This window comes from Myotis nattereri (genome assembly GCF_964212035.1).
Source record: "Myotis nattereri genome assembly, chromosome: 18".
NCBI lineage: Eukaryota > Metazoa > Chordata > Mammalia > Chiroptera > Vespertilionidae > Myotis > Myotis nattereri.
Window position 1 is genome coordinate 12871849 of NC_138093.1, and position 140823 is coordinate 13012671.

At 48.1% G+C, this 140823-nt stretch overlaps 6 protein-coding genes across 12 annotated transcripts; 4 read left to right on the plus strand and 2 right to left on the minus strand.

Annotated features, from left to right (window-relative positions):
* Positions 1–6262: 6262 nt before the first annotated feature.
* On the plus strand, positions 6263–34552 carry POGZ (pogo transposable element derived with ZNF domain; the record flags this gene model as incomplete). 2 transcript variants are annotated; one of them, XM_081113078.1, is made up of 18 exons in its annotated part: positions 6263–6386; positions 7360–7518; positions 16486–16661; positions 17574–17682; positions 19068–19358; positions 19440–19658; positions 22735–22841; positions 23889–24226; positions 24921–25075; positions 27951–28051; positions 28527–28673; positions 30245–30379; positions 30474–30643; positions 30794–30934; positions 31525–31581; positions 31779–31891; positions 32154–32178; positions 32308–34552. In XM_081113078.1, 18 exons carry the CDS (start codon positions 6263–6265, stop codon positions 33977–33979), a joined length of 4239 nt encoding a protein of 1412 aa, XP_080969204.1. In that variant the 3' UTR covers positions 33980–34552. The 2 variants fall into 2 exon arrangements, with proteins under 2 accessions (XP_080969204.1, XP_080969205.1); XM_081113079.1 differs by lacking the exon at positions 7360–7518.
* A 2529-nt stretch (positions 34553–37081) lies between these two features.
* Positions 37082–39467, minus strand: PSMB4 (proteasome 20S subunit beta 4). The gene is made up of 7 exons (XM_081113081.1): positions 39269–39467; positions 38855–39061; positions 38486–38632; positions 38229–38310; positions 37713–37829; positions 37412–37500; positions 37082–37202 (listed from the first exon to the last, which is right to left on the minus strand). Exons 1-7 carry the CDS (start codon positions 39406–39408, stop codon positions 37190–37192), a joined length of 795 nt encoding a protein of 264 aa, XP_080969207.1. The 5' UTR covers positions 39409–39467; the 3' UTR covers positions 37082–37189.
* Positions 39468–51148: 11681 nt separating this feature from the next.
* On the plus strand, positions 51149–61766 carry SELENBP1 (selenium binding protein 1; the record flags this gene model as incomplete). Of its 3 annotated transcripts, none has more annotated exons than XM_081113094.1 (13): positions 51149–51409; positions 54014–54201; positions 56372–56428; positions 56613–56725; positions 56998–57183; positions 57707–57827; positions 59081–59263; positions 59527–59705; positions 60164–60242; positions 60334–60455; positions 60714–60806; positions 60967–61085; positions 61319–61766. In XM_081113094.1, the coding sequence occupies 11 exons, from the start codon at positions 56422–56424 to the stop codon at positions 61479–61481; spliced, it is 1365 nt and encodes a 454-aa protein (XP_080969220.1). In that variant the 3' UTR covers positions 61482–61766. The 3 variants fall into 3 exon arrangements, with proteins under 3 accessions (XP_080969220.1, XP_080969219.1, XP_080969218.1); XM_081113093.1 differs by having other exon boundaries at positions 51228–51409; positions 54014–54050; XM_081113092.1 differs by lacking the exons at positions 51149–51409; positions 54014–54201 and having other exon boundaries at positions 56353–56428.
* Positions 61767–95224: 33458 nt separating this feature from the next.
* RFX5 (regulatory factor X5) lies at positions 95225–101378 on the plus strand. Its single transcript, XM_081112500.1, has 10 exons — positions 95225–95239; positions 96089–96223; positions 96469–96502; positions 96911–96993; positions 97247–97366; positions 97538–97657; positions 97799–97880; positions 98184–98385; positions 98614–98714; positions 98861–101378. The coding sequence occupies exons 2-10, from the start codon at positions 96108–96110 to the stop codon at positions 99866–99868; spliced, it is 1866 nt and encodes a 621-aa protein (XP_080968626.1). The 5' UTR covers positions 95225–95239; positions 96089–96107; the 3' UTR covers positions 99869–101378.
* Positions 101379–106965: 5587 nt separating this feature from the next.
* Positions 106966–133490, plus strand: PI4KB (phosphatidylinositol 4-kinase beta). 4 transcript variants are annotated; one of them, XM_081112057.1, is made up of 13 exons: positions 106990–107360; positions 114416–115352; positions 120241–120285; positions 122658–122885; positions 123690–123917; positions 126119–126228; positions 126786–126890; positions 127109–127232; positions 128282–128547; positions 131213–131345; positions 131591–131711; positions 132260–132322; positions 132650–133490. In XM_081112057.1, exons 2-13 carry the CDS (start codon positions 114444–114446, stop codon positions 132829–132831), a joined length of 2514 nt encoding a protein of 837 aa, XP_080968183.1. In that variant the 5' UTR covers positions 106990–107360; positions 114416–114443; the 3' UTR covers positions 132832–133490. The 4 variants fall into 4 exon arrangements, with proteins under 4 accessions (XP_080968185.1, XP_080968183.1, XP_080968184.1 ...); XM_081112058.1 differs by lacking the exon at positions 132260–132322; XM_081112059.1 differs by lacking the exons at positions 120241–120285; positions 132260–132322 and having other exon boundaries at positions 106966–107360.
* ZNF687 (zinc finger protein 687) lies at positions 133466–139202 on the minus strand. Its single transcript, XM_081112055.1, has 8 exons — positions 137080–139202; positions 136760–136938; positions 136235–136411; positions 135982–136144; positions 135498–135827; positions 135282–135394; positions 134934–135075; positions 133466–134807 (listed from the first exon to the last, which is right to left on the minus strand). The coding sequence occupies exons 1-8, from the start codon at positions 139189–139191 to the stop codon at positions 134316–134318; spliced, it is 3708 nt and encodes a 1235-aa protein (XP_080968181.1). The 5' UTR covers positions 139192–139202; the 3' UTR covers positions 133466–134315.
* Between the last annotated feature and the right edge of the window lie 1621 nt (positions 139203–140823).

The following is a 140823-nucleotide window of genomic DNA, read 5'->3' on the forward strand; positions in this document are numbered from 1 at the left end:
GGGCAGTTGGGAGTGAGCAGGCCCTGCCAGGCAGAGTGGTTAGGGGTGATCAGGCAGACAGGCAAGCAGGTGAGCAGTTAGGAGCCAGTGGTCCCGGATTGCGAGAGGGATATCTGACTGGCAGTCAGACATCTCCCAAGGGGTCCCAGATTGGAGAGGGTGCAGGCTGGGCTGAGGGACACCCCCCCACCCCGTGCATGAATTTCATACACCAGGCCACTAGTCTATATATAAGCCTAAGCAACCATTGCAATGGAAGGACTGGTCCCTATGATGCGCACTTACCACCGGGGGCAGATGCTTGACACAGGAGCTGCCCCCGGCCTGCAGGCCCCAATTGCTGATGGGGCCTGTCAGCCAACCTCCTGGTTCCTCCCCTGGCCAGCAGGCCCTGATCACCCAATCGGGGCCAGGCCCCTGGGCTGGGACGGGGAATTGGGAATGGGTGGCAGCAGATGTGACCCAGGGAGGCCAAGGGCTGGCTGTCTCCTCAAGGCCGGCAGACAACCTCCTGGGTCTCTCCTTCTGGCCAGCAGGCCCTGATCGGCCCACCACCCACCTGCTGCAGTGGTGGTTGGCCCCTTTCCCTGGCTAGCAGGTCCCAATTACCCAATCGGGGCTGGGACGGGGAACCGGGGGTGGGTGGCGATGGACACGGGCAGGGAGGGAAGGAGGAGGCAGGGAACCTGATTGGCCCTGATCACCGGCCAGGGCTAGGGATCCCACCTGTGCACAAATTTCGTGCACAGGGGCGTGTGTGTGTGTGTGTGTGTGTGTGTGTATGTTTGTGTGGGGGGCGCGTGCCTAATATGCTAATTGTCTGACAGTTCGACCAGTCACTATGATGCACACTGATCCCCAGGGAGCAGACACTCCAACTGGTAGGTTATCTTGCTGCTGGTGTCTGGCCGGGCGAGATGAGCCAGACATGCCCTGGACCCAACCATCTATGGTCCCTCCCTGGCCTCTAAAATATTTCTTCTAATTAATTTCCTTTCAATGTGCTTGAATCTGTGCACTGGGCCTCTAGTTTGTTACTATAAAATACAGAAACCATATATGTTACCAAGATGTCGAATAATGAATAGCCCTAGCCAGTTTGGCTCAGTGGATAGAGTGTCGGGCTAAAGGGTTGCGGGTATAACTCCAGTCAAGGGCATGTACCTCAGTTGCAGGCTTGATCCCCAGCCCTGGTCAGGGCAAGTGCTGGAGGCAACCAATCGATGTGTCTTTCTCACATAGATGTTTCTCTCCCTCTGTCTCTCCCTCTCCTTTCCACTCTAAGAATCAATGGGAAAATATCCTCAGGTGATGATTAACAACAATAAAAAAGATGGGGAATAATGGATTGGGTTAATGGAGCATGGCAATGTTCATCTTATTTTACACTACCTCTGACCCACCTTAGATTAATTTATTTTTTCTAATGTTAATTATTGTGCTATATCTTAAGAAATGTGCATACAATCTGTATGAAAATTGCTCCCAGAAATAAGAAGAGGTTAGCAGAAAATTCAACCAACAAAGCTACCAGTTTGACTTAGTAAATGGCAAAAAGATGACAGAATATTATAGTATAAAATATCACAACCAAACTATGAGTCAGGTAGTTTTTCTCCCTGGCTTTTTTTTTTTCCCCCATTTCAGAAGTACAGTTGACCAAAAATTTAAGATATTTGAAGTATACATCATGGTGATTTTATAAATGTATACATTGTGAAAGGATTCCCCCTATCTAGTCAATTAACATGTCCATCACCTCACATTTATTTATTTATTTATTTAGAACATTTTAAGTTCTACTCAGCAAATTTCAGATATACGATACAGTGTTATCGACTATAGTCACCGTATTATACATTAGATTCACAGACCTTTTCATCTGATCCCTCGCTTTTTACTAATAAAATTTCATGTATGTACAAAAGGTAAAAATACCATAAGGAGTACCTATACCACCTAACATTAAAAAAAACGTTTTTTATTTATTGATGTGTAGGGTTTTTTTGAGAGAGAAAAGCATTGATTTGTTGTTTCACTTAAACATTCATTATGTGTTCTGCTGGGTATTGATCAAACCCACATTTTTTTTTTAAGAGAGGGGAAGGGAAGGGAGTGCGGGGGTGGGGGTGGGCAGTGAGGGGGGGGTGTGAGGAGAGAAATATCGATTGGCTACCTCCCATACATGCTCCTATGGGGCGGGGATTGAGCCTGCAATCGAGGTACTTGCCCTTGACTGGGAACTGAACCCAAGATCCTTCAGTCCATAGGCTGGTCCACAAGCTAAGGCTCTACCACAGCCAAACTGGCTGGGACCAAATCCACAATTTTGCCATATCAGACGATGTTCTAACCAACTGAGCTACCCAGCCAGGGCATCAATGATGGCGAACCTTTTGAGCTCGGCGTGTCAGCATTTTGAAAAACCCTAACTTAACTCTGGTGCTGTGTCACGTATAGAAATTTTTTGATATTTGCAACTATAGTAAAACAAAGACTTATATTTTTGATATTTGTTTTATATGTTTAAATGTCATTTAACAAAGAAAAATCAACCAAAAAATGAGTTCGCCTGTCACCTCTGACACACGTGTCATAGGTTCGCCATCACTGGCCTAGATGAAACAATTTTTAATATATTGGCATATTTGATGTCTCTTTAAAAAATACCAAAATATCTGTATATTTGCTGAACCAGTTGAAAGTCATAGTCATAACATTTCCATTAAATATTTCATGTATCCGCTACATAACACTAATACCATTATCCTTTCTAAAAAATTCCCAACTTCAGGCATACCTTGCAGATAATGTGGGTTTGGTTCCAGACTGTCGCAATAAAGCAAGTCACACAATTTTTTTGGTTTCCCAGTGCATATAAAAGTTATGTTTACAATATGCTGTAATCGATTATAAACAGTACAATAGCATTATGTCTAAAAACACAATGTGCAGACCTTAATTAAAATACTTTATTGCTGAAAAATGCTAACCATCATCTGAGACTGTTAGAAAAATGGTGCCAGTAGACTTGCTCAACACAGCGTTGCCATATACCTTCTACTTGTAGAAAATGCAGTTATCTGTGAAGCACCATAAAACAAGGTATGCCTGTAGTCTAGATTCAAATGCTCCAGTTGTCTCATAATGTTATTTATAGTTTTTTTATGAACCAGAATCCAATAAAGGTTCACGTGTTGCATTTTGTTATGTCTAGTTTCTTTTCACCAAGTTTGGTCTTCTCACTGTGTGTGTGTGTGTGTGTGTGTGTGTGTGTGTGTGTGTCTGTGGCATTGACATTTTATTTTTTTATTTTAAATATATTTTATTGAATTTTTACAGAGAGGAAGGGAGAGAGATAGAGAGTTAGAAACATCAATGAGAGAGAAACATCGATCAGCTGCCTCCTGCACATCTACCACTGGGGATATGCCCGCAACCCAGGTACATGCCCTTGACCAGAATCGAACCTGGGACCTTTCAGTCCGCAGGCCAACACTCTATCCACTGAGCCAAACCGGTTTTGACGGCATTGACATTTTAAAGGAGACCATGTCATATATAATATTTCATATCCTGCATTTGTCTGATTATTTCCTTATAGAAGGTCTCACTTTCCGGATTTATCTCATTATTTCTTTGTGGTGCTACTTATTCCTCTATTGCTGTATTTCCTATAAACCGGAAGTTACATTTAAATGCTTGTTCTTGACATATGTAATACTTTCTACAATAAATATTTTAAAACATGCTTGCTTTTGACGGCCAGCCTGGCTCAGTTGTTGAACGTCGACCTATGAACCAGGAGGTCATGGTTCAAATTCCAGGGCACATAGCTGGGTTGCGTGCTCAATCCCCAGTGGAGGGCATGCAGGAGGCAGCTAATCAGTGATTCTCTCTCATCATTGATGTTTCTATCTCTCTCCCTCTCTCTTCCTCTCTGAAATAATATATATATATATAAAATTTCCAGGAGAGTGTGTGTGTGTGTGTGTAAAATTAAGTTAAAGGTTTAGTGTGGAAAGAGCTTAAACATGAGTAGAATGATAGTTCGGGAAGATATTTACATTTTAGTACCACATATATAATAATTCCTGTCTTTGGTCAAAAATAGTCGAAAGGTGACTGTATGCCATGGATCGATCACTTGAAAGACCAAAGAGAATAATGATGTTTCTTCAGCATCTTGGTGGAGATATTAAATACAGTATTTCATCATATTAATGAAGATTTCTTTTTGATAATGACAACTACAGGAAAGATGCTAAGTTTGCATTTTTCACTTTTAAAGTTTGACTGAAGTATTTAGGTTGATATCTATTGTAACATGGCCTATCTTTCCAACAGTGTTAAATTTTTGTAATCTGAGCTAGAGATGGTGAAATGAAAGTAATGATCATGTTCTGAGATAAGAGTCTAGGTCAGATAGCTCTATTTATTTTGAAGGAAAATTTTCTATAGATTGCTCAACATGTGTATGGAGAGTTTGCTTGCAGCTGGTCAGAGCTAAAAGAAGATTTTTAAAAACCATCTATTGAGGTTATCCACATATGTATTCTTTTGGGTTTGATATTTATACATTAATCATCTGTTGCCTGTGACTCAGAAAGTCATACAGCAAGGAACAATGTATAAAATTAAGTAGTTAGGGCCATAGCTAGTGTGCTCAGTGGTTAGAAGGGTGCTAGGTTTAATTCCTGGTCAAGGGCACAAACCTGGGTTGCAGGGGATGCATTCGGAAGGCAACCAGTTGATCCAGTTGATGTGTCTCTGTCACATATTCTGTCTCTCTGTCTCTGTCTCTGTCTCTCTCTCTCTGTCTCTCTCTCTCTCTCTCTCTCTCTCTCTCTCTCTCTCCCTCCCACCTCTCTACACTCTAAAAATCAATGGGAAAAATATCCTGAGGTGAGGATTAACAAAACAAAAGTAGTTGGGGGAGGGGGGGAGTTCAGAGTGTTACCTTTTTCAGTGGAATTGGACTGGAAAATACAGTTGTGTGTAGTCTTGGCTCAAAGAATGACTATGATATGGACTTGGTGTCTTTTTAATTCAATTTATGGCTAGCATTGTCTTTAATATATATAAATTAAATATGAAACTAAGAAAATTTACATTGGTATCTTAGATCTTTTTTTTTTTTTGCTCATTCCCCCCTTTGTGGTTTTGGGAAAACAAATAATTAAAAAGAATATTAGAGACTACTAAGAAGCAAGTTAATAAGCACTTTACCCATTATAACTGGGCACTTGTCTGTAGCTAGTTAACTCACTGGGACATTGTCTGGATTTTTTAAACTTTCAAGAGAACAATGCCATCTAGTTGGGTATCTCACAAACTAATGCTATCATATTGTATGGCCCTAACTACTTAACTCAGGTTGGTGGTTTTGCTTTGTTTTATTTTTGGCTTGGTGGTGTGGTGAAAATTTTACTGAGATACTAAGGGCTTGAGAACCTTTGCATTAAAGGCTTTGTTTGAACATCGAGCAGTAATGCTACTCCCGTTCCAAGTCAAAGAAATTGACCTTTAGTCAACTAATATTGGAGGGCAGAATAGCAGTAGCTTTGTTTACATTGCAAAGATGTAGACTTTGTTTTTAAAAGAAACACATAGCTGATGTCTGGCCCAAGTGGCTCAGTGGTTGAGTGTCGACCTATGAACCGGGAGGTCACAGTTCGAATCCTAGTCAGGGCACGTGCCTGGGTTGTGGGCTCAATCCCCAATAGGGGATGTGCAGGAGGCAGCCGATGAATGATTCTCTCTCATCATTGATGTTTCTTTCTTTCTCTCTCTCTCTCTCTCTCTCTCTCTCTCTCTCTCTCTCCCTCCCTCCCTCCCTCCCTCCCTCCCTCTCCCTCTCCCTCTCCCTCTCCCTCTCCCTCTCTCTCTCTCTCCCCCTTCCGTGAAATCATTAAAAATATATTTACAAAAATTTAAAATAAAAGAAGCACATAGCTGACTTCAAAACTATGGGGGAGTACTAGACAGTAGTAGGGCTGGGACTAGTGTGAGAGAAATGAGATTCTCATCTTGGGTGTAAAATTTAAGAGGTTGCAAAAAGACTCAGTAATAAAGAAAATAGTATTTAATGTATAATAATTTTGGACCCTTGGAAATAGGGGAGGTTAGAGGACATGGTAGAGGGTAGTACAAGGGGATAGGTTACCAATGGATTCAATAGTCAGATTCAGTGTTTTGTATAAAACACTTTTTTTCCATTCTGAGGTCAATATCTTATTTTATTTCTTATTTTTTTTGTAGCATGGCGGACACAGACCTGTTTATGGAATGTGAGGAGGAGGAGCTGGAGCCATGGCAGAAAATCAGTGATGTCATTGAGGATTCTGTAGTTGAAGATTATAATTCAGTGGATAAAACTACTACAGGTAACAAAAACTCTTTGATCTTACATTGCTTAAGTTGACTTAATTGAAGGACATTTTGTTAAAAAAGTGTGAAGTGGGGAAGGCGTCCAGGGACACCTCATTGTGGCTGCCTTTATTTTCCAGTGTCTAAGTTGTATGTGCCTCCATTTCCTCATACATGAAGTTAGACACACTGCATTGAATTCATTAAAAACATTGAGAGTTGTATTAACCAATATTTACCAAACATCTAGCAATCCTTTTACCAAATGATGTATAAATAAGAATGCAACATTGATGATGTATGTCAGTGCCCATTTATGCATGCAGTCCAAAAACAAGTTCGCATAGTCTTGGCTTTTTTTTTCTTTTACTTGAATTTAGTTTCATTTGTGAGATGAGCAGAATTTGCTTTGTATCTGCCTTCAAGGACAGTTTATAAACTTAGGCTTATTAGCTTCTCTTTCAAAAAGGTGATATTGAAGGGTCAAGTTTTAGCCCTGAATTCAGAAAGTGGATGGTAGTCCTCCCCCAACCTCCCCTGCCAAATTGTGCCTGTTGCTCTCTTTATTTTTATCTTCCTTGCCTTGGGAACTGATAGCATTGATTTGGGCTGAAACAGGACACAGTTTAGCATCTTGTGGATGACTTACTGTGCATGGTTATGAATACTGGTTGTGGTGCTAATAAAGCTTTAACGTCCCTAGAGGTTTGCTTGACCTGTATAAGCAACACATTAAAATCCCGGTTCAGTGAGCTTGTGATTTAACTTCATTAATTAGGAAATGAGACGCAGAAAAGGTGGCATTGTGTTTAATTGGTGGAGTGAGGGACAAATAGGAGGAGAAATAGATCAACAGTTGGATTTACAAATAATGCAGGAAAACTTTTGGGCATAGAGACCTGCAGTAAGATGAAAGGGGAAGATTAGAACAGTATCCTTTAGTGTCAACTGTCCCTGCCTTCAAGTGACTGTGCCTCCCCTTCCCCACAGTTTCTGTGAGCCAGCAGCCAGTCTCAGCTCCAGTGCCCATCGCTGCCCATGCTTCTGTTGCTGGGCACCTCCCTACATCCACCACCGTTAGTAGCAGCGGGGCACAGAACAGCGACAGTACAAAGAAGACTCTTGTCACACTAATTGCCAACAACAATGGTAAGTGGGATTATTGGGGAATTCCTCCTGGGTTAGAGGGAAGAGAGAATGTAAAAAGTCTTAGGAACAGCTAGCTGTACCTGTTTAGCTTTGTTTGGGTACTGATGTGGTGCTAGTAGTTGGAGAGTGAATTTAGTAATGATTTTCTGTTGGGGAAGTGATTCAGAAGGTGGTGCTGTTCCTTCTGAGTTAGTGCTGAATTGATGATGGTGTTTCAAGTCCGAGTGCGGTGGATTCTTGTTGCTGATAATTTCTAGGAGAAAAAATGTAAACCCAAAATTTGTAACTATTGAAGAAATCTGGTTTGAATTTTTGTTGTTATGGTTTGATTGTTTGTTGTTGTTTTTTAATGAGAAGAGTCCCACTAGTTTGTTAATAATCCTCCCAGAGCAGATTTGTTTCATCTTTTTCTCTGGTAGATTCATTTGGTTATTGGGTCCTGGGCATGGAAAATAGGATAGGGCTGTTGTCTACCTGGAGGAAATGGTGAAAGAGAAGTGTTTTTAGTATATTTATTAACTAGAGAGACCATACAGTGTTGGTTTTTTTCCTGTCTGATAACTATTTCTGCACTCTGAAGATGAGTTATTGGCAAGTTATAGCTCAAGATTAAAAACTAGAATAAGCATCTTCATAGAATCACTGCATTGCTGCAAAGGACTTTATTCTTTTTATTTTTTATTGTTTAAAGTATTACATATATCTCCTTTTTCCCTCATCTACCCCTCCTCAGCCACTCCCACCCCCCAGGATAAGCCCCCACCACTCCAGTGTCCATATCCATTGGTTATGTTAATATGCAAGGACTTTATTCTTAATTATTTTATTTAAAAATTAAATAGCTTTATTCATACAAGAATAATATGTGCATTATAGAAAAGGTAGGCAGGAAAAAATAAAGGAAGAAAAATTTTAAAACTATAATCCCACTTTCTGGATATAGCAATTTGTAACTGTTTTTATATATATATATATATATATATATATATATATATATATATATATATATGTACTTTTGTATACTTCCATATGCTATATGTAGTGATTTACTTTTTTACAAAAATGGAACATACAGACTCTATATTACTCTTTGCCTGCTTTTTTTTTTCTTTAATATGTAATAAATGTCTTCTCACTTTACTAAATATTTATCTGACATATTTTTGATGACTATTTCCCTTTGCTTGGTTAACTTTTATTAACAGTAGGTTGTAAGAGTATATATTGTTCTTTTAAAGAGCTATTGAACATCTCTGTCTTTTTATTCTCACATCATTAGTTCTGAGAATATAGAACTAAATGTCAAAGATCGTCACAATTTTAAGGATTTTGGTCAATTGTTTTTCCTGGATTGGAAATGTTGTGTCAGTTTATATTTCCATTAGAAGTGCATATAGCGTTCTTACTTTTGAATATAACCATTTATTTCCCTAATATTTATTACAGTTTCAATTTTTTGTGATTACAAATGACTGTGGTGAACATTCTAAGGCATTATATCACTATATAAGCATATCTGCAGTATAAAGTGATATTGCTATATCAGGCATTTCAAATTTGATGGACAGTGTCAAATTGCCCTAATTGGTGGCTTTAAAAAAGTGCCCACCAGTAGCTCTTTCCCCATATGATTGCCAACTTTAAGTATTATTGAACTGAAATCTTTATAATTTCCATAGGTATTTTTCAATCTTTGGGTACTGAAAATTTATTTTTATCATGTGGAAAATCCATTGCATTTTTTTCCAACTTATGTATAGGGATTCTCAAATAAAGATGAGGAACCAGCCGAAACTGGTTTGGCTCAGTGGATAGAGCGTCGGCCTGCGGACTGAAAGGTCCCAGGTTCGATTCCGGTCAAGGGCATGTACCTGGGTTGCGGGCACATCTCCAGTAGGAGGTGTGCAGGAGGCAGCTGAATCGATGTTTCTCTCTCATCGATGTTTCTAACTCTCTATCTCTCTCCCTTCTTCTCTGTAAAAAATCAATAAAATATATTTAAAAAAAAAAAAAAGATGAGGAACCATTACCTAGAAAATTCTCTCATTTTTACAGATGTGGAAACCAAGGCCTATAGTCTAAATCAGCGGTCGCCAACCTTTCGGACCTCACGGACCACCGGTTGGCAACCGCTGGTCTAAATAATTTGTTTAAGGTCAAATAGTGGTAAGTGACTAAACTAGATTTGAATTATCTAGATTTCAAAGCCTGTGGCCTTTCCACTATATTTTACTGCTTTTCTTGGTTTCTCTCAAAATAATTGTCAAAGTTCTGTTAGCAATCAGTTTAGCTAAACTTTACTTTCATCCGAGGGTTCCAAGGCATTGCATAACCTAGTCAGTCTCCTTGACTCCTTGAATGGACTCCATTCTGAGCCCACCTAGGGCCTGTGTACAAAATTATAAATATACAATGTATATAAGTTGATTTTATTTATTTCAGAAACCTCTAGTATTATAAATAAAATAATCCAAGTTCATGGTTTTAAAAAAATGGGTATAGACTAGAAACCACAGTTACATATATCTGTTTATTCTTCCAAAACCTGTTCATGCGTGGATAAACGCTCATTAATAGGTCCAATTTGTCTTTCCTTTTTTCTGTAACTTCTTTATCAGATACTCTTGGAATGGTAGCATAAGTGTAGGGATTAGACATCACAATAGGGTAGATAAAAAATATTCCCTCCTAACAACCCAGTTCCCATTAGCCTTCAGTCTAATTATACTGGTATATTGTCTACTTATTACATTGTTAACATAGCAAGGGAGAATAACTTTTAAGCAATTTAACATTGTTTCACTTAGTGTACTAGGTTCTTTGGAAAGCTAAAAAATTGTTTTGTTTTCCTACTCTGCACCCTCCTTTTAAACCAGTTTTAAAACCATTCTGGCTCCTAGTTATCAATAGCCACCTTCTCCAGTAATTATATTTTAAAGGACTGTCCCTTTGGGGGAGCATTGATTGACCTTTATAATTTATCTGTTTCTCTTATTTTCCTTGCCCTCTCTTCATGAAGAAGCATTTACTTGACTGTTGATTTTAAGAAACATTTAATATATATGTGGGAGGGAAGCCAGGGTTTGGAAAAGAGTAGGGGCACATTAATAATGTTTATAATGCTCTAGTCCTAAACTGGGTTGTGTTTGTTTTAACATTATACTTTATAACCTAAATTTATGTAATATTAGAGGCCTGATGCACGAAATTTGTGCAAGGGGCTTGGCCCTCGCAGCCCCGGTTTTGTCTGAAAGGACGTCTGGAAGGTCGTTTGGCTCTCTGGTCTAATTAGCATATTTTATTATTATAGCTTTTATGTGGATCAAATGTTAAAATAAAGATTTTTTGTTAATCTTCACCCTGGGATATTTTTTCTTTTTTAAATATGTTTTTATTGATTTCAGAAGAGAGGAAGGGAGAGGGAGAGAGAGATAGAAACATCAATGATGTGAGGGAATCATTGACCTTCTGTTTCATAGATCGATGCTCAACACTGAGCCATGCTGGCCGGGCTCACTGATTGCTTCTTTTATGTGCCCTAACCAGGAATCAAACTGCCAACCTTGTTGTATCAAGAGGACATTCTAACCAACTGAGCTATTCAGCCAGGACAGCATACTTTATAGCAGTAGAGTTTGTGCAGATTTTATGAGGACCATGCCTGTCCTTTGAGACTTGCAAATATTGGTTGATTTCACATAAATGCAAAACATTTGCTTCCTGTATTTAGTTGGAATGTTGAGTTCAGTCATTATCTTAAGAATTTTTAGGCTTAAATAAATAACAGTTTATTTTCTTTAACCCTAGCAGTGAAAATAATAAATAGAAAATACATGATTTTGTTTAGCCAATATTTTTTCAACTATAAATTGGAAAGGCATAAAAGAGATAGATGTGGAATGTATGGATTAAAATAGACTTATGTCCATCAGTTACACTTTATGTGAACCCTTTTGTAACCTGATTCAAACAAACTCTTTTTAAAAATTACAATCGTCAATTTGTAGTCTGACTTGGTATTTGATATTAAAGTATTATATATTTAACTTTAGTATAATTGACAAATATAATTGCAACATATTTAAAATGTACATCATGGTGATTAGACATACATTTGTGAAAGGATTTCCACTATCTAGTTAATTAACACATCCATCACTTCATATATTTATCTTTTGGAGGGGAAGGAGTGAGAACATTTAAGTTCTACTCTAAGTAAATTTCAATTATATTTATCAACTATAGTCACAGACTTACATTTTTTGGAGTGATAATGGTGTTGATATTCACTCTTTTTTAAGTTCTCTTTTAAAGTAATTATCTATATATATGAAAGGCTAAAGGTCCATCCTTCCCTCCAACTGGTAGCTATGACGCACACTGACCACCAGGAGAAGACACTCAACGCAGGAGCTGCCGAGCTACAGTGACTTGGCAGCTGTGGTTTTTGGGTGACACACCTGGAACCAGAAAGGAGGGAGCCCAGTTCTGGGGTGCCTCACCTGAGAATCGCCCTCTCAAAATCTGGGACCCCTCAGGGGGTGTCGGAGAGCTGGTTTCAGCCCAGTCCCCACAGGCCCGGCCGAGGGACCCCACTGGTGCACGAATCCATGCACAGGGCCTTAATTTAAGTATAGATATAAAAGGCTAAGTTGACTCGCACATGTGCGACGCATATAAAGCTGAAGCGGGAATTTTGGACTGGAACACGCAGTGTTCTCCTGGGCAGAATGGCTCCCGGGTTCTTTGTCCGTCGGAGTCGAAGAATGAATCCACGGACAGAAGATGGTATAGCAAAGGTGGAAATTTATTGAAGACCAAGTACAGATTGCCACATGGGGAAGGGGAAAGAATTTCACAGCACAGACTCCCATGTGGGAATGGGGAAAGGGTCCCACTGAGTTCCCTTTTCCTGTGCCTTGATATCCTTTCTGATTGGTCACTCTTTCCTTAGACTGGTTACTATAGTAACTTTTGAGCTAAAAGGTCGAATTTCACATGAGACGTGAGATTTTCCTCCCCTTCTCCCTTAGTGTTTTCCTATCCCCTTTAGGCCTTCTCCTTCTGGATGAAGGGCTTTCTTCCCTTTATTCTGTAAATATAGACCTTCTGCTGTTTGCAGCTCCCTCAGTCTATGGAAATGTACTTGTTGCAGCCTTTTAGCCCCCTACTCTGTGGAAATGTACCTTCTGCTGCTCTGCAGCCCTGTGCTTCTTCCATGGTCCCCTTGATTTCTAAAATTTCCTAAACCTGTCTTTTCACCCCTAAAAACTTCTGTTTCAAAGCTCTCGCTGGCGCCAATTGCATGCGTGCGCTTCAATCTGTCATTGTCGATCGTAAATTTGGTTGTTTTTGTTGACATTCTGAAGCTGAAAGAAAGCCGCGTCCTCCTCGACAGAATATGTCTGAAGACCAACCATTGCCACAGCGTATCTCTGAAGCCGAAAGAAGCCGGCGTCGTAGACAGAATATGTCTGAAGAACAACGGTTGGCACAGCGTATCCTTGATGCTGAAAGAATGCGACGTCGGCGACAGAATATGACTGAAGAGGAACGATTGGCACACCGTATCACTGCAGCTGAAAGAAAGCGACTTCGTCGACAGAATATGTCTGCAGAAGAGCGATTGGCACAGCGTATCTCTGAAGCCGAAAGAAGCCGGCGGCGTCGACAGAATATGTCTGAAGAACAACTGTTGGCACAACGTACCTATGAAGCCGAAAGAAAGCGGCGTCGACGACAGAAAATGTATGAAAAACGGTCATCAACAAGTACTACCAATACTGGTAGGAACTGCCTTCATAGCAAAAATGAAGTAAATGAGGATGCAGTTATCGAACACAGTTGTGATGGAATGTAACACATGGTGTCACATGTCAGTTTTACCTATCCCTAAATTTCTCCAATGAAATGCAGTTATATGTTGCTTTCTCTCCAGTTCGAAGAGCGTGTGATGTTAAAGTTAAAGTTGTAAATACAGCATCACAAGGGAAGTTGGTCAGGCACTCTGAAAGTGTTTTTACTCTTAATGTGGTGTACAGGGAGATATTAGAATAAGTTTAATCAATTTATCAGTCACTGTTTTTATCGATGTTGTTTTATATCATGTTTTTGTTTTTATATCATGTTTTTGTTGTTTTCATATGTCTTTGTTATTGTTTATTTATTAATTGGTTTATAATTTTCATGTACATTTTACTAATTTTATTTTTTTCTATATAATTTTATTGATCACTGTTAAATAAAATATTACTTTTCCTTTGCTTCAATTCATGTCTTCTTGATCAGTTCTTTGTTTTCCCTTCCAAAAATGTCATATGCCACACCTGAGGCAATGAAGAATTTTTAAACAACACAGCTAAGAACTTGTTCATTCACTTGCAGTTAACCTATATGCTTGTTACATGCAGTAGGGCTCCTGGGGGTTTAGTCATCCTGTTATAAGTTTTCGGAAAACATACATCATAACCTTTATTCATCTTCAACCCATAGGCTCTGTTGTATCTGGAAAAGCCTGGTGACCAGCCCGTGGGCACTGCACCCGGCCACCAATAACCGCATGGCCGATGGTAGCTCACACGGACTCCTCCGTCATTTGCTGACGGAAAAGCACTAATTTTCTTTCAATTCTGACATTTCTATTGTAGAAAAAGGGTGAATAGCGATATTAAAATATTTCTTCTACAGTAGGTCCTTGGGTTACATCAGAGATCTGTTCCTACGGCGCAACGTAACGCGATTTTCGCCGTCGGAACCCACTTACGTAAGCACCTACGTCACTCACATGGAGCACAGACACAGCAGTAATGAAGTGAAACAGTAAAACCAATTTAAAAGAAATATAACAATTCCTGACCTTTACTTGTGGTAAATAAATAATAAAATACATAAAGCACATATGTACATACATCGAAATGATGGAACTTTTTTTTATAAATAAATGGGAGATGGCGACGTAACCATGAAAAGACGTACGTCGAGTCCGACATAACCTGAGGACTGTCTGTAATTAATTTCCTTTCAATGTGCACGAATCCGTGCATCAGGCCACTAGTATTGAAATATTTATAGGTGACATGATATGATCTAGAACTTGTTTCAGAATAATATGGGCGCTAGTAAGTGGGTGGAAGGTATAGATGAAACATGATTGGCTAATCATTGAAACTCAGTGATGGTACATGGGGTTCATTATAGTGTGCTATTTTTATATGTATTTTAACTTTCCCATAATCAAAACATTTAAATTTAAAATATATACAGTCAGTAAGTTGCCAATATAGTTATAGATATAACTTGTTGGAATTTTATATCTGTCAACCTCTATAATCACTACTCTGCTGGCCTAGTAATTGTCAGGGTCTAGTCCACTACTGGGCTCTCAGTTTCTTGGAGACTGGGACAAACCACTGTTGGCCCATTAATAGCCACCTATGTACCCACTCGGCTGGTTTTGCTTTGTAGCTAACTGCAGTGACTCCATTTGCCAAGTTGAATATACAGTTCAGAGGAGTCCATCTTATTCTGGTGATTTGAGGTAAAAAAGTTGAGACAATATTTTGCTTTTATCTTTGATTTAGGTATATTGGCTCTCCCAAATTTTCTATCTGGCTTTAGAATATTATAAATTAGAAAATATAGTATTGAGAATTTTTAGCCAAATGTAGTATATAGAGGACTTAAAAACATTTACAAAATTGCTTTTCTCACAAATGAAAAGGAACATAAAATATTTCAATAACAATTAGCCCAGTTTATTAGTATGTGTTTATTAATATTCATGAATGAATCATTGTCTTATTAAGTCAACATCTTTACTTAATGTTGTTTAGTTTTTGACCAGGTCTTTTGTTTATCAGTCTTGATGACATAGAGCGAAAGAAGGCAGCCTATCAACCTCTGCTTCCATACCTAAGACCATGGTTGTTCAGAAAGTCTTTTGCATTTCTGAGATTTGACTCACTAGGAAGAGATGCCATTCTTTTCTTTATTTTTTTAAATATATTTTCATTGATTTCCGAGAAGAAGGGAGGGAGGGAGAGAGAGAGAGATAGAGAAAAAAAACATCAGTGATGAGAGAGAATCATTGTTTGGCTGCCTCCTGTGCACCCCACATTGAGGATTAAGCCCGAGACCCAGACATGCCCTGATTGGGGAATTAAACCATGACCTCTTGGTTCATAAGTCGATGCTCAACCCCTGAGCAGCACCGGCCGGGTGAGATGCCATTCTTTAAAGTCTCTGTACTTGCTGAGTTAATGCTTATTTGATGAATATTCCTCTTATTAAAAAAAAATTAGGTAGTAGGGGCGGGCTAGAAGGGATCAATGGGGGAAGAAGGAATATATGTAATACTTCCAACAATTTTTAAAAAAAATAAGGTGGGTTAGCAGCAAATTACATTCTGACAAAATAGGTGTTACTGGTTAAAATATGGTGTTCTTGGTTTTTGTTTTAAGAAAAGCATGTTATTTTATTTGTATGAAAAACATGTTATTTTGTTTCACTGATTTGGTATGGGAAGATTGTGTTGTCACTTAATGAGTCAAAGCGATAGACATACAGAAGTCATAATGTGTTGAGACATCTCTAGTTAAGATATATAAGGTAGATGTTAGTGAACTTCCCCTATCTACTTGTTTTTTCTGTTAGTTTTAGATTTGGGTGAAGCTTAAATTTTTGGTGAGTTTGGTGACATTAAACCTGAACTGAATGACAGTCTTGGATATTTTGATATCTAGGATGCCATTTCTTATCTAAAATCATAATGTTATAAGATGTGGGTTTGTTTTAGATTTGGGTGAAGCTTAAATTTTTGGTGAGTTTGGTGACATTAAACCTGAACTGAATGACAGTCTTGGATATTTTGATATCTAGGACGCCATTTCTTATCTAAAATCATAATGTTATAAGATGTGGGTTTGTTTTCTATTACATTCATATTTTTCCCTCCTTTTTACACTCTAGCTGGCAATTCTTTGGTCCAACAAGGTGGACAGCCGCTCATCCTAACCCAGAATCCAGCCCCAGGTCTGGGCACAATGGTTAGTCAACCAGTATTGAGGCCTGTCCAGGTCATGCAGAATGCCAATCATGTGACTAGTTCTCCTGTGGCCTCACAACCAATATTCATCACTACTCAGGTGAGTAGGGACTCTGAATTCTGGGACTGGTAGAGAGGAGAGAAAGACCATGTGAACTTTTGGGAGGCTCTACCTTAGGTCTTTAGCATCATTAGAAATGGTCCTAAGTCCTGTTTTTGACCTGGCTTTCTCATTTGCTGTTTTGTAATATGGTGCTGACTTTTATAAAAAGCCTAACATAGCTTACAGCTGGTTAATTTCCACTTCATACTCCTTAGAGGGCTATTAAGTCTGGGCAGAAATTAGTGGGAAATATTGGATTCAGAAACCTTAACACATGGCCCTCAAGGCTTCTTGCCCTTTACTTGGGCTGCTCTTAAAATGGGGTAAGTTGACTTTTGGAAGTCTATATGTGAAATTGGGGAAGTGCAGGCAGATCTTTGGAAGAGAAAAGGATGACTTACTTGATATGTAATGTGAATTGAAGTTTAAAGCCTAATGCCGAATATGGGATGTAAAGACAAATGCTCCTCTTTGCCTTTGACTTCCTGAGTTACAAACTCTTTTCTTAGAAATTTGCCAGGGATTAATGGCCTTTGGGAACAATTTCTTACACTTGTTTGTTGAATCACTCTAGTGAATACTGTTAGTGTCTTTTTTTTTTCTTCTATGCCTTTAGCAGTTTAGGAGCCAATCTTTGAATTTTTTTAAGCTGAGATTTTCTTAAGACAGGAAGTAGGTTTTCATTTTTGCTCATGTCTACCAAAGCTTATTCTTCGGTTTTGATATTTTGTCACTCAAAAGTTTGCCAGCATTCCTAAATTTCTCCATCTTAGTCATTTAAAAACTCGAACTCCAGAGAGAGAACTTTTAGGTAAGAGTGTGGGAATTTTTTTGGATGTAGGCCTTACTGCAATCTCTGCCAGTGTTAGCTGATCTCCATGTTAAAGATCATTTTGCTTTTTAATGCAGGGATTTCCTGTAAGAAATGTTCGGCCTGTACAAAATGCAATGAATCAGGTTGGGATTGTGCTGAACGTACAGCAAGGCCAAACGGTTAGACCAATTACACTAGTCCCAGGTAAGGAAAAATGATTGTCCATGTGGAATGAGCTTGCATCCTGAAGATTTGTTTTTATTGTCTCAAAATACAATAGGTCATTTAAAAGTGTATTTAAGGAAAATATAAAAATATAAAAACCATATTGATTTAAGTCCATTTTTTAAAATGTTTCTAACCTTTGGCCAGGGTGGTGGTTTTATTTATTTTTCTTCTTAACTTTTTACCACCCATTATGAAGTAGTGAAACAGGGTTTATACAGTCATTTTTATGTTTCTTATGTTTTAGTCAGCTATGAAATTTGTTCTCCTGAAAAATTATTATTAACACAAACTCCTAATTCCATATTTTTTATAATTCTATTCACATACATGGTGGAATTATAAATTTTATTTTGCTTTAATTTTGTAGTATAAATTTTTGGATATAAATAAAACAAATGACATACCCTTTGAGAGTAAATATTGCCAATGATTAGTTCTTTATTTACTATCTAACTTTGCTGTAATATAGGCCAACAAAGAATATCTTAGTTGAGTTGTTGTAAGGGTATCTCTGTAGCCTAAGTTTTTGTTGTTGTTCTCAGAGCCCACAGAGTGTCTTTGGCCTTCAGTCTGTTGAGTTTATCCACTCTCTAGTTCTGATATTTCTTAAATATATGTCAGTGGAATTGTCTGTGGCTGAGCCAGGAGACTCTCATCTTTGGGACATCCTAATAGAGTGGCATAGTTGGTCTTCTATTTGAATTTATATAAGAGAAAGGAAGACTCCTTTAGTACTCTGAGAAAGGAAGATTGTTTTTTTCAGGAACAAGTCTGCCCCTGGGACCTATATGTATACCCATTCAGCCTCTCACTCTATACCCATTCTTTCTCTTCCAATACCAAGCCAAGTGGTAAAGTGTTTGGGGAGGAATTAATAGGAATCCTCTTTCTTCAGTTTAATCTTTTTAGGGCTAATTACCTAGACTAATTTCTTTTATCAGTTTACATGCATATTACTTTCTTAGATATTGGAATCTATGCTATTCTTTTCTTTTTTTAATATATATTTTATTGATTTTTTACAGAGAGGAAGGGACAGGGATAGAGAGTTAGAAACATCAATGAGAGAGAAACATCGATCAGCTGCCTCCTGCACACCCCCCACTGGGGATGTGCACACAATCAAGGTACATGCCCCTGACCGGAATCGAACCTGGGACCTCCCAGTCCGCAGGCCGACGCTCTATCCACTGAGCCAAACCGGACAGGGCTATGCTATTCTTGGTAACCTCTGATGGTCACCAGTCAGTTTGGGGAAATGATCATTTTCTATTCCAGTATTTCCAGTAAAGATAGGAGCAATGTGTTAAAAGTAAGTTTATTGACCAAGATTTGGTACTTTCTTTGTCTCTCTTTTGAAGCCCCAGGTACCCAGTTTGTTAAGCCGACAGTTGGAGTCCCACAAGTGTTCTCTCAGATGACCCCAGTGAGGCCAGGATCCACAATGCCTGTGCGGCCCACCACCAACACCTTCACCACCGTCATCCCAGCCACTCTCACCATTCGAAGCACCGTCCCACAGTCCCAGTCCCAGCAGACCAAGTCCACTCCCAGCACTTCTACCACTCCCACCGCCACACAGCCAACCTCACTGGGACAACTAGCTGTTCAGCCGCCAGGCCAAGCCAACCAGACCTCGAATTCCAAGCTAGGTGAGGTTTTGGAAGAGGAAATGGCAGAGCTGGGACGGGGTGGTGGGTGGAGAACAGATGATTATCACTTGGCCAACATAGCTCCCTCCTTCCCCTCTCCACCTGCAGTGAGCATTACCAGCTTTGTCACTGTGAAGCGACCTGGGGTTACAGGTGAAAATAGCAATGAAGTGGCCAAACTGGTGAATACCCTTAACACCATCCCTTCCCTGGGCCAGAGTCCCGGGCCAGTGGTGGTATCCAACAACAACTCTTCCCATGGCTCTCAGAGAACCAGCGGACCTGAGTCTTCAATGAAAGGTACAATAGCCTGAAAGACTCTGAGCAGCCAGTGGTTCAGAAACACTGATATGCTGCGTCGGAACTCTACACTGTGGGATAGAGAAATAAATGGAATTCAGTCACTGCGGTCTGTTCTCACAGGAGCTGAGCGTAGTAAGGGGACAGCCACTGTGAGGCGTGTGCCTGCATCAGCTTCAAGCCGTTCTGTAATTGTGCTTTGTGGATTAGTGACATGGATTGATTGATTGATCAGATATGGGTGGGACAATCAAAAGATGGCTTCCTAGATGAGATGGATTTGTGAACAAGGTTTTAAAGTCAGGATTTGGTAGAGAGGTTTGCAGGATATGAGCGTGAGAGTTTTTAATAGTCTAAATTAACTTTTTCTGTAAATGACATTGTGCATTAGGCCTATGTCACAACTACTCACCTCTACCACTGTGGTACAAAAACAGCCACAGACAGAATGTCAATGAGTGAGCATGACTCTGCTCAATCAGAACTATCTATGGACTCTGAATTTTTGAATTTCATATAATTTTCATGTGTCCAACGATCTTATTCTTTTTTGCTTTTATTTCAACCATTTAAAAATGTAAAAACCTGTAACAAATGGTGTTGGGAAATAAACGAATATCCACATGCAAAAAAACGAAATTGGACCCTTATCATATATAAAAATTAACTCAGTGAATCAAAGACCTAAACATAGAGCTAAAACTATAAAACTCTTAGAAGAAAACAGGGGAAAGCTTCATGATATTTAATTTAGCAATAATTTCTTGCATATGATACCAAAAATACAGGCAACAAAAGAAAAAATAAATAAGTAAAACTACATCAAAACTAAAACCTTCAGGGCAACAAAGGACTCTTACAAGTACCAGAAAGTCAAGCCACTTAATAGGAGAAAATATTTACAGTCAAATAAGGGATTAATATCCAGAATATATAAAGAACTTCAACAACTCCACACAAAAGAACAAACAGCCCAATTCAAAAATGGGTAGAGGTGTTGAATAGACCTTTCTCCAAAGAAGATATACTACACAGATGGCCACTGAGCCCATGAAGCCCAATACTAAACATCACTAATAATTAGGGAAATATAAATCAAAACCACAATGAAATACTACTTTACAGCCATTAGGATGGTTGTTATCCAAAAATCAAAATAAGTTCTCGTGAAGATGTGGAAAAATTAGAACCATTGTGCAGTGCTGGTGGGAATGTAAAATAGCATGATTTTTACTATTGATATTGATAGTTACAAAAAAGAAAGAAAGGAATATAAAATTACCATATGAGCCCTGGCCAGGTAGCTCAGTTAGTTAGAGTGTCATCCTGATATGCCAAGATTTCAGGTTCCATCCCTGGCCAAGGCACATACAAGAATCAACCAATGAATGCATAAGTAAGTAGAACAATAAATCAATGTTTCTCTCTCTTCCTGCCTCTCTCCCTCTAAAATCAATAAATAAAACTTTTAAAAATTACCTTATGGGGAAATATACCTAAAGAATTTGAAAGCATGGATCCAAACTGACATTTCTGCATCCATCTTTATAGCAGCACTAGTGACCTGGAGCACGGATTTGTGCACATTGAAAGGAAATTAGAAGAAGGATTCGTGCAGTAATGATGTTACTGCAAAAAATTACATGTAAAAATAGTATCCTGTATAATAAAAGCCTAATATGCTAAGTGTCCAGTAGTCCATTCAACCAATCGAAGTGTAATAAGCTAATGATATGCTAAGGCCACTCAACTGCTCGCTATGACGTGCACTGACCACCAGGGGGCAGATGCTCCAACCGGTAGGTTAGCTTGCTGCTGGGGTCCGGCTGATCGGGACTGAGCGAGATGGGCCGGACATGCCCTGGAGCCCTCCCGCGGTCCCTTCTTAGCTGGCCAACCTCCCACATCCCTTCCCGGACACAGTCATGCACCAGTGGGGTCCTTTGGCCTGGCCTGCACCCTCTTGTAATCTGGGAACCCTCAGAGGATGTCAGAGAACCAGTTTCAGCCCTGATCCCGCAAGCCAGGCCGAGGGACCCCACCGGTGCACGAATTCATAGTAGTAGTATAAAATTAAAACACGTGCGATTGGCACCAGCAAGAGCTTTATATGTATCACATATGCGTGAGTCAGTGTTTATTTTTAAATTGCCAGCGTGCGTCATATGTACCAGCCAGTTGGTCTGACCGTTGATGAATAAATCGCAATGTGGATCACGTTGAATATCAACAAAAACAACCAAATCCACGATTGACAATGACATACTGAAATGCGCGTGCGATTGGCGCCAGCGTGAGCATTATCTGTATTGTACATGCGCAAGTCAATGCCAGTGCGCATCATGTGTTCCAGACGGACAGTCGGTCACTTAGCCTTTTATATAGATAGATTATTCATAATAGCCAAGGGGTAGGAACATCTCAGAGGTCCTTCAACCTATGCATGAATAAACAAAATGTGGTATATATGTAAAATGGTATATTGTTCAGCCTTAAAAAGGGAGAAATTCTGACACATGCTACAACATTCATGAACCTTGAGAACATGATGTTAAATGAGCCAGTCACAAAAGGACAAGTACTGTATGATTCCACTTATGTGGCGTACCTAGAGTAGTCAGATTCATGATGGTTGCCAGGGACTAGACAGAGTGGGGGATGGGCAGTTAATGGGTATACAGATTTATTTTTGCAAGATGAAAAGACTTCTGGAGATTGCTTGCACAACATTGGGAATGTACTTAACACAACTGTACACTTAAGATTGCTTAAGAAATAAATTGTATGTTATGTGTCTTTTACCATAATCAAGGGGGGAAAAATGTAAGTCATGCTTAGCTCATGGACCAAATAAAAACTGACAGCTGGCTGGATTTGGTCTACAAGCCCAGGTGTAATTTGCTGCCCTATGGCCTAGAGTCAGAAGAATAGTTTAAGGAATGACACTCATGGTGATCTCTCATGCTTGCCTACCAACCTTGATATGCATCTCGGGGAGTGTAACCTTTTCCCAAAAGGCCAGTATATTTTCCAGTATCATCTTATTAAGCTTTTCAATGCTTCTCTCTTCTTCCAGTGACCTCTTCCATCCCCGCGTTTGATCTCCAAGATGGTGGCCGGAAAATGTGTCCACGGTGTAACGCTCAATTCCGTGTGACTGAAGCTTTGAGAGGTCACATGTGTGTAAGTGATTCACTTGTGTTGGGATTCGATTTAAAGAGCTACCACTGTATGCTGCCTGTCGTAATGGGAGCTTGTGAAGTGGGGATTTTAAAATCACTTGGAAGTTTTTTAAAGTGCTGCTTTTTCTTTTGGACTGTTTAGAAGAGTTATATACTATGGGATGTCATAGGATACATTTAATGTCCCTCAAATGAATCAGAACATATGCAACCTTCATTCCTTAGTTGTGCTAGATTTTGAAATTGCACAGGTCCAGTTTGTTAGATAACCAGAACTCAAACCAACTTGGCCTCAGTTCATTTTCTGCTTATGTGCCATTGATGAATCAGGAGCTGTTAAACCAGTTCCCATTTCTAATCTTTTTGGGTTTTTTGTATTAGTCCTGATGGAAAGGTCAGAACCTCTTCCTCCCAGAGAGCTCAGAACCAAGTTATGTTAGTGAGTGGTTAAAGGAGCTAAAGCAGGAAGAAGTACAAGATAAGGTGTTTGGAGTGGCATGTGGCTGCAAATACATATCTCTATATATAAAAGCCTAAGTGACCGAACGACTGGCCAACTGGTCACTATTACGTGCACTGACCACCAGGGAGCAGACTCTCAACGCAGGAGCTACCCCCTGGTGGTCAGTGCACTCCCACAGAGGGAGCACCGCTCAGCTGACCGACAGGTGCCAGAGGCAGGGCTCATAGCTGTCGAGCGCCACTATGGCAGCGCAAGCCTCTCCCAATCAGGACTGATTGGGCACGAGCCCGCGGCAGGCGCAGCAGGGCCAAGATGAGCGGAGCAGCAGGCAGTGTTGGACTGCCGGTTTCGGCCCAACCCCCACAGGCCAGGCCGAAGGACCCCACCAGTATACAAATCCGTGCACCAGGACTCAAGTATACTAGAAAAAGAGTGATACTTGGAAATGCTATAGAAATCTTGAGGGTGAAAGCTGATTGAGACCACCTAGAACCAAGCTTACCAATGACTGTTAGTGAGGTTGGGGAGTTATCACACCCTATCCCCAGGATAACCAGAATGATAAGATGTCTTCTTTCTTTGTAGTACTGCTGCCCAGAAATGGTTGACTTCCAGAAGAAAGGGAAGTCTCCGGATTCAGAACCCAATGTCCCATCAGCAGCAAAGCCCTCATCCCCTGAGAAAACAGTTCCTGTTGCTTCCACACCCTCTTCAACACCAGTTCCTGCTCTGTCACCACCTACCAAAGTACCAGAGCCAAATGAGAGCGTGGGTGATGCTGTCCAGACCAAGCTCATTATGCTAGTAGATGACTTCTACTATGGACGGGACGGTGGCAAAGTAGCCCAACTCACAAACTTCCCTAAGGTCGCTACATCCTTCCGATGTCCACATTGTACCAAAAGGCTAAAAAACAACATTCGGTAAGTGATAAAGAGCATTGGATGTTACCTTGGACAAGACAAGACTGAAATTTTCTTATATGTTTAAGTCTTTCTCTTTGGAGAATTGTCCTATTATCCAGTCTTGACTAAGGATTAGCATTAAATCAAGATCTAATCAATAGAACAGTGGTTCTTAATCTGTGGGTCGCGACCCCTTTGGGAGTCGAACGACCCTTTCACAGGGGTAGCCTAAGACCATCGGAAAACACATATATAATTACATATTGTTTTTGTGATTAATCACTGCTTTGATTATGTTCAATTTGTAACAATAAAAATACATCCTGCATATCAGATATTTACATTACGATTCATAATAGTAGCAAAATTACAGTTATGAAATAGCAACGAAAATAATTTTATGGTTGGGGGTCACCACAACATGAGGAACTGTATTAAAGGGTCGCGGCATTAAGAAGGTTGAGAACCACTGCTATAGAAGGACATATTGTGGTAATAAATAAAAGATAACTGGGAGACCAATTAAAAGATAAGGGAGACAAGTGTGTCTCCTTCCACAGAAGTCTTAATTTCAAGAACCCTTTTCTGGGTTAACAGAGGAAGTGGAAGGAGGAGGAGCAGGTAATATCTGTTCTGTGATTCTGCTGTTACATGTCTCCAGGGTTACTGGTTTTAAATGTTTTCTGTACTTTCCCTTTGCGCTGTACTACAGATTCATGAACCATATGAAACACCATGTAGAACTTGATCAGCAGAACGGTGAAGTGGATGGTCATACTATCTGCCAACACTGTTATCGCCAGTTTTCCACTCCCTTCCAGCTCCAGTGCCACTTGGAAAATGTTCATAGTCCTTATGAATCAACTAGTAAGTTTGGAAACTCTTAAATCCTAAGGATATACTCAGCTCTTTATCATTGAACTAGAGGCCCGATGCACAAAATTCATGCAAGGGACTCTGCCCTTGCTGCCCCAGCTTCATCCAGAACAGCGGTTCTCAACCTGTGGGTCGCGACCCCTTTGACAGTCGAATGACCCTTTCACAGGGGTCGCCTAAGACCATCCTGCATATCAGATATTTACATTACGATTCATAACAGTAGCAAAATTACAGTTATGAAGTAGCAACGACAATAATTTTATGGTTGGGTCACAACATGAGGAACTGTATTTAAAGGGCCAGAATGTTGAGAACCACTGATCCAGAAGGTTGTCCAGATGTTCTCCTGTTCGGCCGTCTGGCCTAATTAGCATATTATGCTTTTAGTATTATAGATGGCACTAGGGGGAGCTGGTTGTATTTATTTCTATGTGGGTGACAGTGTAGAGGAAGTTCTTTGCTTATTCGTAGTCATTTCCTTACTTCACTTGCTCTGTTTTCTTTCAAGCCTGAGTTAGGTTCTTTTCAGCATGAATTGAGGTCACTGCTAGATCACGAATTAGGGCCTTAGGACCACTGGAGGGACATGCATGTAGTGGGTTTATGTTATAGAAGGAGCATCTGTATTTGAACCTTCGTTTTAGTTTGTTCCCTGGTAGATTTTATGGAGGATAAAAGATAATGTTTATTATAAAGCACTTTACAATTGAGACAGTGCTTTAAAACAGTTTAGTTATTTACTGAACACCGTACACCTCAGTAAGGTGCCATTGTGAGAATTTGATCCCAGTCTTCTAGGATATTTCCTGTGTCCTTTAAGGGATTTCTAGTTTTGTTGAAGATATAAAAATTATGTAAATATAGGGAAATGTGAGAACAACATAGTATGTTTCTTATAAATATGTGTTATATGTTTCACCAAAAGTAAATGAAATAGATCAGAGAAGGGAACAGATAGATCCTTATGGCCAGATCACAGAAAGTCATGCTTAAGTTTTTGGGGCCTTTAAATACAAGAAGGATTTAAATTGATGGTAATTAGTAAGGAAAGCTTTTATGTGATGGGAAAAGCAAGCAAAGGCATAAAGACCAGAAATATGCATAAGATCTGGATGCTTTTGCTACAAATTAAAAACCTTCACTTAAATAATTGAACAACAAGGACATCCTTTCTATCATTTTAACTGAGAGAACTTCAAGCCCAGAACTTCAGTGTTCTGCTTCTTAACATTTCTCTTGTCTCTGGCTGTGTTAGTCTCAGGTGTTTCATTCAGACACAAAATTATGCAGATGAAGAAGAAACCATATCTTCCTGTGTCTTCCCTGAATCTATGTCTTACAAGGCAGAATTGCTTTCCCTTATATCTCCTTGTCCTTGGTCATATTTGCAAGGGGGATAGGATTGCCATGAGTGGCTTAGACTAGTACTGGTCAAAGAAATATAATGTGAGCAACACATATAATTTAATTTTTTAAATAGCTGTGTTAAATAGTTTTAAAAACCTAAAATTAATTTTAGTAGTGTATTTTATTTAACTCATATCCAAAATAGTTATTTTAGCATGTAATCACAATTTTAAAATTAATGAGATATTTAACTTTTTTCCCATTAAAGAACAGATTTTTAATATTTCGATAAGTTTGCATGATGACAGATGATTGCTAGACTTAGTGTGATGATCATATTGTAAGGTATATAAATGTTGAATCACTATATGATACACCTGAAACTAATATTGTATACCTAGTATACTTAAATTTAAGAAAGAAAGAAAGAAAGAAAGAAAGAAAGAAAGAAAGAAAGAAAGAAAGAAAGAAAGAAAGAAGAAAGAAAGAAAAAGAAAAGAAAAGAAAAATAGCCCTGGCTGGTGTGGAATTGCAGCCTTATAAGCTTGACAAAAATGGGCAATTGCAAAGTTATCTTAAATTTGTTATTACTGTAATAACTCATAACAAGACAAGAACTTCTGTTCATGAGTCTTGGTTTTTTTAGGACAAATTCTTATTTGTACTGATTTAAGATGTTTAATAAATGTTTGTTGAATTATTCATAGGAGATAATCATTGTCTAACCTTGAGCAAAATAATTAAGTAATGTAGTATTCTGAAAGAACTGATTTCGTAATGATATGCAGAAATAGATCTTGTATTTGTTGGTGAAATAGAAGGAACTAGAATTTAGCTGATCAGCGTAGGAAATCATTGGGCTTCTACCAAGTTTTTGCCTGTGAGATTGGAGACGTGACAATCCCTAGATGCATTTTGAAATAATGATGAAAACACAAGTATAGAGTTAGAGATGGTGCCTAAATTTTTTTAAAATATATTTTTATTGATTTCCGGGAGGAAGGGAGAAGGAGAAAGACAGAAACATAAATGATGAGAGAGAATCATTGATCAGATGCCTCCTGCACACCTCCTACTGGGGATCGAGCCTGCAACCTAGGCATGTGTCCCTGACTGGAATCAAACCTGGGATTCTCAGTCCACAGGCCAATGCTCTGTTCCCTGAGCCAAACCAGCCAGGGCCTAAATTTTGAGCTGAGGAAGAGGTGGGTAGTGAGAAGGGCAACAGAGGGAAGCAGCAGAATGCTGCTCTAAGTTAGAGTTGATGGTAGAATGTCCAATTAAAAAGGTCTTGCAGATAATTCAAAATCTAGAATGGAGCTTTGGTAAGAAGTCTGAGCTAGAGATATGGTTAGTTTTATCAGCAACCCATATATTAAGATGGAACCATTTTAAAGAAAGAGACAATGATTTTCTAACTATGGAAAAAGGAAGATGCAGAACTCAAAATAGAATAAGCCAGGAGGACCTTGGTCTTATTTTCAGGTGAATTTATTGACTATTTTTCTTCTTACAGCCAAGTGCAAGATCTGTGAGTGGGCATTTGAGAGTGAACCACTGTTTCTGCAGCATATGAAGGATACTCATAAGCCTGGAGAGATGCCTTATGTTTGCCAGGTATTATCTTTCTCCCTAGAGAGTTTTAGCCATTTTGCTCTCAGGCTAAATATAAAGAATCCACTCATGACCAGTGCTGACTGCCCCACCCACGCACAGTTTTAGGAACATTGCGAGATGCAGAGGAAATAGTAAACACAGGTTCTGTTTTCAGGATTCTTCATGCAGGAGAAAAACATAAAGGAACATACACATGTACTAAGTGAGTGTCTGGTACTGAACTTGCCCTTTGGAGACTATCAGAGGGGACTTTGCTCCTCTTAGTCAAAGAACACGAATTGTTCTCAGACTTTCCTGGCCTTCCTCATTTTTATCCTAATTCACCGCTGAATTTATCACAAAGTCGGAAATATGATTTGATCTATACATTTAAGGAATTTTATTTTCATATTTTAACGTTTTTGTTGCTACCTCTTTTTTGAGGCCCCAGTCGTTTGCTTCATTCTTAGCTTACTTTCCCTCTTGTGTGACGCAGGTGTGTCAGTATCGCTCCTCACTCTACTCTGAGGTAGATGTCCATTTTCGGATGATTCATGAGGATACTCGGCATCTGCTGTGCCCGTACTGCCTGAAGGTCTTCAAAAATGGCAACGCATTCCAGCAGCATTACATGAGGCACCAGGTACCTGGCACCAAGCAATTGCCAAATTCTTATTTTTAAAATGTATGGATGCTAGGGCCCGAGCTGAGCTAGACAAATAATTTTGATAGAAAAGAATGTATATGTGTTTGTAAGTTTTTTGAATTTCATTTGTCTACATTGCACCGGGCTTAGGTGTTAAGCAGTTTACTGGCAAACAAGATAACTAAACAGTACAATAAAGCATGAAAAATGTCGTGTTAGAGGAGATGCAGAACACAGAAAAGCATGTACCTGTTCTGAAAGTCTAGTAGCTTCTAGGAGAAGGGTGTGCAAGACCTGAAGGCTGAGGAAGAATGAGCGGGGAAGCGGAATTGAACAGTGGGCTCAGAGGCACAGAGCCAAAGTGTGGAGGTTCCGGGAACTGGAAGAAGTTCAGGGTGAAGTGTCGGGACAGAGGTTGGCCGTAGGGAACAGAGGTTATAGAGAATCTGGTAAGCCATGAAAAGGAATTTCAACATGAAAATAAGTCATTGAGAAGCTATCAAAGAGGCTTTAAGTCCTGGGCTGCTGTGCGTAATGTTCACACGTGTGTACGAACATGCCAGCACTCTCACTTGTAAATACCTCGTTGGACCCATACATTCATTTGCACAGCAGTGACTGCTGACAATCCACCACAAGTGTATTTTCAAGTGGCAGCATGGAGATTATCACTGGTAACTCAGCTGACGTCACACAGCCTCCTGTCCTAGGGAAGAAAATCATAGACTTGGATCATGTCGCCAAAGGACTTTCCTACACAGCAGTCGAATCCTCACACTGGTCTGTCTCACAGGGAGGCATATCTGTACAGATTGATGTGTTAAGAGGAAAAAGAGCAAGGTGTAGAAAAGTACTATCGTTGTTGTCAAAGAAAGGAAAAACGGGGAGGTGGTAATGGAGAGGTATGTGTGTGTAACATGGTTGTCCATGAAAGAAACCCAAGAAGCTGGTAAGTTTTTATGGACAGGGACTAAGGATCAGAGTTGAAAACAATCTTACAGAATAAAAAGTATGATTTTTTTTTTAACATGTACATTTTCTTTTCTTTTTTAAAGAGCTCAGCCAGTGTGGTTCAGTGGTTGAGCATTTACTCATGAACCCCAATAGGTCCCCGGTTGGATTCCCGGCCAGGGCACATGCCTGGGTTGCGGGCTCGAACCCCAGTAGGGGGCATGCGGGAGGCAGCTGATCGATGATTCTCTGTCATCACTGATGTTTCTCTCTCCTTATTCCTTCCTCTCTGAAATACATAATAAAGAAAGAAAGAACAATGTCCAGAAGTAGGTAGCACTGTCCACATTGCAAATATAAAGTAGGGACAAGTCGCGCTTGAGCCACTCACCCAGATTATTAAAGCAAGTCAGGAAGAGATGGTTTGAGGACCTAGTCCTGCTTTGAGTCCACCTTTCTTTGGGAGAATGGGAGGTGATGATTCTCAGTGGCAGGCTGTGCCTGTTGTGCATCAGCAGAAAGATGTGAAGAATGGTATGGTTGGCACTGATCTACCTTCTCAGGGAAGAAGATTCACTGGGAAGTGTTAAAAGAGTTTCCTTTTTTTTCCCCTTCAGAAGAGGAATGTTTATCACTGCAACAAATGCCGGCTGCAGTTTCTCTTTGCCAAGGACAAAATTGAACACAAGCTTCAGCACCATAAAACCTTCCGTAAACCCAAGCAGCTGGAAGGTTTGAAACCAGGCACCAAGGTAAAGGGACTGTCAATGTTTCCTTTGCAGATTCAGGAGAGGAATAGAGAGTTTCGGTATCTGACGTCTGATTGTTCCTCCCCTTGACCCACAGGTGACAATCCGGGCTTCCCGAGGGCAGCCACGAACTCTTCCTGTCTCCAGTGAAGCACCTCCCAGCACCTTGCAGGAGGCAGGACCACTGACCTCATCCACGGACCCTCTGCCCGTCTTCCTTTATCCCCCCGTCCAGCGCAACATCCAGAAGAGAGCTGTTAGGAAAATGTCAGTGCCTCCCTCTAGAGGCCCGGGCGGGGGGCACGCTATTCCTCACCCGGTGTGACCTGGTAGCCTTTAGTAGGGTCTGTTGTCTACAGTCCTTACAATGTGGGTGCCCCAGGGCAGTTAATGATCATCTTCCTTGTTTCTTGACAGGAGTGTCATGGGCCGGCAGACATGTCTGGAGTGCAGCTTTGAGATCCCAGATTTCCCAAACCATTTTCCTACATATGTTCACTGCTCTCTGTGTCGCTATAGCACCTGCTGTTCTCGAGCTTATGCCAATCACATGATCAAGTAAGTCACGATTAAACCACTGTTTCTGTCTGGGAGTTCAGATTCACAGAACTCTCTTTATTCCCTCCCCTGTTTATAGTATGTTTTTTCCTTCAGTTCTTAGAGCTGTTTGTCTGTCTCTTGGAGCAGAGTGAGAGGCCAGCCCATGTTCATTTGACTTTAATGGGCTGTGCTCTGATATTGTGGAACCTTCTGCTCAAATTGTGGTTCAAGGACCAGCAGCACCACATGGAAGCTTGTTAGAACTGCAGCTCTGGGTCCAGCCCCAGGCCCTCTGGATCACTGTGTGCATTTTCATAGACCCTAATCCTAATCCCCCCCCCCCCTCCCAGTAGGAAAACTGGCACTGTTTGAGGTTAGGATGGTTGGAGGGGTTTTTTGGTTGTTTTTTTTGTTTGTTTGTTTTAAAAAGGGAGAAACATCGATGTGAGAGAAATATCAGTTGCACCCCTACCGGGATGATGCTCCAGTTGACGGAGTGACCTGGCCAGGGCAAGAGCCATCTCTTTTGTTGGGTCATTGTCAGTGGCTGGTGATCTCTGTTTAACCAGCAGAACCCTGTAACTCAGACCACTTTTTGTCTTTCTCAGCAATCATGTTCCACGGAAGAGCTCCAAGTATTTGGCTTTATTTAAAAATTCTGTGAGGTAAGGAAAAACTTACTGATGGTGTCTGAATTTTGACGTTTTTACCGGTACATTAGATCCTCTTAGCTGTTTTGGGATGGGTGGGTATGTGAATTACTTTGAGAGAGAGAAGAAGGGACACTCCTTTATTAAGCCTCGAGGCCTAACTCTGTAGTTCACTGCTGTACTTGACTTCTGTACTCTTGGTTCTTTCTCAGCGGAATCAGGCTGTACTGCACTTCTTGTACCTTTGTTACCTTTGTGGGAGATGCCATGGCCAAGCATTTGGTATTCAATCCCTCTCACAGATCCAGCAGCATTCTGCCACGAGGTAAGTAGGAGAGATGGGGTTAGCAGGACAAAAAAAAAAAAAAAAAAGATAGGGATACAGGTGATGTTACATGAATCAGGAGCATCCTTACCCCATTCACTGTTTTGGCCTACTCCACGAATCGGAAGCATCCTAACCGGAAGTTTATATAAGACTTGAGTAGGCAGTCGATTTGCCTTTTTGATTGAAATCCCAAGGCACTGTCTCAGAAGGCTTGTTTCTTCACTGAGTTAACGTTTTCTCATTGTCTCCTTTTCCGTAGCACTCTCTTGGATGTCTCACTCAAGGTAAAGGAAACTCACTTCATGGTTCAGTTTCTGTTTTTCAGTGTGTTTGGTTTTTATTATTATTACTACTGTTATTTTGTATTCCTGGTTTTACTGAGGTTTTTCTTACTCTCTTTTCGAACTCTTTAGGCACAGCCAGACTCGTGACCGGGTGAATGACCGGAACTTGAAGAATATGTACCCTCCTCCTTCCTTCCCCTCTAATAAAGCTTCCACTGTGAAATCTGCCGAGCCCACCCCAGCTGAGCCTGAAGAGCTATCAACACCCATGGCCCAGGCACTCCCATCACCAGCTTCGACTGCAACCCCACCACCAACCCCCACGCACCCCCAGCCATTAGCCCTCCCACCCTTGGCTACAGAGGAGGCTGAATGTCTGAATGTTGATGACCAGGATGAAGGGAGCCCAGTCACCCAGGAACCTGAGCCAGCCTCAGGGGGTGGGAGTAGCAGTGGGATTGGCAAGAAGGAACAGCTGTCTGTGAAGAAGCTTCGAGTAGTACTGTTTGCTCTATGCTGTAATACTGAACAGGCAGCCGAACACTTCCGGAACCCGCAGCGACGCATCCGCCGTTGGCTTCGGCGCTTCCAGGCATCCCAGTGGGAGAATCTGGAAGGCAAATATCTGAGCTTTGAGGCAGAAGAGAAACTGGCTGAGTGGGTGCTGACCCAGCGAGAGCAACAGCTTCCGGTCAATGAGGAGACCTTGTTCCAGAAGGCCACCAAAATAGGGCGTTCTTTGGAGGGGGGGTTTAAGATCTCTTACGAGTGGGCTGTGCGTTTCATGCTGCGGCACCACTTGACTCCCCATGCCCGGCGTGCCGTGGCCCACACCCTGCCTAAGGAAGTAGCAGAGAATGCAGGACTCTTCATTGAATTTGTACAACGGCAGATTCACAACCAGGACTTACCCTTGTCTATGATTGTGGCCATTGATGAGATCTCCTTGTTTCTGGATACAGAGGTATTGAGCAGTGACGACCGAAAGGAGAATGCCCTGCAGACAGTGGGCACAGGGGAACCTTGGTGTGATGTGGTGCTGGCCATTCTGGCCGATGGCACTGTCCTCCCCACCCTGGTTTTCTACCGAGGACAAATGGACCAGCCCGCTAATGTGCCAGACTCTATATTGCTAGAGGCAAAGGAAAGTGGCTACAGTGATGACGAGATCATGGAGCTGTGGTCAACCCGAGTGTGGCAGAAGCACACCGCTTGCCAGCGCAGCAAAGGCATGCTCGTGATGGACTGTCATCGCACTCACCTGTCCGAGGAGGTGCTGGCCATGCTCAGTGCCTCTAGCACTTTGCCTGCAGTGGTCCCGGCAGGCTGTAGCTCCAAAATCCAGCCATTAGACGTATGCATCAAACGAACAGTCAAGAACTTCCTGCACAAAAAGTGGAAGGAGCAGGCTCGGGAAATGGCAGATACTGCGTGTGATTCTGATGTCCTGCTGCAACTGGTGGTGGTCTGGCTGGCCGAGGTACTGGCTGTCATTGGGGACTGTCCGGAGCTGGTTCAGCGATCCTTCCTTGTGGCTAGTGTTCTGCCTGGCCCTGACGGCAACATTAACTCACCTACAAGAAATGCTGACATGCAGGAGGAGCTCATTGCCTCCCTAGAGGAGCAGCTGAAGCTGAGCGGGGAGCAGTCTGAGGAGCACTCGGCTTCCACCCCCCGACCCAGGTCATCTCCCGAAGAGACAGCTGAGCCTGAAAGCCTCCACCAGCTCTTTGAGGGGGAAAGTGAGACCGAGTCCTTCTATGGCTTTGAAGAAGCTGACCTAGATCTGATGGAGATTTGAGTGTTGGGGTCTTGAGGGCATATGAAGTGGGGGTGGGCAAGTGTGAGGGAGGGTAGAGGGGCTTAGGGGAAAGGGGGCATACCAGGTGGGGTATTTGGTTTATATTTTTTAATTTTATGCCACCACTGCCCCCTGATGTTGACTTATACTTCCCTGTGGATTTGTGGATTATTAGGAAAACAAGTAGTAATCACATCTGAGCCGAAGAGCTGGCCCATTGGTCATTCATTTATGAGGATAACAGGTTTTTGTGAATTTTTGAAAAAATTTAAATCACTGTGTTTGGTATTTTTCTGACAAAACAAGAAAAGAAAAAAAAATCCTTTGTGGACGAATGTTAATTTTGTTTGTTTCCCCTTTTACCTCAATTGTATTATAGTACATCTGGTTTGTTTTACTGTGTGGCCAATGTCTGGGCATGATGCTATCCAACCATTGTCAATGTGAGAACATTTCTGAAGGTGGGAAAGAAAAATTGTAGCTCACAAACTGGTTTATTATATATATGGATAAACTTTTTTCATTGTGGTCTTAACACTTTTATATAAAAATGAAAATGGAAAAAAAATCCCACTGAACTCTCTCTTCCTTCTCCTTTCTTACCTTCCCTCTCCAGAGAAGTTGGTTTCTACAGCAACTCGATATAAAATTGTGGCTTTAAAAATGCATGAAACCACCTTTAATCATCCAGAATGATGAATAGATCTTTTTCCTCACCACCCTCCCAACAAAAATATGACAAAACCAATATCCTTTGCACTTGCGATCCTTGGCCCCTTTTCCCATTCTCACACCATCACTCTGGACAAAGGATCATACATGTCATTAGCAAGCAAGAGGTACTGAGGTGATCACAGAGTTAGGGTGGAAGCCATTCCCAGTGTGGGGTCTTCATCCTGCAGGCCCTCTGGGGGCAGTCCCTGCTTTGTTGAACTTCATCTTAAGTGGACAGTGACTGATCAAGTGACCACATTCCTACAGCCAGGAGCTAATGGTGCAAGAAATTAAGTGTTGAACTTTAAAAAGAAAAGACAGACCACTTGCTGAAATCCTGCTTTCTCCTATTTCTCTTAATGCTTAGTGAAGAATCTGACCTGAAGAAGAAATACATGGGGGTGTGCACAGAGAAAAAGACTTGAATCTTTATTTTTCACTGCCAGCATCAAGGAAAGAAAAAATTTTTCTACGGTTTGCATGAGGGATTTTTTTTTAAGTTGTATGTACTCATGGTTATAAACTGAAATGTACTGTAACAGAAAAGCAAGAATCCAGGCCCACCTTTCCCACAGCTACACCATTCTGTCCACCCCGAGTCTTTCAGCAGCGTTTCCTTCCTAAAGCCAAGACAGCAGCCTGCACGGGCTTGTAAACGGTTCGTCTTTAAAATGTACGTAAGTGGAACATTAATAAAATGAAGGGAAATGAGTTTATAAAACAATGTTTTTTTTCCTAGGTGCCCCTATCCTAACAGGTTTCACAAACTGGCAGATGCTCAAGATGTGATGGGCCTGATGGTACAGGTGTGACATTTGTTACCCCTGTTTGTCCTCACCCCCATTTTTTGTTTTTTAACCCCCAGAAGGCTATAATATAGTGACCTGGAGGGATCCCTCCCGTAAACAGCGTGGCCAGCATCTAAAAACTGAACTGAGGATCCATCTGGGCTTCTCTTCCCCAGCTTTTTGCCTGGTACCATTTTGACAGAGTTATGGATTTTCGAGTCAATCCTTTGCCTTTCAGAAAGATCAAGAACTATGGCCAACTCGGTCTACAACGACCTAATCCTTTTTGGTAGTCTCCACAGCAGCCCAAACGTAGTGGAGCTGGGCTCCCGGGCTCTGCACACTGAATGACTTTGAGGGGCAATTTTTTAAAGACCGTATTACCAACAGTGGGTCAGCTGAGTTTTGGCCAGGAAGTTATTGTGGATTCTGCCCGCATGGCTTAGTGTAGTAGAAGATTGGGGTTTTTTTATAATTCAGTTTAATCAATAAAATATTTATTGCCTACTTTCTGTGTTGAGACTATAGAATATTCAAATTGAAAGCTCATGGTTTTCTTTTGCTTTAATGTACTGGTTTGTTGTAATCATGGATGATACGACAGATAGGTGTTTTGATTTCTCCTTTCTCACCTCACTGAATTTCTGTACGTTTTTGGGTTTGCGGTCTGTACTTTCTCAAAAAGAGGTTTAGAGAGGATATGCCACAGAATTACCTAGGGTGTTCATTTTTATTTTTACATTTTTTGTTTTTTTCTTTATTTGGGAGGTGTTCATTTTTAAATAGAGTTTAACACCATTCCGGGGATGGAATTTGGTTGCTACCCCAACTGATTTGACTCACAGCTACACTTAGGACCTTTTAATAAACACACAAAACTTGTAAGTTTTATGGCGATGCTAGAAATTAGTAGGTTTGAACAATAGACATTTAGGTTCAGTGTTGAAATCACTTAGTATTTCCTAAATGGAAGTTGAATGGGAGGATTGAGGCTGTCAGTTCCAGCTCGGGGGTAGCCTTATACAGAACAGCTCCGCTAGGTGCTCCATTTTATCTTTAAAATGGTGTTTTCACTAAAACTACATTTGCAGCCAACATTAACCAGAAACTGTATTTTAGAATCTAGTGCATGGGTGGAAATGTCAAAGAAAAAAATTAAACACAAAAGCCAATTAGGGTATCCCACAGGGATTAAGCCTGGCCTCTACACAAAGCTGCTTTCACAAATGAAGACAGCAGTGGGTCTTCTGTATTGTCATGCAGAGAACTCTATCTGCTAGAACAGTGGTTCTCAACCTTCCTCATGCTGAGACTCTTTAATACAGTTCCTCATGTTGTGGTGACCCCCAATTTCATTGTTACAAATTGAGTATAATTAAAGCATAGTGATTAATCACAAAGAACAATATGTAATTATATATGTGTTTTCCGGTGGTCTTAGGCAACCCCTGTGAAAGGGTCATTCGACCCCCAAAGGGGTCGCGGCCCACAGGTTGAGAACCACTGTGCTAGAAGAACTAATAGCCAAAAGGTTCTCAGATCAGGGAGGGAATGGCCCATTCTTGGGGTGACGTAGTCAGACAAAATACAACTACTCAGCAAGTGTTTCAAAAGATTTATTTTACAAAAGAAAAGTCTACCTCTGAACCAGCCAAGTTCAAAGTTGGAAGGAGAATACAACTTCAGCTCTAGATAATACGTCTGTATTTCATTCAAAGCCACTAAAAAGGAAGAGAGCATTAATAAATTTGTGAAGTGATAGGGAAAGGAATCAATTCCTAAAAGCAGTTCTATTGAACCAAAATGCCTGCCACCCAGAGAATTTGGGGTTAAGACTTCAAAAAAACAACAACACAGCTTAGTGCAAGCCACGGGGCCTCCCAACTCTTCTACCACCTATTTTTTCCATTATAATTTTAGTTTCAATCACCTGATCATGTGGGCAATATCCCAGTTGGTTTCTGCCGAAAGTGGTCCCTCTATTTCAACACCTTTTTCGGTTACCGTGGCAATTTGAAACTGAAAGAAAGCAGAGCTCTCAATGAAAATGCCCACCCCCACATGAAAGAAGTCTCTGGGGCTGGTCAGAGGTCAAGTAGAGAGTCTTTCCCAAATAAGAAAAATAGAGAAATGGGACTGCTCTTCAAAGCACAGAAACCCTTGGCATTTGCAAGTATGGAGAACCTGCCAATGAGATCCCCTTCACCTTCATTATTCACTCCCCTCCTCACCCGGTTGTAAGAACGGGCATCCCGGTAGTACAGCACTCGCATGCAGCGTTCCACTAGGTCTCGGGCCTCGGTCTGGCTCAGCACTGGCTGCTTCTCCAGAACTTCTCGAAGCAGAGGCTAAGGAGATTAGGGAAAAACATGGGAGATATCAGGGGCTGACCACCTGGCTATCCGTCTCAAATCCATGGTGTAATAGGCACAAATGAGTGAAAAAGTAACATTCCACCTAGTGCCTCACCAGAATACTCTGTTTACTTGTGCTAAGACCCACCTGAAGGGGAAGTTCTAGAGTTCCTCTCTCTGCACATGTCTACTGACTCCTGACCATGCCTTGTCAGTGGAATGCAAATGCCACACTTACAGCCTCTGGACTACAAATAGAAACCATCTGCCCAGCCATGGGGATCCTAGCCTGTTCCCGATGTCAGAATTAGAAGGTAAAAGCAAGCACACAACCACTAACCCCCAGGGCCTGCTCTTTTCCCCTCTGCCCCCACCTCTCAACTCACCACTTACCTGAGCCAAGTATGCGCCATAACCAGTGGCCAGGGAAGGGGCTTCATAGGCTACGCCAAGCATGTCCACGTAACCGAGGAAGCTAAAAGGACACAATCGGTCAAAGAACTAATTCCATCTTAAGTTTCTGCATCCTCGCCGAAGTATGGGACCATGGGGTCTACGAACTAGGAGTTACTCAGGGGGTAAAGATAAACACATTACACAGGCACTGCAGGTTAGGCTGCCAAGCAAATGTTATTTGTACTCAAATCAACCTCTCTCCATCCGAATAGCCGCCAATGACCATGGTGTTCCACAGGGGGTTCATCTTGGAGCGGCGGCTGTACATGGCCCTGGTCAGCCACGAATGAATAGCTCTAGGACTATAGCTGTGCCCGTCTCCCAGCAACTCCTCATCAATCCTTAAAAAAAAAAAAGTGGGCATGAGAATATTAAAGTCGGGATCTCCATCCCCCATCTTCACCCCCTACAATGCTCCCCGTCCTCTGCCTCGAGTGCCTCCACCTTAGAGCTTCTTAAGGAGATAAAACACACACACACACACACACACACACACACGCACACACACAGCAGCGACCCCCCTGCCCACGTGGGAACTACGCCCTGTTCTCTAGATGACTTACACCATCTGGCCGAGGACCTGCTTCACATACTGGAAATCAGCGTAGTCTCCGGAAGCACCCAGCATGGTGCTGTCATTGACTCGCATGATGCGAGAGATGTTGCGGAAACGGGCCAAGGAGCCGTAGGAGCCCAGCATGTCTGCGGCAATCACCACTCCGCCGTCAAATTTCACGCCCAGGACCGAGGTCCCGGTCACCATGGGGCTCCTGGGGACAGAGGGGGTGGGGAGTCTGCAGGGCGGCGCGGGGGGAGCGCCCGAGTCCTCTCCCTGCGCGGTGGGTTCCCCTTCGACTTCCCAGAGCCCCATTCATTCCCCAGGACTCCGTGCCCCTCGCTGCCCCTCGCCTTCCCCGGCTCCCTCGGCTCACAGGCCCACACCCACCCCTGCGCAAGCTGGGGCGCCCCGAGCTTACTGGGTGCGCGTGATCGGACCCCCGTGGAGCGCGGACGCCGGGTCCACCAAGGAGCCGGGAGTTGGCGGGATGCGATAAAACTGCCCGGGGGCCGGACCCCCAGCCCAAAGTCCGGCCTGCGACTCCCAAACCGCTTCCATCTTAGTCACGGCAGCAGAAGAAATGAAAGCGCTTGCGCCAGCGGAAGCGGAAGTGATCCTTCAGTGCCACACTTTTCCTCTTCCTGCCAGCGGCTCCCGGCGGCCATGCGGATGAGGTCACTCGGGGCTACCGTCCTTCCGGGGGCGGCACCCAGGCCCGCAGAGTCCGCCTGAGAGTGTGGACCAAATCGGGGCTCTCCGAAGCCCAGATTTAAGGGAGGACAGGGTGGTATGGGAGGCAGGTATGGGGGCGTTAGGGAAGCCTCCAAGACACTTCTCCTGAGCGCGGAGGCAGAATTTCTCCTGCCCGGTTTGGATCCTTATCAAAAGCCCCACATGAGACTAGTAGTGAACCAGGATCGCTCACCGAGTTCCTCAGAGCACCCCCATACGGCAGGCATTATCGGCTTACACTATAGGTAAGAGGCCGAGGCTGGGTGGTAGTGATTCCCCGATCCCACAGCTAGCGGTGGCAGCTCTGGGTCTTCAAACCCAGGAGGTAAAAAGGAACCGTACAGCTATGCCTGTCTCTCGTGGATTACTCACTCCATAGGAACAAGTTTTCTCCTGAGAACATGCTCTTGCCCACCGCTTAAGCAGCAGAAAAATTCCACCGACTGTGGGAGAGAGACTAAATTCCAGGGCTTCGCTTCTGATTCTGTGGTCTAGGCTAGAAGCAGTAGAATCAAACTGGAAGGGAACCTAAAGCCACTACTTGGGCAGTCCTCCCTACACAACTTGAATGTCAATTTTTTTTTTTTTTAACTCAGATGGAAACCAAATTGATTTTGTTTCTTAAATTTCCTGAGTTGATTTGAACCAAAGCAATGCATGACATTTTAACCTTATTGAAAAACAAAATATTTTATTAGATCATGAAACCCTGGAAAGGGAAGAGTCAAGAATTTTGCATGGCCCTAGCTGGTTTGGCTTGTGGATTGAGCATCGACCTGCGGACTAAAAGGGTGCCAGGTTCAATTCCTGTCAAGGGTACATGCCCAACTTTCGGCTCGATCCCCAGTGGGGAGCGTGCAGGAGGCAGCTAATCAATGATTCTCTCACATCATTGATGCTTCTATCTATCTCTCTCTTCCTTCCTCTCTGAAATTAGTTTTAGAAATATATCTTTAAAAAAGAAGAATTTTGTATGTTAGAGGCACCGAACTCTTTATATCAACTTTTGATCATGAAAAATCGGTATTCTTTTTTTTTTTTTTTGGCTTTAATTAATAGCCACCCACAGCCCAAGCCCCATATTCCAGGTGATTTTGGGGCCATTCATCGGATTACTTGAACAAAAAACAGATGCTCAGGTGTGATGACAATGGGCTTCCTGGAATTCCTCAAAAACCGATAAGTACCTCCCTTTTCCCCACTAGAGCCCTCATCATATGAACTTAAATCAATCAGCCAGCAATGAACTGGCTATATCCTTGTTTAGAAGTGGCCAGAGGTGGCTGCGGGTTTCTGGTCTCCTTTTTAAGTCTCTAGATTAAGGCTCTGATAGGGCCAGTTTTGGTTCCAGAGGTCTGGCAGGTAGCCAATTCCATAGGGCAGTGGTTCTCAACCTTCCTAATGCCGCGACTCTTTAATACAGTTCCTCATGTTGTGGTGACCCCCAACCATAAAATTATTTTCGTTGCTACTTCATAACTAATTTTGCTACTGTTATGAATCGTCATGTAAATATCTGATATGCAGGATGTATTTTCATTGTTACAAATTGAACATAATTAAAGCACAGTGATTAATCACAAAATCAATATGTAATTATATATGTGTTTTCCGATGGTCTTAGGCGACCCCTGTGAAAGGGTCGTTCGACCCCCAAAGGGTTCGTGACCCACAGGTTGAGAACCACTGCCATAGGGTCTTAAAGCAGAAAAGTGAAAGGATCTGGAATTATCCAGCCGAAGAGGATGGCACAGAAAGCAAACCAACATTTGATGGTGCAGGACTCAGAAGGTGACCAGCAGTGTTCTGTTCTAAGGTGAGCTCAAAAAGACATGAGTTAAACTTGCAACAAGGGAAATTTTGGAATATTTCTTTTTCTTTTTAAAGCAGGTCTGATATTATGGAGGAACACTTTTAAGTGTACCCGTTTTCCGTGGTTGTCTATTACTTTGATTTTTATTAGCATTTAGCTCCCAACAAGTTTAAGTTTTTAAGTCAGTAATGACTGGACTGGGTTTTATAATATGCAGAATGTCCTTGGTTATAGGAAATGTCCTGAAATTCTCAGAAAATAAATAAAACTAAACCACTATGACCACCATCTCATAAACATTTCCACTACTCCATTTTTTTTTAGGAGAAGTGAAAAATGAATCTTCAACTACAAAACAGTTACATAAGCATCTTTTCCCGAATTGCGTAAGCCTGGCCCCAGGGACTATCACACAAAGCTGAGAGAGAAAACTTGTCCAGCTTGCCCATGGCTGCACTGCTCTGCGGGTCTCCCCTGAGGAGTTTGCAGTTCTACACCCTCTGTAGTTCAGGTCTACAATATCCCTCTCAGAGCATGCGCCACACTTGTCTGGAGCCGGTCTGCCTCACTAAACTAAAAGACCCACCAGGGCAGGAACTGAGGTTGGCTTCTGACAGTGCCCTTTGATACGCAGAAGATTTGAATTTTGACATAGTCCTAGTTACCTATTTTTCTTTTGTTCCCATATTCTTGATGTCATCTCCATATCTTTGATGTCAATATTCAAGAAATCGTCGCCAAATGCAATATCATGAAGATTTTCCACTGTGTTTTTTTCCCCCAAAAGTGTTCTTGTTTTAGCTCTGATGTTTAGATCTTATCTGTTTTATGTTAATTTTATATATGGTATTAAAAAAAAAAAAAGGATCAACTTCTTTTGCATGTGGATATCCAGTTTTCCCAGCACCATTTATGGAAAAGACTGCCTCTTCTTCATTGAATGGTCTTGACACCCATTAATCTATGTCTGTCTTTACTACATTGTTTTGATTATTGTAGATTTATAGGCATTTGCCACTCATTTATTTTCCACATGAACTTTAAAATAATTTCTTCCATTCCTTCAAATCTGTGGTAATTCCTAATGGGTAATAATTACTAAATAATTTGAGAATGACTTTTTATATTAAATTTTCCCAGCTAGAAATATTGTTCACCTTTCCATAGAATCATTTCTTGATCTTTAAGAATTCATCTTTTTCCTCATATAATTTAGGGATATTAAATTTATTATTTTTAATAATTCTGTGAACATAATTCACTACATCAATAAAGTAAGGGAGAGAACCCATAGGATCATACAAACAGATGCCTCCAAAAAAACACTTTATGAAAATCAGTAGCCATTCCTAATAAAATTCTGCAAAATAGGAATGTAAGTAGAAGACATGAACATAATAATGCCTTTTTGGCAAAAACTAATGATACAGATATTAATTGCTGAAGTATTCAAATTAGAAAGTAGACAAAAAGTCCAGTATTACAAGGGTACCCTTTTCTCCACATCTTCACCAACACTTGCTATTTCTTTTTTTTTTTTTAATAATAGCTATTCTAACAGGTATGAGGTGGTACCGCATTGTATTTTGATTTGCATTTCCCTGATGATTATCGATGTAAACACGTTTACATGGACCTGTTGGCCATCTGTATGTCTTCTCTGGGAAAATGTCTATTCAGATCGTCTGCCGATTTTTTAATCTGATTTTTTTTTTTTTTTTTTTTTTTGCTATTGAGTTGTATGATTTTCTTATTTATTTTTGGGTATGAACCCCTTAACAGATATATGATTCGCAAATATTTTCTCCCATTCAGTAGATTGCCTTTTCATTTTGCTGACGGTTTCCTTTGCTGCACAATCGTTTGTTTGTTTGTTTGTTTGTTTGTTTGTTTGTTTGTTTTATTGCTGGGTAATCACCATGGTGTGGAGGTAACCAGTTTGTTTAATCATCCACACGTCGAGAGACGTCGCAATTGTTTCTTTCTAGTTTTGGGCTGTTATGAATGAAAGCGGTATAAGCATTCCCGTACGAGGTTTTTTGTGTGCTGTTCTCATTCTGGCAACTGATCCTGATACTGTGGTTGGCTGGTATTTATGACTTTCCTCTTGTTCCCTTGTCTTAATAATAGCTAACATTTATAGAGTGTTTGCTACATGCTGGGCCCTGTCCTAAGAGCTTTACAAGTATTACTCACATAATTCTCAAATAGCCACTCGAGGTCTGAGCTATTATTATCCACCTTTTACAGGTGTGGAAACTAAAGGAGAGAGAGGCACACAGAGTGCATGTGTTGGCGCCCAGCTTTGAGCCCAGGTAGCCTGGCACCAGAGCTCAGCCTCTAAACCACTCAGTTAGGCAGCCAGGGCTCTTTCCTTATGGAGCAGCGGTTCTCAACCTGTGGGTCGTGACCCCTTTGGCGGTCGAACGACCCTTTCACAGGGGTCGCCTAAGACCATCCTGCAGATCAGATATTTACATTACGATTCATCACAGTAGCAACATTACAGTTATGAAATAGCAATGAAAATAATTTTATGGTTGGGTCACACCATGAGGAACTGTATTTTTAAAGGGCCGGAAGGTTGAGAACCACTGTTATGGAGCGACCTACCCCTTCACTCCTGGAGGATCTGAGTGCTCAGTTATCTGGCTTCTGCTGCTTTAGTCTTTTGTTAATGTAACTCTAGCCATGGAGGTACGAGGCATCCCTGGGGTATCTCCCTCCCTGGCCCTGCCATAGGACAGGAACATTATTATTTCTAAATCATTAGGATCAATCACCCAGCTAATATCTTGTCCCCCATTTCTGCCCCAAATGACTGGGTAGTTGTCTCCGGTTCCAGTTCAAGGAACTATTGATGTCTCCTCTTTGTACTGGATGCCAAACCTCAAAACCAACAGAGCCCAGAGTTGAGGCCTGCAAGCAAAAATGCTGTGAATGGGTTATTAGGGGAAAGAGTGAGAGGTTCCATCCCACCTCTCTCTGTTCCTGGGCCCAGCATGGACTCTGGTTGCTGGTTCAGAGGATAAACTATACTCTAGACTTGGAAGGTTTGGCCATAACTATCTTCCTGTAATATAAGCTGGAATGATTTTTCTTCTCAGTGTCTTTCCTGCGTAACTTCTCCTGGAGCCATTAGAACAGACTGAGGAAGGAGATGCTATTTGGCAAGAGAGGGAAAGCTAGAGAGCACGCCAGGGCACCCTGTGGCTTCTTTCTTTCTCCGGGATCTTCTCAGGATCCACCCTACTTGAGGGTGAGGAACCCTGGGGCTTGTGAGACCTGGGCCAGCGAGGTGCTTTGGGTCTCAAAATCACAAGGTGTCCCACGGTCCCATATTTGGTTTCTATTGGGACCAGAAGTTCTCAAAAGACCATCAAGGGAAGAACTGTTACTTGCTCAAGTGGCCTGGGCCTCAGCATCCCTTTTGGGCCACCTCCTGGGTTTGCTTGCCACAGCCTCCTGGATCCCCCCAATTTGTCAAGCAGCGCTGGTTCCCTGAGTGAAAAGGCCCAGGGGTGGGTGTACTTGAACTGCTGCTGGGAGCAGCCAGAGACCCCACCCTCAGAACACTGTCTCTCCTCAGACTCCAAGTGCAGCCCTGGCTGTACCAGCGGAGCTTGAGCCAGGAGCTTCTGCAGCTTGGGACCAACCCCATCCTCACCTGCCCCCTCATCAAGCAAAGCCCACTCCCCACTGTCCCTCCTTCTCTGTGTCAGAGTCCTCCTTGGGCCCACCTGGCGGTCCAAGCAAGTCATATGCTTGCTCCTGGCTGCAAGGGGACCCGGGAAAGTGAGCATCTGGCCTCTGGTTCCTATAGGGGCGGTGGGTTCTGTCTCCCAATAAACATAAAAAGGGCTACATTGTCCTGGCTGGTGTGGCTCAGTGGATAGAGCGTCCGCCTGAGGACTGAAGGATCCCCAGTTCGATTCTAGTCAGGGGCACATGCCCAGGTTGTGGGCTCGATCCCCAGTGGGGGGCATGCAGGAGGCAGCTGATCAATGATTCTCTCTCATCATTGATGTTTCTCTCTCTCTCTTTCCCTCTCCCTTCCTCTCTGAAATCAACAAAAATACATATATAAAAATATATATTTTTAAAAATATATTTTAAAAAGGGGGCTACATGCCCTAGCTGGTTTGGCTCAGTGGATAGAGTGTCGGCCTGCAGACTGAAGGGTCCCAGGTTTGATTCCGGTCAAGGGCACATGCTTGGGTTGCAGGCTCGATCCCCAGTAGGGGATGTGCAGGAGGCAGCCAATCAATGATTCTCTCTCATCATTGATGTTTCTTTCTCTCTCTCCCTCTCCCTTCTTCTCTAAAATCAATAAAAAAATATTTTTAATAAAGTGGTGGTGGTGGGGGAGCTACATGTGCTAGCCAGTCCCAAACAATACAACACAAAGACCTATCTCAAGGAGCTGTTGTGAGGTTTGTACGACTTACTGCTTTCCCGTGTAGGGGTCACAGACACAGTCTGAAGCCAACCTCCTGGATTCAGATCCCGGGCCCTTCTCCTCACCAGCAGCATGACTTAGAGCGCGTTCCATCCCGTTGGGATGTTGTAACTTGCTTCTCTGTAAGACAGGCACACCAAGAGTGCCACTTGGTAGGGTGGTTGTAAGGATCGCGTAAAGCAGAGCATGTAAAGAGCGTAGAGAAGCACCTGGCACAGAGGAAGCTTTTAGCTTAGGGTGTGCGGTTCACGTCTTCGTGTTTACGTGCGTAGCCGTAGACAGTACCAAGGGCAAATGAAGCATTTTCTAGGTGATAGCTGTTGTGGTTCTCATTATTACCTGGTTCTTGCCTACCTGTCCAGGTGTGTCTGTGGACTGCCTCCTAGAAGTGGATTCCTAGATAAAGTGCATGCACAGTTTAACTGGGGATAGGTACTGACGAATCACGTTTGTTGGCACGGTACCAGTTGACACTCACCAATCCTGAATGAGTGCGCCCTTCTCCTCGTGTTCTCACCAATACTGGATTTTATTTTTTTATTTTTTTAAATATATTTTATTGATTTTTTACAGAGAGGAAGGAAGAGGGATAGAGAGTCAGAAACATCGATGAGAGAGAAACATCGATCAGCTGCCTCCTGCACACTCCCCACCAGGGACGTGCCCGCAACTGAGGTACATGCCCTTGACCGGAATCGAACCTGGGACCCTTGAGTCCGCAGGCCGACGCTCTATCCACTGAGCCAAACCGGTTAAGCACCAATACTGGATTTTAACCTGTTATACGGTCACTCATCGAAAAGGCAGCGGTGTTACTGTATTTATTCACTATTCAGTTTTTAAATGATGCATGTATTTCAAGTTTATGATAAAATTTTAAAAAATGCACCGTTGATACATGATGTGGAAAATAAAAATTGCTCTCTATAATCCCAGTCCTCAGAGGTCAACACTGTAGTTGCATTTGGTATAATAAAAAAATCTTCATCTCCACAAATTCTCTCCTATTATCATATAACCCCATGCATAATGTAATCAAATTAATTAACGTACATACCAATTAAATATTACATCTAAAGTAATATATAAAATAATCAAGTTAATTAATTAAGACTCTATGGGGGTTTTTTGGGGTTTTTTTTGTTTTTTTTTTTTAAATATATTTTATTGATTTTTTACAGAGAGGAAGGGAGAGAGATAGAGAGTCAGAAACATCGATGGGAGAGAAACATCGATCAGCCACCTCCTGCACATCTCCCACTGGGGATGTGCCCGCAGCCCAGGTACATGCCCTTGACCGGAATCGAACCTGGGACCCCTCAGTCTGCAGGCCGACGCTCTATCCACTGAGCCAAACCGGTTTCGGCGAGACTCTATGGTTTAACTGATTAATTTTATATATAGCTTTCATTAAATGGGACCATAGTGTTTTCTGCTTTCCCCCCTCAGCATATTTCTTGGCTACCTTTCCATGCCAGTATATAGAAAGCTATACGATATGGATGTTTCGTGACATATGTAACTATTCCTCTATTGGTTTTTTCCAACTTTTCACTATTGTTAACGAGTTGCAATGAACATTCTATCCATATATCTGAGTACTCGTCTATTTCCACAGAGTAGGTCACTAGAAGTGGATTCCTATTAAAAATGATGCTTGGCCGAAACCGGTTTGACTCAGTGGATAGAGCGTCAGCCTGCGGACTGAAGGGTCCTAGGTTTGATTCTGGTCAGGGGCATGTACCTGGGTTGCGGGCACATCCCCAGTAAGGGGTGTGCAGGAGGCAGCTGATCAATGTTTCTAACTCTCTATCTCTCTCTCCCTTCCTCTCTGTAAAAAATCAATAAAATATTTTTTTTAAATGATGCTTGGTGTTGCTAAATTGTCTTATAAAAATGTTCCACAATTTAATACTCTTGCCATTAAAGTACAAGAATGCCCTTTCTCACACTCTCTCCAACCTATATATATCACAAATTTTTTTTATTTTTTAAGATCATACATTTTCACAAGCATTTCTCTCGTTACTAATGAGATTGGGATCCTTTTTATGTTTGTTAGCCGTTGATCCTTCATTTTTATGTCCTTGGAATCTTTTTCTCTGTGTGTTGTTTGTCTTTTTCTAATTGATTGGTTGGAGATCTTTGTGTTTTAGGAGCAATCAACGTTTTCCCGTTTAAGCCTCTTTAAACTCCGGTTTCTGAGCAGACTTTTGACAAGCAGAAAGAGGAACTACCACCGTATTCCTTTCCCAGGGTGGCCCTTTCCACATTTCTACTCATGGCTGTGACCCTGGGCAGGTCCTGGCGGAAGCAGCAGGATAGAGATGGTGCACGGGAGCCAGAATCCAGGACAGGCCCCACGGTTTTTCCCAGGCCTCCCTCCGATTCCAGGTAGAACTGAAGACGGGTCTGTCAAGCCTGGGGGGATGCCGGTCTTTCTGGGACTCTTGGAGACGTATCCCCCACCTCCTTCCCGGGCGGTATCTTTGTGCTGAGCTGACAAAACCAGGGTCCTGGGCTCCCCAGGACATTGGGGGGATATGTTCCTGCTTGTCTGGAGCTGCAGTAGAGAAGCTGGCTCAGAGATCTGACTCCAGGGACCAAAGGACCTGCCAGCCTCAAATAGAAATGGCTTTTAACTTCCTTTGGATATTTTCTTTACAGTATTGTAACATGTCCAGATTGAGGCTACCCTCAGGGTTTTCATGGCTTAATTGGGGCCATTAACTAAGACTGATGCAATTCTTTCTTTCCAGGGCTCTTAACTGAGATTGCGAGAGCCAAGTGGACCTCTGTAAAGGCGGAGATGATTGCATGAAAGCCGCTTTATGGCTCTGGTCTCAGCTCTTCTGGAGCCAGGCGTGGCCCCTGAGGAGGCTGGGGTGGGGGGTAGGGGGGGCAAGCTTTCGCCTGAGTCCCTGTAACCTAGGTTGGCTGGTACCTCTTCTCGGCCACAAGATTAGTTTGCAAAACCACATCACCTTCTTCCCTGTAGATTAGATGTGTAGCAAGACATGTAACCTCATTTCTGTCTGGTGAGACCCTTCTTCACTTAAACAGAAGACCAGTCTTTAAGGTACCACCCTTTCTCACCTACGTGAGATGAACAAGATTTTAGAGATTTATCAGAAGAGACAATAGAAAGGTCTGGACCCTCTTTAGATCTTGATTCAAATAAGTAAACTGTAATACAAAGATGCATGTGACAGTAGGGGAAATTTGAATGCTGAACAAATATCAAGGGGAAATTTGAACACTGAACAAATATTGACTTGGAATCGAACCTGCCACCCTTTGGTGTATGGGACGATGCTCCAACCAACTGAGCTACCCGGCCAGAGGCAAAGAGAGAATATTTCCGAGTGGAATGGAGGTGGAGAGGAAGGCCCCCAAGTGCCTCTCACATCATGCCTTTCCTGGGAAGCCCTGGCAGAGGGCATTGGCTTTTATTGTATTTACCTTGTTGCCTTGAGCTTGAACTTGTAGGGCGCGGCTATAGGATTAAGCCTGGGACTGACCTGTTGGCAAAGCCACAAACAAGTCCCAGCTTAGAGGACACAGTCCTCTTAGAATAATTAGGCTTGACCCTATGAGGCTCCCTAGATCTTATCTGGGCAGCTAATGGGCTGAGGGAGATGTAAGCAAGCCCTGCCAAAACAAGGGAAACTCACAAGAACATTGTAACTATGGTGACCACTACCTTGTTTACCTCTGGCTATAAAATAAAGGCTCAGCTTGCTGGCTGGGTCTCTCTCTGTGGCCTCAGCCAGGCACAGGAGATCCACCTAGAGTCCCAGCTTATTCTCTTTGTCTGTCTTTTCTATATCCTTCACCGCCCTCATTCAGGCTTGCGGAACCCTTGGCTGAGCTGGCTCAGCACAGAACTCAGGGAGGTGCTGTGAGATGAGTGTGAACAGCTGGGTGAATGAGTAAAACTCTGCTTCCTTGATGTGAGATGAAAAGGCTATGTAAATACCTCTCCAGGCTGGCTGTGGGTGGTACCTGCCCTAACTGCTGGGGTCCAGGGCTCAGGCCCACCCTGGTCACACCCCGTAACAGGTCAGTAAACGCTACTCCCTTCCTCTGAGGTCCTATAGTTGGTCTGTTAAATGTTAAATGACAGCTGTTAAAACGAGCAGGTTCGGCCTCAGAAACTCTGCTTAGCTCCCCAAAACCTCAACCTGTCCAGCCAGTCCTGCTCCAGGCCTCGCAGGCCGCCACCTGGCCCGCTACAGGCATTTTGTCGGCCTTTGTGTGGTGGGTGTTTTTAGTTCCTTGCATACAGTTCTGTACCTGTGTGTCCCAGAGAATCCTGTCGAATGTCCCGCTCTCAGTCACCCTGCATTTTCCTGCTTCCTTCATAGCACTTACCTGAAACGATGTTACTTGTTTATATGTTGACTTGGTCATTGGCCGCCTCCCTTAGAAGGTTACCTCTATGACCACAGAAACTTTGTCTTGTTCACCACTTTCTTTGCCAAAAGAGAAATGTTTGTGGAGCGCAAGAGCGAATGAATGATGGAGCATGCGCGTGTGTCTCCAGAGGACTCGGCGGGCCGGTTGGTGGGACAGCTGCAGGGAGGACGGGACCAGGGTCGGTCCTCCCCGTGGGCTCCCCCGTGGCCATCACCTGCACCACATATGATCTTCCATCCTTCATCTCTCTCTCTCTCTCCCTCTCTCTCTCTCTCTCTCTCTGCACCACATATGATCTTCCATCCTTCATATCTATCTCTCTCTCTCTCTCTCTCTGCACCACATATGATCTTCCATCCTTCATCTCTCTCTCTCTCCCTCTCTCTCTCTCTCTCTGCACCACATATGATCTTCCATCCTTCATCTCTCTCTCTCTCTCTCTCTCTCTCTCTCTCTCTCTCTGCACCACATATGATCTTCCATCCTTCATCTCTCTCTCTCTCTCTCTCTCTCTCTCTCTCTCTCTCTGCACCACATATGATCTTCCATCCTTCATCTCTCTATCTCTCTCTCGATCTCTCGATCTCTATCTCTTTAATTGGGGTTTTGGTTACTGTTATAATAATGTTATGGTCATAAGGAAACCCCTCTAATGTGTGGAAATAATTATTGTGTGAAATGTTTGCTGTGTGAAGACCCCAATACTCTGTAACTTCCAAAATGTGGTGAACACCCCCCTATCCTGATGTGAACACCCTAAGCCCTTAAAGCGTAAACACCCTGCTCCTAGCATAAGGCACACCATCTGGCCCACACTGATAAGACACGAGTTGTTTACTACCGGCTATATAAGCACTCAATTTTCTCCAGTGGCCGTCTCCTGCCTGATGCGAGGAGGACTCCACGGCACTCCGTGAGACCAGCCCCTGACTGACTGCTCCGCTGTGCGAGCCTGAACCAACTGCGGCCGCCTGTCTGTCTCCGTCTTCGTCGTCCGCCTGTCTGTCTCCGTCTTCGTCGTCCGCCTGTCTGTCTCCGTCTTCGTCGTCCGCCTGTCTGTCTCCGTCTTCGTCGTCCGTCTTGCGGTGTGCATCACCGGATGGCCTTTGCCGGAGCCTAGGACCCACTAGGAATAGGTAAATAAACCCTGTGTGACTGCATACTAATTCTGTCTTGTGTGTTCATGTGTTCCGGTTCGGCTCAGCTGGCTAGACATTGAAGTACCGGGGGATGGGCCGTTGTTGCTGACTCCTGGTCACCTGCTTTTGTCCCACTAAGTCTAGACAGATAAATAATTGGGACAGTTGCTAAGGTAATATGTGCTCATTAGTTTAAAAAATACAGAAGTAAAGCAAGTAAACGTGGATTTCCGACCCTCCTCCCAGTGCCTCTCCAGACAACCATGGTCAGCCCTTGGATGCATGCCCTTCCGTCCTTCCTCCCTCACAGGCGCCTCCACTCCTCCTCCTCCTCCTCATGAAGACCCCCCTGCTCCCTCAGGAACATCTGTTCTCCACTCCTCTCCCCATTTCAGAGCAAGAGCCTCTCTGTCCTGAGGCTTCCAAAAACAGATGCCAAACCCTCACCATTCCTTCTGGTCCCCCCGACCCCTCTCCTCCAACACAAAGCACAGCACAGCGGGCTTGGAAAAGTGAGCATTCTGTACACCTTTGCATCTGGGGCCGTGAGTCTGGGTAGAGACCCTGAGGTGAGGGTGCCCTGGAGGAGCCACAGAGACCCCCCAGGTCAGAGCAGAGCATGAAAGAACTTGCAGTCAACCACGGGCTCTGGAACGAGCAAAAGAGCTGCTTTGGGGAGTTAAACATTCCAGAGCTTTTGATGAGAGGCTGGCGATGAGGTGCCTTGGGTGCTGGGCTACTTCAAGCCGAAAAGCAGGCGAGTAGAGAGGAGGTAGGAGATGGGGCCCTCGGAGAAGGGGAGCCCGAGGGGCAGGATGAAGGCAGGGTGAGTGGAGGCAGCCAGGGGACTAGCAAAGGGGAAGCAGCAGCCCTGAGGGGCCACCGTCTGCAGGGCAGCTGCGCCCGGGCTGACTGGTGGTGCAGTGGTGAGGACGCAGGCCCAGGAAAGGGCCACGGGCGGTGAGTGATGCTGGGGATGGGAGGGGACCCCTGCCCTGGGCAGCCTCAGGGGATCTTCCTTTGTGGACTCATGACCCTTCCTCACCCATGGGAGCCAGAGGGACAGACACCCTTCACACTGGGGACCAGTTTGGCCTCCTTCCCTCCACTCCGGCTCAGAAACCCTGTGGCTCTTTCCACTGGCGACCTCAAGCCCAAATGTGTCCCTATCACTGCCCAGGAAGCACTGCGCCAGAACGTTCATCAGGGGGATGAAAATGACTGTGGACACGGCTCCTGGAAGAGTGGGGCAGGGGTCACCCTGTTGGGCAGCCACCTGGGAGGAAAGAGGGAGCTTGGCTTCAGGATGGAGACCAGTTTGGGGAGTTCCCTTGTCCAGACATTCCAACCCAGCGACTCCGGAGGAGGCAGCCCAGAGAGAGTCACAGACCAGGCCTCGGTCTGGCTTCTGTTCTTCAGCAAGCGGCTGCCGTTTGCCTGGCACCGTGGCCTGGCCCTGGGACACTGGAGTCACAGGCTCAGCGCCCTGGTCATCACTGAATCCGTAGCTGGGGGGCTCCCTCCTGAATCGATGAAGACCCTGAGACTTGTGACTGGTCCTAGATCAGCTAGGGACGGAGGCCGCCTGGGGGCTGCCCCTGGGCCCTGGACCCTGGGGAGCTGCTGAGGCACCAGCTGGGACATGAGGGGGAGGCACTCCACGTCCGCCTCCTGAGGTTAGGGAGGTAATAATGGGCATTGAGGAGTTTCCCTCATTTCAAAGGGAATAAATGGGCAGGAGAAAGTGGAACCTGGACTCGCTGTCAGTCCTGGTTCCTGGCAGGCAGCTGCGGCAGGAAGACGGGGGGTTGCGGGCCGTGGGAGGGCAGGCTGGGCCTGGTGGAGCACAGGTGTCTGGGATAAGAGGACCATCCCAGAGGAGAGCTGACTTGGCTGTGCAAGGAGAAGCAAGCAGGCCCACCACTCCGGGTGCCCCTAAACGCCGGCAGACAAGTCCAAGGCCAGGCCCAAGGAGGCCCAGGAACATGTGCAGGACATGGGCGCTCACGCTGTCACACCACCCGCAGGGCACATGTGCACATGCCCACACAGGCTGAATCTCCTGGCAGGCACACGTCCCATAAGCACACAGAACACGCCCAAGTCCAGAAACACATATACATCCACACAGGCGCACTCATACAGAACAGAAGCACAGATGTGTGCACGCAGGCACATGTTCAGACACAGACACAGGCACACACTCATGCAGCCACATACACAGAAGCGCCCACAGGGGCACCACGGAGGTGACAGGAGCACGCACAGGCTCAGACACAAACTCACACATGCCCAGGCACCCATGAAGGAGATACACACGCAGGCACAACACAGAGCTGCATGTGCACAGGCACATGCACACACACACACACACACACACACACACTCCCTGTAACTCAAACTCCAGCTGCCCAGCCATGTGAGAGCTCCTGGCCAGCTGCCCTTAGTCCTTCCCTCTGGCTGCAGCCCGGCCCTCCCTCAGCTCCGCCCAAACCCACTGGTCACATAAATTCCTTCCCTTTCGCCTGGCCCGGGACAGCCTCCCAGGAACCTCTGCCTCTGACTACAGCGCAGCTTCCCTCCTCTGCCCGCTCCTGGCAGACCCAGCAGGACCCAAACGTACCAGCCAGCAGCATGGGTAAGGAGCCTCCGCACCACAGCCCGGACCGCCTGCAGGAAGCGGCAGAAACCTGGGCTGGGGGCAGCTGGCTACGGGACAGAGGGCTGGGTCCGGACCCTCTGTCCCCTCCTCCTCCCCACACCTGCATGTACCGGCTGAGCCAACTGAGGTTTGGAGGTGCTGGGGAGGGGGGGCAGAGGGACTGCTGGGAAAGGTGACCGCTGGCTCCCCAGCTACGGCCTGGGGACAGGGCACCTTTCTGCAGCTGAGAAGAGCCGGTCTGGACACTTGGGGGTGGAACCTCTGGGCCCCTGGCAGTCACCACAAGAGGCACAATCCTGATTTCAGCCCTGGGCCAGCTGCTTTCTTGGGGAGCAGGGAGGCCAGGCCTCCAATGCACAGGCTTGCTCTCTAGCTACCCCAGATCCCCAGTCCCTCCTGGGCGGGGCGGGGGCAGGCGGGGGAGCCCACAGTCTCTCCCAGGGGCCTGTTGCCTCACCACCATTGTCTCAGGCGCCAAAGTCCTCCCCTTCCCCCGTCCATGGGAGTGGATGTCAGGCTGAGGAGGAGTTTGGGTCTGAAAGTGTCAAAGTCCTTGTCCCCTTAAATCTGGCTCTCTCCTGGGCTGGCAGGATGCCCAGCAACCAGCCTGGCACTGGGAAAACTTAATGAACTTCCCTGGGTTCACCTCAAGCCCAAAGATGTTCGGAGATCTCGGCCTGAGATGCTTGGGGGGCGGGGGGGGGCGTTTCCAGGAAAAGGCTGATGCTCCCTGGCTGAGGGGCGACCATGCAGGCGGCATCACCTCCTTCGTACCTTCACTCTCAGACTCTGCTCGGCTTGGCAGGGCTTGTATCTCTGTCTTCACATCTGGAGGATTGGATCTCCTTCCCTCTCTGTGTCCAGACCCTCCTTCCCCCCCCGCCCCCCCCCCCCCCGCGTCTTCCCTGCCACGTTCTGGCCGCCTGGCTGTGTAACAGAACGCCTCCCCTAATTCCTTTGGACTGGACCTCTCTCACCCTGTCCCCACCTCCCACTCCCCCCCCCCGCCCACTCAGGGCACCAAGTGGGAATCTGCCTGGGACCCCCACCCCTTCCTGGTACCTACCCATGCCTACATCAGGATGGTCTCTCCTTTTCAAAAGTCCTCCTGCGCACAGGTGTATTGGACCTTCATAGCCCCCTAGAGAAGAAGGTCGGATATTATCACCCGCTTCTAGCAAGTGCAGGGGAGAAAGCGGAGAGAGTGGTTTTCACATCTGGACTCTCCAACGCTGCCGCTGCCTCTCGGCCGCCTAAGCCCTGGGCAGCTGCGAGGGGTGGGACCTGCTCCCTGGCTGAAGGCCTGGGCCCAGGCACAGTGCCGGCTCCGCCCTGGCTCCTTCTGCTCCCCACGTGCGGCCCCAGCTGTCAGGACACTGGACAGAGGGCCCGGGAGAGGGTAGGAGTGCCCAGGCCTGAGAGCTGCGCGCAGGGACTGCCTCCAGCCCGCAGCGGCCTCTGTGACTCCTCCTCCCGGTCAGGCCCGAACCCTGATGCCCAATGCCTGGTCCCCCAGCCCTCCTTCCCAGCAGTTGACTTTCTCCCCATAGATCAGTGTGGCTTCTCTGGCCAGACTTCGGGGGACAGGAGAGCCGCTCCCTACAGCCCTGGTGGGTGGGCTTTCAGAGCGGGCCAAACCCTCTATTGTGCAAATGAAGAAAGGGGGGCCCACCCAGAGGCAAACCTGGTCTAAGGACATCCAGGAGCCCGGGAGCCTTAAACGGCAGCCTCCTAAGCCTCACCAGACCCTGACGAGACCAGTTGTATAATCCAGGCTCCGGCCAGGCCTGGGGTCAGGACCCAGAGGGGAGTGGCCCCGTCCCTGGAACAGGCTTTTTGGGGAAGGAAGTGAACAGCACCACTCCGGGCTGCTCCTGGGGAACAGCCAGTTTTTTCTGGCCCAGCCCGCTCGGTTACTTCCGTGAGAAGCAGATGCGGGCGAGGCTAAGTCATGGGCCTCAGCTCCCGTGTTTACTGCGTGAGCAACTGAAAATGGGGCCCCAGTCCACAGCGTAACCACTGCGCCATCCAGCCTCCACTGCACTGGTCCTTCTCCTGCCCTCCCCTGGGTCCTGTGGAATGTCGGTCCACCTTCAGGTCACATGTCTACAGCCCCTGTGGTCACACCCAGCACCATCAGGGCTTTGAGGTGCTGAGAGGACGATTGGAGGGACTGGAGGGGCAGGACCTGGGACAGCAAGTCTGCCTTGGCCATGGGAGGGTGTGGGTTGCAGCTGGTGGGGAGGAAGCTTCACCTCCAGAGTGTGGTCCAGCCCCCATGCTCACCCTTTCCGCAGCCACCAAGTGCGGGAGCTGTGGACCCGGGTACGCTACTCCTCTGGAGGCCATGAAAGGTAAGGGGGCCATATTGGAGACTCCACCTTGGGAAGGAACGCTGCAAGCCAGCGCCCTCTACTGACGCCTCACCTGCTGGGGGTGGGGGACCTCAGACCCCCGCCTCCCCCCTCAGGCACAGTCAGCGCTGTCCCTGCCATTCCTCTCCACCCACCATCCCCACGGCCTGCTTTCTACCCCCAGGGCCCAGGGAGGAGATTGTCTACCTGCCCTGTATTTACCGAAACACGGGCATTGAGGCCCCGGATTATCTAGCCACAGTGGACGTTGACCCCAAGTCTCCCCAGTATTGCCAGGTAGGTGGGGCTTGGGCAGCAAAGTACCCCACGATGCTTGCTGCAGCCTGGCCCCAGGATGCCCTTCCGCAGCTCCACGCTCCTTCGTCCTCCTGAGTATGGGGCGGGGGGCAGCTGTTCACCGCACAAGGCACCCCAGAGGTGCGAGGGGAGAGTGAGGTTCCAGCCTGCTCTGCACTGCAAGCCAAAGCGGGTCCGGCGGACACCTGTTCCCTAAGCGAGCAGGGGCGAGGCCTGGCTGAGCACCTCCCTCTGCCCCTTGCCCACCCGAGGTCATCCACCGGCTGCCCGTGCCCAACCTGAAGGACGAGCTGCACCACTCGGGATGGAACACGTGCAGCAGCTGCTACGGGGACAGCAGCAAGGCCCGCAGCAAGCTGGTGCTGCCCTGCCTCATCTCCTCCCGCGTGTACGTGGTGGATGTGGGCACCGAGCCCCGCGCCCCGAAGCTGCACAAGGCATGTCCTCTGCCCCTGCCGCTCGCGCGCTCGCTCGGGGACCCTGATGTACCCAGCACCCTGGGCGGCTAAATCAGCACCGCGGGGCAGGGACTGGAGGGCAGTGGGGGCTTCTTGTTTGGGCTCTGAGTCGGGGGAGCATTTTCCCAGCCAGCCAGGAGCCCAGGGCCTCCCTTAGGCGAGAGCCTGCGATCCTTCCCCCAACACTCGGTTGCGTTCCCTCCTCCGCGGGCACCGGGCACGCGCTGCGCTGCCGCTGCCGGTGGGCAGGGGACGCTGCCATTGACCCGGGGCTGAGGGGGTGGAGCCAGGGCTTTCTGCCTCAGGAGCTGGCAGTCTCTGACGCTCTCTTGTTGCTAGGTGCCCAGACTGAATCCCGGCCACATTCCCACAGGGAAACTGTGTCCTTTTGAAGGAAAAGACACTGGTCAGCAGGAAGAAACGGGGGAGGGGCAGTGAAGGAGTGGGGCGTGGGGACTCCCAGGCCTGTAAGATTCTCCTGCCCCTCCCTCCCCCTCCCCAGGTCATTGAGCCCGAGGACATCCATGCCAAGTGTGGCCTGGGCTACCTTCACACCAGCCACTGCCTGGCCAGTGGGGAGGTGATGATCAGCACCCTGGGAGACCCCAAGGGCAATGGCAAAGGTACCTGCTGGCACTGCAGCACATCTCGGGGGATGGGGATGGGGGCGGGGGGAAGGGGGGGGTCGGTCCCAAGCTGGGGAAGGATGGATAATCTTCCAGGGAGAACCAGGGGGCTTGGTCTCACCCCACATTTAAACTACAGTCAAGTAACTTCAGCTCTTTCCATTGTTTCTATGAAAATGAGCCTTGACTAATGAATTCACTTCAAAGTCATAGCTAGAACAGGCTGCCATGGGGAGTGTATGCGCACAGATATGGCCCCAGAGAACACAGTCATTTACATCATCCTTCATGCATTATGAGCAAATCTCACAGTTCTTGGGATCCTGAATCTCTACATTTGCTATGTCTGTTATGGTGATCGGAGCTGACACTTATAAAATGTCTTATGTGGCAGACACAGCCCAGGAGATGGGTGCAACTATGATGTTTAGGTAGGGGCGGAGGGGGGGGGGGGCAGATTGGAGTGAAATGTCCGTTAAGGTCATTGAGTTAATGTTATGGCACTAGGTCTACGTAACTACTTTTTCCGGGAGACTTTTTTTTTTTTAAAGAATCATTTATTGATTTTTTAAGGACCAGGGAGAGAGAGGAGAAAACATCAATTAACTGTCTCTTGCATGCAAGCACCCCAGGCATGTGCCCTGACCAGGAATCAAACCGGCAGCTTTTTGGTGCAAGGGACGATGCCCAACAAACTGAGCCACACTGGTCAGGGCCACCTTCCTACATTTAATGACATTAGGAGTAGACATCGGAGTGTATTAAAAAAAAAAAAAAGAAGAAGTATCAACCTGTCATAACATACACAGCAAGAAAAAAACATTGGGTGTTCACGTTGACTTACAAATAAATATAATCTGTCTGCTCTATAAAAAAATAAATCAAGGGAGCAGACCGGAGCTTAGACTCCAGCAGGAATCCCACACCGACAGTGGGAGGCGAGATGAGCGAAGCACAGGGTGCGGAGCCCCAGAAGGTCTCTTGGCTCAATGGCAGGAAAGCATCCCCTGTGGTCTGGGAGAGGGATGAAGTGGGATGTGAGGGAGGGGCACCAACCAAGTCCCCACCTCCCACCTGACACTCTTGGTGAGACCCCTTGGACACCTGACTTTAAGGAGCTGACACCCCCAGTGGGAGGAAAAGGCGCCAGGTAGTGGAGTTGATGCCTATTGGACCTGCCTGGGGTGAGGCTGGGCAGGGGTCCTCTGCCTGGACTGCCCCTACTGCCACCTACTTGCTTCCCTGCTCAGGGGGTTTCGTGCTGCTGGATGGAGAGACCTTTGAGGTGAAGGGGACGTGGGAGAAGCCTGGGGGTGCTGCGCCTTTGGGTTATGACTTCTGGTACCAGCCTCGACACAATGTCATGATCAGCACCGAATGGGCAGCTCCCAACGTTTTAAGAGAAGGCTTCAACCCCGCCGATGTGGAGGCTGGTGAGAATGCCCCCAGGGGTCAGCAGGAGCGTGGGCACATGCCCTCTTTCTGCTCCCAAACCCCACTCTCCAACCCCTCACTTCCCTCCCGTGGACCCCAGCCCCTTGGGTGAAGGGAGAGGATGTGCTGAGCGCTCTGATGGCTTGAGTGTCCTGATCCCACCAACCCATATCCAACTTTCTGCCCAGGGTCGGGCCCCAGCAGTTGCCCATGCCCTCCTGCCCCAAATCTGAGCCCATCCTCCGGCCACGTTCCCATGCAGGACTGTATGGAAGCCACTTGTATGTGTGGGACTGGCAGCGCCACGAGATCGTGCAGACCCTGACTTTACAGGATGGGCTCATCCCCCTGGAGGTCCGCTTCCTGCACAACCCAGCTGCTGCCCAGGGCTTCGTGGGCTGTGCCCTCAGCTCCAACATCCAGCGCTTCTTCAAGAACGAGGTGACCTGTGCCCTCTGGCCCTGCCCAGCCATCCTGTTGTCGCCTCTGTCCAGGCTTCTGTAGTCATGACACTCCCCTCTCCCTAGGAGTAGCCAGGCCTCTCTGCCTGGCTCCACACGCCCAGACTTCTCCAGGGCCCAACACAGGGCCACCTGCCTGCCTCTTTACTCTCAGTCCTAGCCTATTTCCACCTTAACCCTAACTGGCCACAGTTATTCATTCATTTATTCAACAAAAGACGGTGTGAGCTTGTATGTCCGCACTGTGCCTGGTGCTGGGCATACAGCAGGGAAGCAGACATGATTCCTGTCTTCAGGAGCCTGCATTAGAACTTGACCCCAGTGGCACGGAGGCCCTGTGCCCACTGTCTCCCTGCAGACATGGCCCTGGGGACACCCAGATCTGCCCCACCCCCAACTCTGACGGGCTCACCTCTCTACCTTCTCATCCCCATGCAGGGAGGCACTTGGTCGGCAGAGAAGGTTATCCAGGTGCCCCCCAAGAAAGTGAAGGGGTGGATCCTGCCTGAAATGCCAGGTGGGTGCCCAGGAGTGGGTGGGAATCAGAAGGTTGATACTGGCCCAGGATCAGGAGTCCTTAAAGCCCCCGAACCCTACCGCCACCCCAGGCCTGATCACTGACATCCTGCTGTCCCTGGATGACCGCTTCCTCTACTTCAGCAACTGGCTGCATGGGGACCTGCGTCAGTATGACATCTCGGACCCACAGAAGCCCCGACTCACGGGACAGGTGGGGGCCCTAGCCGGGGGGAGGGAGGCGCTCGAGAGGGGAGGATAAGAAGAGAAGCTACACAAGGAAAAGGGTGTGAAGGGGCTGGGGGTGATAAGGGAGGTGCAAGAAAGGCAAAAATGGGGGCTGAGGGATGGTGCAGCCCAGGACTGTGGGCGCCCTGGCTTACCTGGGAAAGGGAGGGGGGGAGGGATCCTGGCTGAGGCGAATGGCTCTTCCTGTCCTGTCATCCTACTTTCTCCGCCCCGTCCCACCCAGCTCTTCCTGGGGGGCAGCATTGTGAAGGGAGGCCCTGTGCAAGTGCTGGAGGACCAGGAGCTGAAATCCCAGCCAGAGCCCCTGGTGGTCAAGGTGAGGCGCTCTCCCTGCCCTCGGGCACAGGGCACACTCAGGTCCATGCCGGAGGGGTATGGGAGAAGGGAGGGGGGAACATCCCAGCAAGCTCTTGGGGTTTGGGTGGTGCCTGTGATCCCCCCCAGGGCCCTGGGGACTGACCCCTGGTTTTCCCAAGGGAAAACGGGTGGCTGGAGGCCCTCAGATGATCCAGCTTAGCCTAGATGGGAAGCGTCTCTATGTCACCACGTCGCTGTACAGTGCCTGGGACAAGCAGTTTTACCCTGATCTCATCAGGTGAGAAGCAGACAGCCTGGGCTTTCCTCCCCAGTCACCACCCCCATCCCCCGCCCGCTGCCCCCGCCCCCCGAGGAGGTCTTTGGCTTTCTGAAGATTCCTCGGGCACCCACCTGCCCCCACCACACAGACCCTGCTCCCTCCTCAGAAACCCACTTGTGCACTCACAACGCCTTGGGGGAAGGGGATGGCCCGCTCTGACCTCTCTCTTCTCCCCCCCTCATTGCCACCAGGGAAGGCTCCGTGATGCTGCAGGTTGATGTAGACACAGTAAAGGGGGGGCTGAAGTTGAACCCCAACTTCCTGGTGGACTTCGGGAAGGAGCCCCTCGGCCCAGCGCTGGCCCATGAGCTCCGCTACCCTGGGGGTGACTGCAGCTCTGACATCTGGCTCTGAAGCTCACCCCTCAGAGCCCCACTGCCCTGTTCTGAGCCCTCTCTTCCCCAGGGACCTGGCTGCCCTCGGCTCTCTGGGCCACCACCCTTGGCAGCTTGCCCCACCAAAGCCAAACTGAGGCTGATGAAATGTATTGAGCGGTGTCGCCACGTACCAACCACTGTTCTGTGCTGCTCCCTGTACTGTCTTTACATGAGCTCTTGAAATTATTTCACCAAAAAATAAACTGGTGGAAAAATAAACCTATTCCTTAGGTCACCTTGCCTTGGAGGGCATGGGGCCTGCGATTTCTTTCCTGTCTTGCACAGGGACGTCCTGAAGAGGACTCGGGGGTCACATAACCGTGATTCCAACATGATGCGGATGGTGCCCCAAATCTCACTGGTATAGCCAGACAGAACCTGAAGATTTGGGGGATGGTTGTGACAAGGACACCCTGGGGAAGAGAATGTCAATCACTGTTTCTAACCTTTTTTAAAAATCTGTGCGCTCTTTTTAAGAAGCTAAAATTTCACCCACCATCCCCAGAGAATGTAATGTGTCCCCACACACAGGGGACACCCGAGACCCTTGATGACGACAGTGCAATCTATTGCCGCCGCTGGTGAGACGGCCTGGCGAACACACGGTTGTGGGAGGTTAGACATGGGAGATGGGCACATTGCCGGGCAGGCGGGCTGGGAACATCCACATGAACCCGCCGTGCGCTCTTGTCTCCTCACCTGGACGTGTTTTAGAACCAAGGATCATTCAGGGATTCGTTTACATCCTTTTCAGTCTCCCACGGAGGTGTCTTTGTTTTAAACACTGGAACCATCTAAGGCCCCCTAAGATGGCCAGGTAACCCCAAGAATCTATCATGCTTTCTTTCCCTCTGGGATTTTTTTTAAGATTTTTATTTTATTTATGTTTCTGTATTTTTATTGATTTCAGAGAGGAAGGGAGAGGGAGAGAGAGAGAGAAACATCAATGATGAGAGAGAATCATTGATCTGCTGCCTCCTGCATGCTCCCTAATGGGGATCGAGCCCACAACCCAGGCATGTGCCCTTGACCAAAATTGAACCCGGGACCCTTCAGTCCACTGGCCGATGCTCTATCCACTGAGCCAAACCAGCTAGGGCCCTCTGGGGTCTTTTCATCATGCTTCTGAAACATCTAGCTAACTTGAGTCCTGACTCCCTCCTCCTATCTTACCTGCCACCTGGGTCAAGCTATCATTCTCTTCGGAAAACCTTCTCCCTGGCCCCTCCAGGTTAAGGACCTTCTGCACTTCACCTGAGCATGAACATATGTCACATTGAACGGACATAGTCCCAGCACCTAGCTGGGCTATTAGCACACAATTTAATGCTTGGGGTGGTTAAGGAGTTACAGGGAGCCGTGGGATTCACTGGGTCTTCCCTGAAGTTTCTCCCCTAGGTTTCGGCCTCATCCTTTTCAATAACCAAACTTCCTCAGAAAGAGAAAGGTCTTGCTCACTCTGACCTGCGTTTCTCTCTGTCTCTCTGTCTCTGTCTCTCTCAGTCACTCGCTCTGAGGACTAAGCCTCTGAGTTATGAGTTGCTATCTGGAGAGATCCACAGGGCCTAGCACTGAACGAGACCAACAGACAGAGAGGACATCAGGCCTTCAATCCAAACTGAATCCCGAAGATGCCCCGGGTGAGCTCAGACCCTGGGTGACGCAGATCCCGCCTCAGCTGAGACCTCAGTGAGAGACACTGGCAGTAGTACCAGAACCTGTGGGCTCATTAGTGCGTGGTGCTGGGTAAGGCTCTAGTGTGGTGTAACGCTGTCACACAGCCGTAGGTCCCTAGTATAGTTGTCCCACACCGGCCCGGGCCCTATCCTCTCCCCCAGCCTCTTATTTCCTCCCAGCTCCCTCCAGTCACCCTGACCACCTTTCTAACCTCTTCTTCGGCCTCCAAGTGTCTACACAGCTGTGCTTTCTGCCGCTAAACACACCCGAGTTTGTGTAGGGCTCCTGCCGGTCCCCGCTGCTGGGCGGGTAAATGTCCTCTCAGTGCAGCTCTTCAGCCCCCCCCCCTTATCCTTTTAAGGAAAAAGAGTCAGGTGAGTGTGCTTTGGGAGTTTCGTGACTGATTCTACATTTGGAAGCTGCCTGGAGCTCCTACCAGTCGAACTTCACTTTCAAGGACGAATGAGATGTGGTTGGCGGAGGAGACGGCAGCAGGAGCTCTAGACGCAGGTCAGTTACATCCAACATGTAATAAGAAGTGCTCTGCAGCCACGAAATCATAGATTCAAAGATATTAAAGGGCAGGGAAAATTATTCATGTTAAATGAAAGGTGAGTGGGAATAAAGGGTGACCCCATATTTGGAATAACTCTGTGTTTAAATGCAGATGAAAGGATACCAATAGGTGGAGGGGCAGTGTTCCAATCTTCTGAAATGTGTATTGTTTCATCAGAAGGCTTCCACCGGTATGCTTTGGTTTTGTGTTCTATATTCTTCATCCAGACATGCGGCACTGGGGGCATGGGATGTAGACCCGTTATCCCCACGCTTCCCTGTGGGCCCAGGGGCTGCAACTTTGTCTGCCTTTTCTGTCCTGGAACCTAGGGCCTGACTCAGGAGCTCAGTGCAGACCCTGAAGTACCAGATTGTGGACAAAGCCTGTGTTTTCCTAGTGTGAAATGACAGGACAATGACTTCTATGAAGGCACCCAAAATGTTGACTCTTAACAGGTTATATTTTGGTCTAACAGCCGCTTCTATTGTTGACAGAACCATGAGCCCCACAACACGTGTGTCATGTCTCACTCATCCACTAGAGGGCAGTGCATGGCAGCACATGACAATGACATTGACCCACTTCCAATTTTTACAAGTTCCCTTTCTTCAGAAGGTGCTTGATAAACTTTGAGGAATATTTATTTGATTTTCCTCTTCAACTTCATTTGGAAGCTAATGAAAATCCCCTCCAAGTAACAAAAATAAGATGATCCAGTGCCCGGCAGATGTCACTTGAGACACAGACACGTAAAATGATGGGCCCCACCTTCTGTGTGCACCTCCATCCCTACCTACCTCTCTCCCTCCATCCATGTACAAAGATCTATCTTTGTAAAGTACCTTTTGGCCTTACATGTGATGTATGAGAGACAGTTGCCAACCGTGTTCCCCTTTTTGGTGACATGAGCCTTTGGGTAGCAAGACCGTGGGACAGTCTCTGGAACCTGGGAGACCTGACACCGGTGACCAGCAGATCTCAGCAGAATCAGTCCGGGTCTCTTGGAATATCTCTAGTTAGACGTGTGTGAGTTTTGGAGGTCTGTACCCCGCCCCCAGTGTGTCTCCTGAGATAGTAACCCTGCAGGTCAATTTTTATACTAGTGCACCCCACAAGGCCCAAGGCCTCCAAGCCGCACACCTGCGGGAGCTGCCTCACCCTCTCTGTGTCTCCTTCTGTCTTTCCTCTGCGTTCCCTGTTCACAATATTTCAGAGCAGCTACCCTTCAACTAGTTTCTCAAGCGGCTTGCCCTGCAGTTCAGCCGCAAATCCGCCCAGGGTTGGGAGCCAGCGGTGGGAGGTCCCAGCTACTCTGCAGCCGTGTTGGATTCCTCAGACCCCCTTACCAGTTCACTCCCAGTTCTCCCGAACGTTCCAGTAGCACCTTGTATGCATCTCTATTATAGCTCTTGTAACAAGTGTTAACATTTATTGAGTTCCCGCGGTGTGACAGGTACATCTCTTGTCATATGTTATCTTGTTTAATCTTCAGTAAGAGACAATTTTGTTGGTGGTGGCGGTTTGTCACAGAGGTATTCCAGAGAGACAGGAAGATAACCATGAACAGTGTGTGGTCCCAGAGCTCAAAAGAAAATTCCAAGGAAAGGATGGTCAAGGGAATCAAGGCAATAAAAATGAAAGATGGGGTGTACACGAAGGATGAAGGACAACAGAAATGGCACCTGCATGGGAACATATATAGATATATACAGTAGATGTAAGACGTCTTATCATTTACATCTCTTTAAACGTGGGATAGACACAACAGTAATAATGATGGATTTGGGGCTTATAACATATGTCAAGTGCAATGCATGACGACCACAGCATAAGGGCAGGCAGGAGGGACGCGGGGAGAGGTACTCTACCACTTGAAGGCAGGCTGTGTATGTGCTCTAGAGCCTAAAGAAGCCGCTGAAATAAGTGATATGCAAAAGGAGAGAAAATGGAATCCTACAGAATGCACGTAAACACTGCTTTAGAGCAGTTGATCTTTCTACCCTATAGAAAAGCTTGAACTATCCAGATATGTGTATAAGATGATGAGAACACCATTATTTGTAACCCCACAATGACAGAAACAACTTGGGTAGTTGTGGAGGAAGTCTGTCTTTGGTGATGGTTGAGAGAGAGTGCAGAGAAGAGAGAGGTACAAAGGTTTGGCTTTTAATTAAAGAATAACAGAGGCATCCCTGGGTGGGCTCGAACCACCAACCTTTCGGTTAACAGCCGAACGCGCTAACCGATTGCGCCACAGAGACCTACAGGAAATAGCATCTCAACGTAGTAGAGAGCTAGTCCTTAGTCACTGCTGGGTAGAGCCATATCCTTGTCGCTGGACAGAGGGCCGGGCAGACTCCCACACCTCGGAAAACCGAAGAAGTGGAGTCCACGCTGCGTGTTGGTTGCGTTTGAAACCCGCGCTTTGGTCGATTCTGAAGGCAATGGAGCCGCCGAGGAACCCACCCGGCCTTGCTCCTCTACCGCCTCACATTCTGAGCCCTACGGAGGGCCAGGGGGCGGGGGGCAGGGGAAAAGCCGAACGGCGGCCCGGGGGCTCCCGTGATGGTTCTCCCCCTTTGCTCAGGCTGCACCCCACGGCCTGGCCGCCGGCGCTCGCCTGGCTCCCCTTGACCGAGGTGCGCGGGGCGGGGTCGGAAAGAGCGGGTGCGGCGGAGTCAAAAGGGGCAAACGCGTTTTAAATTTGCCCTACCACTCCATGACCTAAAAATAATTTTGCACGGTGTTTCATTTTGGATATTTCCCATTGCTCTTGGCTTTATGTTCTCTAATCTTTTCCCTGCAATATCTAACCTGTTCATTCCATCTAGTGAATTTATTATCTCTAAAGATTGACTCTACACATCCGTATGTTTCTAATGGACCCTTTGGACATACGTAACAGTCATAACAACAGCATTCGTGTCCTCTCTGCTCCTGTAGCATCGCGTCAGTTATGGTTGGGTCTCGGCGCACTGATTGTTCTCCTCTGTGCACGCCTGGCATTCTGTGACCGAATGGCGACACTGTCATAGTTCACCTTCTTGGGGACTGGCTATTTTGGTAGCGCTATAAGTCTTATGGGGCTTTGTTCTGGGGTCCAGTTGGGGGACTTGTCAACAGCTTGGTCCCTTGGGGGCTTGTTTATGTGAGCTTTGAGGTAGGTCAGCCTCCCGCCGCTGAGGCGAGACCGCCCTGCGCGCTCTGCGCTGTGGCTGGTGAGCTGCGAGCAGTCCGGTCTGGCGGATGGGAGTACGATCCCTGCCCTGTGCCAGCACCACCCACTGGGACTGAGGGTCTCCACAGAAGCTTCTTCCCTGGGCCTCCGGCAGTTTCTTCCCTGCTGTGTGCCTGAAGGAGACTTTTCCACATGCCCGGGTTCTCTCGGTCCATTGCTCTCCTCCCCGTGAGGCAGGAGAGTAAACAATCAGGAGAATGCTTTGGCAAGTGGAGTGGGGAAACGCAGACAGAGAGCCCATTCCCACTGGCCTCACCCAGCAGCACCCTGGCTCACCTGCCTCCTCTCCCTTGCAGGTGCACTCACTCCATTAAGCATTGAGCCCTCAGGACAAGAGGTTCTGATCAGCATCAAATAATCAACACGGCCCTAGCCGGTTTGGCTCAGTGGCTAAAGCGTCGGCCTGCGGACTGAAGGGTCTCAGGTTCTGGTCAAGGGCACATGCCTGGGTTTTGGGCTTGATCCCCAGTAGGGGGTGTGCAGGAGGCAGCCAGCCAATCAATGATTCTCTCTCATCATTGATGTTTCTATCTTTCTCTCCCTCCCCCTTCCTTTCTGAAATCAATAAAAATATATATTTTTTAAAAATAATAATAATCAAGGCGGGGGGGGAAACTAAGATGGCGGCATAGATAAACACCGGGAAATAGTCGCCCCCACACAACAATTGAAAATTAGCCCAAAGGACGGAGCAAACATCGTCCAAAACAACAGGAAGGCTGGCTGAGTGTAATTTCTACAACTAGAAGAAAAGAAAAGCACGCTGAGAGCCAGAGGAGCTGCGGAGGCTGAGTGCAGAGGTACGCGGCGGCTCGCGTGCGCGCGGAAAGGGGGTGGCACCTGAGGACGCGGCTGTCTTTTTGAATCACAAGCTCCCGACTGCTCTGATCTCCGGTTCTGGGAAGTCTCTGGGGACCCAGGACTCATACGGGCAGAGGCTGCTCTCTCAGGCGGCAGCGGGCGAACTTGGGGGCAGATTTCCCTCGGAGGTGCTTGCAGCCATTGCCGGGACACTGAGACGCGCGACTCCGGGCGCGGAGAATCAGCCATAGCTTCTTTCCACGCCCTTTGACTCCCTGAGACCCCGCCCCACCCGGGCTGCGGCAGAGGCTTTTGCATGTGAATGCCCCAGAACTTTGCAACCTGATAATTACCTAACTGCAGCCGGGCCAGCCAGACCCGGAACTTCCAAGAGAAGGCCCAAGGCCCCGCAGCGGCTTGCATTGCTTCACAGCTGAGCCTCTTCGTAGTTCCTGCTGTGTGGCCTCAGGCAGGGGCTGAATTAGCACCTCCTTAGATCCAGGAGCCACTGTACCCAGTGGTCAGAGGGGGTCCATTCTCCCACTTCAGACACAGCTGCTTCCCACAGCCAATTGGCCTGGAGGTCAATTCCTCCCAGTGATCCTACAACAACCAAGGCACCAAGAGTGCACCAAGAGTGTCCACCCCAGGTAACTGGGGAGGCTGAGCCACTGGGCCCTACAGGACACCTGGCGCGCAGGCCACTCTATCAACACAGGGAAGCAGCCAAAATGCGGAGACAAAGAAACAGGTCACAATTGGCAGAAACGGAGGAGGCCAGACGACTGGATATAGAGTTCAAGGCCACGTTTATAAGGTTTGTCAAGAATTTTATGGAAACCGCCGATAAATTTAATGAATCCCTCAAGGAGTATGGTGAGACCATGGAGGTCATGAAAAAGGACCAATTAGAAATTATGCATACACTGACTGAAATAAAGAATACATTACAGAGCTCCAACAGCAGACAAGAGGATCCCAAGAATCAAGTCAAAGATTTGAAATGCAAAGAAACAAAAAATACCCAACCGAAAAAGAAAAAAGAAAAGAGATTCAAAAAATATGAAGATAGTGTAAGGAACCTCTGGGACAACTTCAAGCGTACCAACATCAGAATTATAGGGGTACCAGAAGGAGAGAGAGGGCAAGATATTGAAAACCTTTTTGAAGAAATAATGACAGAAAACTTCCCCCACCTGGTGAAAGAAATGGACTTACAAGTCCAGGAAGCGCAGAGAACCCCAAACAAAAGGAATCCAAAGAGGACCACACCAAGACACATCATAATTAAAATGCCAAGAGCAAAAGATAAAGAGAGAATCTTAAAAGCAGCAAGAGAAAGACAGTCAGTTACCTACAAGGGAGTACCCATCCGACTGTCAGCTGATTTCTCAACAGAAACCATGCAGGCCAGAAGAGAGTGGCAAGAAATATTCAAAGAGATGAATAGCAAGAACCTGCAACCAAGATTACTTTATCCAGCAAAGCTATCATTCAGAATGGAAGGTCAGATAAAGAGCTTCACGGATAAGAAAAAGCTAAAGGAGTTCATCACCACCAAACCAGCATTATATGAAATGCTGAAAGGTATTCTTTAAGAAGAGGAAGAAGAAAAAGGAACTCTTACCATTTGCCACAGCATGGATGGAACTGGAGAGCAGATAAATACCACAAGATCTCACTTATTTGTGGAATATAATGAACAACATAAACTGATGAACAAGGACTGATCCAGAGACGGAGAGGCATTGATTGGACTGTCGGGCCTTGGAGGGAAGGTAGGGGAGGGTGGGGGCAAGGGGGAAAGATCAACCAAAGGACTTATATGCAAGCATATAGGCCTAACCAATGGACACGGACAATGGGGGGGTGAGGGGGTGAGTGGGGAGAGGGGGGGTAGAGGGTACACATATGTAATATCTTAATCAATAAAAAATATTAAAAAAAAAAAATAATCAAGGCATTCAGCCTGTTGACTACAGAGACAGGTTTTGTTCAAACTAGAGATAACATCTGGGCCTCAGGACCAGAAAAACAGCAAAACCAGACAAAGTGACACCATGACTGGGATCAGGACCAGATGTAATGACCAATGATTCTCCCCACACACATACACACACCCTGGCACCCACCAATCAGTAGAGACCACGACCCTGACCCTATATGTGCTCATGTTGATGAATCAGCATATTAAAGGACACCCTGGAAAGCTGATAGATATTCTATTGATCCTCCCTGAGACCTCCCCTACAATTCCTGCCTTTAGAAAACAGGTAAAAACACTTAAGGCAAAGGACCCAGTACACGTGCTAGCACGATCTCTCTCTCTCTCTCTCTCTCTCTCTCTCTCTCTCTCTCTCTCTTCACTTTTAAGACAAAGGAGGACCCAGTGCACGTGCTAGCACAAAGCATCAATCAGTTGCCTCCTGTACACACCCTGCCCCGCGATCAAACCTGCAAACTAGATGTGTGCCCCGGCCAGTGATCGGACCCACAACCTTTTGGTGTACGGGATGATGCTCCAACTAAAGGCATGCCTTCAATAGGAGGCGTGCCAACTTATATGCCAATGTATTTCTCCTACACGGTGAAAGGGCCTTTTTCTTCATGCTCTCGCCAGCACAGCTAGCTTTCTGTACATCTATCTGCTACTCTAGCAAGGGGAGTGGCTCCCTCCTGACTCAACTAAGACTTCCCGAGGTAAAACAGGGCAATATGGACATTATCGAGAGATACCCTATGTGTCTGTTGGGCAGGTAAACTTCCAATAATTGTAATTGTTTTCTGTACCGCCCAACTTAATTGAAGACTGGCCAGAACCACCCTGGATAGCTCCTTTCCAAGCAGTTCACAGATTGGAGGGGAATTTATAGCTGGTGCCAGACACTTGCTCCTCCTCCCTTTCCTTTTTGAATTGTATGTTTTCCTTCATTGGATGCATACAATCTAACGACTGGTCTTCCTCCTACTCGAGGGCTCATCAGCATGCTGATAACTGCTTCTATATGATTCCTTGACAGTGTTTGACTGTTTCTGTAAAAATTATCCTATTTGAGAAAAATCATTGGAACCAACAGAATCCTGCACCTGGCAATGCATCTTAGGGTTATTGGCTCACCTTCCCTTGGTTCTGTTGAATCTCCTCAGGTCAGGATTAATTAAACAAAAAATAGTAATAACAAATAAAATAAAAACATCACTGTGTTATCTGCAGCAATAGAAATAAATACCTTTTATCTATTGATGTAATTGTCCCCCTTCCCTTTCTCATAAATACCCCTCGCCTTTGTCTCCTAATCAGAACATTATTTCGGCTTCTTTTTTTTTTTTCTTTTTCTGTAATAATTGCCAGTTTTATTTCTCTAGCTAAGAGACCCAGAGGTGATTTAAGGTTTACATGTTAACATTTATTTCATCAATAGTTTAGGTGCCCCCATTGCTCTTATTAGCTGGTTGCAAAGTATTGGATATTCTTATCAAAAAAATTTTAATTCTGTCTGTGACACATGTTCATTAAAAAATACATATAAGCAAAAGAAAACTCACACTACACAGAAATAAGCACAGTGAAGTTTTTGATGTATGTATGTATGTATGTATACATACATGCACACACACACAATTTGGGATTTTTATACATATGTGAACTGATACTAAATATGCTCTGTAACTTATGTTACTTTTCAATATGGAATGAACATATTTTCATGCATTTGTGTAAAACTTCCCAATTGAAAAATAGACCTGGAGAATGGGTCAAAATATGCATCTCAGGGTTACAAAGGCTAAAACTCAGCACAACAGGGAGTCCAATTTAGAAAATTAGATTCTTCCAAACAATCAAACATTGATTGCAAACATAATATCAATTAATATTTTAATAATCATGATATAGTATGTATCCATCCAAATGCTGTGAATGCCTTAAAAACACATACTATTGTTATAATGATTACAAGACTGACTCATTATTCCCATACCCCCCCCCCCAAAAAATGGTTACAAAGAACTAACTCCATTTACCAAAAATGTGCTTCTTCATTATCTCTATTTTTATTCTGGCCCTTCCCTTCTTCTACTTGCAATCTAATTCTGCTTTTGCTTCTTACTTCTTTCCTTTAAAAAAATATTTTTTATTGATTTCAGAGAGGCAGGGAGAGGGAGAGATAGAAACATGATGATGAGAGAAAATCATTGATTGGCTGCCTCCTGTACATCCTCTACTGGGGATTGAGCCTGCAACCCGGGCATGTGCACTTGACCTGAATTGAACCTGGGACTCTTCAGTCCACAGGCTGATGCTCTATCCACTGAGCCAAACCAGGTAGGGCTTTACTTATTTCTTGGATTAGAATTTTACTTGCCTAACCTAGCAAGTTAGATTACTTCCTCAGACTCTCTAAGGTAAGTAGTTGGAGGTTGGCAATTGCAGATGCGGGGTCATAAACAAGGGATCGGGATGAATTTCCCATGTTGCCCTACAATTGGAAGGGTCTTTATCAGAGTTGTGGTGTGAACTGACAACACAGATATTTTGATACTGGAATTTGAATGTCCCCACTTTGTGCTGCTTTCTGGTGTCTCAAGCCTTTGACCAAAATATCTGTTGGTCTGTGAGCTCCATCTTCCCAAGACAACTGAGCTGTTATGCAGTTTGATATCAAGGCACATTGGTGTCTGAGTAGTAGAAATACTGCCTTCAAGGAGCATTGGTGGTTCAGTGGTAGAATTCTTGCCTCCCACGCAGGAGACCCGGGTTCAATTCCCGGCCAATGCACTTTGTGTGACTTCCTTTTACTGTCTAACAACTGGGCCAGGTCACCCCATGGAGAGATCCAGAGAGGGAGAGCTCAGGTCTGCATGGACCTGGCGAAAGGCCCCTAGAATCTACACCAGACACCCTGAGCCAAATGTTAACTTCCTCAGCCATGGGGGCCTCCGCGTGCCTCCTGGGCCCCTCACTGTCCCAGGAAGGATCCTGTGTACTTGGCCATGTGTGTCCACAGGTGTTGGTCTGAAATTTATATTTTTTAAAAGGGGAAAACGAACTACAGATCTGGGAAGCGTTTTGCGGCTTTCTTTCATTCCTCTTGAATACTCGGAACAGATTCCGATTTGAGAACACTAACAATATGACTGATTACAGACCACATATGATTCATTTTCATCCAAAAATCTTTGGAGAAGCCCCTTAACCAACAGTAGTTTTAAATACAAGATCAGTGACATTGGGGAGTTCCCCCCCTTTCTGTTTTAAAGATAAACTTCACTTATTTAATTTCAAGAGTTTCCTGAGTCTGCCCTGGCCTGCGAGGCTTAAGGAGTCGGGGCTTCGAGTCCTGGTCAAGGGCACATACTTGGGTTGCAAGGTCCCTGAAGCCCCCCCTCCACCCCTCCCTGGGGCACATGCGGGAGGCAACGGATAATGTGACTCCCTCACATCTGATTTCTCTCTCTCTCTCTCTCTCTCTCTCTCTCTCTCTCTCTCTCTCTCTTCCACTCGCTCCAAAAATCAATGGAGAATGGGGATTAACAAAACAAAACAAAAAACACCAAAAAAAAAAGTTTCCTCAGTCTGAAATTGTCTCTCTACATTTTAAGTATAAAACAATGGTGGTACTGTGTTGTTAGCATTGAAGTTGTTTTATTCATGTATTTGTGTGTTTTTTTAACTCTCTTGGAAGTCTGAACTTTAATAAATTCTGAACTGTGGTATAATTTCTTGCTTTTGTCTCGGTAGACAGGAATCAGGATTTAGATGGTGGGGGCTGGGGACAGCAGAAATTCTCATTTATGTAAAGGAATACGATTCATTACTTAGAAGATAAAGTTTTTAAAGATTGTAATATCTTCAGATTTCCCCTTTACTGTTGGCTAAAAAAATTCTATCTTTGACCCCGTTCCCTAGGGAACGTCATGGCCTGTGAGGCTTCCTCCATATTCCAGTCCCCTCTTCCTCCTCCTCCCCCTTCTCTCTTCTTCTTCCTCTTTCTCCTTCTTTTGTCCCTTCTCCTCCTTTTTCTCCTTCTTCAGTGAAGAAGCTGGAAGAAAGTGGGGGAGAGGGATGAGGACCCACAAGGGCTGCAGGAGCATCTTATTGGCGAGCTTGAAGGAGAGTGAGGAAAGAGGAGCTGTGGGTTGTGAAATAAGCAATGGGAAAGCAAAGCAGAGATGTGAATGGCTTTGGCTTGGCCTATAGCCTTTTCAGAATATTCAGATGATACAAATAAAGGAATCTAGCTTTTATTTTCAACTACAGGTTGGTTCCTAGAGAGTACTCTTAAGCTCACATCATGCTAACAGCTCAGCTTCATGGGCCTTGTCTCCATAGGGTTGTCCTTGGTTGCAGTAAAGAGTAATGTCCACACTTTTCTCTTGAAACAACATTTTGAAGTCTCAACAACATCCTCTCTGCCCTAAGATTCATTGTGGAGGGAAGGAAAGTTTAAAAAAAAATGTTTAATATACATAAACTAAAATGCACAGAACCTAGTTGTACAATATAACAGATGATTATCAAATAAGGCACACCCCTGTGCAGCCTACACACAGATAAAGAAGTAAAACAAAAAAACAAAAACAAAAACAAAAAACAAAAAAAGAAGTAAAACAGTATTAGTCTTTCAGTCAACTCCTCCCATGCTTTACTAAGTCATAACCTTCTATCTCATCCCTTACACCCACTTAATCCCCCCTCCCATCTGTAAATTCTCTCACTGGGGTTTCATTTTTTTTAAAATATATTTTTATTGATTTTTTTCAGAGGGGAAGGGAGAGGGATAGAGAGCTAGAAACATCAATGAGAGAGAAACACTGATCAGCTGCCTCCTGCACACTCCCCACTGGGGATGTGCCTGCAACCAAGGTACATGCCCTTGACCAGAACTGAACCCGGGACCCTTGGGTCCACAGGCGGATGCTGTATCCGCTGAGCCAAAGTGGTTAGGGCTGGGGTTTCATTTTTATATCTCTTATTGTTAATGGGCTTGAGCACTATTACATGTTTGGTAGCCACTTGGATTTTTTCTTATAAGGTTTTTGTCCCCAAGACCTGGGTTATTTTTCTATAGGTCTGTCTGTCTTTTTCTTCTTGCTTTAAAATAACATTAAATCTATCCAGTACCAGTTGTTTATACCAAATGCTAGCAGCCTCTTGAGCCGCAGGGCCCACAAGCCCTGAGATTGAGTACACACACACACACACACACACACACACACACACACACCCCTTTGCCCTCGATTTGACAATGCAAGGAAGAAAGATCCACAAACTCTGCACGTGGGCTAAAAGGCACCTGGGTAAGGGATTCTGGGATTCTTTGTACATGGAATAGGCCTCTGGGGGAGGGAGAAGTGGACTCCATGTGGGAATGTCCTCTTGGCTCTACATCATCTTTGCCTAAAGAAAGAAGGCACAACCAGAAGAGGCCAGGGTGGAGCACATACATAGCAGACCTCCTTTTCCCTGGCTGCAGGCACAGTGAATATTGGGTAGGCCAGCGGTGGAGGGTGATGGCACAAAAGGAAGACAGATTCAAGGAGCCCCAGGATAGAGGAGGGAGGTGGTGGAGGGGAAGGGGGGAGAGAGGAGGAAAAGCGGTTCGAGGGAGAGGAGGAGGAGAAGGGGGACAGGTGGAGGCGGAGACAGCTGCAGCCAGGTGAGACGCAGACCGCAGCCAGATAACCCGGGTGGATGGAGATCGGGCGCTCTTGCTCCTCAAGTCTCTGCGACTACCGGCGTCAGGGCTGTCCGGTTCCTTCGGTCTCGGACAGGGCGGCCTAGAATGGCGCATCATCCTAGGTCGCCTCTCCTCTCTCCAAGGACCTCCGAGGGAAGGACGGCCCACGGCAACTCGCTCCTCGGTGGTCCAGCGCGCAGAGTCCGGGCTTCCGATGGAGCACTTGCCCGGCGTCTCTTCTGGGTAAGAGCAGACTCCGCTGGATAGGCCTGCCGTTCCCCGAGGACCGCTCCGCCAGCTCCGTGCGCCAGGCGCGACCCAGGCCCCTGGCGGAGGAGCGACGATTCGGGTCGGGCCCCCTCGATGGGCTGAGCCAGAGAAGCAGCAAGGGAACCGGCTGCCCCCCTGCGGCACAGGTCCTCTCTCCTCCGGTTGTTAGAAAAGGTTGATCCAACTCCCTTCTCAAGCACCAGAGAGGCGGCTGGGTCACATGCGATGGTTGGCGTGTGTGTGTGTGTGTGTGTGTGTGCACAGCCGGGCTGGAGGAGGAGGAGGGAGAGGGGGAAGTAGGTGCGAGAGAAGCAGCTGGCTCTCCCGGGCAGGGAAAGCGCGCGCTGGAAAGGGATCCAGGAGCCGGGAGCCTCCAGGCAAAGGCAGGGCTCGGGCCTCATCTTTCCAAGGAGGGTGCCTCCCTCGGACCTGGCCGGAGGAGGACTGTGGGGTGGGAGGTCATGGGGACACGTCGGTCACGCTTCCCCAGCACCACGCACGGGGGGCATTTGTGGTGACCGTGGGAGTGCCCGTCTGGACAGGAGGAGGCGCGGCGCCGGAGGCAGAGGGGTCCACACACTTGGGTCAGGAAGTGGGGGAGCCTGGGAGATGGTGAGGCGCTGGGTGGGGCCGGCGGAACGCAGTGTGGCACCAGGGACCGGGGAGGTCAGGGGAGAGCTCGTGGGGCTCCACACCCCTGAGTGCACGGCCCAGCCTCGCCCGGGAGAACCAGCTTCGTGATCGGTGTCGCCCCCGCCAGGTAAGTGTGAGCGCGCGCCCTCCTGGCACCTTGCAGCCCTCGCGTCCCTCCTCCGTGCACTCGGGGTCACCACCCCCGGCCCCCGCACACGCACACGGGAGACCCCCCTCCGCCGCGGGTCCTTCTGACCGACCGCCTGGCGACAGCGGCACCGGACCCAGCGACCCGCAGCCACGGCGCCGCCACCTGCTTCTCGCTCTGCGGCCTCTGCGGCGGGGTCCCCGCCGCCCGCCCGCCTCGCTCGCTCGCCCCTGGCCCAGAGGACACCACGCGCATCCCGACCGGTCTTCGGAGGGAAAAGGGAAACCGTGCCCCGCACCGGGGAGCGTCTGCGGGTTTAAGGGCAACAGTCCTCGTGGGACTGGGCCCTGGGACGGTGGTCGGAGCTGGTGCGGATTCCTGCTCCTCCCGCTGCTCGCGGCCGCGCTCGGCGTTTTCCGGTTGCGCCGACTTCACGCGCTGCCTTTGTTGGTTCACGTCGCCTCCCTACCCAGCTCGAGAGACAGACGGACAGTCACCCCTGGCGGCGGCACCTCTCCCGAAGCCGAGCAAACATTTTTGTGCGACCGAGGTGGGGAGGCCCCGCCGCCCGGCGCGTTTCCGGGGCGCGCACCCACCCTCCCTCCTCTCCGCGATGCGGGCTGCGCCGGCTCGGCGGGTGCCGCGGCCTCGGGTGCAGCGCGGGCTCGGGTGCAGCCCCCCGGGATGCGACCTCCGCACCGCCGTGTGCACCTGAGCGGGAGGCCGAGGAGCCCTCCGAAGCCCCTTGTGCGGGAGGGCGGCTGCCGTAGAGAAAAGCAAGACCCGTGAGTCCCCAGAAGCGCGCGCCCCCGTGTCCCTGCTGCGGGAGTTGAAGACTCGGTGCGGGGAGCGCACACACCGCACGTGCGGAGATGAAGCAGATTCCTGCGGGAGGACATGTCAGACGGCGCAAAAGAAGTTCCCTGACCGGGAATCGAACCCGGGCCGCGGCGGTGAAAGCGCCGAATCCTAGCCACTAGACCACCAGGGACTCGGTAGCAGGCTGGCTCGCCTCTGCAATTCGGAAGAGAGTGACGTTTCTCCTGCGCTCTGAGGGGCTTTTCCGCGGGCACCAGGCGGAGCGGGGCATGGCACCCATCCTCCCAGCAATGCTTTCATAGGCCAAGTTTCTTCCCTGCCTTCTCCACCGAAGGAGCCCGCAGGCCACCCACCCGAGCGCCCGCGCAGCCCGCCACGTCCACAGGTCCGGGGAGCAAGCTGTCCTGCCCCCGCCGCCTCCGAACCGCCCGGGACTGCGCCTTTGCGAGGTGGCCCCGCGTGGAGAGAAGGTCGCCTGGGCGGGTCAGTGGACCAAGTGGTCGGGAGGAGGCGAGAGGAGAGGCGCCCAAGGTGAGACCCCGGGATCCGCAACCTCAGAAGGCACTCTGATGGGATGTGGGATAGCGGGATGGAACACGTTTTCAAGCAAAGCTCTGCGGCGCTGACCTGCCGCGACCTGCCGACCCCCATTTCCCCCACCCCCACCCCCCCCACCCCCTTGGTGGATGGAAAGTCCACCCTTTCGGATGCTCTGGCCAGAAACCACTTGAAGTTCTCTCCGTCGCCGGAGCTTCCCCACATCCAAAGAGGCAGGTGTTCTCTCGTGGGTCAGGTGAGCCGACCTGGGTCTGCAGGAGGGATTGGGATCCGATCAGTTCTGTGCCGAGGGCTCGGCCCGTGGGCTGCTGGGTGTTGAGTTACTCTGCGGACTAGACGCCAGGGGGAAACTCTCTCCCCTTCCCCCAGTCGCGACCATTCCAAATGTCCACAGACGAGCACTAGAGTCACAGCGAGGGCCGGGCGTGTATATTGGGGTGTGGGGGTGGGGGGAGGTGACTAAATCGCCCCCGATTGAGAACCAGCCGGGGTGCGCAGTCCCTGCTGCCCCTGGTCTCGGGACTTTCCTGATCAGGGCGCAGGGGGCGGTTCGGCTCTCGGATCCCGGCTCAGTTGGGCGTGGGACATGAGACTCGCCCCGAGACCGTGGGCTTTTCTACCATTAGGCCTTCCCTTTGGTTCTGTCCTCGAAATCAACCTCTTTTGACGCTGTCCACGAGGGCCAGCCAGGCAGCGCGCTGGGTCCTCTTGCTCCTTCCGGGACGTCGCCCTGGTTTGCGCAGAGCCTGCGGAGAAGATTAGGGGCCGCTTTCCCCGGCTGCCCCGGGCGATGGGGAATGCCAGGGAAGCCGCAGAAAGTGGCCCCCAAGTCTGCGCCGCTGGCGCTCCCCTCGCCCCACCGCGGGCGGTGCGACAGGAGCTGGAGAGAGTGCCTAGGCTGGGGTCCACGTGGCAAACGCGAAGAGGCGGGAAAGTGCGGGAGAGACGTGGACGCGACAGGGGGCCTCACCAGGAGGCCGGGGCAGAGGCTTGGGCCGGATTTGGGGAGATGCGAATTGCTGGGAGGGGGAGGGGGAATCGTTTGCTTTATCATCAGAATTGAGGGGAAAACAGAAAGAGCAGGAAAGAGAAGGTACCTGCAGTTGTTCAGGAACAAAGCGCAGTAAGTGGAGTGGTTTTATGTCAAAGCTCATAGAGCAAGAGCGCGGTTTAGCACCGCGGGTGTAGCGTGCCGTGATCGTATAGTGGTTAGTACTCTGCGTTGTGGCCGCAGCAACCTCGGTTCGAATCCGAGTCACGGCAAGACCCGGACCTTCGTGGTGCTTGAAGTTTGACTTTTACGTACACGTTCAAACGCGCGCAGGCTGCGCCCCTTCCTTATCTGGGTGGGGGCCACAGACCAGCGCCTTCCTCTGCCCGCCCCCACTTCGGGGGAAGGTGTCTCCCCCGCCAGGTAAGTACGAGCAGCCTCCGTAAGGTCGGTTGCAGCCGAAACAAACAAGAAGAGTAATCACTGGAGCCCACGGGCCGTTCAGCTGCTTTTGGGCCCCACGCGGCTCAGGCCCAGGGAGTCCCGGTTCCGGGCGTGCATGGGGCGCTGGCATCAAAGGAGAGAGTAGAGCAAGGCCAGGGAGACCATTCGGCTGCGCATTGCCTTCGGAATCACCCAATGCACGTGTTTCAAACGCGACCAACACGCAGCGTGAACTCCACTTCTACGGTTCCCCCGAGGTTTTGGAGTCTACACGGTCCTCTGCCCAGTAACGGGGATATGGCGCTACTAGCGGTGACTAAAGACTTGCTCTCTGCTACCTTGAGTGTCTGACTCCCATTGGTCTCTGTGGCGCAATCGGTTAGCGCGTTCGGCTGTTAACCGAAAGGTTGGTGGTTCGAGCCCACCCAGGGACGTCTTTGTTACTCGCAAGAAGCCAAACCTTTGCACCTCTTTCTTTGCGCGTTCTCTTCCAACCATTAAAAGAGGCCTCCTCCATTACTACCCTCTTGTCTTCTGTGCCTCCTGCACTACAAGGGGACTTGGCCCAAATCAGGGACAGAAAACAGGCCAAGGGAAATCCAGCAATCATTGTTTGTTTGCAATAGTATTTTTTTTTAACACTTTCCATATACTTTTCAAATTAATGTGGGGTTAAGAGTATGCTGTACTCTTCGTTCTTGTACAAATATCTGGCCATTTGTTCAAGCATTTTATAGGGTAGGGTCCCAGAAGAGCAGTTGCTCTAACTTGTGTTTACATGCTTTCTATAGGATTCCAATTTCTCTCCTTTTGTTGACTTATTATATGTCACTCTCTCCTTTTTTAATTCAGCGGCTGCTTTAGGCTCTAGAGCGCACATCTGTAACTTACCACAGTCTGCCTTCAAGTGGTAGAGTACCTCTACCCATTTCCCTCCTGCCTGCCCTTATGCTGTGGTCATCATGCATTGCACTTGACATATGCTATAAGCCCCGAAATCCACCATTATTACTGTTGTTGTGTCTATCCCACATTTTTAAAGGGATGTAAATGATAAGACATCTTACATCTTATGTTTTCCCGGGCAGGTACCATGTCTGTCGTTCTTCATCCCTTCCTGGTCACCCAGATTTCTATCTGGTATCAGTGTCCGTCTTTCTGGAAGCACTTTGCTTGTGGTGTGGGTTTGCTGGTGGTCTTTCAGTATTTATGATTCTGTAAATGTCATCATTCATCTTCATTTTTGAAAGACTTCTGGGGGAGGCATAGAATGCTACTTTGACCTGCCGCGCCCCCTCTACCGCCTCAGTCCTTTAAAACTGCTGCTCCACCATCTTCTCACTTGCACTGTTTCTGATGAGAAATCTGACGTAATTTTTCAGTATATAGCATGTAGCATGTAGCAGCTTTGGAGACTTTTGCTCTTTCAATGGATTTGAGCAATTTAATTATGTGACTAGATGTGGTTTTCTTTCTGTTTCTAGTGCTCGTTCATTGTGTTCATTTGGCTCCTTGGATTGGTGGGTTTATCATCTTTATCATGATGGGAAAGTTTTCTGTCATTGTTTTTTCAAAATTGTCTCTTCACCCCCAGTCTTTTCAGGGAATCCATTACTCATTTATTAGGCCTTTTAAAGTTGCCCCATCACTCACTGACTTAAATTTACAAGCCAGTTATGGTTCGGTTTCAATACACCGATTAGTCTCCTCATTGTGGGTCATGCTTTCCTGCCTCTGTGCACGCCTGGCATTCTTTCATTGGATGCCAGACATTGTCATGATTTACCTTCTTGGGAACCGGCTCTTGACTTGGCTCACAGCAGTGTGGACACCGCCCCTCCAGGCTGTGACCCGCGCCATGGGGGCCCTTTTCATGGCGCCAGCGGTCAGTGCTCTGGGCTCTTGACCAATGACCAGGTGCCTCGAATGGACCCAGGAACCTTGGAACTGTTCTCCCTGACCTCCCTCCCCTCTGTTCCGTTGCACCTGACCTGTGCGCTCTTTCCACGCAAGCCCATTGGTCTCAGAGCTTCTCTGGTGTCCTCTTGGCAAAGGGGATCTCTTCGTTATTCTCTTGCCAAAATGGGCCCCTTTGGTTCCTGCCTGGGCTGCTCTAGAGCCATTGACAGAGTCCTGTGACCATGACCAGCTAACAGGTCCAGTAAAATCCAGACCAGAAAATGGAGGGATGGAAAGCAAGCACAAGAAATCATTTTAAATGGCACAGAGCTGAGTCTGAGACTCGAGTGGTGGCCCTGGAGTATCTCTTTGGCTCTGCTGCCAGAGCTGAATAGGCCAGTGGTGACACTTGGTGAGACCACAGCCATCTTCATAGATGCCATTAAGAATTTGAAAGAAGGTGAAGACACATACCCTAAAAAAATAGATTTTTAAAGTTTTTTTTCTCTCAATCCCAGGACTGCGTATGTCTGAGGTTACATGTGATATTGATTGGACTGTATTTGAGCACCACCATTTTCCAAATGTTTGGCAGCTCCCAAAGTTAAAAATATACCTACCCTGTTACCTGGTAATATCCCTTCTATTTACTTCCCAAGAAAAATGAATGCATATATCTAAAAAGCGTTCTTAAAAAAAACGTTCAGAACAATGTGATTTGTACCAGGGAAAAGCTGGATAAAACCCAAATGTCCATCAACAGAGAAGTGATATACAAACCGTTGTATAGTCACATAATGGATTCATACTCCCTGGAAAAAACAACCACCTGTCTGTCCCCTCCTTCTTGTCTTCTCCTGCTCCTCCCGATGCTTCTTGTCCTCCCCTCCTCCTCCTTTCTGCTCCTCTTCCTCTTCATTTTTTTTCCTGTCCAGGCCCATGAGGTTACTTAGCGGTTCTGTTTTCTCTGACTCTTAGCAGCTGCCCTCTTCCCCGGCTTCTCAGTCTCCTGTTTCTTACCAAGAACAAACAACAGCCCTGAGGGGAAAAGGCAGAGAGACAGTGTCATTCCAATGAGCTTCTCACGACATCAGCCTTCAAAAGTTTTACATATAATGGTGGTTGATGCCAAGCAGGAAAGCAAATAAAAATAATATAATGCAGAATTACATGAGAACCAAAATAGAAGTATAAATGCAAAATGATAAAATGAAAACTGTCCCCTTACTACCTTTGAAAGGCAAAAAAAAAAACAAAAAAAAAAACAAAAAACAAACCACCACCAACAAAAAATGTTGGGAGAGATTTCTGATCCATTATTTAACTTAAAAATAATGAGTTTCATCAAAACAATTCTCAGACTCTGGTGTCTGAGTTTCCCATAGTAGGAAGGTCTATCCTAAAATCAAGGACTACTGGTCCCTGACTATTTCTTCTCAGATGTTGCCTGACCTTCTTCTGTCCTCTAGTGGGCACCTGTAGGATTACTACAATTGTCCCAAATCCTGCATTTCAGGATTAAGAACATGAAAAACATTCTGTAGGCAAAAGAATCACAGGGAAAACAATTTCATGTTCTCTGAAAATATCATAAAAGTACATTTCATTACAAACTGGCTTATACATTTATCCTGGGTTCTATGTTGGTTTGACCAGCTAGTTGTCTTGTTAAATTGGATAAAATGATCATGAGGTAAAAGGGATTTTAAAAAAGGAAGCGCCCTAGCCAGTTTGGCTCAGTGGACAGAGCGTAGGCCTGTGGACTGAAGAGTCTCAGGTTCGATTCTGGTCAGGGCACATGTCAGGGTTGCCGGCTTGGTCCCCAGGGGGTGGCTTGTGGGAGGCAGCCAATCAGTGATTTTCTCTCATCATTGATGTTTCTATCTCTCTCTCCCTCTCCTTTCCTCTCTGAAATCAGTAAAAATATATTTTAAAAGAAGCAGCAGCAGCCCTAGCCGGTTTGACTCAGTGGACAGAACATTGACCTGTGGACTGAAGGGTCCTGGGTTCAATTCTGGTCAAGGGCACATGCCCTAGTTTCAGGCTTGATCCCCAGGATGGGGTATGCAGGAGGCAGCCAATCAATGATTCTTTCTCATCATTGATGTTTCTATCTCCCTCTCTCTCTGAAATCTATAAAAATATTTTTTTTTAAAGAAGCAAACAGTATTGGGGACTTGCTGTGTATGAGGGACTGTGTTAAATGTTCAACATGCTTTATTTCATTTAATCCTCACAAGAAACTGTCTATATCATCACAGATAAAAGCCTGGATTAGAAGTGAGATCCACCTGGGACAGAATCCAGGCCTTGCTACTTATTAGCTGTGTGATCTTTGAAAGTAGCCTTACTTTTCTCACTCCCAGTTTCCTCAACTTTAAAAGAAATGGTAAAAATTACTCTCAACAGTGCCGTGAGGGTCAGCAGAATCATGGAAGGAAAATGACTAGAAAAGGTCCTGTAACACTGTGGTCCTCATAAATGAACTAAGTATTCATCAATAATAAAGAGGGAGTAGATTTTGTTTTGGGGGGATCACAGCTATTTTTTAGGAGTGTTTATATTTAACTTTTACAATGACCATTTTTTCAGTATATATATATATATATATATATATATATATATATATATATATATATATGACTTCAGAGAGGAAGGGAGAGGGAGAGGGAGAGAGAGTTAGAAACATCAATGAGAGAGAATCATTGATTGGCTGCCTCCCGCAAGCCACCCACTGGGGATTGAGCTCACAACCCAGGCATGTGCCCTTGACTGGAACCGAACCCAGGACCCTTCAGTCTGCAGGCTGACGCTCTATCCACTGAACCAGACCAGCTAGGGCTCAGCTTACTTTTTTTATCCCTTTTTACTCATTATCATTTTAACCCTCCAATTTAATAAGGCCACCAGCTGGTCAAACCAACATAGAACCTGGCCAGCCAAATGTAAACTGTAATTTAAAATAAATTTTAGCCAGGCCAGTATGGGTCAGTGGTTGACCATCAACCCATGAACCAGGAGGTCACTGTTTGATTCCCAGTCAGGGTATATGCCTGGGTTTCAGGTTTGATCCCCAGTAGGGGGCAAGCAGGAGGCAGCTAATCAATGATTCTCTCTTATCATTGATGATTTTATATCTCTCTCTCTCTCCCTTCCTCTCTGAAATCAATAAAAATACATATTTTAAAAAAATTTTTTAGCCCTGACCGGTTTGGCTCAGTGGATAGAGCGTCAGCCTGTGGGCTCAAGGGGCCCGGGTTCGATTCCGGTCAAGGGCATGTACCTTGGTTGTGGGCACATCCCCAGTAGGGGGTGTGCAGGAGGCAGCTGATTGATGTTTCTAACTCTCTATCCCTCTCCCTTCCTCTCTGCAAAAAATCAATAAAATATATATTTTTTTAAAAAATTTTTTTAAAGAAAAGAGATCAGTGATTGACAGGGATCAAGTAGGGAGGATGAGGAGTAACAGGTCCTGGGTTTGTCCTGGATGAGAATGTTCTGGAACTGGAGAGTGATTGTGATGTGATGTGATGGTCATAAGGAATTGTGAATGTTCTTAATGCAGCTGAAACTACATTTTGAAGGATCATAGACTTAAATTATATTTTATTAAAATTAAAGTTTATTTTTATTAATATATTATTATATTTTATTTAAAATACATCTTATTTTAACTGAATATTATACAAAACTACAGTAAAAGTTTGAAGATATGTATGCTAAACATAAATATTTAAAAATTGCATCTCAAGGGGGAAGCCCCCTCTGCCGTGGCAGCTACACAGGCTGCGGCCCAGGACCGGGGACCACGGGTGTCGCAGGAGCTGAGGGGAGTTGCCCACATGCTGCAGGTGGTTCTTCTGCCTCGTGAAGGTCAGTGAAAGCTGTGCCCGGAGCCCGCTCTGGCTCCGGAGAGGCCACGGGTGTCGGCGTTGCCTCCTGAGGTCTTTTTTTCTCTGGCTCTGGGGCTGGTTCTGTAGATCCCAGAAGAGAACATGTTACCCCCATGACTGCCTCCATGTGCCTTCCAAAGACGGAACATCTCTCCTGTCCATCCATGGAGTCCCAGTGCCAGAGCCACCCCAGGGAGTCTTCCCAGACTGCAGGCCGTGGGGACAGTGATCTGAGCCGGCCCTGCCCCTGGCCTCTGAAAGCTCTTCTCTGTGTGGCCGAGCCCCATCTCCTCCCCACGCGCCCACACCACCTCCCCGAGTCCATCTCCTCCCCCCACGCCCACATCACCTCCCCGAGTCCATCTCCTCCCCCCACGCCCACATCACCTCCCCGAGTCCATCTCCTCCCCCCACGCCCACATCACCTCCCCGAGTCCTCCTCACCCTCCGCCTCCGCGTCTGTGGGCTCGCGGCTCTCCGGCTCGGAGTCCTCCTCTCCCTCCGCGTCTGTGGGCTCGCGGCTCTCCGGCTCCGAGTCCTCCTCACCCTCCGCCTCCGCGTCTGTGGGCTCGCGGCGCTCCGGCTCCGAGTCCTCCTCACCCTCCGTCTCCGTGTCTGTGGGCTCGCGGCGCTCCGGCTCCGAGTCCTCCTCTCCCTCCGCGTCTGTGGGCTCGCGGCGCTCCGGCTCCGAGTCCTCCTCACCCTCCGCCTCCGCGTCTGTGGGCTCGCGGCGCTCCGGCTCCGAGTCCTCCTCACCCTCCGTCTCCGTGTCTGTGGGCTCGCGGCTCTCCGGCTCCGAGTCCTCCTCACCCTCCGCGTCTGTGGGCTCGCGGCGCTCCGGCTCCGAGTCCTCCTCACCCTCCGCCTCCGCGTCTGTGGGCTCGCGGCTCTCCGGCTCCGAGTCCTCCTCTCCCTCCGCGTCTGTGGGCTCGCGGCGCTCCGGCTCCGAGTCCTCCTCTCCCTCCGCGTCTGTGGGCTCGCGGCGCTCCGGCTCCGAGTCCTCCTCTCCCTCCGCGTCTGTGGGCTCGCGGCGCTCCGGCTCCGAGTCCTCCTCTCCCTCCGCGTCTGTGGGCTCGCGGCGCTCCGGCTCCGAGTCCTCCTCTCCCTCCGCGTCTGTGGGCTCGCGGCGCTCCAGCTCCGAGTCCTCCTCACCCTCCGCCTCCGCGTCTGTGGGCTCGCGGCGCTCCGGCTCCGAGTCCTCCTCACCCTCCGCCTCCGCGTCTGTGGGCTCGCGGCGCTCCGGCTCCGAGTCCTCCTCTCCCTCCGCGTCTGTGGGCTCGCGGCGCTCCGGCTCCGAGTCCTCCTCACCCTCCGCCTCCGCGTCTGTGGGCTCGCGGCGCTCCGGCTCCGAGTCCTCCTCACCCTCCGTCTCCGCGTCTGTGGGCTCGCGGCGCTCCGGCTCCGAGTCCTCCTCACCCTCCGCCTCCGCGTCTGTGGGCTCGCGGCGCTCCGGCTCCGAGTCCTCCTCACCCTCCGCCTCCGCGTCTGTGGGCTCGCGGCGCTCCGGCTCCGAGTCCTCCTCTCCCTCCGCGTCTGTGGGCTCGCGGCGCTCCGGCTCCGAGTCCTCCTCACCCTCCGCCTCCGCGTCTGTGGGCTCGCGGCGCTCCGGCTCCGAGTCCTCCTCACCCTCCGTCTCCGCGTCTGTGGGCTCGCGGCGCTCCGGCTCCGAGTCCTCCTCACCCTCCGGCTCCGAGTCCTCCTCACCCTCCGCGTCTGTGGGCTCGCGGCTCTCCGGCTCCGAGTCCTCCTCACCCTCCGCCTCCGCGTCTGTGGGCTCGCGGCGCTCCAGCTCTGAAAGGAGCAGCTGGGCCTGGCGCTCCAGGGCTGAGCCTGGGACGTTGAGCTCCAGGTAGGCCAGCAGCGTCGCCAGGCCCGGAAAGTCTGGGGGCTGGAAAAAGTCCTGAGGGAACTGGTCCAGCCACATGCCCAGGATGGAGATGATGGCCCTGGGGAGAGACGTGGGCAGCAGAGTCTGAGCCTGGCCTCTCCTTCCACACTAACCTCCCCAGCATCCCTGTGGGAGCCTGGGGTCCTGTGCCTCCTGCTCCTGTCCATCTAGAAGCCAGACCTACTCCTTCCCACCTTCAGTCTGGCAATCCTGGCAGAGGTACACCTGGCCAGGAAGGAGGGGCTGGCCAAAGCCTTCATAATTTATATATATATATATATATATATATATATATATATATATACACATATATATATATATATATATATTTATCAGGTTTTTTTTATTTTAGAAAAGTAATCAATGTTCACTGTAGATATTTTAGAATATGGAAAATTATAAAGGAGAAAGTTGCAATCACCCACAATATCTCTCCTCAGAAATAATCATTGTTAATATTTACATGTATTTTCCTCTAGTCTCTATTTTTTTCTGACAAAATATGGATAATTATGTATATTCCTTTCCATAAACTGACAATAACCTGAGACTCAATATAATGTGGATGCGTTCTTGAGTAATTAATTAGACTTCTTTTTTTTGAATTTATTTTTCAGTTACGGGTGACATCCAACATTATTTTATATTAGTGACTGAGAGTTCTTAACCAATGGTGTTATGGCAGCATAGTAAGAAGCTAGGAAAATCCCTGGATAAGTGCAATGGGGAAACTGAGACAAGAAAATTAATCACAAGACCTTATCTTCCTCAACCAAGGACACTTGAGAGCAAATGGTTTATACCTCTCCTCCCTAGCTTAAATCACTCTGGCCTGGGAAAATAGAACAAAGACCTTAATGCCATTTCTGCCAGCTAACCCCAAGGGCAGATGAAGTTGGGGAACAAATAATAATAATAAAAACCAAAAAATAAATAAATAAATAATAATAATAATAATAAAAACCATTAAAGACAGACAGACCTAAGATAACAGTAAAACAGGCCAAAGAAGAACCCAAAACTCCCCTATACACTCATTTTAATGCATCAGCATATTAAAAAAAATACACCTAGGAAGCTAATGAATACTCTGTTGAAACCCCCCCCTAAGATTCTTGCCTGCAGAAACAAAAAGGGATAGAAAGCCCTCAGGACAGCCCTGGTGGCCTGGGGACTGAAGGGTCTCGGGTTCGATTCCAGTCAAGGGCACATGCCTGGGTTGTGGGCTTGCTCCCTAGTGGGGGGGGGGGGGGCATGCATGACGCAGCCAATCAATGATTCTCTATCATCATTGATGTTTCTATCTTTCTCTCCCTCTTTCCCCCTTCCTTTCTGAAATAAAAAAAAATTTTAAAAAAAGATAAAAAGAAAGAATGAAAGCCCTCAGGACAAAGGCTCACGCCACACCCATGCCACTTCCCAGGCATGAACTTTTTATTTCTTCCTAAGCTTTAGGGGTCCCGACAGGACTTGCAACCAGGGGAGCAGTAGGCAGCAGTAGCTCCACCCAGTGTCTGGTTCCTGTCTCCAAGACCCCCTCTCTCCTTTTTTAAAATATATTTTTATTAATTTCAGAGAGGAAGAGAGAGATAGAAAACATCAATGATGAGAGAGAATCATTGATCAGCTGCCTCCTGCAAACCCCCCCCCCCCCCACAGGGGATGGAGCCTGTAACATGTGCCCTTGACCAGAATCAAACCCAGGACCCTTCAGCCTGCAGGTCAACGCTCTACCCACTGAGCCAAACTGGCTAGGGCTTGTGTTGTGAAAACTTTCCTACACAAAGTCAAGAATCCACACACTACAGGCTGGCCTGAGGCAAACCTGCTCCAGGCTGGTCCCTGTCCAGTAACTGTGACCATCTGTCCCCATCTTCAGAGAAGACTGGCCCACTCTGTCAGTGTCCCTGCCCCCTTCCTCCTGGAAGGTCAACTCCATGAGGGCAGGAAAGGTGGTGTCTGCTTTGTTCATTGCACTCATTGGCACACCATAGGTGCTCCAGGAATATCTGACTGATGAGCAAATAAATGGACTCTTTCTCCAGCCCTAACACCTTAAACTTTAGCTCCTGCACCAATGTGCTACTGATTCACTAGGTGCCCTGTGTGGCTCTTCTCCTCCCACTGACACTCAACTCCCACAGGCGGGGAGCACCAGTCAAGCACCCACTGTGGAGGTTCTGCCAGATTAGTGAGCAGGGTGCCCCCCACACCCCTTGTTCTGGGTCCCAGGGTAGGGGAGTGGATGCAGGGCTGCGTGGAGAGGGGATGGGGGGGGATTTTCTCCCACCACCCACTCCACATCCAACGCTATGACTCCTTCCCTTTTTTCTAGGTAAAGTCCTCAGATCTGGGCCCTCTTGCAGAAATCCCACAATGTGTGGGATGCAGGGCTCTGCCAGCACCTCCAACTCTTAGTCCCTATACTCCCCTCCTGGCTCTGATCCAAAGCCCACTCACTTTTTCTGCTGGTCCACAGGCCCACCATCCTCTTCAGCATACGGGAAGATGCAGCCATACCTAGAAGAGGCCAGGAGGACGTCACATCGACTGCCCTGTGAACACCACCTGCCTGTGAAGCCTAGTGTGACTGTCTCACTCCCGACTACAAGGAAGCTCTGGAAAGCAGGGCTGGGGTCTGCTCCGTGCACTGGGTTATGGTCAGTGCCTAGAACATGCCTGCACCTGCCGATATATCACAGGTATCTCAGTTAGCCCGCTGCTCACCCCTGGGATTCCTGCTCTGGCTTCACCCAGGACAGAGAACCCTAATGAAATCTCCATACTCCTTTTCAAATGAGAAAACAGCTCAGCCCATGGCCCCGAGGAAAGTGAAGGACGAGGCAGAGGCTTCGTCATGAGGAAGAGAAAATGACCAGTTAGCACAACCACCACCCCTCCCGCAGACCTCTCCAATGGCCAGGCCCCCAGAGAGCACGTTACAGGGAGGACCCCACCAGGTTTCTATAAAAATCCTATGAGTTTGCTCCTGGGCTTATCCCGCTGTTCAGAGGAGCGCACAGACTCAGGGAGATGCAGTGACCTTCTGAAGACTCACAGCTAGCAAGTGCCCGGATGACCACTGAGCTGTGGAGGGGCAGGTGCTCACCTTGTCAACAGTAGGTCCAACACCTGTTGCGTGGTGGCGAACGCTCTGTAGTTCCAGAGAAAGGTGGGGACGAAGGTGGGGTCCCTGCCCAGGAAGGCAGGCACGAGGTACTCCACCAGCTTGGCCAGCCGGTGTGCCCGGGCGGTCGGCACCATACAGAGCTTATTTGTGTTCCCGGTGGATGCGGTTTGCCCCTGGGGTGGGACAGAGGAGGGACACGCAGTCAAAACAGCATCATGGACCACCAGGTGGGTTGGCAGCTGCAGCTCAGACTGAACCCATAAGCCCTCAGTGACTGGTGGCAAGGGGGGACACCAATGCTTGCAGGAGGGAAAATGTTCTTGGCATGAAAAGTAGAACTGGAGGAGGGGAATGATGAAGCACATTAGTAACCTAGGGCATATTTTGCTAGCTGAGAATGGACAGCACGTCCCTGTGTTAACAGTGACATCCCTGGGATTTCTGACAGAGCATCCCATGCTAAGATGAGAACACAGGCTTTTCATGGGGTGGGAGGGGTCAGGATATTAGGACATGTGAGATGTTCAGGGCAGCACTGTTGACATGGCAACAGAAGGGGCTCAGTCCAGGTCCCACAGCAGGGAAGGGCTGGATCGCCATGGTAACCGGTCCCCCTCAGGGTATGACATACAGCCTTGGGAGACCCCAGCTCCTGACCTGGAGGAACCACAGGGATGCATTCCTCCGGGGCAGAAAATTGCAAAGCAACAGATATGGTACCATGAGCCCCGTGTCTTTTGGAGGGACAAGCATCCCCCAAGCATGATGATGAGTAAAACTGGGAGAAGGAGTGTAAGGATTGTCAGGCCAACATGGACACCTGGGGATGGGTGTTAAACAAGAAAATCTGTAGAAAAATGCAGAAATACTCTTGACTGAACGTGAGGTGAAATGATACAAAAGCCTCCTTCCTGATATTCCTACAAATAAGCAGACAGTGACTTTGCTCCTGGCAGGAAGGCGCTGGACAGTGAGGGTGGGTTGGGGGAGAAGATGGAAACCCAGGTCCCTTTGGGAGCAGGACGCTAGGAAGGGGCTCCGGGGAGTAGCAGGGTGGCTTCTGGAACCCGGGCCCCTTTGACTCCTGGGGTCCTGGAGGTTGGGCCACCTGGGCCTCTGCACTCACCTTGAGACCAAGCGGCACTCTTTTGGCAGCGGGGGGCCCCTGTGCCTCCTGCTGGGGGATGGCGTTGAGAACCCCATCAGTCGGCTCCTGTCTGACCTCCTGTCTGACCTCCTGTGGGGAGCTCTGTGGAGACAGTGCCCAGCCGCCAGGCGGAAAGCCTCAGAGCCCAGCCTGTGCTTCTCAGACCCTGTGGTTCTTTCCACTTCAGACACATACACCACATTTTACTCAGACCCCCACGAAGGACAGAAAAGACATGACAGGCTGAGGGCCTAGGGTTGTCATTGGCACAGAAAGGCCCCTTGGAAAGCCCCTCTCCGTGCTGGCTGTGGTCATGACAGCATCACTAGGATATGCCCCGCCCTGCAACCTGCCCAGGGGTCCTCCCTTCAGGTTCCCCTTCCCCCACGTGGAGAGGAGGGGATGGGGGCTGCCCAGGAATGGCTCCCAGAGGTGGCCTGGCCTGAACTGGGCTGCCTGAGGCTGCCTGTGTTACCTGAGGGGATCTCCTGGAGAATGGCCACAGACGCCGGGGATGAGGGTTGAACCAACGTCTCCAGAATTTAGAAAAACTCCCACTGTGGGGTCTCCGGGAGCAAGAGCCCCGATAACAAGAGATCCAGCAAGAGGACATCTTTAACTCTCAAGTGTCTCTTGCCAAGTGAAGTGGCTGTTGGGCTGTTGCTAGAATGTGCCTGCCTGGTTACGGGGGGGTTCTAAGTTCTTTAGGGAAGTGACCTCATTTCCTGTGATCCCCTACCCTGAGTCCCCTTCTTCCTGATCCTGGATGAGCCATTGTGACTGTCAGGGCCTGTCTGTCTCCTGCCTACACAATGATATTATTCCAGCATGTACTTCTTAGAAATAATGTTCAGGCACATGTGGAAAGATATGTATAAAGTTGGAGGAGTGCTGTCATGTATAGGAAGTGCCTCCAATCTGTATTTTCTTTCTGTTGTCACCTCCTCTGTGTATGCTCCTCTTAGTATCCCTCCCATAGTTGATACATCTAGAGAGAGAGAGAGAGAGAGAGAGAGAGAGAGAGAGAGAGAGAGAGAGAATGTGTGTGTGTGTGTGCATGCGCACGCCAGTACTCATTTACTGGATCCCAGAAAAATACATCCCCCACATAGGCAGAAATAGGCAAGAGCTTCCCAATATGTTAGGATTTCTAATTTCCAAACCAACCTTATGGGAGAGATTAAAACCCTTGCCTAGGAGTTCGGAACACTCCTGACCTCTGGACTGTGCCTGTTATGTACCCTGGCTAGTCCCTGGATCTCTATGGGCCTCAGTTTCCCAAGTATCCAGTGAGGGTGAGATTCAGAATTGTGTAAGTTCAGCATGAAAGGGGCCAAGACTCCTCCGCCCTGGGTAGCTATGGAGAGGAGTACACCCCAGTGTTCCCTGACCAGGCCTCTCCTCAGACAGGGACCGTCCTAGAACCCAAGGCTGGATTCAGGAGCTCAATACTCACTCTCTGAACTACCGAACTTGGGATGAGGCCTATGTTTTTCTAGTGTGAAATGACAGGGCAATGACTTCTACTAGAAGGCACCCCCAAAACACTGACTCTGACAGAATTTATTCTGGTCTAACGGCAAGCCTGGGAAGAGGTCTCAGTCTGGTGTGGGCTTTTATTGTTGAAAGATCCATGAACCCCATAACACATATGCCATGTCTTAACCTGGCCAACAGAGGGCAGTGCATGGCTGCTCGTGCCTACAATATTGACCTTTTAAATTTAACAAGTTCGCCTTCTTCAAAAGAAGACCCATATATATGCTGTCTACAAAAGACCCACTTCAGATCAAAAGGCACACACAGACTCAAGGTTAAGAGATGGAAAAAGAGCCCCGTCGGTGTGGTTCAGTGGTGGAGCGTTGACCTGTGGATTGGGAGGTCACAGTTTGATTCCCAGTCAGGGCATATGCCCGGGTTGTAGGGCTCAGTCCCCAGTGTAGGGCATGCAGAAGGCAGCCAATCGGTGATTCTCTCTCATCATTAATATTTCTCTCTCTCTTCCTCTCTAAAATCAATCAAAATATGTTGTTGTTTTTTTAAAAGGATATAACTCCTATAAACATTTATGCACCCACCACAGGAGCACCTAAATATATAAAGCAAATATTGATGGGCATAAAGGGTGGGATCAACAGTAATACCATCATAGCAGGGGACTTTAACAACCCAATGACAATAATGGATAGATCTTCCAGACAGAAAATTAAAAGGAAACAGTGGCCTTAAATGACACATTAGACAAGATGGGTTTAATTTGTACTTTCAGAGCATTTCACCCCAAAGCAGCACAATATATATGCTTTTCAAGGGCACATGAAACATTTTCCAGGATAGACCACGTTAGGCCACAAAACAAGTCTCAATAAATTTAAGAAGATTGAAAGCATATCAAGAATCTTTTCTGGCCGAAACCAGTTTGGCTCAGTGGATAGAGCGTCGGCCTGCGGACTGAAAGGTCCCGGGTTCGATTCCGGTCAAGGGCATGTACCAGGGTTGCGGGCACATCCCCAGTGGGAGATGTGCAGGAGGCAGCTGATCGATGTTTCTAACTCTCTATCTCTCTCCCTTCCTCTCTGTAAAAAATCAATAAAATATATTTTTTAAAAAAAATCTTTTCTGACCACAACAGTATGAAACTAGAAACCCACTACCAAAATATATATATATATATATATTGAAAAACACAAATACACAGAGGCTAAATAATTGAAAAAATAATTTTTTTAATGGAAGTCTTTTCTAGGAAGGAGGTGGGTCAAAGACATCATTAGAAAAGAAAAGTGCACGTTCATTGGAGGAAAGTAAGAGTTCAGGGTGACAATGGCTGTCCATTGGCTGAACAGCACTTTTTCCCTTGGCTGGGCTTGTTGCTGGGTGAGAAGAAAATCTTCCTTCCCCTTAGGCGGGAGTGAAGTAGAAGCACTTTCTGTTAGAGGTGCAAGGTCGTCTCTTCTTGTTTAGGGCATGAGAGCTCCCTCTAGAGACATTCCGGTCTCCAATTGTAATTGAAATTTCCTTTACTAGTTTTCACGGTTCATGGCTTCCATGTGAGTCACGGCCTAAAAAGCCTAATTAACTGAGAGGGTTAAGAACCCGTGACCCATTCGTACACAGTTCTCTGAGAATGAAGAGTTGGGGTGGGCGTCTAGCATGGCCCTTGGGGAGTCAGCCACAATTCCAGTGTTCCCCAGTGCAGAACCACCGGGCTGCAATCGCAGTGGCCACTCTTTGTAAGGAAATAAAGTGCACACAGGGAACCAAGGAGCACTGGATGCATTTTGGCTTGCAATTCAGCTCATTTAGTACAGCTGCTGAGGTTTCCAGGCCTCCATCCACGAAGACAGTGAGCCTGCTGGCAGGTTTGTTGTGAGTGCCTGTATACCTATGGGGGCTGGAGGGAGAAACGGTTCGATTTATTTTTTGTCAAAAGGGGGTTATGTGAGCTTACAGTGAATTTCCATCACTACTACCCATAATTTTCCTGTTATTTTTTATATCATCCATTGGTTCTTCCAGTAGCTCTGACGAACGGAGGCAAAACTGAAACACGGAAGGAGAGAGCGAAAGAAACGGAAGCTACAGAGGGGGCCAAGCGCCCGGACTTTTGACCCGCGGTCCCTTTAAGAGAAGAACCTCTTGGGACCTGCAGTCCCAACCGACCCCAGTTTTAACCGAAACCTAACCCGGACTTCCCCCGCTTGACTCAAATAAGACCAATTTTGGATTTTCCCTCCCCTGTTGACCAATCAGAGTCTGTTACCAGGCAGACCTTAGCTGCCGCCCAGGCGAGCCCGGCGCCTTCTGTCTCCGGGTGGCAGCAACGACCAATGACAGAGCAGGCCCTCCGAGTATCCGGGCAGATCGGGGCTGCTCCAGCCAGTCAGAAAAAAGAAAATAAAGCAACGCACGAGCCCGCCGGGCCAGGACCGTGGGGCTGGGCTGGAGTGAAGGTGGCTGCGAGGTAGTTTCTCTTTCTCCCTTACCTTTGTCGTGGCTCGTGCGGGAAGGCGGCTGTTCGAAGATGGGAGGGGGCCGTGGGAGCCGGGAGGAGAGGAGAAAAACATCTCGGCTGTCTTTCCAACAACGTCTTCACCCGTGTGCACGTGCCCCGAACCTGGGACCGCATCTCCCCACCCGGGTTTCCTGCGCCCAGCCCGGGAGTTCCGCTACCCCGAACCCCCCACTTGGCGGCAACCGGGGGCTGGATGGCGGGGGAAGGGCAGCGGGCGGGGGCGCGCGTCGGGACGGGGTGCAGAGGGAGATGACGCAGGGGCTGGCGGCTTGGGGAGGGGGAGCGGCGACGAGGTGAAGTGATGAGAACTTGGGCCCGGTTCCCCCCCCTCCCCCCTCCCCGAGCCAGGACGGGCAGAATGCGTTCGTATCCTTTCCGACCTCCCGGGCGTCTAGTAGAGAATTAGATAACTTCGTCTTGCGGTGGTTGTTTTTGAGGGAGAAAAGGGCAGCATGAGGTCAGAGTCAGAAATGACAATTTCTTCCTCGCGTGGATTCCCGAGCCTCCTGTCTCTTCCTTTACGGTTTTTCCACATATGGGAGGCTGCAAGGAGGTGGGGCAGATAGGGTGGAGATGGCAAAGGGCTTTGGGGGTATATCTATATCAATATCTATAGGCCTGGAGAAGTAATGGAATAATTTCTGATTTTTTGGAGAAGGCAAGTGGTGAGAAAGAAGAAACAAAAACACTGGAGAAATTCGGAGGCTTGCTCTCTGCTTCTCTTTTGGGTAGAGAGATGAGGATGGGGGAGCGGGGTGTCTCCAGGGAAGGGACGTTGACTCGCCTGTCTCCGGCCAGCTCCCGCCCTCATGCCAGGATGGCCGAAGACGAACCCGACACCAAGAGCCCGAAGCCCGCGGGCCGGGCCCCCTCAGGCGGTGCCGAGGCGGGGGAGCCCACCACGCTTCTGCAGAAGCTCCGGGGTACCATCTCGTAAGTGCTCGTGGCCACCTCCAGATCTTGTGTAGCTCCCCAGTATAGATCCCTGGAGCACCCTGCTTCCGCTGCAGATGAACTGCCTCTCCCTGAGCAAACGCATCTGACCAGGGGGAGCTTCTTGGCGGGGTAGCAGTTCTTGAGCACCTGCCAGACCTCGCGTCCGCTTCCCCTCCCTAGCAGCCAGACACGGGATGGGGGACATCTCGTCTGACCTCCCGCTTCTAACCTCTTCTCCACAGGAAGGCCGTGCAGAACAAAGTAGAGGGAATCTTGGTAAGTATTTTTTGGGGAAAGGGCAGTAGAGAGATTGAATTGGTGGGGGATGAGGTTGGTGAGGACATGAGCAAATTAAAGGTGTTTGTGGGAGAGGCAGTGATGTCTACCCTGTCGGGAGATAATTGGCTTTGCAACTTACTACCAATTCGACCTTGAGCACCTCACTTCACCTCTCTCTGACCTGTTGTATGGAAGCCCAATAGAAATGAAATCAGTCGAATCTGCTCCCCGTCACGGTGGTGACCCATACGGGTTCCTCAGAGCACAGCGGGCATCCAGCCTTAAATCATTCTCAGGACTTTTTTTCAGTCTGACAGCCTCTAAGTCAGCTAGACTTTTTGGTAAGGATCGGAGGGTCCTTCTTGGCCTTATTATTTCTCTTGCCTCTGTTCTTCCTTCCCTCAGCAAGATGTACAGAAATTTTCAGACAACGACAAGCTGTATCTCTACCTTCAGCTCCCCTCAGGGCCCAGTACTGGAGACAAAAGGTATGTTTGGTGCTAGGCTTTTAGATGTCAGAGGTTCTGATTCTTAAAGGCTCGCTGGGAAAGGGTGCGGTGAATAGGAATACTCATGATGGCTCTTCTTGACCAAGAAGAAACGTCCCTGTCCTGCACTGAGTTAGCGGAAATAGATTCTGAGTGAAGTGACTTGGTCCAGCGCTACCGAAGTGGTAGTCTGGATAGAACCAGGACAACTGTTGGGAATTTAGTAACAGTTTTCTTTTTAACTCTTTTGCAGCTCAGAGCCAAGCACACCTAACAATGAGGAGTACATGTATGCCTGCAAGTGGATCCGAAACCACCTGGAAGAGCATACTGACACCTGTCTACCAAAGCAAAGCGTTTATGATGCCTATCGGTGGGTGGATAGGGGGCGTGGAAGGGTGGGTTGTCTCTGGAGAGCTCCCTGCCTTGGAAGAGCCTGACTTCTTAAAAAGCTTTTCCAAACTTCATCCCCAGGGACCCTCTGAGCCCACCCATGACCTCCTTCTCTGAGTATCTTCCCACTCTGCCCCCACCCCTCACTCAGGAAGTACTGTGAGAGCCTCGCTTGTTGCCGCCCACTCAGCACAGCCAACTTTGGCAAAATCATCAGAGAGATCTTCCCTGACATCAAGGCCCGAAGGCTTGGTGGCCGGGGTCAGTCCAAGTATCCTTGACTGGAGAGCTTGGGGCCAGAGGACCTGGGGAGGAAAACCTATGGATATGGAGAGCCCAGAGTAGAAACAGCCCATCCTTGCTAAGGGGCTTGGTGATCCCCAGATGTTGGTTTCTCCTTAACTTACATCAGATATTGCTACAGTGGCATACGAAGAAAGACCTTGGTATCTATGCCACCCTTGCCTGGCCTTGACCTAAAGGGCTCTGAGAGTGTAAGTAACAACCCTGATTGCACTCTTCTCTCCAAGGTAGAAGTCAGAGGTCTTTGGGACATGTTTTGAAGACTGATACAGCCTAGGTGATTCTGCACATAGCTTCTGAGTATATAGGATGTGCCCCTCTGCCCACCCTCTGGCTGAGGCAGAGGATGAAGAGCATATGTGGGTTTCTTGGACGGGACGGTACAGGCTAATTCCATTCCCACTTTGGTCTTACTATGGCCAACGTGGATGTTCAAGAGGGGCCAAGGGTCCTTGAGTTTGGAGTATTATGAGGCATGTCCTTCCCCACTGCAGCCAGAAATGGGCCCAGAAGTAACCCCAGCACCTCGGGATGAACTGGTTGAGGCAGCCTGTGCCCTGACCTGTGACTGGGCAGAGCGAATCCTGAAACGGTCCTTCAGTTCCATCGTTGAGGTCGCCCGCTTCCTGCTACAGCATCATCTCATCTCTGCCCGATCTGCACATGCCCATGTGCTCAAGGCCATGGGGCTTGCCGGTGGGTGGACCCTGTCTTCTGTCCTGAGAATTCCTCAGCCACTTTCAACTTCAAAAGCCCTCCCATGTACTAGGATAGAGACACCTTGAATTTGCCTTCTATTCCTAGAGACCCTTTTAGGACATGCCTTAGACCACCTTCTTTCCACTACCTCCACCAGTCTGAATTGCCGCACTCCTCCATTTCTGTTACCTCCTCAACTTACTCCTTTTTCTGGCACTTCTGCAGAAGAGGATGAACGTGCCCCTCGGGAACGGACATCTAAATCTAAGAATGGTGTGGAGAACCTAGAGGGTGGAGCCCAAAAGAAACCAGAGAGACCGACCCAGGTAGGAGGTTGGAGCCCCTGACCTTGCTGCCCTGTCCTTCAGGCTTACTGTACCTTCCTCCGTGGGTCCCACACTGTCACCTCCTGTGCCTGTTTCCTCCAGTGTCCAGGCTTCCCATTTACTGTGTTCCTCTCTTTACTTCTTAGCCTCCTCAGGAGCTGGAACCCCGAGCTGGGGCTGGTCCCTCAGCACATGGAGAACGGAAGAAGACTGTAGTAGAGAGTCCGGCCCCAGCAGCCAATAACCCACAGGTTAATGCCCTGATGGCCCGGCTGCCTCTGCTCCTCCCCCGGGCCCCTCGCCCAGTTATTCAGCAAATCGCCGTCTCTCCACCCATTGTGGCCCCCAAGCTTTCTCCAGGCACTCTGAAATTGACTGCACTGCCTGTGTCCAGTAGAGTTAGGGGAACCCAGGCAGCTGTGCCCATCATTAATATGATCTTACCAACTGTTCCTGCTTTGCCTGGACCTGGACCTGGACCTGGACCTGGACCTGTGCAAGCTCCACCTGGGGGGCTCACTCAGGCCCTGGGCACAGAGAATAGGGAGGTCGGCATAGGTGGTGACCCAGGACCTCACGACAAGGGTGTCAAGAGGACAGCCGAAGTAACTATGAGTGAGACCAATGGGCAGGACCCACCAGCAAAAGCTGCAAAGCAGGATATAGAGGAGACAGGAAGTGATGCCAAAAGAAAACGGGGGCGCCCTCGAAAAAAATCAGGTGGAAGTCGGGAAAGGAATTCTGCCCCTGATAAGTCAGCAGCTGCCACGGCCTCTGCCCAGTCCTCAAGGCTACCACGGGAGACGTGGGCTACTAGAGAGGAAAGCAACTCAGCTGGAGGGTCAGAGAGGCCAGGGCCAGTGGGAAAGGCCGAGAAGGGGACGGTGCTTGCCCAGGGTCAGGAAGATGGTGCTGTTTCTAAGGGAAGGGGCCCCAGTTCCAGTTCCCGCCATGCCAAAGGAGGGGAAGATAAAATTCCTCTAGTCAGTCCAAAAGTGAGTGTCATCAGGGCCAGCAGAAGCCATAAGGAGGCTCTTCATTTGGGAAAGGGAGAGGTGGATACTATAGCACAGGGTAATAAAGATTTAAAAGGGCATATGCTTCCAGGTCCCTCATCCCATGAGCAGAAAGACCCCAAAGCAACGCCCCCATGATAAATACGTAGAGAAGAGTGTTTAAACCAGATGTGAACTCTGCCTGTCTGCCTTGTAAAGCCCTTCTGACTTGCTTCTCTGGCTCTTCTTTTCCAAAGGGAATTCATGCTCTTCTGTATAGATAGCTGAGGCACCCTGTCTTACACAGTGCCTGCTTCCTGCCTCTGACCTTTTCAGCTCAATACCCTTGGCTTTAGAGTCGCTAGTAAATCTGATCCATGTGTTATCCTGTGGGAACGATAGGGGTGGAGTAACATGATGAATGTATAAGCTAGGAATCTTTTGGTTTTAAATAATAGAAAACCTAACTCAAACTGGTTTAAAGGAAAGATTTACTGGCTCATGTAACTGTAAAGTCCACAGGTAGTGCTGGCTCCAGGTAAAGCTGATCCAGTGGCTCAGCACATCTCTAAATACCTGATTGCCTCGGCACCCGCACTGTTCTACCTTCTGTAGGATCATAGGCACCCTGGGCTGCCTGTGGCTGCCAGCACTCCTAGAATTATAATGTCTCCTCATTGATATCCAACCAGAAACAGAGGGCATCTTTCTGCCAAGAATCCTAGCAAAAACGCTAGGATTCACTCTGATTAGGCGAACTCCTGTCACATGCCCACCCCTATCCAATCCCTGTGGCCAGGGGGATGTCGATGCTAATTTGCGTCGTCTACATCAGGACTGCACCTGTGGAATGAGGGTGGGATTAGCCTCCTTAGAAACTGGGAGGGGAGTTCCTGGGGAGGGGCTGACACCTGGCCACTACTATGAAGTACGAGTGATTTTAGCCTGCTAGGTTAAGATTAGCTATACCTGCTTTTCCCCTCATAGTCTTGCATTTTTCTTACTGCAGCTGTAACCTCTTTTTATTTTGGTCTCAAGAAATGAGAGGAAAGTCGCTCTCCTTTGGGAGCTATCTCTTCAGTCTCCTTTAGATGACAACACCTTTTTTTCCCCTTGACCTATAGCTCAGAGATGGAGCTCCTTCCTTTTCCTGTTTCTGAACTCTAGTTTCTCATTTCTGCCTCCCTGTCTCCCACCCTTCTGCCACTATCACTAAATAGAGTGAGATTTGCTTCTAATCATTTTATTAAATTCATTCTGTATCCACCAGGTGTCAGTCTCTGGTACACATGTCAGGACTAGCCAGGTGTAGGCCGGCTGTGTGGAAGGAGGTAGCTCTGTATCAGGGAACACCCAGAGGAAGGGGATCCAGACCCTCCCGGTGGGTCAGTGGGAGAAGCAGTAAACCAGCCAATATTGATCAAGGACCTACTTTGTCTTTTGCATAGGGTAGCTCCTGTCAGGGAATCTTGGTTCTTCCCAAGAAATTTAGATTTTCTTTCCGGGAGACTTCATTTGTTCATTTATTTCCACCACAGATTTTTAAAAATTATAATATGTAATGTTTGATATCTATAAAATATATTTAACATGAATAAATTATGAAGTATAATAATTAAATGACTACCTATGACCCATTACCCAACCTATACATTAAAACATTAGAAATATCATTGACTTTCTTGTGTTCCTCCCCTATCCTAGCCCCTGCCTCTCCCTAGAGGTAACTACTGTCCTTAATTTTGTGTTTATTAATTACCTAATATATATATGTATATATCTTTTAAAAATGTATTGTTCATTTTTGCTTTTAGCTTTATGAAAAATTTATTCTCTAATAATATCCTGTAGTTTGCTTTTTTTCACTTAACATTTATTTCTAAGGTTCATCTATATTGTAGATAGCTATGATTCATTCATTTTCATCTGTATAATATTCCATCAGTACATAAACCACAAGTTATTTTTCCATTCACCTATCAATGGGCCCTGGGTTATTTCCAGTTTTTGCTATTACAAACAATGCTGCTATGAGCATTCTTGTGTATGTTAGTGCTTTTGTTTTTAGCAAGATTTCTAAAATGGTTCTTTTGGTCTGTATATCCTGAATTGGGGACTGTTTCCTCCTGGAAGAGTTTATATCAGATTGAAATGAACCATCCCCTGAATGTGGTTAAGACTCACCTGTTAAACCATTTGAGCCTGGCGTTTCTTTGTGGGGAAAATTTTAACTATTAATTCAATCTCTTTAATAATTATAGGCTATTTGGGCTTTCGTTTCTTTTTTAGTATAATTAGGTAAAGTGTTTTAAGATTTTGTGCATTTTTTTGTCTTTTTTAAAAAAAGAAATGAACCGAATTGCCTTTTTTTGTTGTTAATCCTTACCTGAGGATATTTTCCCATTGAAAGAGTGGAAGGGAGGGGGAGGGACCGAGAGAAACATCAATGTGAGAGAGACACATCAATTGGATGCCTCCTGTATGTTCTCTGACCAGACCAGGAATCAAGCTTGCAACCTAGGTATGTGCCTTTGACTGAAATCGAACCCAGGACCCTTCAGTTTGCAGGGCGATGCTCTACCCACTGAGCAAACCGGCTAGGACAATTTTATGTCTTTTAAATGAAAATTTTTTTCTTTTTTTGCCTCTGCTCTGTGTAGTCATGTCCTCTTTTTCTTTTCTACTACTTGTGCTTTCTTTTTTTTCCTTTGATCAACTGCATCAGAAATTTGAAATTTGTTGTTTCGTCTACAGTGTATCTTTTTTTAAAATAATTTATTGATTTTTAGAGAAGGAGGAAGGGAGAGGGTCAGAGAGGAGAAACATCAATGTGAGAGTGCAACATCAATCAGCTGCCTCCGGCACACCCCCCCACTGGGAATTGAGCCCACAACCCCACTGGCAACCTTTTGGTGCACAGGAGGATGCTCAACCCACTGAGCCATGCCAGCCAAGGCTACTTACCTATCTTTAGTTATTACTTTGGGCTTTGTTAATCCTCTCCCTTATGTATTTGTTTTCCATTATATTAATTATGGATCTTATCTATAGTATTTCTTTTGGTTTCTTTAGATTTAATTTTATGTTCTTTTATAACTTCTTAATTTTGCTACTTATCTAATTAATTTTCAAACTGTCTTTTTTTTCTAGTGTAAGTTTTTTTAAGGACCTGCTTCTCTACATTCTCCAAGTTTTCTTTTGTAAAGTATTTTGTTATTCTAAGAATATTTAAATTACCTTTATGACTTTTTGATTCATGAATTATTTCAAAGAGTTTATAATTTCCAAGTGCCTGAATATTTAAAAATATATCTTTTTTTTATATTTTCAGCTTAATCTTCTGTGCTCAGAGAATGTGGTCTTTGTGATACCAGTTCTTTGAAATTTGTTGGGATTGTTATTTTATATTCTGTAACTTATCTTGGATGTCTAAATCTGTTTTGTTGTTTTGCCTGTGGTAGCTTGTTTCCTTATATATTTTCCATTTTTGGGTTTCGAGCTCATTTTGTTAAATTTAACCTACAGGAATTCAGAGGGTCTCAGTTGTGGGTACCTAGGATTTGTATTTGCTTCCACTAGGAGCCAAAAGGTGTTTTTGACCTGGGACTGTGCTAGCCCCTTCAAGAGTCACAGTTTAATTCAGGAGTGCCAGGTTTGCTCCCCTTCCTTGGTTAGGCCCAAGGTTTAGCTTCTGCTCACAATACTGGTATTGGCATTTGTCCTAGGGCAAACCTGCTTTTCCTACTGCACGTTGATCATCCTTCATAGATTTCAGCTTAATGTTACTTTTTTTCTTCTTTTTGTGATTTCCCTTTCTAGCAAGCTCAGCAATGTGCTAAATATCATGCTTGCCATAATTTGTCCAGGATCTAGTTGTATTTTAATGGGAAAGCCCTTTATCCATGCTGTCAAAAGTAGGAGTCGATTACTGTGTTTTAGTATTTTCCTTCTTGTTTTTTAAGTGCTAGGTGTTTGCATTTTAGAAGCTAGTGGACTTGGGCTCTGTTTTCAAGTCAGTAATCACAGCACAGTGTGAGTGAGTTACGTTAAGAGTAGCACAGAGAGCGGTGGTAACCCAGAAGAATAGTACGTAACTCAGACATGGGTCAGGAATGACTTCCCAGTGGAGGTGAGCAGGAATTTAGCTGGACAAGTCTAACTCTTAAATAAGAACAGAACAACATAAGACATGATAAAAAGAGCTAAATCATGATACCCACTCTACTGCATAAGAGCTGGATGTAAATTCAGAGAGGTCACTTTGGACTAATTTGGGAAGGCTTTATGGAAAAGTTAGGTGTGAGTTAATCCTTTAAGGTAAGTAGACAGATTGGTGGCAAAGAAGAGGGCATTCCAGGAAAAGCAGGGTTTTTGGGGGGGGGGGTGGGCATGGCAGAATAACCCAGTAAAGAGACCTGGCAGGCAAAATGGATGTGTATGAACAACAGCGGGAAATAAACTAAAAGAATACACAACCAGTGTTGATTGAATGAATGTATAAAAGGTATGAAGTCTGCATTCTAGGATGTGGGAATGGAGTCAGGAGAAACCAGCCAGGCATCGGTTGCCTTTATCCATGTGGGAAGGGATGAGGGACTAGACAAGGCTTCTGGCACATTAGCGGTGATAGACATATGGAAAAATAAATCACTCGTGATGGGATAGATAGTTTTTAGGCAGTCCCATTTTAAAACACTATTTTTAAAATATGAAACAAGTTATTCTGTAGTCCAAGCAATCTTCAGTTCATTAGATGAAGGGCTAAGCTAAGATTTTGGGGACTGTACTGCTTCCTCTACCAAGCATTTCTTATTCTCTTCCCAATACTCTGTTCCCCATTACCTTACCTCCCACCCGGTGTCATCTTCCATTTTAGCTCTATCATAAATGAAGTTAAAGATAATTTATAATTTACTAAAATTTGAAATAATAATTTGCTGTTAAACTAAGACAAACTCTATGTCTAGTCTATGTCTCCAAATAAATTTATTGCCCACTTTTGTGGGTAACAACTTTCAAAGCAAATGGCCACATTCACTCACATACCAAACAGAGGAATTAACGTCATTATATATTCATCTAAGCATTTTGTCTCATGTTATAGTTTCTCAGTAGGTCTACTTCTTTGTCTAGGATCATCCTGCTTGCTCCATCCTATAAGATAAAACTAAGCATAACATAATTAAGCAATATTTATCAATTGTTCATAAGGAAACTTTTTTACTGGAAAGAGTGTGAATTCAGTTTAAATCTTAGCTTTACCACTTTCCATACGATTTTGAACATTTATTTAGTCCAGTTATTTCAAACTGTAGATTGTATCCTATTAGTAGATTGCGAAGCTGATTTAGCAAGATGCAAAACTTTAAAAAGTGAAATAAAATAGAAAATATCAGAATGCATTACATATAGTAAAGGTAAGTATTGTTTTAGGAAACGTATCTCAGTAAAGACATGTCTGTATTCTTCACTGGTCATGACATAAATATATTGCCAATTAAACCGAAGCAGTGACCCTCTTTTCTTTCACCATTTACCCTATATTATTGTCCCAATAATAGTAATATAGTACTACACGTAGTAGTAACCTGTACTCTTTTAATCCTCACAGACCCCCGTAGACAGTTAATATTCCTGGATCCACTTTGCAGACATAGAAACCTTAGTACAAAGACTGTTAAATCAGTCATCCCAAATCAAACAGCCTATAAGTGACAGGGAGGTGGCATCTGAGACCTGGACTCAAATAACTAGCCCCCCAACCCCGCGCTGGTGTGGCTCAGTGGTTGAGCTCAACCCAGGAACCAGGAGATTACGGGTTAGATTGCTGGCTGGGCCCCAGTGGAGAGGGGGATGGAGTGCTGCAGGAGGCAGCAGATGGATGGTGTTTCTTTCTGATGTTTCTATCTCTACCTCTCTCCCTCTCTAAAAATCAATAAAAATTTGAAATAAACACTAGCCTCGATGAAAAATAAATAAGGCCCTATGAGGGTTGGGACAGAGGTTCTGATGGAGAGAGCTTCCAATCAATAAAAATGCTGGCAAATACACAAAACCAACAACAGAGGTCATTTGCAGGGTTGGGTTTATTTATTTATTTTTAATTGATTTCAGACAGGAAGGGAGAGGGGAAAGAGAGGGAGAAACATCAATGATGAGAGGGAATCATTGATAGGCTGCCTTCTGCACACCCCACAACCCCAGACAGGTGCCCTTGACTGGAATCCAACCCAGGGCCCTTCAGTCCACAGGCCAACGCTCTATCCACTGAGACACACCAGCAAGGGCTGCAGGGTTGCTTTTGTTTATTCGTTTAGTTTTATATGATTTTGTTCTGTTGTTTTTTTTTAATATATTTTATTGGATATTTTACAGAGAGGAAGGGAGAGAGATAGAGAGTTAGAAACATCGATGAGAGAGGAACATCGATCAGCTGCCTCCTGCACACCCCCCACAGGGGATGTGCCCGCAACCAAGGTACATGCCCTTGACCGGAATCGAACCTGGGACCTTTCAGTCCGCAAGCCGACGCTCTATCCACTGAGCCAAACCGGTTTCGGCGATTTTGTTCTGTTTTGAATAAAGGGTTGTGCCCTCCAAGCCTTTGTCTTTTCACTCACCTCTCCCAAACTGGCCCTGTCCAGCCGCTCCCTAGAGGGATCGAGGTCCAGAGGCTGGAGGCCAAAGGCTACCCAGGCAAGTGGTGACTCCCGAGGCAGAACCGCGGCCTCAGGTCGCACCACTAATGGCAGGAAAGATTCTGAAGCGATAAGGGGCGTAATCTGGGCACCGTCCTTTAAAATGAATAGGAAAAGGGTATTCGAGGATGACTATCTCCTCGGCCCACCCTCCCTCTTCCCTCTTCCCTCTTCCCACTGGGCCCCAGTGTCCATTCCACGCCCGATTTACTAAGAGAAGAGGGGAGGAGTAAAGCCACTGATTGCAATTATTCGCTAACTCAAACGGACTTATTTACATGCAATTTGCATGTTCTTATGGAAGTACGCAACATGTCTCTGCTCCTCCTCTAACTGGGTACCCACGCCCGCCTGCCCCTCTCAGCTCTACGCTGGGAGCCCCAACCCCTTCTCCAGGAAAATTTACTTCCCTTTCTGCTTCCTTAGCCTCGAAAACTCCACCTCTTAACTCCGCCTCCCAAAGACTGGCCCCTCCTTCCACCCGTAGGCTCCTCCCCTTGACCTCTTCCCCGCCCCCTCGCGCTTCCAAACATCTGTTCCCGCCCCCTTTCCTTTTCTGAACAGGCATGTCTCAGGCAGCTCACTGGACTCCGTAGATTACTATGGGATGGTAGGGGCCTGAGCGTCGGAGAAGCAGGGAAGCATAGTCCAAGGAAAAGGGCTTGGATTTAGAAGAAGCAAGCCTTACTGGGGATATTTTTTGTGGGGGATCTTGGTTATGCGGAGGGAGGAAGAGGAGCTTGTGTAGCCCGGCCGAACTTGAGGCAGCGCGAAGGCCCCCTCAGGCGGCGCCGAGGGCAGCCCCGCCGCCGGGGCCTGGTGCAGCCGCCGCGGCCGCTGTCAGGGAAGCGCAGGCGGCCAATGGAACCCAGGAGCGGCCGCTGCTGCTGAGGCGGCGGTGTCGGCAGCCCGACCCCGACCGCCCGCACCCCCTCCGCGGGGGTCCCCCGGAGGTAAGCGACTCCTACTCCGTGAGCCCCCCTTGCCCTGTGTTGTGGGGGTTCCTCTCCCCCCCCGTCCCGCACAGCCTTCCCCCGCCCCCACACGTAGGTTCGACTACAAAACTGCCCTCCGGTGGCAGCTGCACCCCGGGTTCCTTCTCCCCCTTTTCCAGTCAAGCCTGGGGTACTTCTCAGCTTTTTGGCTTCCTCTTCTGTTTAGCTCCTCCCTCTGTCCCGGGGATCCCCCCCTCCCCCTATCCCTGCTGCCTTTCCCGAATTATGTTGTCTCTCAAGCCGTGAACCCCTTTCGCATCGGACGCCCCTTACAGTGTCCCTCCTGTTCGTCCTCCCCGCCTGTGCTCCTGCCCCAAACCTTGCCCAGGGCCGCCGCCTGCCTCCCTTTTCCACAAAGTCTCTGTGCAGCCCCCGCCCGGGTCCCAGTCCCTGAGCTGAGGGCTGCGGCCCCCCTTCCCTCCCGCGCCTCTTCGGGTTCCATTACCGCCCCGCCCACCGGGGCCCCGCTCCTGGCGCCCGGGGGCTGCCCGTGTCCCTGTCCGCCGGGGTCCCATCGTCCTTCCCGAACTGCCCTTTAGTTAGACTTTAACCGTGACCCGCACCCTCCTCTGTGGTTCGCGATTCCGGTAACTTCCTTGCGCTCCCCTTACCCGCCCCCCCCCTCAGTCCTCCAGCCTTTGGGGGTCTCTTCCTGCCCCTCCTCCGGTTCAGGATTTCCAACGTGGACTCCTGCTCCCCGGAGCGGCGGGGGTTTGCGGACCCGGTGACACCTGGTTCTGTTTCCTGTGGTCTCTGTGTGCTCTCTGTCGCCCTCCGTTATCGCCACAGACCACTTATTCCAGGACCAGCCAGACCTTGAACTGAGAAGGAATGTGTTGGGGGGCGGGGGCGCCCCGGCTGTCCCCCGGGCTTTTCCGGCCGGGAGGGTGTTGGTGGAGGATGGAGCAGTTTGGAGAGGGCCCTGTCAGATTACACTTTGTTGACTGCTCAGGGTCCGCCTCTGAATGACGTTGTGAGAAAAAAAAAAATTTTTTTTTAAATTATATAATTTTAGGCTTGTCTTAAAGGGATCCAAGTGTAGACTGGGCTCCCACCCCTGCCCAGATCCCAAAGGCATCCGTGTACTGTCTGGTTGACTGGAGGCGTTCTGGTTGGTTCCGTAAGCGCTTAGGGCTGGGGGGTAACTGGGAAAAGGAGCCCAGGAACCATGGGAAGAGCTTGTGCCTTCAGCACCAGGACTTCTGGGTTCATGTGACTACCTACTTGGCCTCTAGAGTGGCATTTTGGGGAAAGGAGCCCACTCTCTAGGCATCAGTGCAGCGATAGGCTAAGGGCAGGATATGGCTTGGCGGGGGATAGACTCAGTTTATTTTTTTTTACAAAGCATTCTGGGTTTCTCCGACAGAAGTTATTAGTAGTGATTTAGTTGTCTGTAGAATTTTCTTTTTTTTTTTTTAAATATATTTTATTGATTTTTTTACAGAGAGGAAGGGAGAGGGGATAGAGAGTTAGAAACATCGATGAGAGAGAAACATCAATCAGTCGCCTCCTGCACACCCCTCACCAGGGATATGCCCGCAACCAAGGTACATGCCCTTGACCGGAATCGAACCTGGGACCCTTTAGTCCCCAGGCCGACACTCTATCCACTGAGCCAAACCGGTCAGGGCTGTCTGTAGAATTTTCCTTTGGTCTAGTCTACATCCACGGGAGTAAGTCTGTTTGGAAGACAAGCTCCAGGCCTGCTGCTTTCGTGTACCTTGTCGTCATCCCCGCCCCCCGCCCCCAGGTGCAGTAGTTGCTGAGCTCGTCCTCCTGAACTTGATCCATAAGTGCAGATTCCATAGGTGGAAAGTATGTTTGTGGCCAAGACCTTTGAGGACGCTAGCTGGAGAAGAGCTGGAGTGAGTTGGGACGTAGGAAACTCGTTGCCCCCTGGCGTGCCATGTCTCTCTCTCGGCCTGCGATAGCAAAGAGGACACATGAAGTTCCACTCATCTTCCGACTCCAGGCCTGTTTGAAAATAATCACACAACCTCGTCCCACTTCTCCCTTGTCTTTGCTCATTAGCCAGAGTGCAGTCGACTCATTACCTCCCTTTTTTAGGAGCAGCTTTACTCCTTGGAAGCACTTCCGAAGAGAAATCATATTTCCTTGGTTTTCCTGCTTCTCAGAGCTGGGTGCACACTGCATGAGAACATATTTGCTGAACACCATCCAAAGCAGCAAATTGAGATTCTTTGATTTGGGGAAGAGCTTTGGGAGGAACCTTTCAGTAATTGGCATGAGATAAGAGAGAACCTAGTCCAAGCCCATGTGGGGCTGGCAGCAGGGAGGATCAGTTCAGAGAGAGGTGAGTGTACAGGTTGCTTTCTTTGTCGTCTGTCTGTTTCAGCAGAGGCTCCGGAGCTGGCTTGGGCTGTCTGGCTGGAATCTGCTTAGACTAGCTCCATGGCACTGCAGAGAGAGTTCTCAGCCTGATTCAATATTGACTTAACTATCCTGAGACCACTGCCCTCCCTGCCCCCCTGCTGGTAGCTTGAGAATGCCCTCTCTCCTGATGCCAACCTCCCTTGGGGCTTTGAGTAACCATTTACCTGGTTCCTGTTAGGGCTGGAGCCTGCTTGACTGCTTGGGCCTTCGTTTCTACAAGGAAAAAGTAGTACTCAGTCTCCCATCTCTATCATTGAGGTCAAGGGGGGAAGGTGAGCTGAGACCTCCTTAAAGCAAGGTTTGAATTAGACCTTAAAACATGAGAAGGAACTTCAACAGGAGAACAGGTAGCCTAGAGTGATGTGGAGTCTCTTTTGAAGAGCAGCTTTTTAAAAAATCATTATTAAAGGTATATGTGTACTTGGTAACAAATCCAGTGGTACATGAGAGTTTATGACGAAAAGTAACAGTCCCTTTCCATTCATCTCTTCTACTCCTTTAGAGTTAACCTCTTAATTAGCTCAGTGTTCACTTCTGAAGGTTATTGCCAGAGCTTTAGATAAAATGCTTGTGTCTCTATTTCTTGATGTATTAGTTGTTACAAAGAGGATTAAGCTCTAGGATTTATACCTCTTGTCTATATATTATGTCATTTTCATTTAAGGAAGTGATTATGTCATTTTTTAATTTCATTATTAAAGAAACCTTAAATAACATATTTGAACCTCCCTTTCTTTTCCATTAACAATTTTTAAAGAATTTTTATGAGTTTGAGCCAAACTGATGACATACACTGGGGAGCAAGATATCAGATGCTCCCTCTTTTCCATTAACTTTTAAAAAAATGTTTTTAATGATTTTAGAGATGGAGGAAGGGAGAGAGAGAGAAATAGAAATAGAAAGGTTGTTGCTCAACCACTGAGCCACGCCGGCTGGGCTCCATTAACTCTAACAGTCTCTCTTAACTACCCATCTTGTGGGATGAAGATATTGGCTCTGCTTTCCCTTTTTCCAATTTATATGATCCATCTCAAAGGAGGAGGGAAGTTGATCTCACCTATCTGTTTGGAGACGGAGCACGAAATCAGATGATCTTTTAAAGGCCATTCTATGAAAATACAGGGACATATAAAAACATGGGGATTGTTCTGAACCAATTCATATTTATTTAGCCCATGGAAAAATATTTGAAGAAGGGAATGGTGATGAACTGGGTGAGGGGATGGACTCAGGGCTCTTTACCATCCTGTCCTAGCAGAGACCAGTCCAGTAAATCCTTTAATGGAGGCCAGTGGAGGGTTGTTTGCATAGAATCTTTTGAGGTGAAGAGAAGTGGGAAGCCAAGCTAAGTGATAACACTCCCTCCCCCCAGGGTCCTCTGGAGACATTTACTTAAATGCTCAATAACACACAACACATGCCTGTAACCCCTCTGCCCTCTACCACTGCTCTGCTCTGAAAACCCTCTGATGCTCAGATGAGGATTCCCGACATTGCCCAGACTTCGCCGGGGAACCCAGCCGTTCACTCGCCTTTCCTAGAAGCCAGCTCCTAGGCCGGGTAGGGGAGGCCTCTTCGATTCCCTCCCAGTCTCACTGGAAGGCCAGATCAGTCACCTAGTGCAACATGTGGAGCCTCCTGCGTCTGATGTCATTGAGAGCCAGGGGAGTCCTTTGATATTAAAGGTTTGGGTTTTCTTCTCTCAGTTTTTACTTATTCTCTGGCTTGTAAGGAGAAGGGTGCTGATTGCAGGACCCGTTTCTTCCTTTTTCCTTTCACTTTCTAGTCCTTTCACTTTAGAATGGTTACTTATCAATGCTGTTTTTTCTTTGCATTTGAAAGTGAAAGAATTGATATTGAGGACCATATCTGGACTTAGATTTTAGAAAACACCTTTCCTATTTTTTGTCTACATTTAACAAAAACAACCTACATTCCCTTCAGTACTTCCTCCCCCCCCCCCCCCCATGTTTGCTTCAGATGAGGCTCAGAGAGGCCAGGAGGGAGGCCCAGCTTGGCAGTTTCCAGTGCAGAGCTGCTTCTATAGGAGAGAAGTCTGGTTTTCCTGCACCTCTTGACATCATCTGGTTCCTTGGGGAGTAACAGCTGCCAAATGGGGTTTCTGTTCAGTGGGAAGGTCCCCCGAATACTGTCATAGGGGATTCCTAGCTGAGTCCCAGGGTGAAAGAAATGATGTTATCCTTACCTCTTTTACTGGTGACAGTAATAACCCCCACTGTGATCGGTTGGAGCAGACAACTACTGCATTTCCTAGTGAGATCTGAGACGCTGTATGTGGGAGAATGTCTTAACTTCATTTTCTTTGGAAGTTTTGAAATGTGGACCTTATGAGGTGTTGGTGACTTGAAAGTCTCTGGAGTAGAGAAAAGGGGAAAGATGTGCCAAGCATAGAGAGATTGAGAAGCAAAAGGGTTGTTTGCATAAAACAACTGAAGCTGTCATGTGAGTTTCTAAGTAGACCTAAAAGGTAGTGGTCCCAGTTGAATTAGAATGACCTTCTGGTGCAGAATGCCCTATAGAGGTGTGGCAGGGGATGATTAAAGCTTTCTTCTTACTATTCCTGTGCAACCCGTAGTTGCGAGTAGAGACAGATCCATGCAGGCAGCCATGCTGGTTCTACTGCTCAGAAGGCACTGCATAATTTGGGGAGAGTATAGTGAAAGAGTTGCCACCTTTTTTACCAATGACAAACTCAGACTGCATCGGGATATTAAATTTGGAGGTGAACTTCTTACTTGACAGAGTTGGGAGAAAAATAAACTGAAGTAGCCTTTTTTGGTGATCTCTGAGAACAGAAGAGTTCCCTCTCTGCCTTCCTGTGAGACTTTAATGCTGATGGCTGGGAGACAGGGAGCGAGACTGCATAATATTGGGCAGATGAAAGTAACCTTGACTCTTAACATGTTAGAGGTGTAGGAAGGGACAGTGGAAAATGGGGCTTTCCAGAGTGACTAGTGCATCTGTATCTGGAGCCTCCTTCCACCTCCACAAAGTATATGCACCCAGGTTCACTAGGGTCAAAGGTGATGCCACTATTAGTTGTAAATTACCTGCACTCCAGCTCTACAGCAGCCTCTGCCTTTCTGTTGCCCATATCCTTGAGCATGTTTTAGATTCTATCTGCATTTTTGTGAGGAGGCCTCTGAGCTGACTACAATCTTACTCTTGAGCTGTGTTGATCTGACATTAACAGCGTGCCTCTCCCAGTCCTTACTTTGAAATTTCTTTCTGTTCTGCACTGATTCTCCGGATCTGGATTTGGTGAGCCTCTGGAGAATCATGTTAGGAAGGCAATGGCTTTTGTCAGCAGTGTTCTCTCGCTGAAATTCCTCCCAAGACTCCCTCCAGAGAGGGATTCCTGGTTGTGCAAGTCCTCATCCCCCTGTTCTTTAGATGTTCTAGACCTGTGAGTTCCAGCCTAATTTCTTTTCCCTTTTTTTTTTTTTCCACAGCCCCTCCAGTTCTTGGAGTGTGTATATGATAATGGGGAAAGTAGTGTTGGGATAGCAGAGGGCTGTCATAAATGTTTTGGAAGATTTTCAAACAACGAGGTAACTGTAATTCACTTCCCTTATAATAAACAGTATATGCGTGTGCGCGCGCACAGGTTCACACACACTGTTTACTAAGCTTTTCAGTAATTAGGATTCAGCTAGCATTTATTGAGTGCTGCTTTGTGCCAGGGGCTATGCTCGATCTTTTTTTTTTTTTTATGCTCGATCTTTTTGCATGCATGAAGTTAATTATTCTGCGTGGCAACAGTGAGGTATAGATATGTTTTTCCCATTTTTGCAGTCGAAGAAACGGAAACTCAGAAGCCACATGACTTGCATAAGTTGATACATTTCATAATGGCAGAATTGCTAACTCCAGCCTATTTGACCCCCACGTTCAGGACTCCTTCCACTATACTTTAGCTGTCACAGCACTGGAGAAAGAGGAAGTGACATCATGAAGTCAGACAAATGGTTGATAGTTGTTCTATAGGTATTTATTTCTAAATGAAGCTTGGCCTGGTATTGCTTGCCCTTATTCCACGGGAACTTTGATTCTAAAAGGAAAGGTAAAAATGTATCAATAACTAGAAAAATACATCAAGACTTTAATACTAAATAAAGGTGAGATACCCAGGACCTGTGTATGGAGCGTTAATGAGTAAGGAAAAACAGTTCAAAGAGGAAAAGAAAAAGGTTATGGGCGGGCATTTAAAAAGAGACGTGGGAAGAGCACAAAGATAGAATAGGGACAAAGGAATACGACCCGAATTGCTTTTCAACCTAGCTGAAGAATTTGTAACCCTGTATAAACAGAACACATATAAAGCAACATTTGTAAATACAAGTTAGGAACAGAGCCCAAGCTGAGTAACTAAATTCAGAAGGAATGAAGGGGAAAGCCGTGATCAGAGGGGAGGTGGTCAGGGAATGCTTCTTGGCGGGAGATGACTTTTCATCTGTTTTTGAAGGAGTCCAGATAGACAGAAAGAGAAGAGGTGCCTAGGAAGGTTTCATGGCAAAGAGAAGACCTGAGGATGGCACCACTAACCTATATGTTTATGTGTCTCCCTTTCTGTACCTTTCTCCTCTTCCCTCCTGTAGCTTGGAAGCTCGAAGTCTGGCTGTGGCCATGGGAGACACGGTAGTGGAACCTGCCACCCTGAAGCCAACTTCTGAGCCCACTCCTGGTCCATCAGGGAATAACGGGGGCTCCTTGCTAAGCGTCATCACGGAGGGGGTCGGGGAACTATCAGTGATTGACCCCGAAGTGGCCCAAAAGGCCTGCCAGGAGGTGCTAGAGAAGGTCAAGCTTTTGCATGGAGGCGTGGCCGTTTCTAGCAGAGGCACTCCACTGGAGGTGGTCAATGGGGATGGTGTGGACAGTGAGATCCGCTGCCTGGACGATCCTCCTGCCCAGATAAGAGAGGAGGAAGATGAGATGGGGGTCACTGTGGCCTCGGGCACAGCCAAGGGAGCAAGAAGGCGGCGGCAGAACAACTCAGCCAAACAGTCTTGGCTGCTGAGGCTGTTTGAGTCAAAACTATTTGACATCTCCATGGCCATTTCATACCTGTATAACTCCAAGGAGCCTGGAGTGCAAGCCTACATCGGCAATCGGCTCTTCTGCTTTCGCAATGAGGACGTGGATTTCTATCTGCCCCAGTTGCTTAACATGTACATCCACATGGATGAGGACGTAGGTGACGCCATCAAGCCCTACATAGTCCACCGATGCCGCCAGAGCATTAACTTTTCCCTACAGTGTGCCCTGTTGCTCGGGGCCTACTCTTCAGACATGCACATTTCCACTCAACGACACTCCCGTGGGACCAAGCTACGGAAGCTGATCCTCTCAGATGAGCTGAAGCCAGCTCACCGAAAGAGGGAGCTGCCCTCCTTGAGCCCAGCCCCTGACACAGGGCTGTCTCCCTCTAAAAGGACTCACCAGCGCTCTAAGTCAGATGCCACCGCCAGTATAAGTCTCAGCAGCAACCTGAAACGAACAGCCAGCAACCCCAAAGTGGAAAATGAGGATGAGGTAAAATCCCTGGGAGGGACAGAGGGGCAGGTGGCATGGAGACAGGATGTCTGACATAGGGTCACTCTGTCCTTTTCTTTCCTTCCATCTGTTTCATTTCACTGATAAAAGCATGGAATGTTAGAATGGAAAAAAACCTTAGAATTCATGTATTCCAGCTGCCTCATTTTACAAAGGAAGAACTCAGAGACCCAGAGAGATAAAGTGACCTGTCTCAGGTCATAGAGCTAAAAGCAAGGCTGGTACACCTGACTCTGCCAATGTTGTTTTTACTAAACTGCACTGCCATTCCATTAACTCCTTACCTACTGAGAACTGTGGCAGAGACCCTCCCCACCCTGCTGGAGACCTGGGATATCTACCAGAATGTCTCAGAGCAGCAACCATGGGGAGGAGAAGGGACTGTATGTGTGAGTTTTGTGTGTGCTGGGGAAGGGGAGGTATGAACCTCAGCCTCATTCTCCTGACCACTCCTCTTCATAATCCCTCCCTCCCACTCCCTGAAGATCCTGCTTTTTGTTTTTATAAGGGTAAGGTTCATTCCCTGTCACTGAGGCATCTGCAGAATGCCTGCTACCTGCCTTTTTTTAGGGGAAGGGATGATGGTTGAACTTTCCCAAGTCATTTAGGAGAAGCACAAAGAAAGAAGGAAGCAATCTTGGTATAGAGTGAATCACGGACATACCCAGTGTCTAGAAAGAAGACTGAGCCACAGCAGTCGTTGTAGATGTCCATTTAGGATACAGAGCAGGGAAGAGATAAGCCCGTCAGTAGGCTATACTCACCTTCCATTCCACATCTGGACAGATACAGGGGAAGTTGCCCAGTGGACAACCAAGTGTCAGTGACCTGGTATCCCAGCCAGACAATGGTGCCCCAGTTCCCCCCTCTGACTCACCACCAGCCTAGCTCCCATCCTGGCTACCAGCCCAGCATAGAAAAGAAGGGAGAAAAGAATGAGGAATTTGCAGTTGTTGGAAAATGCATATAGCCATGGTGTTGGCATCTGCCTTTGTGGGACACATAACCCACCCACAGTTTTGATACAGTGGGACTTCTTTCAGCGAGAAGGAGGTCATAGTGACTAGGAAAGGGAAAGCACAGAGGAAGGAGACTATAGAGCTTGCTTTCTCTGAAAATTCAGTATTTTATTATCATTTAATAACAGGCTAAAAGAGCTAACATTTATGCTAACATTTATTGAGCACTTACTATGTGCATCATGTGAAGTATTGTACATTAAATCCTCACAACCACCCTAGCAGACAGATTTTTTTTTATTTTTTACCATTGAGTCAACAGGCTTAGAGAGGCTAGACGATTTGCCCAAGGTCTCTCAACTAGTGTCTGTCAGACTAGACCTCACATCACAGCTGGTACTCCTAATCATTCAGCTGATCTGTCTTGGTTATTTCTCAGCATCTGCTTTCCTGGGTTTTCAGCTGTCAGAGTCCATTTGGGGAAGAACAGCCGAGGCCTTAGCCATCTAGGTTTCCACATCCATGCATGGGCAGAGCCCACCTGTTCTCAGAACTAGAAAGGACCGTTTTAATTTCGGTTGTACTTGGCAGGGAAGCCCAAGGCCACAAAGGGGGCTGTTACAAAGTAAGAAGAATCTTCCAGATCTGGAGAGACTAGGGTCATAAAAGGTTTGGGATTCTTCCTCTTGGGGTCAAGTCTGTAGCAGTAGGAGTGTGAGCACTTGGGAGTGAACCCCAGGTGCCTCTTGCCAGGCTTGCCTTTTCTCTATGTGTTTTGTGTCCTCATCTTAGCATCAGAAAGGGTGAAGCCTCAGGGCTTTTTCTTCCTCTATGCTAATCCTTAGTCCCTCTTCCTGGCATCTGACCCCTGCTCAGGTGAGATTATGGGCAGCACACTGAGATCAGGTCTTTTGTGAGAGCCTGAGTCCTCTAGTGTGGCCCCTCCAGCTGCCATTCTTCCCAGCCTGGCGTCTTTATGGTGGAACACCAGATCTAGGAAAGGAAGGAGATACTACATCCCAGCCTCCCCGGTTATCTGATGCTGGCAGAATGAGACACCCGAGTCCACTGCAGCTCCTCAGGAGATGTGCGAGTGAAAGTGAGAGAGAATAAACATGAATGTCACCAGGAGTCTAAGCATTGGAATCTTCAGCACAGAGGTCTCTCCACATGCCTTTGGCATTTTGAGGATACATCTGTCATCAAGACCTTTGTCCCCCAAATACCAATATTTCTCCTTCTCTCCTGTCGTGCAACATTTATTCACTCAACAAATAGTTATTGAGCTTGTACACTGTGTAAAGCCCTGTGCTGGAGGCAGTGGAGGATGGAAGATAAAATGCTGTCTTTCTCTCCAGGGACTTGTACGGTAATATGGAGACCCCATTATCTAGGGCACTGTTTAGTTTGTGACTCTTGATTTTGTATCTTGAAACTTTACTGAATTTATTAGTTTGAACAGTTTTTTGTGTGGAGTTTCTGACTCTTGAAAAGTTGTTTCCTACATATACAGAAGCTGTACACAGCTTACTAACACCAGGTGCATAACTGTCTAAGGTCTGAACAGAGACTCTAGATCAGTGGTTCTCAACCTTCTGGCCCTTTAAATACAGTTCCTCATGTTGTGACCCAACCTTAAAATTATTTTCGTTGCTACTTCATAACTGTCATGTTGCTACTGTTATGAATCGTCATGTAAATATCTGATATGCAGGATGGTCTTAGGCGACCCCTGTGAAAGGGTCGTTCGACTGCCAAAGGGGTCACGACCCACAGGTTGAGAACCGCTGCCTAGATTCTGACAGTGGTTCTCAACTTTCCTAATGCCACGACCCTTTAATACAGTTCCTCATGTTGTGGTGACTCCAAACCATAAAAATTTTTTGTTACTACTTCATAACTGTAATTTTGCTACTGTTATGAATAGTAATGTAAATATCTGATATGCAGGAGTTATTTTCAGGGGTCGCGACCCACAGGTTGAGAACCGCTGCTAGAAGGAGACCTGACTGCTCCCATCCCTTGCTTTCCCCATAGATTCTGAGTTTAACCCTACGCTCCTGCCACCAGGAGAGGTGCTCTGGAGGGTGAGGCCTGAGAAGGCTGCTTCTCTTCTGCACTGATCTCACAGAGACTCCTGTTTTCTTTTAAGGAGGGACAATCGGCACTCTAGCACTGTGTCCTCCCCTTGCCCATCCCCAAAGCCCACCTCTTCCAAGCAGTTGTTATCAGCCTAGTCAGGGAACTGGGCTTAGGCAGGTTCCCTTCCCATTTATAACCAACTGGTAAATCATTTGGCATAGGGAGGGGCCGAGTTACGTCCTACCCCACACCCTGCCCCACATAGTGACTCGCTAGTGGATCAGCTTTGTCTTTCCAGAACTGCAACCTTTGTACAGAGAAATCTGCTGCATGTCACACTGAAAGACCCAGTGGGCCTTCCAGCCCGATAAGGTGCGGTATCAGCTTCTTGGACGCAGCTTTTCTCCTTGGAGCTGACTCAGTATGAGTGACTCAAGTGTACAGAGTAGGAGAGAGGAGTCGATCATGATATACCTCCCTTCCCCCAAGGCTGTTAATGAGTCAGACAGGGCCTGTCTGTGGGAGAATCAGCTGGATCGTTGTTCATGGAGCCAGTATCCTCCTCCCTGCTATTACTTCCCCCACCAGTGCATGGGTAGAAGTTGAACCACTAAGTCATAATAGACTGGTATCCTCACTGCCTCAGATCTCCTGCCTTGGGAGTGTTTGGCTTGGCTTCTCCCTCACAGGGCCTCTCCCCCAGATTCTTCAAGGAACGGCCTGACTACAGGACCCCCAGCCAGAATAGAACTTATCCCATGGCATTGGATTAAGTAGATGCTTGAAATGTTAATTGCAGCGTAAAAGCTCAGTGACCACTGCCCTTCTGCCCTGAGAGCTCCCAGGACTTTGTCTCTTAAGTCCAGGCCCCTCCCCTAACTGCAGGTTGTGCACAAATATTGCCCCTTCTCCCTGCTTTGGGGGAGCTTGTGGCACAGAACCCAGGATGGGCCTGTGCATGAGCTGTAGCAGAGCCACTGAATGAGAGCTGGGCCCTTTCCCCTGTTTTGCTCATGGATCCCAGTAAGGCAGGCAAGGTTTAGGTAAACACCCTAGGCTGGGACCAGGACAGCTGCTGCTCAGCTGCTCCGCTTTCTCAGATGGAGTAAGGCAGGACCTCGCTCCCAACTTACGACAGCAAATTGTAGTTGGTTGTCACGTGAAATAGCCTGATAGCAAGCCTGTGGAGGTCTGGTAGATAGGAAGGGTATTCATCCTTTACTCCAGCAGCATCTAGCCCAGAGGTTTCATGCTCATGGGTCTGTGATACGCCTTGTCACATAATTTAAGGTTGGGTTGAGGCTTCCTAGGGTGATGCTGAGGCTGGTTAGAGAGGAGATACACCTGGCACTGAAAGTTTAGCTTTTCTGCTTCCTCCTTGACGTTTCCAAGAAGCTAGAGGAACACAGGATTTCCAGTGTGGGCAGTAAGGGGCCATGCAGCTTGTCAAATTCAGTCCCTCTGTGTGGCCTCCACAGAGAAGGGTTTGGTGAGAGCAGGGTTACCTCACTAAGGGTCCCAGCTTTAGGGTTTTGTCCTGGGAGGAAAGTTCCTGCAGGCAAGAAGGGAAGGGAAGAAAGTGAAAAACAGGCCGTTGTCTCTTCAACCCTCTGACCCCAGGTCTGAGCTAGCCTTCCAGCATCTTCCACAGTGCCATAACTCTGGGCAGGCGGCATTTCTGGGTTGACTTTCTTTCATTAAAGCAGAAAGGTAGAGCTACACAAGAGAAGAGGTATGATCCAAGTTGGACCTAAATTCTTTGCCTTTGTCTCTCTCCCCTCCCTCCCTGCCCCTTTCTTCTCCCCTTGCCCTCGGCCCTTTCCCAGGAGCTCTCCTCCAGCACCGAGAGTATTGATAACTCATTCAGTTCCGTAAGTGGGGCCAGGCTGGGACTGGGTGGCAGGCTCCCCCCATGGCCGCATTTCCTCTCCGTCCCCAGGTCTTCTAAGTCCCCAGGCCAAGGCTGGCGTGAAAAGGTGCCTTTTCTTCCTGGGAGATCAGCTCCTCCTTCCCAGGCCTCCCAGGCCTGGAGGAGTTCCCTGCCTGTCGCCAGTGCCCTGAGCCCAGGCTCAGTGGAGCTCAGTGATCCTTTTCCCAGGGACAGCTGGGATGCAGTGTGACTTAGCCCCCAGCTCCTGGGTCTCTAGATCAAACAGCTGGGAGAGAGGTAGAATTTACCCCTGGATTGATGCCAACAACTGCTTGGCAGAAACCCCCAGGATCCTGTTTCTCCCACCCAGGACCCTTTCCCCATGGCTTCTGCCATCAGACCATCAAATATTTATTCAGTGTTTTCTAAATGCTAGGCCCTGTGCTGGGGGAGCTGATTCCAAAAGCAAACAGGATTTGGTCTGAAGGAAAGTTTTACCTCCTCAGTCTTTTTCTTTTTAGCTTCAACCACATTTCTTCCAGGTCTGAGTTCTCCCCTTTCCCAGCTCCCTGCCCAGGATGTTCCTTAATCACTATTCTCCTTCCTTGTTGCCTCTGGAATAACTCCTGACCTTCTGGTCCTACAGGGTCTTGGACCTTGTTCCTGGGCAGAGACGTGAGAGGAAATGCTGGACCCTCTGGGAGTTTGGATGATTTTTTTTTAAACATTTTGTTTTTGATTTGTCTACCCAATCAGTTTTCTCTGTTCTGTGCTGATCCCCTTTCAATCATGATTCCTATTTCCTCCCACGTGGCAGAGCCTGTATTTGGAGGCCTGGGGTCACATTTCAGACATGCTCATGTGACGTAGGGGTCCCCAACCCAAATGCTGGTTTGAAGCTGGGAAGGAATTCTGTCTCTTTAATCTGAAATGACTATGAATTGGTTGGGGTGGAGGATCCTTGGAACAGTGACCATTTGCCACCTGAATGGGTCACTAGGGGATCAGAATGAATGAAGAAGCGAGTCTTCTTCCTTTCTTTCTCTTTCTCTGTTAGGCCCTGGAATAGTTCCAGGGACCACAGAAGCCTCATTCTATTGTCTTCCTGAATCTCTCTTCAACCCTGCCTCACAAAGCATTCGTGACTGATCCAGACACCCTGTCGCATTATTGTGGGGCGCCAGAGGCAGCCCCTTGCGGGGTAGAGGCTGAGAGATGAGCTTTTCCTTTGAACCTGGCTCTGCACACATGCAGAGGTGGGCCTGGTCCTGCTCAGCTTTCAAAAGAAGCTCTTTTTTGCAGTTTGAGGGAGTGAGGGTAGACATTCTCAATCAGGAAACTAAGCAAGACACAGAGAGGGAGGGAAACGTCTGGTGAGTGAAATACTGTTTCTGTGAACAGAGGAGATACTGTTCTTATCTAGCTGAGGGGAGACGAGGTTGGGAGCTGGGTGGCTACTTGATAAAATGCCCTTACGGTAGGAGGACTTAGGGAAAAGAGCCCCTCTTCATGTCTAGCTTAGTCCACCCCACCTCACCCCCCAGACTGACTGCCCTTTCTGGGGATGACTGAAGTGCCCGCATGCGGAGCCAAGCTCACAACAGGGAGCAAATCTGGGGACCCTTGTCCTGAGAAGGAGGGGAAGAGGACCCAAGGAGGAATCACAGAAAAGAGACAGGCCTTCAGGGCCATTGTTGAGGAGTGAAGGGAGCTATTGCTTTCCCCACCTTCCTGCCCACACCAGTCTCCCTCCGTCTGCTTTTTCTTTCCACATTGATCATCCCCTAATCCCAAATCTGCTCATCCTCTTCTCATCCCCTGCATGCGCATTGACCTCCTGTAAGAAATCGTGGGGTGGGCGGGGATGCCATGTAAAGCAACAGAAGTCATTTGAATGGAGTGAGTCCTCCTTTGAAAAGGGAGCTATTGACTTGGAGCTCCCCTCCCTAGCCTTGTGGGCTGGGGCTCTGCCAGGGATCCAGGTGGGGAGAGGGACACCCTCATTCTCAAGGTGGGTGAAGCACTTGAGGTATAAGCAGCTCTTCGCTCTGGAGTCCCGTATCCCCCACCCATCTTGAAGCCTTGGGACAGTTCCTGAGGAACTCGGGTCCAGGGAGGAGTGCGTCCCAGAGACCGGATTCACACTCCTTTACCCTCAGTAAACAGCTTGTGGGAAGGAATGTGCTGGCTCTTTTACCTGTTCCCAACTCAGTTTGCCAGGGGAGGGTGGAATCTACTAGGCTGAGAGGTAGCTCCTTCCCTGGGGTTCTCCAGACAGATCCCTGGCCTGAACGGCCAGGAGTGACTGAGTGGGAGGGCCACTTTTTGCTATGGTTTCTTTACCGTCTTTTACTTCACCCCATCCCTCTATAGCCTGTCAGACTAGCTCCTGAGCGAGAATTCATCAAGTCCTTGATGGCGATCGGCAAGCGGTTGGCCACGCTCCCCACTAAGGAGCAGAAAACACAGCGGCTGATCTCAGAGCTCTCCCTGCTTAACCATAAGCTCCCTGCCCGAGTCTGGCTGCCCACTGCTGGCTTTGACCACCACGTGGTCCGCGTGCCCCACACCCAGGCTGTTGTCCTCAACTCCAAGGACAAGGTAGGTGGGCTCCACTTCATGGTTGTTCAGGGTTCGTGTCTATGCCTAGAGATTCCCGACCAGCATCCTAGACTCCTTCCTGGTTCGTGTGCACATGTCCACCTTAACTTTACTCGTGGTTGTGATTCTGAGGCCCTCTTGTTCCCTGCTCGGGCCTTGTTTCTCTGGAACACAGCGGCCTGGTCTCTCCCGCTCACTTCTTGCCATGTCTCAGGAGAGTCACTCTCCACCTCTCTGCAGCCCTCTGTAACTCGTTGGCTTCGCAGATATAGCGACATTGGAGAAATATTTTGTTTCTAAGACTTTTTCTGAACAGAGGGGGCAAGGAGGAGGAGAGATTATGCCTTATTTACATTGGAGAGAATGAGCTAAGTTGATCTGCTGGTTGGAATAGTATTAAAGGTTCAGGTTTTTCTTTTAGAAGTAGTGAAGATAGAGCCCTGCTTGACACACTGTCCCGCTCTTTCACGGTCTTTGTGTCTTTAGGACAAGCCCCGAGAGGCTTCCACGCCTCTCTGATGGGTTGTAATTGATAGTTTGGAATGGTTTGCCCAACTGCATCATGTACACATTTTGAAACTCAGCTGAACCATTTGAAGACTTGGGTGCACTCTCTCACCCAAATTCTTTATATAGGTGTTCATAGGACAAGTTCCTCCCCAATATGGCATTCACAGTGTCAGAGGACTGATGATTGCGGGTTGAAGGTAGTAGCGGGCAGCAGGAAGAACTGTGTTAACAGAGTTGCGATTTGGGGGACAGTGGTGCAGGTGAATTGCAAATACTGTCCTCACTTTCTCCCAGGCTCCCTACCTGATCTATGTGGAAGTCCTTGAATGTGAAAACTTTGACACCACCAATGTCCCCGCCCGGATCCCTGAGAACCGAATCCGCAGCACACGGTCCGTAGAGAACCTGCCCGAATGCGGCATCACCCATGAGCAGCGGGCAGGCAGCTTCAGTACTGTGCCCAACTATGACAACGATGACGAGGCCTGGTCCGTGGACGACATAGGCGAGCTGCAGGTGGAGGTGAGGGAACTCACAGAGGTAATACTGGGGCACAACACCTATTCTCCAGGAGCTTCTGGTGTATTTGAGACAACACCCTGAGGCAGGCTGAGGCAAGCGCACAAATGAGAGGGGCAGGTAGTGTTGGGTATGAAAGGGGAAAGCTCTGAACAGCTCTAGTCTGGAGCAGATTCAGGTAGAGCTCATTTTCCAGCAGGAATGTAGGTTAAATGTAAGGAGGAATTTCTAAGCTGAGGAAAGAGAAAGAAATTTAATCAAAATATTTATTGAACACCTGCTATATAAACTTGTTTTAGAAAAGCAGAGAATGGTAAATTATACATTCGTTCATTCACTGAAGAACTGTTTATGGAGGGCCTTCTTTGTGCCAGCCCTGAATGCCGTGTGCTAGTGAACAAGACTGCCTGCAAGGAGCTTCTGACCTGACTGGAGAGAGTAGAAGACTGGCCAGTAGTGTGGTGTGACCCAGGTTATGCTGGAGAGGATGGGAATTATGGGAGCACTTGATGGTGGGGGTAGCACTTAGTCCAGACTTGGGGTTGGACACACCCCAAAAGATTTCCTCAAGGAAGTAATATCTCAGTTGAGGCCTAAAGATGGTTTTGAATTACCTATTCAGGCAGAGGGGTCAGCACATGCAATGACTGGAAGACGAGAGAGCTTGGCTCGTCTTAGGACCTGGAAGAAATTTTGTGTGATGTGTGAAGTGGTGACAGATGAGGCTAGAGAGGCCAGCATGGGCCAGATTGGAGGCAGGATCCTGGAAGCTGTGGGAAGAAACTTAAACTTGATTCTGGGTTGTACGAAGCCAGGGGAGGATTTTTTGTAGGTTTGTGACACAACTTTGGGGAAAGACAGGCTGTCCTTGAGCTTACAGTCCAGTTAAGAAGATTGGACACAGGCATTTAAGATAACAAGGCAGTGTACAATAAGTGATGAATGGAGTTGAGGAGAAATGCTCTGGTACAAAAGAAAGGAAGGGACTTGATAGAGGGAGAAGGGGAGATTAGATTGAAGAAATGGTCTTGGACCCTAGTCTGGAGGGAGTCTGTTCTGGACCTTAAGGGAGAATAGTAAATGCATCCCTGGCCTTGGGAGCTCTCAGTATAAGACTGAAAGTTCTGCCTGGCCGGTGTGACTTAGCAGTTGAGCATCGACCCATGAATTAGGAGGTCAGAGATTAATTCCCAGTAGGGGTAGGGTTGTGGGCTTGATCCCCAATAGGGGCGTGCAGGAGGCAGCTGATTGATGATTCTCTCTCATCACTGATGTTTCTATCCCTCCTCCCTTCCTCTCTCTGAAATCAATTAAAAAAAAAGTTCTGCCTTCTGTGAGGGTCACAGCAGTGATTTGCAAACTTGAGTGTGCTGGGAGTCTTCTACAGAATTTGTTAAAAATCCAGACTTCCAGCCTGGCTGGAATGGCTCAGTTGGCTGGAGCGTCATCCTGTATACAAAAAAGGTTGCAGATTCTATTTCCAGTCAGGGCACACACCTGGGTTGCGGGTTCAATCCCTAATCAGAACACACATGGAATCGATGTTTCTCTCTCACATCAATGCTACTCTCTTTCTCTCCCTGTCCCTCTCTCTCTCTTCCTTCCTCTCTCTAAGCAGGTCCTTGAGTGAGGATTACAAAAAAAAAAAAAAAAAAAAAAATTCAGCCGTGGTTGGTTTGGCTCAGTGGATGGAGCATCAGCCTGTGGACTGAAGGGTTCCGGGTTTGAGTCCAGTCGGGGGCACATGCCTGGGTTGCAGGCTTGATCCCCAGTGTGGGGCATGCAGGAGGCAGCCAGTCAATGGTTCTCTCTCATCATTGATGTTTCTATCTCTCTCTTCCTCTCCCTTCCTCTCTGAAATCAATAAAAATATATTTAAAAAATAAATAAATAAAAAATTCAGATTTCCAGATCCATTCCCAGTAATTTTAATCCAGATTGATGGTTCCATATGGGAATATGGTTTTAGTAGCATTCAGATGTTTGAGAAACACCACTGAAGGGCCTATGTGAGTGCCTCGGCAGTTTGGGGTCCAAGTGATCAGGATGATATGTAACCAGGGGAGGGTTTTTGGAGCAGACTTAGGAAGAGGGGAATGATCATAATCTGCAGATAGTAAACACTCCAGGTGATCTGTGGAGGAGGTGAAAGAAGCGAGACCTGTGCCTAGCGCTTCTGACCTACCATCCCCTGCTCTCCCCAGCTCCCTGAAGTGCACACCAACAGCTGTGACAACATCTCCCAGTTCTCTGTGGACAGCATCACCAGCCAGGAGAGCAAGGAGCCTGTGTTCATTGCAGCAGGGGACATCCGGTATGGCCAGACCACACTGCCTCTCATTTTTCATCCCTCTTTAAGGCTCTGCCTGTCTCTTTCTCCTCTTCTGTCAGCCTGTGTCTTTCCCTTTCCTCTCTCTTTACTCTGTCCTTGTTCTGAGGCCACCAAACTTGAGGCAGTGAAGGGGCAGGTGGAGAAATTATTAGGCTACTACAGAAAGAAATTAAATGTTAAAAGGTCTCCAAAGGGATGAAAGCAGCAGAGGGAGGAATTAAAGCAGCGTTTCTCAGAGTGGGTCCAAGGATTCACATGTCAGAATCGGAGAGATCTTGTTGAAAATGCAGATGCTGGAGCCACAGCTGTTTTGAACCAGAATCTTGGTAAAGGAATGGGAGGGCCTGGTGATTATCATGATTCCAAACCATCAGGTTAGCAAAAAGGTATCAGTGGCGTGTGTCCTCCACGAGTCTCTCAACCCAGGTTTCTCTCTGTGCCTAGAATCAAGGAAATAGTGCAGGCAGTGCTGCCACAGACAGGGACATGAGGCTCTGGGGTAACTCCTCCAAGCAAATGATACCATTTCTTCCTGCTAGACGGCGCCTTTCGGAGCAGCTGGCTCACACCCCCACAGCCTTCAAACGAGACCCAGAAGACCCTTCTGCAGTTGCTCTCAAAGAGCCCTGGCAGGAGAAAGTGCGGTGAGTTGGGTGGGAGGCAGCTGTCTCTAGACCTCTCAAAGCTTGGAGACAACTGCAGGAACTCACTGCACCATCCCAGTGTCCACTGGGCTCCCCCCAAATCCATCATGCCCCCAGGCAGCCCCAGTCCTTGCCTTATGGGGAGTTGGATTTGGATTTTTGGTAGAAGCTGTGTCTCTGTCATCACCTCTTGACACCTTTTGCTTCTCTTTATGCAGGCGGATCAGAGAGGGCTCTCCCTATGGCCATCTCCCCAATTGGCGGCTCCTGTCAGTCATTGTCAAGTGCGGGGATGATCTTCGGCAGGAGCTGCTGGCCTTCCAGGTGCTGAAACAGCTGCAGGTAAGACAGGGAGAAGGAAGGGGAGTCAGCTCACTGCAGCCCACCTGAGGGGACCACACAGGCTGTTCAAAGGAACTCTGCTGAGGACAGCTTCCTGCTCAGGTCTAAACTGGATGTAGATTAAACTAAAGCTGGTGCTTTCTTCCCTATTGTACTCCCCCTGCAAGTATAGCCACAGAACACAGCTCCACAGCAACCTCTTGTGGCCCTTTTGTGATTTGCACCCGTTCTGATTCCCAAACTTCAGGGTGCTGGCTTTGTCCTTTAGTCAGAAACTCCCAAGTGAAAAACTCATAGCCACAGGCAGCAGTATGGTGATTGCCAGAGAGAAAGAGGGATGGGCGGAGGTAGAAGAGGTTACAGGGGGATAAATTATGATGGAAGGAGACTTGACTTTGGGTGTGAACACACAGTACAATATACAGTTGATATATTACGGAATTACACCTGAAACGTATGTAATTTTATAAACCATTGTCCCAGACTTGGTGGCCTTTCAGTCCATCAAGTGAGTAAAACCCATTGAGGATGAGGGAGTTTTTAAAGAAAACCTATATAATTTTATTAACCAATAAATTCAATAAAATGAATAAATAAAAACTCCCATCTGGTCTTCGTAAATGGGTTGCAGTGTGCTGAGATGTCAGTCCCCTGAGCCTCTGGGTTGGTCACCTGCCAGCAGCTTCACCTGTTTAATCCAGTTCTTTATACAAATATTTTCATTTTTTCGAGAAGCTTTCTGTGGACCTAAATTCTTTTCCCTGTTCCTTGAATTTGAATTAATAGCTCCCACTCTCGCTGCTTGGGTGGTTTCCTGTTCTGCCTTCTGGGGACTATCTACCTATGAGATGCCTTTCCCCATATACCTCCCTGTGTCTTGTCAGAACCTGGATTTTCTTTAAAAACTCCCTGGTCCTCAGTGGGTTTTACTCACTTGATGGACTAGAATCCAAGGCCACCAGGGCTGGGAACTTCCAAGGTTAGGGATAGAGGGCTTTCGCCCCTCCCCCAACTTGAATGAAAGATGATGGTCCTGTGTCTCCTCACAGTCCATTTGGGAACAGGAGCGAGTGCCGCTGTGGATCAAGCCATACAAGATTCTTGTGATTTCGGCTGACAGTGGCATGATTGAACCAGTGGTCAACGCTGTGTCCATCCACCAGGTGAAGAAACAGTCACAGCTCTCCTTGCTCGATTACTTCCTTCAGGAGCATGGCAGTTACACCACTGAGGCATTCCTCAGTGCCCAGCGCAATTTCGTGCAAAGTTGCGCTGGCTACTGCTTGGTCTGCTACCTGCTGCAAGTCAAGGACAGGTAGGTAAATTCCTGACCCTCATCCTAACCTTTTTTCCAGGGTTATCTCTGTCCCTTCACGTGTAGTTTTCGTATACTCACCACCACCTTCCACTGCCAAGACGTAAAAGATGAGACAAACAACATGTTTTAAGCAGAGACAGACATGTTCACGTGCCATTAAGCCAAAGAGACAGACTGACAAGTACTAGGGTAAAGGAGCGAGATACGAAGGATTTATGGGGAGAAGCAAGGGTTTGAATGAGCAGGCTCTTAAAAGGATGAAGGAGAACGAGGGCAGAGGAAGCTGTGGGGGAAGGACACAGAGTCCAGAGGAATAAGTCAGTGTGAGTAACACCTGGGCTCCTGGCTCTGACCGGGGAGCTCACTCAGTTGGTTAGAGTGTTGTCCCAATACTCCAGGGTTGTGGGTTCGATCCCCAGTCAGAGCACATACAAGAATCAACCAATGAATCCTCTCTCCCCCTACCCCCTTTCTCTCTCTAGAATCAATAAATAACAAAAATTACAAATTTTAAGAAAAGTTTGGGCTTTGCGGCCTGGCAGGAGAAGAGCAGGGATGTCAGACAGGTGAGCAGAGGCCAGACTAGAAGCACCTGCACAGGGAGGCTGAGGGACTGTACTTGGCAGGTGAGGAATGGCATGACCCAGTCTTTGTTTACTGAGTGCACCCTGTGGTACTGAGTGAGGTTGGGTCTAGTTAGGCCTTTAAGCAACAAAGCAGGAGGTAATGAGTCCTGACCCGAGGGAGGTGGTAGTGACTGAGAGCAGAAAGGAGAAGATAGATATGAGAGGCATGGTGGAGACAGAGTTGAAACTCCCAACCCTGAAATCCCCTTTTATTCCAACATACAATTTTCAAAACGTTTAAGTATTTATTGCTTTCCCCAGAGCTGCCATTTCCAGTATCACATGACCGTTCTGAGGCCCAGCTTCCCACATAGGTGAACAACACAGCGTACAAAAATAATTCCACCCAGACGTGACTCAGGGTCTGCATCCTGAATGCTCCTGTGAGTTGCACCTCACGGGCATGGGCAGCTGCCCTAGGAAGGCAGAAATACAGTGGCCTGAGCTTTCAGAGCTCCCGGACATGGTAGCACTTTAGGATCTAGCCAGCAGAGCAGCTTGTCAGAAAGCTAGCATCTATTACTAGTAAGTGCATGCTGCGGCCTGACGTGCTTTATTGAAACCAGCTGAAAACAGTCAGACAGGTGTTTCCTATGAGGGGACTGGCGGTCAGAGCTTTCAGAACCTGCGCTCACTCCATCTGGTCAGCCCTACAAATGAGTCCCGTGGAGGCTTTACATTTGAGGGCTGAAGGAACATGTAATTGTTTATAAGGAATTTGTTTACGAGCTTTAGACCAGTGGTTCTCAATCTGAGCTGCACATTAGAATCACCTGGGAATCTTTTTAAAATTCTGATTTCTGGGCCTCATCCTCTGGAAATTCTGTTTCGTTGTTATGGGGTGGGGCCACAACATGAGTAACTTTAGACTGTCCCTAAGAGTCAGGGTTTTGAATCGAGGGCACAGCCTAGAACTGAGCCGCAGGTTTGAGTAAATGGGGGCAGGGAAGCAGGTGCTGGTCAGGCCTGTGGCTTTCCTTCAGGAAGATATTTGGAAGGTCAGAGTTCATCCTTTAAAAAAGGAGGAGAGGGGAACAGGCAGCTGAGAAACCTTTAATAGTAACTCAAAAAAGAATAGATGTAGTCAAGCCCTGAATGGAATCAGCCAGTGGAAGGAACTGGCAGCACTGCCCAGGGCTCCGCAGTGGAAGCAGGTTAGGATCTTGAACTGCTTCAGAATGAGGGCCCCGCCATCCGCTGTTAGAGAGCCCCTCACTGCTCGGGGCCTTCGCTCAAGGTGTTTCCTCACCTGTAAAATGAGAGTGTGCCTTCATGGCTAAATTTGTAGTGCTTCCCAGAGTAGAAAGGACTCAGGTGGGACTGGCTCTCTTTCTGTCCCTCCTTTTTGGCCACTCAGACCAACCCCGGAGAAGGTGGCCTCAGACCTGGAGCTCAGCCTAACAAAGCCTCTGTTGACACTGAGGCTGGTTATCCTGAATGGGCCAGGCCTCACGTGCTTAGCATGTTCATTGTTCCTCCTCCTGCTCGTTATTCATGTCGGGGTCACAGACCTGGACTCATCTTTACTCTCTTCTTCCTGCAGCTGGCTCATCATTTCTTACTGGGGTGACTTATCAGGTAGTTAGAACTCGCCCTTGAAGCCCCCACATTATTTTACATTTAAACTCTTCCCAGCCTGCCACTCCCTTCTGGTGGGGCTCACAGGTAAAACGGTTCTGATTGAGGCCCCTGAGCCAACTGCTTGGCCTCTGTGACAGCTGGTGGGAGCCTCAGAGGCTTTCTTCCCTTGCTTCTGGGTTTTCTACTAGGTTGGGATCAGTTTGGGTGATAGAATTACAATCTTAAACTATTAAGCTGTCAGTAAAAGCGATTTCAGACCCCACAGCCTGTTAGCAGCTTACGTGCCCGATTTCCCGTTTCTGTTGCTGCTTTAGGCCGCAGGTTGGACGGAGTTATAGGCAGCAGGAAACATGGCAGGGGACTTCCCCGCCCGGTGTCATGTGGCCAGTGTTTCAGCTTGAGGCTGCCACCTCACACTGACTATACTGCCTCTTCCTCTCCTTTGCCCCCCTCAGACACAATGGGAACATCCTTTTGGACGCAGAGGGCCACATCATCCACATTGACTTCGGTTTCATCCTGTCCAGCTCTCCCCGAAACCTGGGCTTTGAGACGTCAGCCTTTAAGCTGACCACAGAGTTTGTGGACGTGAGTCAGGAAGGAGAGGTGCCTCACTGTGTTCTTTCTCTGTCATGGGAGTGGGCTCCCCCCAAATTACGGACAAACAGAACAGAAATGGCAGTAAGTCAGGGTGAGGCTGGTGTCCTGGGAGGCTTCCTGCCTGCTGAGAGAGTTGGGAAGTAGTGGGGTTTGGCATGTTTGCCCTGATGGAGGGAGTTCTGGCTGGGGGTAGGCTGAGCCCTTATACCTACAACTTTCTCCTCCCCTCACAGGTCATGGGCGGCCTGGATGGTGACATGTTCAACTACTACAAGATGCTGATGCTACAGGGGCTGATTGCTGCTCGGAAACACATGGACAAGGTGGTGCAGATCGTGGAGATCATGCAGCAAGGTGGGGCTGGGGCGAGGCAGGTGTGGGGACAGGGCTGTGCCCAGCATGGAATTTCTAGGAAGTACATTCTACCTCAAGACACCAGGCAGGCAGAGGTTCCCAGCTCTGACCCAGTGCCGTTTCTCCTTCGGGACATGCCTCCTGACAGAGCTAGGTCCTGGGATGGACGGGTGGAGGCCCCAGAAACTACCTCCTCGGAGAGAAGAGTCTCATCTCCAGCCTCTTGGTCCCTCCCACCACTCAGCTCTTCACCAGCTCAGGTGTTTCCAGTCACCACTTCCCTCCCCGCTGGGCTTTGACCTCCAATTGCCCTGTCCTCAGGCCCCTTCTTTGTCCTGATACTCATCCCTCCTGCTCTGAGATTAGTTCCTCACCTGTCACCTATCCATTCTCACTGTCCTATCCTCACTGCGTCATCTAGTCTTTTGTCCCGTCACTCCCAGCCTTCTGGGCCCTTGTCCTAACCCCACTCCTTAGGGGTGCAGTATACACCCATTCTGAGCAGCCAGTCTCCTCCTCCTCCTCCCCACCCCACCCTCACCCCACAGGTTGTCGCCGTTGCTCAGGAGCACCCCTGTCTGGCCCCATGACGACGGTGGCCCAGGTCATCTGTGAGTGTCAGAAGTAGCATAGGCAGAGCCCTCCAAACCAGATAAGTGCCCAGCTCAGGGCCCATTCCCCAAGACCTTTTCCCAGCCTTCCTCTGGGTCCTAAGACTCTGCCCACTCAGCTATTACTGGGGGAGATGTGGTGTTGGCCCCCTGCCCTCCTCTACCCTCATGCCCTCACCTATAGAGGGGTTTTGGAGCGTGGCATGAGGATGGGTGCAAGCAGAATTGCATCCACATGCTCAGGGGTCTCTAAGGTCTTGCTGTGGCTGTTACCACTGGCCCTCCCTCCTTTCCGCCCATGACCCTCTGCCCTTCCTGCCCCCCCAGGTTCTCAGCTCCCTTGCTTCCACGGCTCCAGCACCATCCGCAACCTCAAGGAGAGGTTCCACATGAGCATGACCGAGGAGCAACTGCAGCTGCTGGTGGAGCAGATGGTGGACGGCAGCATGCGGTCCATCACCACCAAGCTCTACGATGGCTTCCAGTACCTCACCAACGGCATCATGTGACACCCTCTCAGGCCCCAGCGCGGTGGGGCATTCAGGGGACCCTCCCTGGGAGAAACCCCAAACCAGGAAACACCCACCCACCCACCCACCCACGGGAAATGGAAGGCAAGAAATACAAAGGATCATGTGGTGACTGGAGAGCTTGCCAGGGGAGAACCAGCTGTGGGGTCCAGGCTTGCTGGGGCTTCCCTGCCCCCTGTGGTGTCAGTATTACCACCTGAGGGACCCCAGGACTCACTGCCCCCCAGAGGAGAGAGGTGACAAATGTGAGGGCACTGGGCCTTTCTTCTCGCCAGGGTCCAAGAGGTTCTTTCCACAGGCCATCTTCTTAATCTGTTCTAGGTCCCAGGAAGGGGAAGAGTGGGTTCTTGGTACTTACAATTTGATCCTGTGGTTCGCCTTTGGCCATGCTGCTGCCTGACTGTTCCTCCCAGGACTGACTCCTAGCCTGAGGTCCCCTTGGCAGGTGGGCTCTGGCACAGGGTCCTGTCCTTGCTGAGTCCCCATCACAGAGACCAGGAGGGTTATCACAACCCCTCCCCTACAGAGGGAACTGGCCTAGCCACAGGGAATTCCTTGCCCTGATCCCTTCCCACATCCAGGGAAATAGCTCTCAATTTTTTAATTTTTGTTTGAAATAAAGTCCTTAGTTAGCCATGTGTCATTTCTGAGTTGTATTTTTGGGGGGGTGGGGGTGAATGTAAGTGAATAGATGTACCACACAGAACAAGGTGGAAGAAGACTGCATTTTCCCTACCTGTCTCCGTCAGTACCACTTTTTCCCAGAGAAAGGCCTCCCTAGATTTGACTCTCACCCCCCTCCATCAAGTAAGTCTACATTGTCCCAAGTCACATCAAAAAGAGCCTGAATGGGGATTAAACCACAAGCAGTTTTAATGGTCTGGGTTTCTTCTTCCCATTTCCCCCACTGTTAGTATTATTACTACAAGAATAAAGGATTCCTGAGAGCCTGTCCCCAACTCTCCCTGGGCCCCCTTGACAGGACTCATCCCTACCAACCCCCCTGGATTTCTGGGGGTGGGGGGAAAAACAAGTGAAAGGCACTGTAGGGGTGGGGGGCTTGAGTGCCAGGGAATGTAAGGGGTGGTGCTAGGGCAGGGCCAGGCCTGAAGTCCGCCTGCAGGGGCTGTGGAGTGTGACTGCGGACACTGGTCTCTTCTTGGACCTGTCTAGCAGGCCTAGAAGTCCCGTCCTCCCGGTCCCACGCGGGCTGCAGCAGGAGCATAATTAGTGTTGGGCTAAGAAAGGAAGAATGGAGGGCCCCCTCTTCTAGGATCCAAGGGCCAAACCCACAGTGGGGACTGCAAGTAACTATAATGCTCAAGTCTGTTGTCTCAGGGGCCAGGGGGGAGGAGTTGAACAAAATGTGAATTATATGAAACTCCCCAGCCTGGGGACCAGGCAGCAGCAGTGACCCAGGCTCCCAGGGAAGGGGGAGGGGGCCAGTCAGTCCAGGTCTGGGGCTAGTTGTCCCCACTGACTCCTTGCCGAGCCCTGATGAACGCCATGCCGTGAGTGCGGAAATGGGTCTTGAGGTTGAGAGGGCTGTCACAATTCTTGCCACAGACTTTACAGGTCAGTGGACCTGCAGAAGCAGGCAAGGGTGAATCTGCACCCTCTGGATCAGACCTCAGTTGAGGGGGCGCCTCTTCCTCCCCATCCCCCACACCCAGGGCACTGGCACTACCCACACCCCGTTTCTTCTTATGGCTGATGAAGCGGTGCCGGCTCAGGGAGCCAGGGGAGGCAAAGCATAAGCCACAGTCGAGGCACTGCTGGGTCCCACCATCCACCCTCAGCCCCACCATGAGGCTCTGCTCCACTGAGCCCCCGCTCCGGTAGCGCAGGGGGCCTCCCGACCCGGGTCCACCCCTGGGGGACTTGGCTGGAGGTGTGGTGCTGTCAGGCTCCTCACTGCAAGAGTCAGAGGACTGCCGACGCTTCCGTCCTGGCCCCTGGAGAAGATAGTGAAGAACTGGGCCTCCCCATCACCCCAGTGACCCTGGCACCCCCACCTAGCTTGCGGAGGCCAGTCTATAACTCTGCAGTTCCCACACCTCTAACCCAGCAGGGGGGCTTACCTGGGCTCTGGCACCGGCGCCCCGAACCACAACACTCCCCCGGCCAGGAGACTGGTCCCCGAGCGGCAAGCCGTGCCGCACCTGGACGTGTTTCTCCAGGATGAGGCGGCTGCTGAAGGTGCGTTTTCCTTCCGTGCAATACCTAGAGGGGAGGGTGCGCGGGTGGGTGCCGAGGGCACAGCCCAACGACCAAGGCCAGTGGCTCGAGAGGAGGACTACAGAGCTTCAACCCTTAGTCACGTGCACAGAGGCAGCTGGGAAAAGGCTTTGGGGGGCCGGGAAGGGGCAGGGAATGGGAGGGGTCACCTGATGGGCAGAATCAGGAAGGGGTAAGAAGAAAAGGGTTACCTGCATGGGTAAACTCGCTTGATACCCTCATGATTGACCCTGACGTGGCGCCTCAGGCTGGGCGCAGAACAGAAGGATCGCTCACACAGGCGACAGGGAAACTTTTTCACTGACTAGGAGAGCAGGGAGAGGAACCTCAGAGCCAGGCTTGCAGGACCGAGCCCCACTGCCACATAGGACAACCCCAAGGCTGCCCCTCCAGCCCATCTTGCTCACCTTGCCATGCTCCTTCTTCATGTGAGCCACATACTCATCCCGCTCCGGGAACCAGGAGTGACAAAGGCCACAGGTCCAGCCTCCAGGGCCCCCGCCCCCACCCTTGCTGCCTTTGTTCCCTAGATCCCGCCGGGGCCGTTTGGGTGGACAAGGAGGCTCTGGGGAGCTGGGTGGGTCCTCTTCTGTAGAGGAAGACAGCTCCTCTATAGGGGGAGCTGCTCCTCCCGGAGACACAGCCAGCTCCTCAGGCTCAGCTTTAGGGGTCAGAAGAGTATCCGCGGCCCCTTTCCCAGCAGTCTCCTCTCCCGAGCGACCAGACTGATGGGTGTTCTGTGAGAGGGAGACAAGGGGGATGGTGGCTGTGGGGAGAGCGTGGCTTTGCCACAGTCCTTGTTTTCCCCTCCCCCTCTTCCTGAAGGTTATGTGACCCTTGCACCAGGTCAACACAGCCGAGCAACCCCACTCCAGCCCTTGACTCCTGTACCTTGAGATGGTCCAGCATGGTCCTTTTTTGGGCAAAAAGCAGAGGACAAGACGGGCACTTGAAGACACTGACGCGCTGGGGCAGCAAGTGCTGGTCGAAGTGTGAGGAGAGGAGGGGCTTGTGAGTGAAGACCGTGTCACACATGGCGCACTTGTAGATCATCCTGCGCAGGTGGAGAGGACAGTGCAGACACCTGCCCCTTCAGGGCCCCACCGCCCTGGCCCAGCCCTCGGCACCCCATCCCCGGGCTCACTTGGCCTGCTGCGTGGGGAAGCTGGGATGCTGGGTGTAGAGGTGGGCGTTGGCGCTGGGTGCAGACTTGAAGGCCATGGGGCAGATGGGGCACTTGTGGAAAACCTCGCAGTGTGACGTCTGGATGTGGGACTTGATGGAGTTCACACCCCCAAACACCACTGCACAGCTGGGGCACCTTTAGGGAGGACATGGGAGGCGTGCTGGTGAGGTGGGCCATCTCCATGCCCTCCCCACCCCACGCTCATCCTCAAGGACTGGGTGGACTTTGAGAAGCTAATGGGTGGTGAAGCCTGAGCCAGGTGGGGGCAGGAGGGAGCTGCAGAGACAATCCCCCGGGAGGTCCATTGAGGCAGAGCTGGAGCTGCAGAGGGGGCGCTGCTCTGTGTCTGCCAGGACACCAGGGCCACGGGCCTGAGCAGGAAAGATGGGGCTCTCTCGAGACCATCTGAAAGGTTGGTGCTAGGAACCATGAGACCTGCAAGGGCATGAGGGAGTGTGGAGATACTATGGGAAGAAGAGGCACCTGTATCCTACACGGCGAGAGAAGTGCAGACAGGCCTCCCGGAGATGGGTCTGAAAATTCGCCTGCAGGAAGTTGCCCCCACACTCAGGGCAGACGTGGGGAGGTCGATTCTTATGCATGCGCTGGTGGGCACTGAAGCTGCAGCGATTGGGGAGCATCATGGGGCAGGTTGGGCACACCTGTCAAAAGGGTGAAACAAGGTGAGTGCGGGAGGAGAGGCTTGTCCCCCATTACTTCTCCTAACCAAGCCCCTCGCACCTTCCCACGTGCTATCTCCTGGCTGTCCCCTTTCCCAGGAAGGGCAGTGAAAGGCAACTCACATTGCTGGAGGCCCCAGGGGCAGGGGGCCCAAGCTGCTGGAAGTGGGCAGCCATGCCAGCCTTGTCCCGGCACTGCTCCTTGCACTCCAGGCAGCGAAAGCACGTGTAAGCAGAGGTGGCAGGGGCAGCAGGTGGCTCAGCCGAGAGCGGCAGCACAGGGGCCTCAGCAGCAACTGTAGAAATGGCGAAGGTGGCGATGGCCCCATCACCCTTGCCCAAGGCAGATAAGACTGGAGGTCCGAGGGCAGATGGGACAGCCAGCAGGGGCGTGATGTCCGGCTGCCCCACCATCTGGTCCAGGGCTACAGGCCTCATGACCAGGTGTGAGCACTGCATGACAAGCCCCTTGTCCTTGTGCTCCCGGGCGTGCAGCAGCAGGCTGCACTTGTTGAAGAAGACCAGGCGGCGGGCACAGTGGTTGCAGGTGACCTCGATGCGCATGCTCCGGCGGTCATAGTGCCGCGCCAGGCTCTTCTCCAGCGAGAAGGCATCGCCACACTCGAGGCAGCGGTAGCCCGTTGGAGGCAGGGCCAGCCCGGCCTCGGCAGGTGGACTCAGGTTCGGCCGGTAGGCAGGCAGCAGGTTCTTGCCGTTGAGGATCTTGTTGAAGGCCTCCACCAGGCTGGACTGGGTCCGTGAGATCACTGTGCCGCCCCCGGCACCTGGCACGGTGGTCGGCTTGGAAGGCTGCACTATCACCACCGAGGCACCGTTCACCTTCTGTCCCCCTATCCCCAGCCCTATCCGCCCCTCGACCTTGGGCAGGGCTTGGGGCACCAGTCCCAGCACATTCTTAGCAATTGTCTTAGGGCTGGTGGCAGTGCCCCCAGGCAGAACCACCGCTTTGCGGGCCACGCTGGCCGCCATCAGCATGGCAGTGCTTGCGTTCTGGAAGGTGGCCACAGGCAGCACCGTGCCCTTCAGCCTCGTGCCGTCACCCAAATGCACGTTCACCACTTTCGGACTCTCAGGAGTCAGAACCGCAGAGGACAGCTTTAGGAGGTTAGCCTCGGCTAGAAAGGTCCCCTCGGCCAAGGGGGCAGGGGGACCAGGGTCTGAAGGGACCCGGGTTACAGTCCTTGTGATATTCCCACAGGATGTCTTAATGGTCTTGATCCGCACCTTGAGGGGCCTGGAAGAGTTGGAGGAGGCAGGGGAGTCATTGCTGTCCTCGTCAGCAGCCTCAGCTCCACTGGAAGGGCTCTGGGGACTTGCTGGGGGAGACTTGTCCACTGGCCCCTGATCCTCTTCTTCCTCCTTTAGGGGCTGACCGCTGGGCACTTTGGGGGAGGCAAGAGGGCTCTGATGCCCTGGAGATTGCTTGAAGAAGGGCATCCCAGCAACATGGGGAGGTGAGGGGCTGGCAGGGATGCCTGCAGCCTCAGGGCTAGAGCCTGAATCTAGCCGGGCTATGCCCTGGGGATGAAGGGGGCTGCCGCTGTCCTGCTTCAGAGCGCCCAGCGGTGGGGGAGAACCAGGTGGCAGAAGTGGGGGGCCATTCTCCTCAGCCAGCTCAAAGGGAGAGGGGAAAGGAGGGGGGGTCATGGTCCCTTCCGTCAGTGGGGAGGGCACAGAGGAAGGCAGGGGATCAGGGTGCTCCCCTGGCTCAGGCTCAAAATGAGCGAAGAGGTCCAAAGTTGCTTTGCCTTCTATGGCTTTTTCTTTCCAGGTACCTCCACTGGGAGGAGTTGGAGAGTGGGGGTTTCCTGGAAGGGATGGCTCAGGGCCCCCAAAACCATTCTGCATCAGATGAGGCCCCACAGGTTCTTCCTTAATTGTACCCCCAGCCCGGGCCCCTTCCCCTCCTGAAGTTGCAACCAGGGACTCAGACTGCTCAGGGCACACAGTGTTCTTGACAATGACGCTGACCACTGAGATGTCCCCCGACGACAGATCATGATCAGAGGCCTGGGTTGAGACTCCAGGGTCATCTCCAGCAGCTGCTGCTGTTGCTTCTCCAGGTTCACCCTCTACACTGGGTTCTGGCTTCCCCGCGCCTCCTGGCCCCTCATTTTCTTCTGGCCCAGAGTGGATGGCTTCATTGGCATCAATGTCGGGGATGTCAAAGGCAGCAAGGAGGTCGTCAAAATCAGGGGTTTTCATGTCTCCCATGGCGGCAAGTCCCAGACCTGATGAAAAGAGGAAGAAGAGAGAGAAACTGCAATCACTGGAAGCAGGAACCCGGGACCTCCTCCCTCAGCGTCTCCACAGTTCTCTCCTCTCAGAAACCCATGCACACTGTGACTGAGGCACACCTCCATCAGAGTGCAAATCCTAGAGAGTTCGTAGAGGCGCTTGGTTTGCCAAACCCTAAAATAGGAAGAAAGGTGGTGTGCACATCCATAGAAGACACCAAGATCCAGAGAAAGCAGAGGGAAAGACTTCTCAGAAACACATATACACAAGATAAGAGTAACAGAGACGGAGAGAGTTCAGTGTATCTTGGTTGAAAGCACCTAAGCCCCTCCTGTGTCCAGTCCGTTAGTTACTACTATTCAGGGGGAGCAGACACATGCTCTAGGTGTGAGAGCTCATTCATGGCAGCACGGTCTCCATTCATATTCTTTCTATATTTCATTGATTTTAGAGAGGAAGGGGGAGAGAGATAGGAACATCAATGATAAGAGAGAACCATTAATTGGCTGCTTCCTGCATGCCCCCCACTGCGGACTGAGCCTGCAACCCAGGCATATGCCCTCACCGGGAATCAAACCATTCTGACCTCCTGGTTCATAGGTCGAAGCTCAACCACTGAGCCACGCCGGCCGGGCTCGGGCTCCATTCATATTCTTCATGGATGTTCTGAGGGTTTAGAGCAGTGGATCTCAACCTTCCTGATGCCGCAGCCCTTTCATACAGTTCCTCATGTTGTGGTGACCCCCAACCATAAAATTATTTTCGTTGCTACTTCATAACTGTAATTTTGCTACTGTCATGAATCGTCATGTAAATATCTGATATGCAGGATGCATTTTCATTGTTACAAACTGAACATAATTAAAGCCTAGTGATGAATCACAAAAACAATCTGTAATTATATATGTGTTTTCCGATGGTCTTAGGCGACCCCTGTGAAAGGGTCGTTCGACCCCTAAAGGGGTTGCGACCCACAGGTTGAGAACCGCTGGTCTACAGAGATCTGAAAAACCATGTCACGAGACACAAGACATGATTCTCGTTCCAGCTTTATCAATAGCCTGCTGGAGATGAGCAAGTTACTCCATTGCCTTCCTTTTGTCGTTTGAATGAAAGAGGGGACAAGTAACCCATATATCATAGGGTTATCCTGAGCATGATATGAAATAGTAAACATGACAGAACCCAGAATACAATTAATTATGACAAGACAAACAAGGCCATGTGAGGTCGTGGCAGGGCTGGTGAGGAGTAAGCACTGGAAATGTAGAGCTGGGATCGAGGCAAGAGTCAGGGATAATTACAAGGTCAAGTCTGAGGCACCTGGGGTCATCACTGGCACCTGGAGACCCAGGGTGGTTAACAGAGAGAAGTGGACTCAGTGTAATCGCCCAAGAAACCACGATAGAATAAGACACAGGAACAGAAAGAGACAAAGAGACAAGACGGGGAAAACCGCGAGGAGCCTGGTCACAAGGGCCTTCTCGCGTCATAAACACCTGGTGCTCCCTCACCTACCTTCCCCAGAGTGCCTGGGCCCGCCCCTGGCCCGCCCCTCCTACCTCCACATCTTGCTCTCTCAGGACTAAAACTCTAGGGTACAAGCTT

Excerpts from the sequence above, each read along its gene's own strand:
- ZNF687 (XM_081112055.1), bottom strand. The coding sequence starts at position 139,191 with ATGGGAGACATGAAAACCCCTGATTTTGACGACCTCCTTGCTGCCTTT. Across the intron at positions 136,412-136,759 it reads TCTCGCCGTGTAGGATACAG|GTGCCCCAGCTGTGCAGTGG; the intron begins GTGCCTCTTCTT and ends TCCTCCCTAAAG. Across the intron at positions 135,076-135,281 it reads AAGCGAGTTTACCCATGCAG|GTATTGCACGGAAGGAAAAC; the intron begins GTAACCCTTTTC and ends CCTCCCCTCTAG.
- PSMB4 (XM_081113081.1), bottom strand. The coding sequence starts at position 39,408 with ATGGAAGCGGTTTGGGAGTCGCAGGCCGGACTTTGGGCTGGGGGTCCG. Across the intron at positions 39,062-39,268 it reads GGTCCGATCACGCGCACCCA|GAGCCCCATGGTGACCGGGA; the intron begins GTAAGCTCGGGG and ends CTCTGTCCCCAG. Across the intron at positions 38,311-38,485 it reads GGCTATTCGGATGGAGAGAG|CTTCCTCGGTTACGTGGACA; the intron begins GTTGATTTGAGT and ends GTGTCCTTTTAG.
- RFX5 (XM_081112500.1), top strand. The coding sequence starts at position 96,108 with ATGGCCGAAGACGAACCCGACACCAAGAGCCCGAAGCCCGCGGGCCGG. Across the intron at positions 96,994-97,246 it reads CCCAGTACTGGAGACAAAAG|CTCAGAGCCAAGCACACCTA; the intron begins GTATGTTTGGTG and ends ACTCTTTTGCAG. Across the intron at positions 97,658-97,798 it reads GGTGGCCGGGGTCAGTCCAA|ATATTGCTACAGTGGCATAC; the intron begins GTATCCTTGACT and ends AACTTACATCAG.
- PI4KB (XM_081112057.1), top strand. The coding sequence starts at position 114,444 with ATGGGAGACACGGTAGTGGAACCTGCCACCCTGAAGCCAACTTCTGAG. Across the intron at positions 126,229-126,785 it reads ATTGCAGCAGGGGACATCCG|ACGGCGCCTTTCGGAGCAGC; the intron begins GTATGGCCAGAC and ends TCTTCCTGCTAG. Across the intron at positions 132,323-132,649 it reads GACGGTGGCCCAGGTCATCT|GTTCTCAGCTCCCTTGCTTC; the intron begins GTGAGTGTCAGA and ends CTGCCCCCCCAG.